This window comes from Pholcus phalangioides, unplaced genomic scaffold (genome assembly GCF_987345545.1).
Source record: "Pholcus phalangioides strain wild (caught in Gottingen) unplaced genomic scaffold, Ppha-v1.0 ptg000172l_1, whole genome shotgun sequence".
Classification (NCBI taxonomy): Eukaryota; Metazoa; Arthropoda; class Arachnida; order Araneae; family Pholcidae; genus Pholcus; species Pholcus phalangioides.
In genome coordinates this window covers 8680884-8825062 of record NW_028301637.1, presented here as the reverse complement: position 1 = coordinate 8825062, position 144179 = coordinate 8680884, and the positions used below count along the sequence as shown (strand labels likewise).

Sequence of the window (144179 nt, the reverse complement as noted above, 5' to 3'; positions counted from 1 at the left end):
TTTGCAAATCGATTTTGACTCAGGAACTCTCTGATCACCTCTGGGTAACTCCCAGTGGTGTGCTGAAACACCTGAATGCGCTTGGATATCGAAAACATCTCAATAAATGGGTTCCACGTCAATTGACTGAATCGATGATGGACAAGCATGTTCAGATTTGCCAATCACTGCTGGAAAGGGAGGAAAACGACCCATTTCTTGAAAGCTTAATCACCTGTGATGAGAAGTGGGTCTACTATGGATATTCCCCTAGACAATTCAGCTGGAGTTTGCCCAGTGTGAGGGCAAAAAAAAGGTCTCCAGACACACACTGACCTCCTATTGTCTGTCTGGTGGAATCACAGTGAAATAATCTTCTATGACTTTCTTCTCACAGTGGTCAGGCAATCAATGCCGGAGTGTATTGTGGCTATTTGGACCATGTTCATGAAATTTTTAAGCAGAAAAAAACACCGCTCATGAACCACGAGGATATTTTTTTATCCCCAAGGTAACACTAGGCCACATACTGCAAAAGCCACAAAGTCAAAGAGTCAGGAATTGGATTGGAAACTTCTGAACCACCCTCCATGTTCTCTCGACCTTGCTCCCACTGACGTCTGCCTATTCCTGTCTCTACTGAATCACTTGAACAAGAGCAAACTGAGCACTTCTGAAAAAGCCAAAAATGGGGTCCTGTTTTCTCAACTCGAAAACTCCGGATTTTTTTGAAAGAGCTCTCCAAAAATCGATACAGAAATGATTGAATGTTATGGATAACAATGGGGATTATTTTTGAAAAGATATTTCTCTTGTTTTTTTTTCTGTATCCTTTTTTCCAAGCAACAAATTTCTGGCAAGAGCTTTGTTTCCCCACCTTATAGAATTATGAGCTTCCGAACTCTTTGCTCACAGATTCCATCAGCACAAAAATAGAAGCAATGCGACTCCACAAGCAGAATATTTATCAATCAATAATTCCTTCAAAATCACTCATCACTGAAAAAAAAAACCCAGTTGATGCTCACTGTAACACCCTCCCTCATTCCATAAAAAAGAAAACACAAAAAAGTGAGGTAAGTCATTAACATTTGAGACTTATCCTACTGGTCCTAGTAATGATAATAGCTGCTTTAACATGGAGTTATTAAAATGAGCTTCGACTGTACTAGCAAGAGTCGGGCATTTCCATACTTTTGTCCACCCCCTTGCATGTATCATCATGATTCTCTGGATAGATTCTGCATTTTCCAAACTTAATTGCTTTCATTTTTCAGTTTGTTACTGGGATTGCTACTAAGCTACAGCAGTGAAAGAAATAGGTAAACTTGGCTATTACACCTCAGTTAATAGATGTTCTACTGTATAACAATCACAATAGAATAATGCAAGCTTTCATGACTGGCGTTGTAGTGAAATAGATTTTGGGTTCAGGAAAATTTCTATTCTCAACGTTTCATTCACAGCTGTGATGAAGATCCCAACTGAAAACAAAAGAGAGGCTTCCTTGAAGTAAATTAATAGACAACTTGAGCTGATTGGATCAATGCTGATATGACACTTTAACTAAAAATGTCAGCTTTAGTCGAAACATCTAGAATAGAAATTCACACTGTACTAGGAATTATTATATTGATGACCATAGTAAAACCAAAACAATATTAAAAAAGAAAGTCAGGACCAAATAACATCAGGAATGAAATATACACTGCTCGTGTGGACTATAGTTTGAAAATATCACTTCCTACAATTAAGCCAACATCTACAGCAGACATCTTCAGAGGTTTAATTAATTAGTATGGCAGCAATAAGGATCAAACCTAATGTGCATAAAACAACTCAAAGCATTTAGATGCATGATGGTTTTTCTCGTTCCTCACAGAGACCTACGTGTTATCAAACCCCCGAAGATGACTGCGGCAGATGTAGGCAAAATGTTAGGAAGTGAATTTCTCTGACCAAGTTTGAAAGCTGAATATACACTCAAGAAAAATTGAATTAGAGGAAGCTGGCCATGTGAAAAAAAGGCACTGTGACAGACATTAAGTAAGCTTCACTGCAGCAATACTGTTCACTGGAGTAGCAGTCATGGTTGAATGTGTAATGGGAAAGATGAAACATCTAAGTGTGCATATAATTGTGGGCAAATTGTTGGACCTTGACCTATGGGTCACCCCATCTCTGAAGCCATACAGAGACGGGATTTTCACATGGGTCAGTCGTAAGTACCCGAGCCAACTACTGTGGGTAGTAGCATCTGAATGAGAAGGGTCGCATGGTGCAACAAATCACTCACTGATTTAACATCGGTGCACCAACAGATGTAAGCAGCCGCACCACCCAGAACCATCTCTTTGCTTGGAAGGTACAGATGCCAGGAGCAGATCCAGGGCAATGTGTCGGGGAGGGTGCGATTTATTGTTAAGTTTGTTAGATCATTCCATATTATACAGGATAGACTAATTTTTCAATTTTTGGGGGGGGGGGGAAATTGACATCATCCCCACTCTGGATCTGCACCTGATGGAAGCCATCACCCCATGAGATTTAATCCCATGTAGTCTAATTTGTTATTTAACATTAACAAAGTTCTATAATTTGATTGTACTTGAATGTATTTCATTGAACACTGGCCATGAAAGCCTAAGAAAATATTGCAATATGAGAAATATTGACGAAAGCTGAGCAATACATGAGGCACCTTGTTATGATTCTAAATTATCTACAACAATGACTAATATGATATATATATAATATTTTTAGAAAAACAAAATGTGCATGAGTTCAACCAACATTGAGTTCTATGAAACGCAATGCATCACATCATGCAAAAGCAAGAAAAAAAAAAATTCTAAAAGTTATCTGGGCAATGCATTAAGAAGTGTATGAGTTATGCTCTTCCATAACCTACGGTAACAACACTGTACAATGAATTTCTTCTAACGTTATTTTGTGATCAAAGAAGGACGCTAGTATGTACTCGAAACCTTTCAAATGTGAGAGCGATCCATTCTTTTCTAGCCGCCAGCAGCTTCTACATTTCATGATTATAATAATACATTGTATTATGGACATAACGATCATAGAAAACTGGCCTCTCTACGAAATATCTAAATAAACAACTCATTATTACTTTGATTCAGGCACAGGAAGAATATCATAATTATAACCCCCCCCCCTTTCCCTGAAAAAAAGATCAACTTATTCCAATCTCATAAAGTACTTAATTGAAATTGCAGATAAATCTAAGCTCATCCACATGAATGTTATCATCAATAAAGCTCTGATGTTTTGTATGTACAGGACAGATGGGCATGAGCATTAGTGTTGATAAATTGAGCTGCGATTTACTTTGGACGCTAATCAAAATATTAAGACAAGTAATATACAAGCATGTTTCACTATTTTAAAGCCACTAGGCTTTCTTTAAGAATGTTCAATATCAGATAAAAAGCCAAAAAGAGTGTTGGATTTCTAAAATATCTTTCAAGCGAGAGAAATCGTGCTCTTCATGAGTATGAAGGGCTACTCATGAGGGGGCCCAACCACTTTCTGCTGGGAATGAAATGGGGTTGATAAACAGAGAAAAAGAGTTTAGTTTATATAAAAATTCCAGGTGGGAAATCAGGGCTCAAACATATTAAAGTGTTTTGATCATGGAATTTTAGGATGCCAGATGGAGCTTTCACAGAAAACGTCTCGAAAAGGATCTACTATATAGACAGTTATAATGAAAAAAAAAATCTTTTTTGACACGTAGGTTTAAGGATATTTACATGAGCTTAAATATGAGGGTCACATTTTAATAGTGGAAAATATTTATTCTTTTGAAACATAGAACACATACATGGTTCTAAATTTTATAGAGCTCTGATCTGGTCTTCAGCGTCGCGTGAAACATGTTACACAGGCATTTGGTTCAGGCCGGTCTATTAATTGTGTAAGGAGAGCAGTCTCTTCGCAGCTGCTTTGGAGCTAATATCTTAAAAATCAGGTTGTAGTGACAAGGACTTGAAAATCTAGAAAGTATGAAGATGCTAGATTGGCGCCAAGCGATGCTACACGTGTTTGAGCGTTATTTGTTAAAGGATTTATCCATCTTCATGCTGTTCTGTAAAGTAACACAGATGCTTCAAAAGCTCTTGTGGAGTCCTTTCTGAGACAAAGTTATGCTTTACAACCTAAATGATTCAATTTTTATCTAGGCTCAGTTGCTCCTGTTAGAAAAACACCATGACTACCACATTAGACCACTTACTACTAATAGCTTTTTTCTTGTCGTCAATGTACTCAAGCATGGATCCAGAAGGTGCATTTGCTTTTAATTGGGGTAGATATAAAAATAACATAATTATACTATAAAAGATATTTCTTGCCTGGCTGAGCTCCCACTTAAAAAACCAACCGCTCGCCAATGAGGACTCCCAAATCAGTAATCCCAATATCCCAAACATTTCTTTTTTCCTTTAAATTCATCACGCATTACATACTCTTAATTTTTTCTTTAGGCATTATTAATCTTGATTGGCATACTAACAATAACAAGAATCTACAAATGGTTTTCCATGATCCACTGAAACTCAAACCCTAACCTTCAAAACTAGAAGTTGATGCACTAGCATCCCCTCAGCTGCCAGGTCACAAACTACATCGTCGTTGGAATGACAAAAAATGCCCATTGCAAAGATTGCAGAATGCTGACATATGAGACTTTTTCTTCTTTTGGTGAAATAGGCCTCAAAAACAAGGTGCAGCTTGTAATACAGTCTGGATAAAAACTTTTGGGGCTGATTTGATAGAAATTTTACAGGAGTCATGTTCACGATAATATACAAACAAAAATATATACAGGGTATAAATAATTAAAGAACCCTATCTCAAAGCTACCTACAGCCGAAACCAGTCATCAGAAAATTGTGAAATTTTGTGGATGACAATAAAAGGATTGGGGGGGGGGGGAATTTCAGCAAAAAAAAGTTCCAAATGTCACCAAGCATGTTAGTGCCTTATACGCACAATCTTTATGCAAGACGGAGCTCTTCCACACATTGCAGGGTGTGTTAAGAATGTTCTTAAAAGGAAAACACAGAAAAACATGCCATCAGCTGGCACTTTCCTAATGAGTTTCCTTCCTGATCCCCAGACCTTAATCCATGCGATTTTTGGTTTTGGGTGCATTTGAAACATCTGGTAAGTCGTGAAAACCCACTGAAAACTTTACTGATTTTAAAGACAGCATTTCACAGCACGTGCTCAACATTTACAATCACACACTTCTGCCAACTGTAGAACATGCCATCTTGTGATTTTAGATGGTAGCTGAAAATGATGGACATATGATAGGAACATATATGTTCTGGTGTAATAAAAACTGTACAAGTAAAGTGTTGCTGGCTGTGTAATTTATAAATTAAACACCTTCTGGTAGCAATATTTGGAATTTTTTTTTTTTGCTGAAAGAAATCCCCATCCCATTATTAAGAAAAACACAAAATTTCACAATTTTCTGATGACTGGTTTTGGCTGTAGGCAGTTCTAAGAATGCATATGGTTATGAATATTTGCATCAATCAAATGTGTTTTTTTTTAATTTGGGGAATTTCAACATTGTAGAGAGGATGTTAGAAATGATGACAGAACTGTGCATTCTCCCACTAGCCCATCTGCCTTCAATATAAGATGCAAGAGCTACGTTGACTTCAAAGGACTGATTCACTTGAAATTCCTTCCAGGACAAACAATGAATGCAACATTCTACACGAATGTAATGGAGTGGTTCTTAATCGCAGATCAGTGGACCTCTTGGGAGTCCTTGGAGACGTTTCAGGGAGATCCTTGAGCTTGAATGAGGAAACAATTGATTTATTGTTTTAAAATTATTATGTGCTGAATATTATTCTGTAAAACAGGTCCCTAACTTTACTCTTGTGTTTCACAGACTCTTTGTGCTAATAAAACTGAGAATTATCGGTATACTGAATCGACTAATGAAACCTTTTGAGAGTGATCAGATCTACACACATGAAAAAATTTGTTCTTGTTTCAAGACTGGGCTATTCCAGGTCACAGCTGAGATTTGTTGATTTTTGGCACAAAATGTAACCGGACTACAGCGCCAATACACTCACCAGACTTGGCACCAGTGGATTATTTTTTGTTCCCAAAGCCGAAATTGAAGCAGAAGGTAGAGAGATTCAACAATTCAAGATAACGTTATGAGGAAGCTACTATGCATTCCAGCAAAGAATTTCCAGCTTTCTTTAGAGAGGCTTGAGGATCGTAACAACCAATTTATGGCTTCACAAGGGTCATATGTAGAATGATCTGTAATAAAAATTTACAGTGATCTCTCACTCATGTTTCTCTTGGTTACGAGTCTTTTTTTGCACTCCCAGTTATAGATATAGAATAATAATGCTTAAAAACACCTCTCTCACTTACGTCTTTTTTCCTAGCTCCCTAGCCCAAATGCATGTGAGAGATCACTATATTTACTATACTTTGCTTCTTTTATGAGCTCAGTTCTAGAACTTTTTAGCCAGACTATGTAAGTGTTTGATTGAATAAATAAGTTTTTTAAATTTATAATTTTTTTTGAAAATACACTTACACTTTTTTTGGGACACTCTGTATAATATATGTATGTATATTCCTTCACTATCTTGAATTAGAAAAAGGGAAAGAAAAAAAAAGACTTCAAACACCCTTTTTTGCCTGTTATCAAAACATGAACAAAAAAAAAATGACTCCATTGGCAGTTGATCTGACAGGTTGGAGGAATGGAAAACATGTTTGATAGAGAAATTCATTTTACAAAAACTCTGAGCATTGCAGAAATAGAAAGCATCTTGTAATGTCAGGGAGAAAATTAAAATATGTAAAAATAATTTTGCAATTTGTAAAAATGGAAATGAAATCATCAACAAATTCAATAGAAATTTTTTCAACAAAATCATCATATAAAGCATATATTGCATTGTCTCCACAATTCAGTTATGCATAACCTGAATGAACTATAAGTCTGAATAAAAAATCAATACACCGGTCAATAAATGTATGTCAACAATTATATGAAAACTTTACGTGTTTCAAAATAAAATTCAAAGAATGAAATCTCTACGACTTTGTAGAACTTGCGAGATTAAAATGTTTGTGGTTGTTCATAGAGATTCTATAAATGGAAGTTTTTTCCTTGGAAGATTTGATTAATAACACATCTAAAATACGACAATTAACAATCTGAGAAGACTTTTACGATACTTATATGTATAAAAAACAATACGTCAACAACATTAGATTCTGAATTTGGACTCAGCCAATTTCTTTCCTGCAGGACAAAATAAACAAAAATTAGAAACATTAACAGCAATAAAAATTAAAAAAAAAGAAAAAAAAAAAGAAATAAATCGAATAGAACTTCAAAAGTGAAGATGAACTTAAATTATTTTCTTATTAAAATTTATACAATGAATCCTGGATAAACATTACCGTCAATCGTGCCTAAATTGGGGAGGGGGTGGGGGGAGAATTTCAGAGTGTTGATCAGCTTGAGTCTTACGATGCTGCAAAGATGAGTTTTGTGGGCTGGAATTAGTACATCCCTGCTATGGAAAGGAGGGATTGTTTTTGAAACTCTGGTTGAATTTTTGTTCTCCAAAAGGGCCTGCATACAGTCAAACCTTGTTAAGAGGTAATTTTTGGAAGAGCAAAAATATGACCCCCTTAGCAGAGTGACCTGCTAAACCATGATCTTCTTACTCTTGCACTGCCCCATTCCATTTCATCAAAGAAAAATAACCTTTTCGTAACTCATGCAAGAGCAGTTTTGATAATTGATTAATTCAAGTTAATTTATATTATAAATTTTGATTAACCCTGCCACCCAAAATTGTAAAATATCATAAAAGCTAAAGATAAGGTCATCTGACATCAAAGCTTTTTCAGTTTTCACACTGAAAAAAAAAAATCTATCAACATTTTATCTTAAACTTATTTAGTGATTTCAAAACAATTAACACTGAAAAAAAAAAAGATTGATATTTATTTGCGCTCATTCTTAAAAGAGTTTGAATCAATATGCTTTTTTATTCAGTTTCTAAAGGATGAAAGCGTTTTTGATTACAATATCTATTGGAATATTGCCAATAAATGATGGAAATGATGCAGTGATATCAACTTTTTGTGAATAAATTTTCGAAAATAGCAAATTGCGTAAATTAGAATTTTCAAAATTATGAAGAAAGCATGAGAAGTAAAAATTTCATTGTAACAGTCAAAATTTCCATATTTGGTTTCTTGCCGTCACAGAAGTACTTTTCTGGTAAAAACCTTATGCAAATATGCATTTTAATGACACACACACCTGACCAGAACATGGTTCCCACTGCCCCCAGAAGGGATTCAAGTGGTTGATGAAGATATTTTAATGAAGAAAAAAATATCATCACTTCATAAAATTTTTCATAGGTTGTTGTAAAATTATCATTGTCCTATATGATAGTTCAGGTATTTCTTACAACCAGAAAATGAAATAAAAAAATTTCATTACTTGGTAGTTCGAAAAATTTCATTTTTTTTATTCTCTGTGAAAAAATATGGATTTTTACTTGAAAATAATAAGTTGAAGAAGCAAACTGTTCATCAAGATTAGATGAAAATGAAATCTTTGTCATGGGCTCTTCCATCATGGAGCCAGGCCTTCTCACCCCCAACCGAGCCTTACAGGTCCACCAGCTTCCCCTATATTAGAGTACTGCTCTATAAGAATGCAGCAAAAACACCAATAAGAACTTATTGTATAAAGAATTTCTGATTCAGATGAAAAAGTTTTAAAGGTTTCTTTCACAAAAATGACCCCTCAAGTAGAATTCGAAGATATATTATTAGGAGTTCAATAACATTAAAGCGCCATAGAGGAAAATTGGATTTTCTAAAGTGACCTGATAAGTGGAGTGTTGTGTTATCCGGGCGACTTGCTCACAAGGTTTGACTGTATACGCTCATCCCAGGGCTAAAACTAGAGGGGGAAGGGGCAACTGTCCTGGTCAGCAAAATTCTAGTTCAGGTAGATTTAGGTGGGAACAAATAACGGCATTATGAAATTATCAAATTTTGAAGTTGTGAGGGCGGCAAGAATTCAAGTTATGGCCCTGCCTCACCCCCTCACAAGATAAGAATAAAAAACTTGGAATATAAATGAGTGCATACAGTATGTGTGCTTCCAAAAAAATTGAAGATAAAAAAAGTTCGTCAGAATGAAGCTTTTTTGCTGGGATAAAATTATACTATAATCAATGTGGGGAGGGGGGAATCTGACTGAAAGAGCAACTCGACTTTTAAAACATATTACGATAAAACTTGTTGAGAAAAATTTCTCACAAAAACTTGAACAACCCAGATTACATTAGAACTCACCTTCACTTTTAGTTGAATTAGTTAAAAATTGACAATGTTCATGCAAAACTTTGCAATAAGTCATGACCTCATGTAATGTAAAAACAATGGAAGACTTCAAAAGGAAAAAAAAAGAAGAGAAAATTCATACCTTTGAACATATCAACATTCTTTTTAAAGATCTGAATTGAAACAAGCATCCGCAGTGACAGGTCCCTGCTCACTGATAGTTCTGAGTGGTGGCCTCCTAGGTTCAGGTGTTAGAGACTCTGGCGTTGATTCTGCTGATGAGGTAGGGGACTTTTCTCTGAACCCGCAGATCTCATTTACAAGTTCTGAAGGCAAAGGAGCACCAACTGTAAAATGGATGGACATCCCTTGAAACCATGGTTGCAAAACCTCAAAAGGCGGACTAAATTGGAAAAGATGAAAGAAAAAAATACCATATATATATATATATATATTAAAAAATCCTTTCAATAAAGTCCATTCTGTAAAAGGATCATGATTTAGGAGTTATCAAAGAACATTTGTGTTGAAGTTAAAGATTAGAAAAATTTAAAACATTTGATCGGTGAGGTTTCCATTTGGCAGAAGTTTGTATGAAACAACTTCATTATATTGTAAGACCTCTTTTGTGGACACTGATGGGAGAAAAAAAAAATCATCAGTAAAAGAGGGGTTACCCTTAATCAGAGGTTTAAATGCATACTTTTATTATACAAGGAAATTATTTGCCCATAAAAGAAAGGTGATCACATCTGAGGGGTGTCTGTTAAGAGCGGTTTTACTGTACCACTACTAAACCATATGTGCACCTTGTTCACATTCCTCTGCGGAAATTCTAGTGAATTGGTGCATGTTGGAATGTGCATATATGTAATGTGAACAAAATGTGAAGTTTGTTTCTGTGTAATGCTTGCTATAGTGCTGCCACATGCCTTTCAAACTATGAGTGAAGTTTAATAATTGAAGATTTGTATCGTTGTAGGCCTGTTGCTCTCTGTAGCGAGACTTTTTAACAGGGAGATCGGCTCACATTCACGTAAATTCATTATACTGAACATTCTCACTGGAATAGAAATATAATTGCATCAAATGGTGACTTTTTAAGACCATTCAATGAGAAATACATATGAGATACTTGTGGCGGCTCACCAAAGACTGTGATCAACAGTTGCACATAGTTTTCATAGAAATTGCACATAGAGAATTGAACAGTAGTTGATAGTACGTTATTGAATATGATAACTTTACTCTTAACTGCAGGAGCACAATGCTTAAGCAACCTGTTTTGTGTAATTTGAAATGTATATTATAAATGGAAAAAATAATACATTAAATAGCATATAAATAGTTTGTTTCATCAATGATGTGCCCAAGGAGTCTTGCAGCATACTCTTTTTGTGTGAAAGTAGTAGGGATACACAACCTTTTCAGTCTATGGGCTGGTTATGTTAATTACCATAATTTCCTGTCTTTAATCTGCTGTACACAACTTTTATTAATGAGCAATGATATTGTGAGGAATGGAAAGAATTGTTGGCCATGTATTTGTAGAAAATAATAACATTGATACTACTCACACGCCATATATAAATCTTACAAAAAATGATTTTTTTACAAATTTATTTTGGGAGATATTTATTTGTACAGGAAAATGCTCCACTGCTCATACTTTTGTAATCCAAATTTGAAAATTTTAATTAATATGAAACAATGTTTCATTTATTGTTATCTAAATATTAAATATGTTACAAGATATAATTAAATAAACTTATAAAAGTGTATAGACAATCAAGATTCCACAAACAGCAAAAAACTTATTCCCTGAACACACCGTTTCTCAGGATCAAGATCACAGCAGAGGAATGCAATTGTATAGAATGTCTCGGGACATGAGGCACAAAACTTCTCTTTAAAAACCACGGTGTTCAGACCAAAATCATTGCTCCTAGGCAAGTAATCAGGATCTGCTAAAACCCTTCCAATGATCTGAAATTAAAGTTTGAAATTTGAACCACAGTAAAAAAACTGATTATATCATTTATATTTATTTTTCTTAAAATTTGCAAAGTAAAAACTCATTAAATTTTTCCAGAAGTATATTTCAGTCATGTACAAGGAAATAATGAAAAGAAACTTTTACATGAAATTAAATCATGAGTTTTCAATCCTCAATATGCGCTGAAATTTTTTTCATTTTTCTATGTATTTCAAACAGGGTTTGCAAACAATAAATGCAATGTGAAAAGCAAATTAAATTCTGACTCATGTTTTGACATATAAAGAGTACTGTTTTCAAAAAAAGTATTTGTTTTTTTATCAATAATCTATCATAAAACCTGGGTTTATAATTGGGATATTTCTTTACTTGTTCTTCAGTGAGCAGAATGTTAGCATCGCTGTTCAAGCCAGAAGTCCAGGTCAGGAAAAAAAAGACATCCATCACATGTGCCAAAAATGTATCAGAATTTTGGAGCTTTTGTTTTTGTGATTAAAAGATTTGTTATTTAACAACTTGGTCAAGAGAAACTGTCTGACTGCTTGCAGAATTTTTCAGAACGAAATTTGCCCATACAAAAATCACGATATCCTTCTTTGAATTACCCGAAATATTTGAATTAGACAAGTAATTTCCATATTAAATTACATAGAAAACTCGAGGATTTGTGAAAATTTGACTTATCCAAAAATTAGAATATAACAGAGTTCCACTGTACTTATCAAAATATGTAATTTTGAGTATGTCAACCATAATGAAATAGGTGGACTACAACTACACATGTTAACAAGCATCACACTGTGTAATGATTGTTATGTGTAGTGCTGCCATCTGTCATAAATTTTTCTAACTATGAGTGAAGTGCAATGATTGGATAATTGTACTGTTGTAGGCCTGTTGCTCTCTGTGGCAAAACGTTTAACGGGGGGATCAGCTTGCGCTTGTAGCTGGGGGAGGAGAACCACAAAAAACCAACTTCAGCTGACCACCACTGTGGCGATGATGGGGTTCGACCCAGGTCCTCGCAATGCGGGGATGTCACTATGACCACTTGACCATCACAGCGGCTATACAGGGGTGGACTAATTATATATATAGGTGGCTACTAATTATAACTAACTATACTATTAGTGGCTACTATAATAACTTAGCAGCTAATTAAATGGACTATAATATTTTCATACAGAGCACTTTCTCAATGTTATAATAACAATTTCTTTTTTTCAATTATTTATTTTTAGTGCCCAGCAAGGATGAAATGATTTGTTGTTTTTCAAACTAAAACTTTTTATGCAGAGGGAGAGAAACAGATAAAAGAACTTGATTTAGCAATAAGATTTTATTCACCTCACATAATACAATTCCAAATGAAAAGATGTCAACTTTTTCATCATATTTCTTGCCTTTCATCATCTCAGGTGCCATCCAATATGGATTTCCTACCACAGTGTACCTTTTCTTCCTCTCATACTTCTTTGGAGTACCTCGCTTACCATACCTGCGAGTGGAATACTGTACATTTTGGTCTGATATTATTCTTGCAAGTCCGAAATCAGCAACAACTGCAGTCTTGTCCTTCACCAATGAATAAACAGATAAATATACCGATGAATAAAAAAATTTACTGAGACATAAACAAGTATGAAGGTGCATGTCAGCAAGGTTATCAAACAAAACAGTGGAAAAATACTTATGCCGATAATTAAATATTTGATGGAATAGTGGAAAAAACAAAGTTTAATCAAACAAACAATCTTCAATGCTAAAAACTGTCTATAAAATATTCAGTTATACAGTCAATGCTTGTTATAAAGACCATGCATTATTGTGAATAGTACAATAAGTCTCAAATGTGTGTCTTTTATATTCATCACATGTTATTTTTCATCAAATATGTGAACCAGCAAAGATTTTTTAATTCAATACAATGTCTGAACTCACCTCTGCCCCACCAGTTTTTTAAAAAGTAATGAACAAAAATAATTAACGTTGACCTTTGACATAGGAGAATTTAGTAGAATCTGTTTGTAATGGCATGAAACACGATGCATGCCTGAAAAACAAACACCACTTGTGAATAAAGGTGCCTACACACTTCTCTGACGCAATGTGATCCTATGTCCAATCAACAGAATTCTCTTCTCACCCATCCTCAGAATGAGAATTCACCATGTCACTGGACCACCTCACCCTTCAGAGCAGTGTGCGGGCACATTAACTTCCCCATTTCTCGCGATCTGGCTTTCCTAATTGAGAAGAAAGGGTATGACAGGTTTTACCCTCGTCATATGGACATGCTGTTCAATAGGCATTTGTAAGGACAATTACTAATTTTCGGATAAGGCGATAACATACAGACAAGCTGACATGTTTTCATGCTGAAAATCAGCACTTTCTTGTTTACAATCATTTAACATGGTTGTCTGAAATAAACGCAACATGATACTCTTGGACCCAGAGCTGCCCTTAAGGGTGTGCCACAGGTGTGGTCGCACTGGACACTGTACTTTTTTTGGGAGGGACCTGTACATATGGTAATAATAATTTTTTCATAAATTCCTAATTTTTATCAATTCTGGAAGTATTTCTTTCATTCATTCTGAATTTTCATGGCTGCTGGAATTGTGTCAATTATTTTTCAATTCATTGGTTCTGAATTTCTATTGGTTCTAAATTTTAATTGTTTTTAGAATTATTTCTTTCATCCATTCAAAATTTTCTTCAGTTCAAAATTGTCAATTTTTTTGTGTGGAACGGTTCTGGGGTCATTATAACTTTGGGCTCGGGAGTGTCGACTGTATTATGCATTAAATTTTACATATTTGATTTTTTTGAAAAAATCAGGACACAGGTAAACTATACATTAGTAAATAAAATATATGCCATAGAGTCAGGGAACATAAAGTAGGTAACAGGTGTAGACTAAATTCATGCCTGTGGCAGCAAAATATTTTTAAATACTATTTTATGCTATTTACTGTATATATACTCATATATAAGTTGATCTCGTCATTTCAGGATTACCAAAACTGTAAGAAATCAAAAACCAGTGTATAAGTCGACCCCGGAAAACCAGCAAATTTTATACAAATACAAATATACAAATACAACGCCACAACAGGCAAAATGCCCAACGAGGTGGCTGATAAAAAGATGCCCATAAAAATATGGTTGTCATATGATTCAAAAATACAGCAACCCAATTAAAAATGCAATTAACACAAATTACAAACAATATATACACATGATAAAATATCATACAATGCCCATAAAGAATACTTATGGTTGTCTTATTCTAAGAATGGATAGCTTCTCGATTTACCCCAACATGTTTATCGTATTTCTTTTTAAACGTGTCAATTGTGTTACAATTTACTACCTCCGGGGGTAAGCTATTCCATTTATTAACAACCCTATTGGAGGAAAATTCCCTGCGACACCATAACCTTGCATTGTCCCTCACCAATCGATACTGGTGTCCCCTTGTAAAAGCAGTCGATTGGCGGTGTACTAAAAGTTCATGGTCCATCCTATCCATCCCATTGAAAATTTTGAACACTTCGATCATATCTCCTCGACACCTGCGTTCATCCAATGTAAACATATTCAAAAAATGAAGTCTTTCTTCATAACTCAAGCCCTGTGTGCCAATAAGGACACGCGTAGCTCTTCTCTGCACCCCTTCAACCAAGTCTATGTCCCTCTGTAGGTATGGTCTCCAAAACCTTACAGCATACTCCAGTCCAGGACGAACTAAGCCTCGAAAAAGCGGAAGAATGACTTTAGGAGAACGCGAAGAGACCTTTTTGAAAATGAGACCAAGCATTCTATTCGATTTTTTGACAACTGCTGAACAATGTTCAGAAAACTTAAGTCGCTCGTCAATGAGAATTCCCAAATCGGTGACTCTAGTTGCATCCGGGATAGTGCATTAGAGAGAACAAAATGTATATTTTCATGGAATAAAAATCACAATGAAAAATGATCCAAACTTTCTAATCTATTTCTTTTTCTGATTCTCCGAGCTTCACATCGAAAGCCAATACGGTGTGGCATCTCCGTTTTTATCTTTAACCGTGCTGTCATAGCAGTCATCACTATCAAAGAGGATGTTGTTTTCAGTCCCATCCACCATATTACTGATATTGCATTTTTTTAAAGGATTCATTGATGATTTTGATGAAAACAGAATCCCATGCCTCATGAACCCACTGGCACACTAGGCCAATGTCAGGTTTCTTTCAGGCAGCGCTTTTTATTTTTTCTTGATCTCTGGAACTCATTCATTTGGTTTATTAATTCCTTACATAACTTTTAAAAGGTTTGTTGATGCTCACATCTAAAAAACTGAAAGTCCACCAGGTATCAAAGTCAACAACATTTTGGATTTTTTTGCTTTGAATTTGACATCATCGGTTCTATGGGTTAGAAATTCGCTGCAAAAATCACTATTGATTAGTAATGCCATCGAAAGTAGTATAATTACGTCACACATCTTCAAGTCAACTATGCCAAAGCCATGTAGATATATGATTTGGTGAGGTCAATATTTTTTCCTCAAAAACTGACTCGTGTATAAGCTAAACTCCACAAATCAAGGAAAAAATTTTTCAACAAAAAACTTTGCTTATAAACGAGTATACATGATATACACCATATTTTTTATAAGCACCATGTAAAAAATCACTGAAAAACTACATCATAATACTAAAATCGAACGTAGAATAACAAAAACACTTTGAAAGGAAAAAAATAGTGAACAGATATTGCTTCGTACCTCTTTCACAAGGCAATTGTTAGAATTCAGATCTCTGTGAATAATATTCATGGAATGTAGATAAGCCTTAAATGAATAAAATTAGAAATAAATGTTTAGCAAAATAATAAGTACAATGTGAAAACATACAAGTTATGATTTTTTTTACTGAAGAAAAATTAAACAAAATAACCAGATTGAGATGTATAGTTATCTTTACACATATTTTTGTAATATATGCTGTATAGACAAGTCCCATTGTAATTCAGATTTCAAACATTACTTTGAATTTTTATTTGGCAAATTGTTCTATTATTTCAGGCATGCGATGTCCCAGTTTCCAGTGAAGATTTCAGTCACGAGTGCATTTAGGGGACCAACAAAAAATTGGTTAAAAATAAAATTTTCTTTTACCAACCCTGTATTGTAGAAGCGAGAAATGGAATCTTATGGAATCAAAGAGGTTATTCATCATGCTCTTTTAGAAAAAATGTCAACAGACTTACATCTAAATAGACAAGGTGTCCTGTAAGTCTTAATGCGACATTTATCTCATCAACTGTTCATCATACAGGTATGATTCCAATTTAAAAATGGTCAAAATTGTGTTAAGAACACACCCTGTACCAGTTTCGAGAGTGAAAATACATAAAATAAAAAATCTCAATTTTTATAAACCCCCCTATCTTCTAACTTCCAATGAGAAAGTTGTTGCCTTGTATCTCCCAAGTGGGGAATACACGTTTCTAATTGGAACATCTACAGAGATATTTGAATTTAAAAAATGGGGAAAAGTTTGGGAAGAACAGCATAAATGAGGGAAAGAAGCGTTGCCCAAGCATTAGTTCACGTGTTCTTTCCTAAGTTTTCTCAATTTTTCTAATTCAAATATCTCAGGGAATATTGTAATTGCAAACATGGAAATCTTTTTGTTGGCCTCTGGAGAGACTGAGCAACAATTTTGTAATTGGGGACCATTCAAAAATTTAGATTTTAGTCTTTTCACTCTTGAAACTGGTACAAAGTGATTCCGGAACACATTTCAAGCATTTTTTAAATCAATCATACCACTAAGAGAAATGGCTGACGAGATAAAGGCAGCATCAGGTCATGTCACAGGCATATGTCATGTTATTTTTAAGATTAAAAAGCTGCAGATAAATAATACCTAGCAGTCTATACAGCTACATTATGGTTGCTCGACATTTTAGAGAACGCAGACCATTCATTTGATTTGGAGAAATATGTCTTGGGACACTTCAGTGATTTGATATTATTTTGTGAGCCACTCAAATGGTTTTGGTAATTGATTGTAGGACACAGTAGAATATAATGTTTCAAAATTTTCCATTTGTTTTTATATGTTTATTTATAATATAATGAAAGTTGAAAAAAACCCAAAAGAAAAATAAAACAGTATCATCCTTTTACATGGCAGCTATCCACGTTGGATTTTAATGAAAATTTAACTCCAGGACAGATGGCATCCACAGTGAAAAGATAGTGTTAGAAAACAACTTAATAACCACCATCATCATATTTAAAAAAAGAAGATTAAACCAGACTTGGATGAACAATGTCTTGGTAAATTTTTACAAAATTAGGTTTCTGGTTGAAGGAGGGGGGGGGGTAATCACATGACTCTGAGGGCCAGAGTCATGGGCATGCATGATCTACCCCTGGGGTGGCAAACTTCTTTCTGTTCGTGGGCCCACATGATGGTCAGCTGCAGCATCACAGGCCACACCAGTGTATATATGTCTTCACATTATTTAAATTACTTTCGCCACTCAAAATAAGTAGTTTGTAAGCAGTTTGTTAAACCAGGAAATCTGCTGTTGGAACCGATAGCTCAAATAATGATCACAAATTTAATCTAATACGTGGTACTTTTACATTGTCGCAGCTATTGGCTACCCCTGATCTACACCAAAAGCCTACGCATTTACCATGTTTGTGTATTGACACTTATGGCCAGAGGTTGCGCACCCCTGATCTATACTATAGAATTTAGGCATTTTTTTCAAATGCATACATATAATCTATATGTACGTATAATTTATAATATTTAAGGGGGTCTCGCTCTCTCATATATTTTAACACAATGAAATGATAAAATGAACAATGCAAAAGAGACAAAAATGATTTTTCTTCTCTTCAGTAGTTACTTCAAAAGCTACTTTTGAATTTGCCAATATTATATACATACCATACCAGCAGCTATGTCCCGAGCAAAATTGACCCTCTGTTCCCATGGAAGAGGCTGGTTCTGGTCATGAATTATTTCTTTTAAAGTCCCACCACTTATGTATTCTGTGACTAGATGCAATTTCTTGTCTTTATACAGAACACCGATGAAATGTAGAACATTTTCATGACACAATGATCGCAACACAGCAACCTCTTTTAAGAAATTCTTTTGAGCCTCTTCATCAACCCTATAGAGTTCTTTAAGAACCATCACTTCCCCTGTCTCTTTGTGGGTCACCTATTTGTTCAAAGAAAAACAAACATAATTTTTATTAACAACATACGTTTTTATGCACACTTTCATTGTAGCTGTACGTATCAGTATATCATACAAGTTCAAAAAATGAAATTTTACCATAATCAGAGATTGCGTATATAGTGAACTTCTCTTAATGCAATCATATTGGGGCTCAAGATTTTGATAACAATAACTGATAGATAATTATTCCGCATGAAAACCCCAGCTGTAAGTGTAATGACTAAAGCTCCCATTCAAAAATGGGAAAACCCTGTTTTTTAATACAAAACTGATTGCAAAATGCTCAACTGAGTGTGCCATTGCATTTTCTCCACTGCATAAAAATGCTGATTTTTTCTTCTTTCGAGCTCAAAAATTTTCTTTTTTAAAATTCAGCTATTGTAATGAGTGGGATTAGGATTTTATGCTCTCAAAACTTCTAAAAAATGTGATATAAAATATGTATTTATGCTCTTCAAAAACTGTAAATATGCCCTATAAAATGAAAAATATGTCCTAAAATTTTTTTATTCCTTATCTCAAATAACATTAGTTTTATAGCAAAATAATATGATAATGAGAAGCGTTGATGTAGTCTAAAGCAGCGTTTCTTAACCTTTTTTGCCCGTGGCCCCCTTTGAAGTATATTTTTTTTCTTGTGGCTCCCCTGTCTTACCCAGAGTCTTCGACCCTCATCTAGAAGCAAGATCCTTTATACGTATTAAATTTATTTTTTCAGTGAATTTATACTGAATGAAAATTTTGCAAATAGGATTGGCCTCCAGACCACTGGCCTAGAATTTATTGAGATCCCACAAATCCGAGTTCTATTCAGGACCGTCTCAACATCATGGGCTCACTAGGCAAAGTGATGCTATGGTAGTCCCATACTTAGCCAGAAATAAACAGCCTACATATTTCCTACTTATTTTCAAAATTCATTGTACTATACAAAATATCATAAAGTGGGGTCACTTATGGGACATGAGACCCCCGCACATGACCCCTCACAAGAGTGGGACTGACAGAGCGGCAGCCCGGGACCTGATATGGTTATCATCATTTTTTGCTTTTCACACTATATTTAATATAAAGGAGGGGGGTCTGTGAAAAATTTAGCCAGGGACCTGCAAAAAACCCCATCCTAGGGAACCTGGAAAATGTAGGCAGTGAGGCCCGGATGGGTCCATGCCCTAAGACGGCCCTGGTTTTGTGGGTGGTTTTTTGTTGGATTCTGTAAGTCACTAATATAAAAGCATTATTTCTTCACACCTTAATTTTTCTTCTCAGCTCTCTGCAGCCCTCCAAACCACCTATCATGGCCCCTTTTTAAATTTTTTTCCGTGGCCCCCTTGAAGTATCCCAGTACCACTCCCAGTTGAGAACCACTGGTCTAAACTATTTTGAATCATTACTAATTGTATGAACAGAAATTCTTCATTTTGCTAACTAATCGCATCTAACCAGAATTTCCCTCAAAAATTTCCCTTTTGAGCAAGTTTTTCCCTACAAATTCAGAATTAATGTGCTGCCATCTATAGGTGAAAATACCATGCCAAGTGATGTATTTAGCTTTAGAATGGAAAAATAAAATAAAATAAATAAATAATTTTTTTCATTTGATAAAAACTCTCAAAATTTCCCGCAAACACTAAAAAATTCCCCCCCCATTTACCAATTTCAGTCAATTTTCCCCACGACTTACCATCACAGACACCGATTCAGATGATTAATCTATTCACAGCCACACACCAATGTTGTTGAAGGGCTAGTATTTTTATGCTCTAACAATTCAGTGTCGCTACTGATTGGTTGAAAATCCTGAATTTCAGGATTTTTTTACCAATCAGCAACGACGTTCCATTTTTAGTGCATAAAAATCCTAAGAGCTCTCAAAAGAGGCAGGAACCGAAAAAATCAGTCTGAAGCAGGATTGGAATTGCAAGGAGAAAATTTACTTTTTATCGAAAATCCTGAAATATGCCTTAAAATTTTGAAAATATGCTCTATCACATAAAAATAACAAAATATGCAGAAAAATAAAAAAATATACAAAGACAGAAATCTGAGCCCTAGTAATGAGTAAGAAAATACCTGTTGAATGCAGATTCAATACTTTTTTATTACATCCTCTCGGCCATACTTTCCACAGATCTCTTGAAGTCTTCTGGCAAAAACCAAAGAAAACTGACCAAGAAAGGTTTTTTTTTAACCTTTCATATGCATGGCCCAACTTTGACACCACAAAGGGGCTCAGGCAAAGTAGAAATCATGTCCCCCCCCCCCCCCCCTGTGAGTTGGATAAAAGATATTTGGTCAGTAAGTTAATTCCCGTTTAAATTTTATGGGTCTGGGAAGATGCCCCACTTGCCAATTGAGAAATCAGGCCCTGTTTATATGCCTCCACTATAAGAAGTCTATTGCACAAATACAATAATTCACATACATGTACCATAGTGGCAATTATGGTCTGATGACGTAAGAGTGAGCAGAGTATGGAAATGTTTGTGAAAAAAAATGGAGAAAGTACAACTCTGGACCTCTTACAGTCTTCAGGCCCATGATTATAACTTATTGGACAAAAGAAGTCTGGTACAACTTTTAGCTTTTCAGAATATAAAACAAAAATTAACTAAAAACTACTAACAAAGTTTTCTCCTATATTTTCTATGTTTAATCCATATTTTCAGAACATTATAACATCTGGATTATCTGTGATTCAAATAAGCTGCGTCGACTGCATTATCATGCAAGAGATTGATTCCAGAGCCAAATGCATCAGTATATCAAATCACTGGTTTACTAAAAAATGTGTCTTGCATTTATGTGTTTGATCCAATTCATTCAGTCATCCAACAAAAAAAGTAAAACTGTCCTTTCTAAGAAGTAATCCATTTGAATTGATTTTCTTTGGTTAGAAACCCTTAAAAATTCATGTAGATAAGAACCTATATCAGCATTTAACCAAGCATAGCACACAACCTCTGGCTTGCAGGCATGCAAAAGATATGCAAAAAAAAGAAAAAAAAAAGATATCAATCCCCAGATAAGTGCAGGGGCATGCCCAGACTTTTGCCCCATTTTTTGTAGCATCCTGTTTTATTAAGAAGACACCAACGAATAAGGCAAATACCAGGAAAAATAAAAGTCCTAATGCATTTCAACACCAATGGGTGCCGTCTTCAGAGAAAAATATAACCACTAGTCACGCTGACCGAGTTTCCCACTTGGGTTGAATACCAAATCTTAACGCTCGATTGCTCAGTGGAAGAAGTACGCCTGTTCACTTCAAACGTTGTGGTCAGAATGAAGCTGTGAGCCTGCGTGAGATACTAATGTAGCGTCCTGATTGGACACGTGGAATAGTGCTATCTGATTGGTCTATTCGAATTTTCGTACAATTCCTGCTCGAAATAAATTTAAGCCACGGTGTTGCGATCGGGGGGGGGGGGGGTGTAGATTTATTATAGTTAACTAATGTATTTTTGAAGGCCCAAATATATGTGCCTTCGTAGAAATCTAAATCACAACTGTGGACTTGACTTTGTGAAAAACTCTCACTTCTTGAAATTTGAATCTATGGCCTTCTTGCCAACAGTGAGCGGCGATGGTTGATTTTTCCCATTCCTGATTCTTAACACAGTGAGTGTGTTCATTTAATCTTGCTTTTATGGGTCTCCTTGTCTGTCCTATATAACCAAGAGAGCAATCACCACATGGAATGTAATAAATGCCCATTGTTTATTCTGCGATATAGCATCTTTAGGGGGCATGAAACCAAAGTTTTTAGTGGGCACATCTATGGTTGTTAGATTAAACTTTTTAAGAATCGGTTTGATCTTCAGTGAGAGTACTGGATCGTAGGTATGACTACACTTTCTTTGAGTGGTCTCTCTAACATTTTCTAGAGTGGTTCTTCGTGCCGGTTTCAAGAATTTCCTACTTATTTCGACAATGATTTTGGTGTTGAACCCCCTGTCTATCGCGCGATAACAAATTTACAACCCCGATCACAACACCATTGCTTAAATTCATTTAAAGTGGGAATTATAAGAAAATTTGAATAGACCAATCGGATAGCACTATTCCGCGTGTCCAATCAGGACACTGCATTGGTATCTCACGCAGGCTCACAGCTTCATTCTGACCACAACGTTTGAAATGAACAGACGTACTTCTTCCACTAAGCAACCGAGCGTTAAGATTTGGTATTCAACTCAAGTGGGAAACTCGTTCAGAGTGACTAGTGATTAAATTTTCCTCTGAAGACGGCACCCATTGGTGTTGAAATGCATTAGGACTTTTTCCTGGTATTTGCCTTATTCGTTGGTGTCTTCTTAATATTCTTGGGCAAAGTTGATCAACTCTTCTGCATGCTGTTTTTGTGAAAATTTGTTATTTTTGTGAAAATGGTCATTAATTTTGTTTAAAGTGAAACAATCTAATTAGTTTATCTAGTTAAAAGAAATTGAATGCCAAATTTATGGTTGTGTTAATTTGTATATTGTGAAGGGCCCGGAAAATGAACCCGAATTTCAGCTGGACAGAACTTTGAAGTGCATCAGTAATTAATGGTAATCATCTCAAATATATGGCCTGTGGATTGAAAAAGATATGCATCCCTGGTAAGTATATACTTTGCATAACCAGTATCTGTTAACAATTATACAAACTTGCGTATTGCATTACCTGGTAAACTTGCCCAAAAAATCCCTTTCCTAGTAATTTTCCTTGGACTAGATCAGATGCTCTGAAGATTCTATGATTCCTCGGTTCAACACGGAATGACTTAGTCCTGCTCAAGTCATAGGGAAGCCTGTTCCCACTTGATGAATCACTAGTAATCATTGAAAAAAAAACCCTATTTTTTAATAAGAACTTATAACTTATGATCAAAGTAAGCAGATTCAAACATATTAAATGTAAAAGCTGACAAGCATACAACACAGAAATAATCATCAACAGCGTGATTACTTAATTCCTCTTGTGCATTTTACTGGTGAACTACTGCTCCTAGAGGCATATTTCCAATTAGATAAATTATTAAAATAATTTGTAGAACTCAATGTCTCATTCGTGTTGCAAGGGGTTATATAGTTATTAAAATAAAATAATTCACTTTTTATACAGACACCCTATTCTCAAAAAACCCAATTAGAAAGTTGTTGTTGCTGTCTCTCATAACGCCAACAAAGCAAATTTCATGCTTCTAAGTGCAATATTCACTGAGATATTAGAATTCAAATATCGGAGAAAAGTTGGGAAAGAATAGCATAAATAAACAAAAGAAGCATTGTCAATTAGTTTTTGCTGTTCTTTCCCAACTTTCCTTAGAATTTTGAAATCATATATCTCAGTGAATATTGGAAAAGTGGACATTTTTTTTGTTGGCATTGGAAGAGACAGGGCAGCAATTTCCTAATTGGGCTTTTGAAAACAGGGTCTGTTAATTTTATTTTAATAACTATACAACCCCTTGTAATACAAACGAGGCATCTGAGTTCCAGACATTATTTGGATAGTTTTTTTCTAAGTGGAAGTATGCCTCTAGGATCAACGATTCAGCAGTAAAATGCGGCAAGGGGAATTGTGCAATCACCGTGCATATTTCAGCATCATAATCAAATTAAGATGTTCATTCAATATAAAACAATATCAAGCAAAAAAATGATATTTTTCTTATGAAGTTCAGCTGATCATTGCAGAAAAATAGGCTTACCATGGTACAAGTCTTGGTAAAGACGATGATCGTTCCTTGCTGTCTTTGTTTCTTTTCAAATGTCTTGACCTACCACCTCCACCCTGTTCATCTTTCTTTTTATACAAACGTTCTCGAGGAATTTGAACTTGCTGGTGGTTTGTTGGAGGGATGAATGCCATTCTTTGTTTAGGAACTGTGCTCGGATCATGTTCGATAGTGAGCTGCAATGTCTTGCTTGATGACCTGATCAAATCTTCCACCTAGAGCAGGAATACTATCATTATGAATTCTTTAAATAATTTCAAGATGAAATTTGTAGCTGGAACCATCTCACAATAGATTAACACTTGTAAGGCAGGCAAACATCACAAGAGTCAAAACTGATAAAATATTCAAAATTTGTCCATACAAATTTTTTTGTGATTGTTTGTCAAAATATTAGTATTTTCAAACAAGAAATAAAATTATAATCTAATAGTTTCAATACAAAAGAGAAATGGGAATGATGCAAAGGGGGCACATAAAATGAGTCAGTAGAAGCATTTCTTCAGTTTGAATATCTGGGCTTGTTAGATGGTAAAATAAGAGGCTTTTAAGGAGGTGAGCTATCTCATCAATGCTGCTTAAAAGGTTAAACCATGAATGCGAACTGATTTTCCATTAAAAAAAGTCTCTCCACATAAAGCAATTACAATGCTAATTACAATTCCTACAATATCAAAAATTCACACCTGATCATTTTTGTCACACCACAGTCATTTTCTGCACACGAGGACTAATTAGACTGGGACCAACAATTTATTGCCGATTACTCACCGAGGTTGGTGAGATAACCCATCGGTGTGGGACTCCCTGCGGTAGCAATCCTTTTCTGTCATCATGTTGCAGTATCTGTTGTACTCCTGTGTCAGGAAAGTTTCTAACAAGGATGAATCAGGTATTGAATTCACAAAACCTCTAAACATCATTTGGTACTTTAGGCAAGTATTTTATTGACCTGGGCTAACACACCCAAAACTCACACCTAATACAACAAGCAAAATAACTTACCAAGTTGTTTGTGTTTGAATTTGGAAGGCAGATGGCAGCAGTTCTTAAACACATAACAGGCATTCTTCAGAAACAAACTTCACTATTAGGAACATACACAACATATTCTGATATGCATCAATTTGTTAGGGTGGGGCTACATGCATGTGCTGTGCTTGTCCTTGAGTGGTTTGCTGGGATTTCCCATCCATATGTGTGGCTGTCACAAAATATTTCATCGCAAACCAAGTAACCCACACTAGACAAATGCCAAATTCAAGAGACTTCGCTGATGATGGATTCGGGGAAAGAGCTTGAGTTCCATCTGTTTGATTTGATACAGCCAAGGCTGTAGTCAGAACTGGTTTGCGTGCGAGGGAGGGAAAGAGAAAAGAAGAAAAAGGAGAGCAAGAGCAAAGCAAAACCATGAACAGGGCTCATGACAAGTAAGCATATGTAGACAAACCCTTTTTCTACCTCTGAGATTTCTCAGAGGAATATTTACAAGGTCCATGTGCAGTTTTTCAGTAGTCCCTTTTCGGTCAGTATTGATTTAATGAAGAAAACAAGTTCTTTATTGGCTTTTCCATCAATGAGTGGAAAATAAAAATTCAGTCATATGTTCATAATGCCGGTTTTTTCATACAGAATATAATATACATGTTACAGTACACACCTGAAGTCTGGGCAATGTGCAAACTTTGCGAAGATAACTTACTTCAGACTTGGACTGTAAGGTAACATATGCACAGCTTGACATTTCTCAAAACCAGACCAATAGACTGAATCCCCTTTCCACATAGATATCAATTTGAATGTAGTTATATTTACTTGAATAAATGAATCTATTTGAATCTGGACTTCTAGAATTATTGAGCTTAATTAAGCAAACAGAAAATAAACAACACAATTACAGTCATATTTGATGATTTTATGTATGCATTTGGCTCTGAAATGAAGCTCTTGCATGATAATGCAGTCGACACAGCTTATTTGAATCGCAGATAATCCAGATGTTGTTATAACTTTCTGAAAGTATGGATTAAACATAGAAAATATAGGGGAAAACTTTGTTAGTAGTTTTTAGTTAATTTTTTTTAATATTCTGAAATAATTTCAAAATTTTGCTACTGAAAGAAAAAAGAGTATGGAGTCTCAAAATTTAATGGGGCGTGGGAAAAACAGTGATGTGAATCAAGTTATAAAAAAGGATAGGAGCCCTTTTAATTCGTACAGTATCCCTTAATCAGTGTTATTCAGATATCCTTGAATATATGTTGTATTGCATACATTTTTAAAAGCATAATTTCAGAGCTCCAGTGGTGCTAGTACTGATATGGTGCATATGTTAGCTTTAATTAGTCTATGTAACACTTATTTTGAAAAATCAAATAATTGAACCACAAGTTGAAAAAAGAAAAATCAACATAAAGTTTTTAATGACTGAATGACTAAACTAACCTCATCGAGCGCTAATGATTGTACTGGGACACCATTCACTTCCAGTATTTTATCACCGACATGAAGTGACATCAGTTCTAGGCTCATGTCCAAACTGAAAAGAAAGAAAAATGGGTTATCACATCAATTTATACAACTCAATCAGTAAATAAACATAACACAAATTCTGTTTAAGAGACTGAAAACAGATGGAACACAAAGAGTCACTGTTTACCAATTCCTCTTTCAACTAGAAATGTGACTAACAAGGAAAGGGTCCCAAGGTGACGTCTTCAAAATGTTTTGAACAATTCTACTGATTCTACTCATTCGAATATGCACAAAAATATTTAAAAATCTGGCAGAATTATTGTGGGTTATTCAAAAAAAAAAAATAAAAAAAAAAAAAAAATATATATATATATATATATATATATTAATATTTTGAACAGCGATAGAGGCCAAGAATGAATTTAAAAAGCCTGCAATCCTAGAACATTAGTGACGTCATTCAAACAACACACGGCCAAGTACAGCACAAAGAAAGAGGGAGGGGAAGAATAGAAAAATACTGTAACTAGTTTTCACAACAGAGAAGCGGGAGGAAAGAAAGTGAAAAGTTTATGAGATATCTATTGATAAGTTTTTTTTATATATATCACCAAGAAAAGCGAGAGGAAATGAGTAGCCAGCCGGTCATTTTTGATAATTTAATACTGCATTCTGTCTTAAACGGAATCAAAATATAGTCTGTTCAATGATTAGTGCTTTTGTTTGCATATTTATAAAACTGAATATTATTTCAGTCTGTTGACGTTTCATTTCATACAGGTTTTACTGTACTTAAATGATTTCACTATTTATCATAAATTAATCATGGATTGCTAAATTCAGTCACCGGTGTCAGGGCCGAAACTAACAGTGGGAGACAAGGATAATAGCCCCAGGCAGTAATCTTGATGGGACTTGACAAATTTTGGAAAAAACAAAGAAAACTGACATAGAATTGTGGACTTTTACAGTGAGACGAAAGTAAGGGGGCAGAAAAATTGTGTTTGCCCTCCTGAAAGAAATCTTAGTTTCGACCCTTATCAGCTTTGATTTTGAAGTAAAAATTATAAAGAAACCAAGGGAGTATAGGTTAATAATTTTAAATTTATCCGTAGTTAAAATGAAGACAAGATTTTTTTTTTGTTGAGCAAATGACCACTCATATGATGATATACCTTGGTTGATATGATACAGATATACTAAGGAAGTGCAGTCTACATCCTTTAAGATGCAGTAATAAAGTTGTAATACTTACTGAGCAATATGCATCCCCGATTTCAAACCATCGGAAAGGCTTTTTGGGCTGTCAAGTCCAAGCTTGATCCTACGTTGAGATCCCTTCTTTATTGCTGGGATTTCAACGAGTTGTATACTGTGTGGCTGCGGAGCAAATATGGAATGTTTTGAAAGGGGCTGCATCTGTTTCTTGTAGCATGTCCCACTGTAAAACATTAAAAAAAATTACATAGAATTATTGGAAACTTTTATTTCAAAAATTAATTTGCTTTCAAGATGAAAATTTAAATACTCAGAAGACTTGTAACAATAATAATAATCACATTTAGGGTACACTGATTTAAATCAACTTGATTAAAATCACAAAATTTAAATTTCGTTTTTTCTTTACATAATTTTAATGATATTAAAATAAAAGTAACCTGTTATGGTATGTATGTTACTGATATGTAAAGTTTGGGATTAAAAGAAGTATAGAAGATCTTTGGGGTAAATATAAAGTCTTGAACTTAATCCCTAGATACAGTGCAAAAAGAAAGCGGCTCTATTTTCTTAGATTTTGTGCATGGGAAAAATTGCAGAAAAATAAAGGGAGTTGAACTTGACACTTAGCTTAACTGCTTAACTGCACTAAGTATTTTCAATGAATTACAATGTGGCACTAGGGTTCCCCTGATTAAAAGACAGAAGAGTAATCTATATATACATAATGACATGTCCTGACTGACTGATTCATCATCGCTGAGCCGAAACCACTGGAGTTATGAATATGAAATTCGGTCAGTAGTTTTATTTTATGAAGTAAAGACCCACTAAGAAAGGGCTTTTCGAAATTCCACCCCTAAGGTGGTCATAAGGGGGTTCTCAAAGGTTATACAGAGAAATCATGCCGAGCCGAAACTACTGGAGCAATATTTATAAAATTTGGTCAGTAGTTTTATTTCATGACATAAAGACTCACTCTAAGGTTTTTCAAAATTTGACCCTTACTTAAGGGGGTTCGAAATGCTATGTAGAGAAATCATGACGAGTGAAAACCGCTGAAACTATTAATTTCAAATTCGGTCAGTATCTTCATTTTATGATGCAAAGACTCTTTAAGAAGGGATTTCTCAAAATTCACTCCCTAAAGGGATCTCAAGGCAGAATCTCAGATCTCAAGGATTACCAAATTCACGCAAGCAATGCCATGGGTAACAGCTAGTTTTTTGGATAAAGCCTTGAATTTTATGCCTCGATTGTTGATTCAAAACAATAATAGATGTTGTACCAATATAAATATCATTCAGCATTCAACTTTTCGTATTAAAATTTTGTTTGTTCTTTTTTTAACAACAAAACATGTTAAATCTGTGAAAGTAAATCTGAAAATAAAAATGTGTAAATTGTTAAGCAACATCATGCTAGTTGGAAACACATCCATTAATTGTGCAAGAAACAATTTTTTCAATATAGAGTTTGTTTTTTGTTTATGCTAAATAGCCCTTTGGTTGTGCATTGAGTGAATTATTAAAAAAAAAAAATCCATGAAGTTAATTTGGGCTTGATGACCTTTCATGTTACATAAACACAGATTTTTGGTGTTCGTATTTTTTGCTTATAGTTTGTTGTTTATTCATTCATTAATTAAATTTGAGCGATTAGGAGAAAAAAGCAGTTAGATATGAAAATATGCATTATTAATGATTAACAAGATTTATTTTAATTAATAAGCAGTCAGTTAATTTTAATCAAAAACTGTATCAAAATTATATAAAAAATACAGCAACCCAATAAGAGCAACAGAAAACCAATAATTATGATAAAACATAAATATACTGCCTTATGGTTGTCTCATATAAGTATGGATAGCTTTTTGATTTATCCCACTACATTCATAGCATTTCTTTTTGAACGTGTCGATTGTATTAGAATTCCCGACCCCCGGAGGTAAGTTACTCCATTTATTCCCTATCCTATTAAAGGATAAACTTCCTACAACACCACAAGCTAGAATTGTCCTTTATCAATCTATACTGGTGGCCCCATGTTACAGCAGTTGATTGATGATGTATAATAACTCATGATTCATTTTACCCATCCCGTTGAAAATTTTAAGCACTTCAAACATATCCCCAACACCTGCGCTCTTAGAATGTAAACATAAAAAAAAAAATTGAGTCTATCTTCATAGTTTAAGCCCCTCGTGATATCAAGAGTATGCTCTTCTCTGCACCCCACTCTACCAAGTCTATGCCCCTAAGTAGGTATGGTATCCAAAACCTGACAGCATACTACAATCCAGGACAAACTAAACCCCGGAAAAGTGGAAGGGTCACTTTAAGAGAAGGCAAGGATGCCTTTTCGAGAATGAAACCAAGCATTCTATTTAAATAATTGTTTCAAGTCATTTTTTCCATTCAGACCTACATATTTGCACTCAATCTTGGTTCAATGTCTTAATTACAGAGACTAGGACAGTCAAAATCCCATTCTAACTGAAACTACTCACATTCGGGGGGGGGGGGGGAGGTTTGCTAAAAAATACATCTTTTTGGATTAAAAAGAAAAAAAAAAGGAAAAGGAAGAAAGCAAAAAAAAAAACAAAATTTCAGCAGTTTGGATTATCTGGAACCCCAAACTAAGACTTTGACTATTGAGACACCAAATCGAAACCTCACACATTTTTTTAATGAAGCTCTTTCACAATTATTTATTATGACTATAGATTGATTACAAAATGCACACTATTTATGCAGGTGGTATACAGAATGTTGCAAGAAACTTATGAAAAACTATGAAATAAAGGAGAAGCTAAAATTCAAACCAAAATAGTTTTGATCTTTCGACCAAGGCATAGGAGTCTCCATCTCCAATGAAACAGCTACAGTTTGTGCACACAAAGCATTCGGGGTGGAATTTGTGATCTCCAGCTACCTGATGGAGGAAAATGGAAATAAATCATTACAATTTTATTTTTTACAGAGAATTACAAAATTATCAAGAAAAATAAAAATTTGCAGTGATGCTTCAAGATGAACTCAACATTTCATATAGGCCTATGGTGTAAAAGAACTTTCTAAACACCTATCTGTGTTATAAAAAGAGCACAGCAGATGGTTTATATCAATGCACACATACATACACAGTTGAAATTTTGAAAGGTCGAGAATCATCTTGAATAGAAGAATATCAAATAGGTCCATAGTTTTATGCAGTGCTTTATTCAAATCGTTAATTTACAAAAAAAAAAACCGTTTTGTTGTGGTGGCCGGGTCTCGCAGAACTTCTGTCAACAGATTGTCCAGTCGTGTGCATCTCTCGAGTTATTTGCAGGGGACTTGAGGATGGGTAAAAACTCATAGGAATGAGGATTTGAGAACAAAGAAATGCCTTTCATTTACATCAACTAAAGTCCTGCTAAAACTACAGCAGCCTTCCAAACGTACGTCTTCTCCTTTCAAATTCTACTTTGTGACTCCCTAGAATCTAGTTCTATTCGAGCAATCGCATGCGACGCATACCTTGCATGTGTTCACGATCCTCTTCAAATTCCTACCCTTGTAACAATATATACATTGTCTAAAATAATTCTGTAGAGAGTAAACAATTATTTTATAATCCAATCACTATTAAGTATTTATTCTTTGTAAAACATAGTCACTTTGAGCACTGCATGCAATTAACGTGTGTATTTTCAATGGGAATTTTCATATTGAAAACAATATTTGAGGTTTTGACATGACGGTTAAAACCGTTGAAAACTGTGATGCGTCAAAAATCTGCCAATCCTGTGCATAACTCAAAAATGCAATTTTTTGAGGACACACATCAAAAATGCAATTTTTTGAGTTGTGTCCATCTTGAATCAACCCGTCAATATGTGGTTGCTAAATTTTAGTCCGAGGATTGCCCAAACTTTTCTGACTTCATGACATTTTGCCTTTCAACATGGCATGGGGATTTCTGATCCAGAAAAGTTGAAGGAAAAAATACATTATTTAGGATCATTTTTCTTGAACAAAAATCATGCTTGACTCCCAAGAAATTTGGCTGGTGACTAATTTTCCCATAAATTTGTCAACTCCTATGGAAAACATGTGAAAACTATTTAAAAAAAGCTCATACCATGACTGGACCACTTATTATTCCTCCGCAGTCTTGACACGACTCGCCATACTTTGACCAGTAGTCTCCTTTACAGAAGAGAAGTCCATCTTTCTCGAAATACCAATCAGTGAGTGGTACATCACAAACGGAACATCTATGTGGTAAAAAATAGAACAAAATTTCATTAAAATAAATTGAAGGAAGTGAGATGTTTTTCCATGTTGTCTGCCCCAACTAAGTGCACCATTAAGGTATAAATCAGGGTATGACAAATCCCAGGTACCAGGTCACCCCAATGCAGAATGTTTAACACTGTTCTGTGACGATCCCTTGGCTGACTGGCAATGTTCTGCGGTAAAAATCCCCATTCATGTAAGAGTGTTTTTTGCACTTTTTCTTAAAATTCTTCCAAATTGTTCTGCAACATACGTCGAAGATTTTGGCAATTCTGCTTTGGGGTCAGGTACATGGGAGCTATAAAATCTGTATTGGTGCCTATAGAATTTTCTGTATGTGATATCTGAATTGAAAAAAAAGAAGCCAAATGAATGACTCCAAAATGTTTTTATTTCATGACAGTGCGTCACTTTTGACACAGGAAAATGATATAAAGTTCCGGAAAAGTAAAAAAAAAACCATTAAAACATTACTTGAGACAGTTTTTCTTCAGATTAAATACATTCTTGAGTCCTAAGAAAAATTCGGCTGGCACTTAAAACTTTTTCTGATTTCTCAAGCCCTGGTATAAACATCATCGTAAAATAGAGCATGTAACACATATTTCTTGGTGCTTGCACACTGTTTTGGTCACTTAGTTTGCACACGCCCTAAGTCCAGAGCAGGATTTAAGCTACAGACGCATTTTTTGCAAAATGCAAAAGAAAATCGTAGAATGCGAAAGAAATAGTAGCCACTTTCGTGAAAATGCGTACAGGAGGAACGAAACGAAAATACACCCAACCATACATCATTAGCACTGTAGCATTTTGCTAAAGCTCCCCCCCCCCCATTTTCACTGTTTTGCTAAAGGAATTTTTTACAAATGCAAATAAAAATTTTAGAATGCAAAAGTGGTAGCCGCTTTTACAAAAATATGTACAGGAGGTTCGAAACGATAGACATCCATCAATCAATCTTTAGCATTTTGCTAAAGCTTTTTTCCTACTTTCAATTTTTTGGTAAAGGAATTTTTATCTAGCTTAAACCCTGCTTTGCAGCCCGTGGGCTACAAAACTTCTGCTGCTCATTCTAGTCTGATTTTCTTGACTACTCATTCCTCCAATCAACTGCCTTGTCCTATAAAGTGCTTGGCCCAACTCCTGTAAATACTCAAATGTCTCTAAGTCACTCTTTGGGTCACTCTCATGCTTGCACACGTCTTACGCCACTCACTGATCTGGTCCCTTGCTTTCTAGATCACTCCTACGCTTAAAATTCTTCAAAGTCACTCTTTCGGTCATTCACATGCTTGAATTTTCTCTAGGTAACCTGTTTGGTCACTCCCATGCTTGCACATGCTCCAGGTCACTCGCCACCCTCGTCACTTGATCACTCATTGGCCTAGTATCTTGCTCTCTAGGTCATTCCTATGCTATGCTTAAAACTCTCAAGGGCACTCTTTTGGTCATTGATATGCTTAAAATGCTGTAACTCACCATTTTGGTCATCCACATGCTTGTGCATACTCTAAATCACTCTTTTTGATCACTAACATGTTTGCACATGCTTTAGGTCACTTGTTTGGTCCCTCCCATGCTTGCACATGCTCTACGTCACTCACCAACCTTGTCCCTTGCTCTCTAGGTCACTCATTAGCCTAGTACCTTGCTGTCTGGTTCATTCCTATGCTTAAAACTCTCAAGGGTACTCTTTTGATCATTCATATGCTTGCACACGCTTTAAATTACTCTTTTGATCACTCACATGTTTGCACAAGCTCTAGGTCACTCTTTTGATCATTCACTTGTTTGAACATGATATAGGTCACTCTTTTGGTCATTCACTAACCATGTCCCTTGCTATCTAGGCAGAGGTGAATGTAATGTGATAAGCAATACAAATTTTCCGAGGATGATGTCACTCCCCGCTAACCATACGAAGGTCTTTAACAGCTGGCTGATGTGAAGATATATTTAGGAAAAAGAGAAAAATTCAACTGCCCTTGCAGGGAATCGAACCCACGTCCTCTCACTTGCCGGGTGAGTGCCCTTGTGGGGGGTTAGATTCCCAGGTCGGTAAAATGCTCGCTTAAAGTACCAAAGGATGTTTAGAGGTGTTGCGAGTTCAATACCCGGTTCGTCTTTGTCAGAAAAATTTCCTGACACAGAGGTACAACAAAAGCGGCGACAAGACCACAAGAAAAAATTGCTACCGCAAGGAGTCCCTCATTGAGGTGTTAGCGCACCAACTCCTCGACGAGAATGAAAAACAAGCCTGCCATTCGGAATTAGCAATAAATATGTCCCGACTCGTGTGCAGAAAATGACCGTGGTGTGACAACAATGAACAATATCATAAATATTTACTTTGTTTTTTGATGTACTTCAAAATGTTATCCTTATGCATGATGAAAGTGTAGCGAGATGTATGGTCCTTGATTCTCATACGCAGGGGCAGGGTGATCAAGAATCATCCGATTTTATAATGATTCTACACTTGAAATCGACTGTTAAAAAAAATTGTTCATAACACATTGTGACACATTTGCCCCCTTATATTCACATATTACTTATCATTCTATATTCTATGTTTTTAACTTAAAAATACACAGTTTTGAAATCGGATGATTATCTGTCACCCTGTAAAAGTACTAACTTGATACCATCCACCACATGCCAAAAGCACGAATGTACATAAAAATGTTCCTCTTTTATCAGCTGTTTGGATACCATGTTTTTCTATCTAAGTTGTGCCTGAAACACAAATTTGTATCCCTATTACTACTACTAAACCAGACATGCACCACATGGGAACTGCAGAAACCAACCTCAGCCGACCACCACTGTGAATTATCCCTAATGAAATTATTGTCTACCCCCATTGAAACACATGTTACAAAACATTTTAGGAAAATAACTTCCATGGAGTAACCATTCAAACGTCATTTACACAGTGTTTTATTGCAAAGGACATTGCACATTCGTGATTCTGGCATGGGGAGCCCATATATTGATTATTGTGCAAGTAGGATTTGATAAAAATTACATTGTCTGATAAATGGTAATTAGTCAAGGGCTTACCCAGGATCTGAACTGGAAGAGGTGGCAACTCACTGATACTAAATTGATATGGCTGTGCTGCATGTCAATTAATACACTTTAATTTATCTTCTACGGAGGGCAGCTGCCCCCTCTGATCAATTAATTTCTACTTTTTCCATTTTTCAAAAGTTTGAAGCTAATAAAATATATTTTCCTGATTAAAACTTCTTACAAATACATTGAAACTGACCTCATCATGCTCTTAACAGTGTTTTTAACCCCTCCCCCACCCCCTAACACATACTGGGATGTGTGGGGGGGGGGGGGCATGATAAAAAAAAAACTATTTTCAAAAAAATTAAAACTTCAGGGAAAAAGTATATTTATATGTTATTCAAATCATTTCAATGCTGTTTTAAGCCCCAACAAATCAAAGTGACTCACAGCTCAGAGCCACCACTATTTGAGGATTTGTATGACTGACCTCAGAAGCTTCTTGAATATTCAGGTAGTGACCCTAGCTGTTAGTGGATTTGTACGACCCATACTGGAAGCCCCCCCCCCCCTCCGCAAATCCAGTTTAGGTTGTGACCCATAGCCCAACAGGCCTCTGGCTATTAGTGAATTTTTATAACCCATCTCGACAGCCCATGCAAATCAAGTTTGGGTCATGCCAATAGTGCACTGCAAGAATTCATGACTGTGAGCGGGTTTGTGACCTATATCAGTAGAAAAATCAAATTTGGTTTGTGACACATAGCTCCTGGCTGTTAGTGGATTTGTATGACCCATCTCAGAAGCCTCTGTGAATTAAATTTTGTTCGCAATTCATAGCTCAAGAATCCATGGCTGTGAGTGGATTTGAATGATCAATCTTGGAAGCCTCCCGCAAACAGGTACCAGTATGAAGGAAACATTGAGGGAAGGGGGGACTGAAAAATCGCTATTTATCTCATATAAACGGGACTCAATTCCATGCACAGGAGGCGGAATGGTGCATTGCATATCCATAACCCATTGGGTGGGCTGAGCCCCCCTCACAAAATTTATTGGGGTGGGCCCTCAAATTGCCTCAGCCCGTAGGTTCCGGTGCTTATGCCTGCGAATCAAGTTTGGGTCATGACCCATGGATCAAGAGACCCTGGCTGAGCTAAGTTTGGCTCACGACCCACAGGTTAAGAACCCCTGCAATAGGTGGCTGCACATTCCCATGGAAATTCTACACAGGGTGACCAATTAAAAAATAAAACCGTACATGAGAATGGTATAAGAAGATAACCTGAAGCAATCGACGTGCCAGTCGCTTCCCAGGGCCTGTAGACATTCGTCGTCTTCGATGACGTTCATGCACCCAGCGCAAACACTTGTGCCATCTTCTGCAAATACAAAACAAACCAATCATCTTTCGCTCCCGCAACTGCCAGAAAACGGATCTGGGTCGCGAAAATAATCCAAAAATCAAAATGTCGACGAAATACCTGAAGAGGCAGACGACAGAGTTTCGTCCATTTCTCAAGATGTTGATCGCATTTTTCAGTCTGCTGCTGTGCTGACATTAATTTTTTTTCTTCTTCTTCTATCAACATTCACTGTTTCGGTTACGTTATATAAACCGACTTTGGACTTTCCGCCTTCAAAAAGCAGAATTCCAACAACAAGTTTGAGTTCTTGGCTTTCATGACTTCATATAGATATTGCCATATTTCTTCGAGGAAAAATACGGTACATCAAGAAAATACGGGACTTTGCCAATTGTCAAAAACGGTGCACAAATATCAGCAAAGTTGCCAACTGGTGCTTGAAATCACTGAAAAATGGTCTTGAACCAGCACCATTTATCTCTAGAATGTGATTCTTAACTATTTTTCCTTCCCGCACTATCGACTTACCTTTCTCCCCCCCAGGACGTTTTTTATCTGTTGGAAAATTGTTTTTTTTTGTATAATTAATTAATGTCTATGAATTATTTTATTTATTATTTAATGCCCTTTGCGGCTGTGGATAATATTTAATTTTGGTTTTATTTTTGAAAATTTTTTTCAAAAACTAAAATGAAAAAGTTACTTTTTAACATTTTTTGAGATTTTGAAAGAAAAAAATTCATGGAATAATTCCAGCTGCACACACACACACACACACACACACACACACACAACTCATGTTCACGACGGTTATCAAGTAAAACAAAGCTTATCGAAAAAGAAACATTTACAACGCGAATTTCACGTGACATATTTCTGCAAGCGAAGATGAGGGGCCATGGCAGTGTAAATTTTCCTTCTTGAGTGGCATATAAATTTGTTTGAAATGCCATATTTTCAATCAGTACCACTGAAAAAAGAATAAGAACATACAGATTGGCGATGTATCCGGGCATTGGTAGAATTTTCTGAGATGGTCTCATTTCTTCCTTGAAATCTGGGTTTTGGTTCCTGCTTTTTTCTTCCGAACCATCTGAAATTGTTGAGAAGATCCAGGCATTGAGGGAGTGGCATACATCAGCATCATTTTCGTCATCATCCACGCAGTAAGCTTTGTTTTATTTTCTTCATCTGGGGGTATCGTCAGATGCAGATCAGACTCCGGATCAGAGTGAAACACCGAAATTAGTATAACATAGCTTCCTCTGTACTAAGGAATTTCATAGACATTTCACCACCAAAAAAAGTAATAAATGCACGATAATCGGGGGTGGGGGGGACACAAAGAAAAATAAATTCCAGAAAATAAAATTAAAGCAATAGAGAGAGAGAGAGCATAGAAAGTATAGTCCTCCTACCACGAGATGAGATTTGGCTACGGCACGTCATGTCACGTCAAACGATTCTATTTTATCCTAGAAGGACATGTCAATCGTGAAAGCTCAGTCACTGATGAACTTTTCTCGATGTGCAATCGTTTTACCAAAAAAAAATTGAATACAATCATCCGACGTGACGTGACATGACGCAGCGAAAATTCATCTCGTGGTCGGAGGACTATAGCCGTCAGCAGCAACTCTAAAACCACTAGAACTGAAGAATGGTTATGTGTGGGCAAAAAATAGCATATATGTTGTGTCTTCCATTCTAACCCCCGAAAATATTCCACAAATACACATCTGAGATGCTTCAACACCAATGATGCTGTCACCCATTTTCTAGTAAACAAGAAAGAGGGGAGAAAATGAAGAAAAACAAGGTCGCTTGGTCTCGGAATGGTGGTTTCATACCGACAACACTTGGGGTATCTCATTGCTCTAGGTGTGCGGTGTCCTCAGTGTGTAACCACCTTTTTAAAACTTCCATAATTTTATTTTAAACTATTCTTAAGTTTATTGAATGGTTTGATTTCAACAAATAGAGCAAAAATCTATAAAAATCATCCACAATTTTTGAAGAAAAAAGCATTTTTTTTAATCAGGAAATAAATTTTAAAACAAGTAGCTATCATTAAAATAGAGAAAATGGCGGATTATTTTTACCACTTGCAAAACAAAACCAGTATGATAATGTCATCTCTGACAGAAAATCAAATTGCAAGCTAGTTAATAGGATTTAAATGATTCCTGTGCGAATATTTTTTGATGGAATTTTGAAAATGTGGTTTAACTATGGGGACACCGCGCCGGAAATGGCTAGGAGGTGCTGCTTGAATGAAGCACAACTGCAAATTGCAATGGATTAAAATGAATTCTCCGAAAAAAAAAACGTTTAACATGACAAATATGTGGGACGAATACCTTTATTTATAGTCGTTATTATTATAACAATTTATGAGTTGGGAAAAAAAAAGAAAATTTTAATCTTTGATTTCAATAAAAATAAAAATTCAAGTTGTCTTGTTTGAAAATATGGAAAAAATTAAATATTTTTACAAAAAGTTTTATATAATATTAAAATTTTTTTTTCTTTCCCCCTTCTTCCCTTTTCTAACATGCGGTTAAGCTAGGACGAGGGTACCAGATTTTTCACCGATGCGTAAAATAGAGCCAATATAAATTTCTTGCCAAAAGCTTGCACGTGAAGTGGTTAAAGAAAGTAGGTCATACATTAAAATATGCGTATCAAGAATCTGGTTCTGTGTTATTTTATGGACGTACTGAAGCATGAAATATTAAAATATGGTAACCAGGATCCACGTGACTGTCTTTGTAGCGCACTTTTCATCCCGATGATAAAAATCCTACACCTGTGCACCCCATGGGCGTAACAATCGAAAACTGAGAGTTTTCAAACTCTCAGTTTTCGAGGGTTACGCCCATGGGGCAGCAGGTTAGAGATGGGATACACTTCACTGACTGAGTCGATTGCATTTTCTTAGGAAGTGCCGCTGCGTCAAGAATTCTTTAGGCAGGCATTACACTATAAAAGTTTTCGAAAAGTTCTTTCCTAAAACTTGAAAAATGCAACTAACAAATATACGCGCATTGATTACATTCCTTGAATCTAACCGATACGCTTATTGGTTGTTTTTTTCACAAGTTTTGAGAGAGAGGACTTTCATGTGCGATGTTGGCCTAAGGCCGGCAACCAATAAGTTGCATTCACGCGAATGTAACCGATACGATTATTGGTTGCGTTATTACTGTTCTATATAAAAGATTTTTACAAAATTTGGAAAAATAACCAATAACCTATTGGTTACATTAGAGCATAGTTTCTCAAACTTTGTGCTCCATTGCTCCCTACTCAAGTGAACCCATAGGACCCTACGTTAAATCCGTAGCTTCTATCGCTCCCACTGTACTATTCCATTGCCAACCGGGGGACGATATTGCCCACTTCTGGAAACATTGCATTAGAGCAAATACAACCAATTAACTTATTGCATGCGTTTTTGTCAAGGTTTTATCAAAGAATATTTATATAAAATGACATCATTAAATGAATGACATCAATAAAATGAAATAAAATATGACATCCATATTTTTATGGGCATCTTTTTATCAGCCACCTCGTTGGGAATTTTGCCAGTTGTGGCGTTGTATTTGTATAAAACTGGAAAAGTGCAACTAATTGGTTGATTGAATTTTAAACTTTTAATATTGTAATTCAAGCCTTAGATCCATGAATTGATAAAAACTTTATGCACGTGACTCAAGCTAATAGCGTTATTATTTTTAAGAAAATACTATAATTTAACTACTTTTTTGAACTATTGAACGTGGATTTATTGGTGCAAAAGTTTGTAAAACTATTTGTTCATATTAAAAACTTAGCAATTAGTATTTCTCGTGAATAGAAATTTTAGATACTGATTAAAAATTGTTTATTATCACATTTACTTAGAACGACTAGTATCTCCTCAATAGACAGCAGCACATTACAGAAAAATAAAATGCTTGATTGGAATATAAATACGAGTTTTAATGACACACACTATAAAATACTGTATACATATATGCACTATATATACTGTACTATATTGTAATCGCGATTTTCTGCGACCTTGTTGGAACCATTATAAAGCCACTGATTAAATCTCACAATTTTTGAAAAATTACAAAAACAAATAACCAAATGAAAATACGGATCTCGATTAACCACTTTCCTGACAGGTTTTCAATTTTTTTTGCGCAGAAAAAATATATTTTTTTAATTTTTCCATTCCATTAATATGTCTATGACTGGGAATAATAGAGAAGAATATCGAATCGTACTCAATTTTTTAATTCAAAAATTTTAAAATTTTGATTCACTTATTACCTTTTTTAAAATTATATTAATTTTTTTTCAAAAAAGCTCTTATTTGAGCTTTTTGCATGCAATATAATAATCTAGTTTTTAGATAGATTAGGTAACTGAACTAGATTATGTGTCTATGTAATTAGATTACAAGATTATGTATCTAAATATCATTATATTGCTGTTGCATGAAGCATTTGTGCAGATTTAGTTAAAGTTTTACTTTTCGTTAGCAACCTCTAGGGCCAAAAAATTACGATCAAGTCAATTTCGAGAGGAAGCAGATGCCCGTGTCCGACACGGGCAATTCAGGCAAGTGGTTGAAGCTGCATCCCCTCTGCAAAGCCTCCATGGAAATTGGCCATACTTCAGACACTGGTCACTTCGTGAATGCGTAGACCTCAGACTTCAGCCGTAAATATACGTATAGTATTCTTTTTTTTTGTTTATCAAAAAAGAATCCGTGGACTTTTTTTGTAAGCCGCTGTTATTACCTTGAGGGCAGAACTCGGCAAGAAATTCCCCATATAAAATCGAAATGAAACTCTTTCCACAATAGTTTGAGCGGCAACGCTTTTGGTGAGTGAAGAGTCATTGCGAATATAATGGTACCCTAAAACAGGTATGAGTAATACTCATAGGCACCGAAACCTAGGGGCTGAGGCCATATATTTGAGCCCCCACCCCAATAATTTCTGAAAAAAACATTGCAATGCATTTTCCTTCGACCAGCAACTTTCAGCCTACCCAATGTTTTCAACATGTCGGCACCTCTGGTGATATGTATTAGAGATACAAAAATATTCCTGTAATACGAAAATACCTGTACAGGCATAACTGCCTGGATACAACTGAACAGTTCGGTGTATCCACACCATTCAGTTGTACCTGTGCAGGTGAAATTTTTTGAACCGGTTCTAGTTGATGTGTGAGGATTATTGCCATTCTTCGATCTCTTTGAAGCGGTCTTTCGATTAGTTCGGATTTTTTTCATACGAACGAAATGAAAAAAGTTTTGTAAATTCATATCCATGATTATCCGAATATTGAGACCGAGGGAGAAAGATAAGATATCGGGATAAGTGCGTTCCCCTGTTAATAAACGGTTAATAAACCGTTTCTGAATTATTCGCACACATTGTAAATAAGACCCTCCCCCAAGTAGATACTGAATTCTTCTATTCATTTACTTATCCGTATATATATATAAAAATCAGTTATAAGCCTATACAACACGTATTGAAAGTAAATGAAATTTTCTCATCAGTTGACCTGAGAGCTGTGTGTTTTTTTGTCAGCAGAGAAGAGTATAAATGTATTCTTTAATTCTTATTATAAGAGCATTTTACTGTATATTTTAGTGCACTGGTTCTACGCCTTTTTCAGATCATGGCCCGGAAATTATAATTAATAAAACAAATCAGGCGTTTGAACCTTTTGTGTTTCACGGTCCTTTGTGCCAGTAAAATAAAGGTAACTGTACAGCACCGTGAATAATATAAGACCACCAATACTATTCAGTATATAGGCTGGGTAAGAACAATGAGTTGATTGTTTTTTACACCCTAGATCGCGGAGCTCCTGAAATCTTACCAAGGATCTTTGGTTAAGAACCCCTTCTATAAATAATCAATAAACAATTAATTGTCGTAATTCATTATTTGAATATAGAGTTTATATACAAGTATGTTTCGGTGTATAATTTCGGGTAAATTTAATAAAAATAGAGTGATTTTAGAAACACAAAATTGCGAATTTGAACAATCGTCGAAATATTTCTAAAATTTTATTTCGATTACTTTATTTGATATGGAATTGTAAAAAAATGAACATGATCGACTTCGTTATCAGTACGAAAGGGGGGGGGGGGGAACTGCGCAATTTTACCTGATGACTCCTACACACGCTCAGTCATACCTGCGCAGTTACATCTGTACAGTGTTCCCAACTTCGAGGTGCGAATGGAAGCCGATCTCCCCATTAAAAAGTCTCGCCGCAGAGAGCAACAGGCCTACAACGGTAAAATCATCAAATATTACACTTCACTCATAGTTCGAAAAATATGTGGTAGATGGCAGCACTATAACAAGCATTACACAGAAACAAGCTTCACGTTAGGTTCACAACACGGAAATGCACACTCCGACATGTACCAATTCGTTAGAAGTTCCGTAGAGGAATATGGACGAGGTACATGCGTGGTTTAGTAGTAGTAGTAGTAGTAGTAGTTACAACTGTACACGCCAACTGTGCAGGTATAACTGAGCGTGTGTAGGGGTCTTAACAAATACAGCATAAAACCTGGCTGGTTCACAAAAGTACAATGTGAAAAATCTTTATTATCTGGAGACCGTGTCGATCATCAGCAACATTAAATGGAATGGAAGATAAAATATTTCCTTGATGAGGCACGAACAAGATGCAGAAGCAGCATTTCTCATAAAACTGCGTGTTGTCTATAGTCTTCCTGAAGTTCTTATCGGCGAGAAAAGTCCTCGGGCGAGGATTTACCATTCGAAAGAACCCACTAATCATTAGTGACGTGCTTTTCCCCTGGGTAGGTCTTAATTAATGTCATAGCGAATAATAATGATTAGCGATGCTGTGGTTGATGCAGGAAGAAGAAATACCCTTTTGGGAGGGGTGTGAAGCTCGACTATTTTCATCTTTTCAGAAGATTATTGGTATTCTTGGCCGGGTCTCTAGAATAGGGAATGGTATTTAATAGAATATAAAAATTTGAAGAGGACTACAGCATTTTTCATGACAGTTGAAGTTGTGTGTGTTCACATCATGGCATTTTTGGCTTATTCTCAAAAATCATAAAGTTTGTTTCCAATTAAAAGCTCTGTAACTCTTTCGGTATATACTTTTGAGAAAGAAAAATTGCACTTAATAATTTATAGTTATTTTGAAACACTCTAAAGAGAAAAAAAAGAAATCGATAAAACATCACTAACTAAATTTCACCAACGTTGTGAAGTCGCTTGCATCGAACTCTGGTCCTCTAACGCTGTGCATGTGAAGTGATCATGCTATTCACCATAGACTAAGAAGGAATTGTGGTGTGCTATTCCCATAGAGTTTTTGTAGAGTATACGGATGAGGGCTCGGTAGCCCGGTCGATAAGATGCTCGCCCAAAGTACCAAAGGAGGTTTAGAGGTGTCGCGAGTTCGATACCCAGCTCGTCCTTGTCAGAAAACTTTCCGGACACAGGGGTACAACAAAAAACGGCGACCTGACCGCAGCAAAAATTGTTACCGCAGGGAGTCCCCCATCGAGGGGTTAGCGCACCAACCTCTCGATGTGTATGAAAGACAAGCCTGCCGTTCGGAATCGGCAATAAATTGTAGGTCCAGGTCTAATTAGCCCTCGTGTGCAGAAAATGACCGTGGTGCAAAAAAAATGATCAAATGAAGTATACGGATGAGCGATAGCTCTTTTTTAAAGCGGCCCAGTGGCGCAAAGGTAAGATGCTATGAAGGTTACCATCAAGATCCCTGGGTTCGAGTCCGGGCATAGAACGTCAGAAGCAAGTTCTTTACCCACCAATCCTGGGGCTACCGCCGATGAATGAAGTCTTCATTTCCCACCCAACTCCACTGGTTGGAAATTGCCGTATGGTGATATATGACTGGAGTTGATGTGCGGTAAAAAGCAGTAGCTCTTTTTCAAGGCATATAATAGATGTATGGTGTATTTAGGATACGGAAAGAAAGCTGGCTTACCCGAAGTGACCTGTTCCTTCAAGGTGCGCGGGTATAATTATAATGTATAATAATTTTTTGAAGGAATAAAACGATTGAAAAAAATAACACAATTTTTCACAGGATTATATTAAAAATTGTCTTTTTTACACAACATATTAAATAATATAATTCTTAATTACTGAAATCATTTTTCTCAACGAGTTAGGGGTCATTCAAGTCAGCAGAATTTTAGCCATTTTTGACCTCCCCCCCCCCTTTTCAGCAAATTTTCGTCAGCACTCCCCTTCACTCACGGGAATCCTCCTGGCCCTCGGGAATATCTGATGTGGTTCGCCAGCTTAAACCTAATTTTGCTGAAAATGAACTAAGCGGCACATTTACAGATCGCTTAAGTGATTCGTGGCGCAATTCCAGAGTATTTAAGTGGCCTGTGACACATTTCCAGATTACTCAAGTAGCCTGTGGCACGTTCACGGATCACTTAAGTGACGCGCGACACATCTACAGATAACTTGAATGATCCACGGCACAGTTCCAGAACACTTAAGTTGTCTTTGGCACATTTAGAGATCTCTTATGCGGAATGTGACACAGAGTTTTGGAGCACTTAAGCAGCTCGCAGTGCAGTTCTGCATCACTCAAGTTACCCGCGGGGCATTCCCAGATTATTTACGTGATCAACGGCATAGCTACAGATCATTTGAGTGACGCGCGACAGGTTCACAGCACTTTAAGCGGGCCGCTACACATTTCTACAACAATGGTGAGGCCCGGACACATTTACAGTTCACTTGAAGGACCAGCGGGACATTTAGAGATCGCTAAAGTGGTTCTGTAGAGGACTTACAGGGTGTTTCACGAAGGACCCCTAACTTTGAAAGTAAATAACTCGGAAACGGAGACGGATAGAAGCATGAAACCAGTGGTATGTTTATTTAAAAAAAACGTAAAAATCTGATACAGAAACCTCAGAATTTTAGTTACGAATTGCACCGATAGATTGCCGCAGGCGGCATTACCATAAGTAGGGATATTGTACTATATTGTACATAGTGGGTAATGCAAGCAGCCCTCGTTGCATTCACATCAAAAGCGATTCAAAATGTGCAACTTCCACACAACACACATGTCGCAAACGAAGAATGAAATAGTCAGTGACTCTCTGTAGTGTCACCGGAAATCGACACACAAGCTTGACAAATAACCTCCTCCAGCTGGTCGAGTGTTAAAGGATTGTTGCGGTAAACAATGTCCTTCAGTGTGCCCCACAGAAAGTAGACGCAGGGGGTGAGGTCGGGTGAATACGGAGGCCAGTCCATGCCTTTTCCCTCAACTGTCGAATAGTTAGTTCAACGCAACAACTTTATCATCGAAGTATTCGTCTAGAAAGTCAAAAACGACTTGTGTTCGGTGTGGCCGTGCCCCATCTTGCATGAACCACGCCGTGCCCGGTCGATCGTCCAACCCTTGTTGAGTGGCGACAAATTGTTTCAAAAGCGCAATATACCGGTCAGTCGTCGCCGTTTCTCGCAAGAAAAAGGGCCCAATGATGCCTTTGCGGGAGATAGTAACCCAAACGGTAAGTTTTGGGCAATGGTGTGGCCGTGCGTGGGACAAATGTTGGTTTTCGCCTACCCAAAATCACCAATTGTGTCTGTTAATGACACCATTCAGATGAAAATGCGCCTCGTCTGTAAACTATATTCGGCCGACATCGAAACCAGAACATGTTGAGCATGTCTGTTGAAATTTTTTGAAGAGTTCACGAATTGTTTTCCCATCTGGACCTTTTGCGACTTGAAATCGCGTTTGAAAACTTCCCTTGTTGCAGTAGGGCTGTGATTTAATCGGTGACCAACACAATAAACACACGTCCCTACGTGGAATACACTTCCGGAATTTCTTTCAATGCACGCACATTTCGACGGCGAAATCTTCGACGACTGATCGTTCACGGCGTCTGAGCTCTCTTTATAGGGATCTACTATGCCAACTACGGTGCCATCTATCGGCGCAATTTGTAACTAAAATTTTGAGGTTTCTGTATCGGAGATTCTTACGGTTTTTAATAAACGTACCACTGGTTTCATGCTTCTATCTATCACCGTTTCCGAGTTGTTTATTTTCAAAGTTAGTGTCCTTCGTGAAACATCCTGTATCAATAGGAAGAATGTTAGTTCAGGTGCCCACAAACTAGCGAAAGGTTCTTCTAGTTTTTGGTATACACCCGGTAAGATGCTATTAAGACTATCTCATATTTGTATAAAGGGTGGTTGATGACGTAAGCATTATTCAAACCCCCTCCCACCTTGTCATCAAAAATCAGCAAACCCGAAACCCCTCCCTCATCGATGCTGACGTAATACTTGAATGACCCCTTATGAGTTTTTTAATCCCTTCCTCGGAGAAAGAAGAGGGACGAATGTGCAGCCAATTGCACCCCTCCCCCTCCTGAATTATTGATTCACTGACAGTCGAATCACTGTCACTACATTATTTCTTTAAGCTACTACTTCTACTTAATTGTACCTGCCCCTCGTACATGTTCTTTAGCTTGTGGGTCGGTACATACAGGAAAGCATTGTGTGTGTGTGCGCGCCTTAATGTGTTTATGTTGTTTGAGTTGTGCTTGATTCGTATTCTTCCTGGTGCTTACATATTTTGAAGTGGAGATGGTAAGTGCTTGAATGTTCATGTTATATATTATCTTGATAATCTGCTTGTGCCTGCTCTCTGCGGAAAGACTTTTTTCAAATATAAGACCGGCTCGAATTCGCGCTTCGAAGTTGAAAACCGCAGAAAACCAACATCGGCCGATTTCTTTAAGCTTTCCAAACAAATAGTCACAGGGAGACAAATCCAGACTGTAGGGAGGGTATTTCAGAACTGACCAATGAACTACTTTCAGCTTTCCAGTTAATGCAGCAGTGTATAGCCTTGCTTCGTAGTGAAGACGAATGGAATTTTTAGGAATTTTCTGTACAACCTGTAGATGCTAATTTTGATATGTTTATGCGGCCCCATTTACTTCAATGATTCTGAAGAGAACGAATGTTTGCTTCATTTACTCTCGTGAGTGAGATTGTTCATTGTCTTCCGCATCACGTACTGTGAAATATATTTCTCATTAATTCCGAATATATTTCTCATTAATGCTGAATATGTTTCTCGTTAATTCTGAATATATTTCGGGGCGCGGTAGCCAGGCCGATAAGATGCTCGCCTAAAGTACCAAAGGATGTTTAGAGGTGTCGCGAGTTCGATACTCGGTTCGTCTTTGTAGAAAACTTTCCTGACACAGGGATACAACAAAAAACGGCGATTTGATTGCAGCAAAAAATTGCTACCGCAGGGAGTCCCCCATCGAGGGGTTAGCGCGCCAACCTCTCGATGAGTATAAAAACAAGCCTGCCGTTCGCAATCGGCAATAAATTGTAGGTCCCGGTCTGATTAACCCTCGTGTGCAGAAAATGACCGTGGTGCGACAAAGATGATCAAATGAATATATTTCTCATTAGTTCTGAATATGTTTCTCGTTAATTCTGAATATATTCCTCATTAATGCTGAATATATTTCTTATTAATTCTGAATATATTTCTCATTAGTTCTGAATATGTTTATCGTTAAATCTGGATTTATTTTTCATTAATTCCGAATATATTTCTCATTAATTCTGAATATATTTCTCATTAATGCTGTGAATACATTTCTCATTAATGCTGTGAATACATTTCTCATTAATGCTGTGAATACATTTCTCATTAATGCTGTGAATACATTTCTCATTAATTCCGAATATATTCCTCATTAATACTGAATATGTTTCTCGTTAATTCTGAATATATTTCTCATTAGTCCTGAATATATTTCCCATTAGTTCTGAGTATGTTTCTCGTTAATTCTAAATATATTTCTTATAATAACTCTGAAAATATTTTTCGTTAACTTTGAATTTTCGTGAATTACGAAATAATTTTGCCAACTAATACAATGTAATTATATACAATGTAAGTTATACAATTGAAATTCTATTTCGTTTGACAATTGAAATTCTATTTCGTTTGACAAATGCAAAACTATTTCTTTCAGTATGAATTCTTCATGAATTTCTTCAATTATGAAATCATTGCTCATCAATTCTGGAACTATTTCTCATTACTTGTGGAAAGTTCCTCTCTAAAAGAAGTTTTTTGAAATTTCTACTTCCAACAACTCTGGAGTAAATTTTCTCATTGAGCTTTTTTTAAAAAGTTCTATAAATGCTCACTTTAAATGGCCAGCGGGCCATGCGACGAAGACACCTGATCTAATCCATACCATCACTTCAACGAAATTATTCAGCATAACGATGCAAGACGTATAAAAAAATTCAGGCGTATATGTTATAGGAGACATCAGGTGTTAATTTCAGAACGGGGCTTTAGATCGTTAATTGGAAGGAAGAGGGAGAAAAATTGAATTTTTTTAAAAATAAATTTTATGGGTAATTTCTAGAATCTTTTAAGCGATCGGTCCAGCATCTTCATTAACGGATCCTATCTTTGATTAGGATGATGTTAGTACATCCGAATTCCTCCAACCTTCCTTCGATAACGTATCTACATTCCCGCACTAACGTAAGCATTAGAAATGGCCAGAAGAGTAATGCGCATCATCGCTCGTTCATCGAGTCGTAATTTGCTCACACATGACACATTGAAACACGCCCATAGAACCCAAGTTCCATAGTATTCTTCTAATTGATTCATAAAACCATTCGGGTTTGATAAAAATATACGTTATTGACTGCCTGAGCCCAAGCACTCCTATGTTCATCAATTGAACGTGGCTTCATGCTTAATAAATGTAACATTTTCAACGTTATGCAAATACACACTAACATAATTACTGTTCTGAATAATTATATTTCAAATGATTGGGGAGCAAAAGTTTGTAAAATTATTTGAATACATTAAAAATTTTTGTAATTAGTATTTTTTGTGAATAAAAATGTTAGAGATACTGATTTAAACATTGAATATTATCACATTTCGCCAGAACATGTGACTAGCATATCCTCAATAAATGGCAGCAAATTTTGATAGAAATAGCATTTCTGATTATATAATGTAAATGTCAGCTCCATAAGTATGCACTACTGTAGGACCTCTTAAATCCGAACTCTTAGTGATTCCGGATTATAGATCCACTTTTGTTTATTTCCCAAGTTTTGGTATTTAAAAGCAACAATTCCCACTTTGAGCACTTTGATTCATATCTCCTTCTGAAAAAATGAAAAATAAAGTAATATAGAGTGCTATACATCGAAATATATAGCAATATACAGGGTGCATAGCGAACAGGGGGTATGCCATTTTACTGGCGAACCGTTGATCCTAGAGGTATACTTCTAATTAGAAAAAGCTTCCAAATAATGTGTAGTACTCAGATATGCCATTCATGTTGCAAAGGGTTGCATAGTTACTAAAATAAAATAAAAAATTAACTTTATGTACGGACAGCTAGTGCTCAAAAATTCAATCGCAAAGTTGTCTCTTCTGATGAAAAAAAAAAAAAGAAAAACAAATTCTACGTTTTTAAGTGCAACATTCACTGAGATATGTACTGATGTTTTTGTTGGCATTAGTGGAGACTTTGTGATTGGGTTCTTGAGCACAAGATGAACGCATAGAAAGTTAACACTTTTATTTTAATGACTATACAATCCCTTGCAACATTGATGACATATCTGAGTATACGTTATTTAGATACTTTTCTAATTGGAAGTATGCCTGTAGGATCAACGGTTCTCCAATAAAATACTATACGCCCTGTTACCTATACACCCTGTATATGCTTATAGTAGCAGATAATTTAATAAAAACCATAATTTCTAATTTATATACCGTTACTAGTTATCTATAGAAAAAAAAAATTTCTTGTTATTTTTTGTCATTGTTCAGATCCGAAAACAAACTGAATTTTTCTTTTTGTTTCTGAAGACCGTATAGACGGTAGATTTTCCGATTCAATGTTCTCCACACAATATTCGCACAGGTGTTCCGCGTTCTAGCTTTCTAAAATGTTCAACTTCTCCCGTATACATAAAGCATCATGCTACCGTATGCAGCTTGTACCTGCCACATCACTTCACGTTTTTGGCGTGTCCGATTATTCACTTGAATAATTCACAGAAAATAATATAGAACACTAGAAAATTTCTAAAACATTGCGGTTAACTATACAGTGGAGAGAAATGAAATGAAAAGAGGGAATATGTTTTTTATCTTTTGATCAAAACTAACTTTCTGACCATTCACATTTATTGAGACACACAGTTGACATCATTGTTTATCGTAAGGCCGAAAATCGCAGTGGATAACAACAATAAGTGGCACAAAAAAGAAATAAAATGGCCAATGTATTAGAAAATGTCGAAACACGCACACAAAGAATTTGGGTAAAACATCAAAAGAGTCCCTCGTTGAAAAAAAGAAAATAAATTCAGTTAAAGTGTCCGGATTGTGTCCGTAGTTGAGAGTCCCTACTGGTCATATAAAATAAACCATTTTCTTCGACCTTGTTAAAACCCCCTTTCAAAGTCACTAATTTAACATGTTAATTTTTGAAATATTACAGAAACAAATTACCAAATGAAAATACGAATCACGATTACAGCTCCCATGAATATTGGGCAAGCTTCAGCCACTGGTCACGTCTGAATTGCATAGATCTCAGACTTCATCCGTAACATATTGAATATATGCAGCATTTTTTTTTATTATTATCAAAAATTATAAACACATTATAAACTATCATAAATTATGTATATCTAACTCAAATTGAAAACAGTACAAAAAAAAAAAAAAAGGATGACACATAAGTAGATTGTTAACATCAATATTGCACTTTATTCATTTGTAATTCGTACATAAATGTGAATTTCTTTTAACAGTAGATAGATGCTATGAGGTGAAGCTTTTAGGTATAAAAAAAAATTATTCGATTCCACTGGAGGGTACAATTACTTCTCGTTTCAAATAAAAGTCGTTCGACAACAGTCTGAGCGGAATAAAACCATTAGACGAAACATAACTTTATCACGCTACGCGTTTGTGGTTTCCTAGCGTGGCGCTAGCCGTCTGCATATCTACTTACTTTTGTCGTTCAGTACAATGAAAAAAAGAAGACAGGCAAGGAAAACACAACAAGAAAGAAGGCAAGATCAGTGAAACGCAGGCGTACGACGCATTTGACTCCTCCAGAAGTCAGCCAATCATGCCCTACGTAAAGCACTAGCGTGAGGCGTGTTGCGCTCTTAAGAAAACAGTGGCAAATGTGCATTTTTCCAATTGGTGAATGGACGGCGTGTCGCACTGGGTGATTCATGTTGCACACGGCGCAGAAAAACCTGCTCCTAGGAAAACCCTGCTGAAGTGTCCTAAATCCCCGACTGTCTGGCGTTGTACTGTGAATACAGTGGCACCCTAAAACAGCTATATGTAATACGTATTAGAAATACAAAAATATTCCAAACGAATTCTGTTAAAATTAAGTTATTAAAGTGTGAATAAAATATCAATTAATAACTCTACCCTTTTTTTGCAACAAGCTAGGAAATGTATATTGTTATTTTGAAACAGATCGTTTTTGGAGTTTTCTGCGATCTTATTTTTTTTTGAATGAAAACAGTATAAAATCTGATTATTTGTTCAGATAAGTACATTGTGAAAAATCTTTATTATCTGGAGACCGATGTCGATCATCAGCATCAGTAATGGAATGGAAGACGAAAATTTTTTTTCTGATGAATCGAACAAGATGCAGAAGCAGCATTTCTCGCAATACTGCGAATTCTCTATAGTCTTCCAGAAATTCTTATCGACGAGGAAAGTCCTAAGGCGAGGATTTACCATCCGAAAGAAACCTACTAATCATTAGCGACGTGCTTTTCCCCTGGGTAGGTCCTAATGTCTTAGTGATTAGCGATGCTGTGGTTGCTGCAGGAGGAAAGAAAAATAAAGACAAGAAGAAATACCCTTGGGAGGGGTGTGAAGTCCGACTATTTTCATCTTTTCAGAAGATTATTGGTATTCTTAGCAGGATCTAGAACAGGGAATGATATTTAATGGGACATAAAACTTTAAAGAGGCCTACAGCATTTTTTCATTACAGTTGAAGTTGCGTGTGTGTTCACATCGTGACATTTTTGGCTCATTCTCAAAAATCATAAAGTTTGTTTGAAATTAAAAGCCCTAAAACTTTGAGTGCATACTTTTGAGAAAGAAAAATTATTAATTTCAATAGACGATGTAGACTCTTATTTTGACCTTTAGGAGGAGCAATAAAATTTATTCAATTTAGCTTTGACGTTTTTGATTATGTGTATTGTTTCAATTAAAAACAAATTGTTTGTGTTTGTCTATGTATGTGCGAGTTTCATTTTTTTTCCATATATTTTTTATCTAATGTTTTGTTTTATTTTACATTTCTGTTTATGTCGTATGCTTTATATATTTTATTCATTAATTATCATGTGAATTTTCAATCATCCGTACAGGCATCACAGCCTCTGGGATGATAAATATGATTTTTTAAACTAATATAAATCTCTGTATGTTGGAAATGAATAAATTTCATTTGATTTGAAAAATTGCATTTAATGATTTGTAGTTATTTTGAAACACCCTAAAGAAAAGAAAAAGAAATGGATAAAACAACACTAAATACATTTCACCAACATTGTGGGGTCGCTTGCATCGAACTCCGGTCCTCTTACCCTGTGCATGTGAAGCGATCGTGCTATTCACTATATACTAAGAATAAATTGCATCATAAGTATGCCATTCACGTAGAGTTTTTGACTTTTTGCAGAGTATGCGGAGGAGCGACAGAGCTTTTTTTTAAAGAACATATGATAGATATACGGTGTATTTAAGATACGGGAAGAAAGTTGGCTATACGAAGTGGTCTGTTCCTTCAAGGTTAGAGGGCAAATAAATTATAATCGTGATAATTTAATAATAATTTTTTAAAGGAATAAAACGATACAAAAGTAGCACATTACTGTTCTACATGATTGCCACAATTATGAAATATATTTTTCCCAACGAATTCGCAATTTTATAATCGCTTTTTTTAAGAAAAAAAAGGGATGCGAGTGTGTGCACGCAGCTTGGGGGGGGGGGGGGCTCTGACAACAATAACCGAATGTAAACCATGAAAAAAATCCCGTTTGCAAGTGAGGTGACCATACATCCCATTTTTTTGAACGGGACGAATGGTAGGTAAACAGGAATTGGTGTAAAACGGGAAACCTTTGTTTTTCTTTCCCACATTATTGGTTGAAAAATGCTTAAAATCGTCCTTTTTTTTAAACTCTAAAATGGGACTCTCCCGAAAGTAAAATGTTGCATTTTTTTTTTATTCACTCATTGTGAGTTGTTAGAATTGAACTGTCTGATGTATATCACGTGTAACGATACTTTTTCAATGTACAATACCTTTCTTTCCTTTGAGAAAGAAATTTGAATCTGGTCAACTGAAAGAAACTGACTAAAAACCGAAAGGAAATGAATTTTTCTCCCATCATACATTTGCCTTCACTATAGGAAGACCATTGCAGAAGCAGCTCAACACTAATATTGAGCATAGCGAATACTATGAACTGATTACGGCATTATAATTGCGGAAATGTTCGTCAACAAGAGAGACGGAGGGAAAACTTTCTAGACTCCTACAGAGTGTTGCAGCCTGATAACGATATAACTTACAGGGAAAAATAAGTTTCGTTGAACCTTAGCTTCAGAATGCGCTACAAAAAAGTTTCGACGGAATAAGAATTGAAAGCATTTCCGAAGAGTCCCTATGATTTAAAACCAATTTTTCCTTATATTATTGGTCCATTCCGCATTCCGTTGATCCGATATTGCTACATGGCGATGTGGCCTGGGTATCTTTCGGTCCATTCCGTTAATTGCAAAAGTGTTATCGATACCCGAATGATAACATTATCAGTGATTCTAATTAGTGGCATCGACTTTATGTAGAGATACAACATTGATATACACAAAATTCAGCGATCTCTCACTATTGTGACAGTGTAAGAAAGAAAGACGCATGAGTGAGAGAGGCTTATGAGAGTGAATAGGGCTATTATGCTATCGTGTTAATAAAATAATAAATACATGTATATAACAATAAAAATAGTAAAATCGTCAATGAGACGCATTCAGTATGTTGCTGCAGCACATGACGGATGTATTGATCTGTACGAAATGATAATGACTTTATATTACTATTCATTATCAAATAAAAATATACATAAATGATATCATGAAGTGTATATTTGAAATAAGTTATAATGTTAACACCCAAGCAGGCCTCCTTTGACGTGAGGTGAACGCCTGCGTATACAGATAAATTTGACGCTTTGACTTTTATCAAAGAAAACGAAGAGAATTACTACTCGCAGCGTTTCTGATGATAAATAAATTAAAAAGAAAAAACAATATCTGGCCACACCACAAAAGTTTTGTAAAATATTTTTGGTAAAACTTGAAAAATAAAACCAATAAGCGTTACATTCGAGCTAATGGTTGATTTTTTTTTCAAGTTTTGTAAAATATCTTTTCTCAAACTTTTATAGTGTAATCTCGGCCTATGACATATTCCGGCTACCTAATGAATGTCGTTTTCATAGGCCGAGACCCCCGGGTCGGGTCCAGCTGGACCCATGTGTTAAGACGGCACTGAAAACAAATAAAATCCTCATTCACCAAAATTTCTCCCGAGACAATGCTTTCCCCGCTGATTGACAAGTTTTTCCCACACTTAAAGTGATAATTTCAACGACTTTTTCCGCTTAAATCAAATATTACGCTTTACACGTCAACTGTAATACACATCAACTATATATATAATAACACTAATGCTTTTATTGAATAAAACATTTAAAATCAATCCAAAATATGTTACCAAGTTAAGAGAGTGTTGTGTATAGGTACTGGCCTACAGGTGTTCAAGTTGTCTTCAATACCAGGGCCGCAGCTAGGATGTTTGCCCCACACCCACAACATTAAAATTCAGTAATTTCGTAATGGTGCTCTTTGTTTCCACCTAAAACTGCCACCCCCCTAAATTTTACAGCCCGAGCAGCTGACCCCTCCTCCGCCCCCTCTAGTTACGGCCCTGTTCAATATATGCACATTTATTTATTTCATTCTCTGGACAGCCAATGGAGGGCGCTAACTTCCCTAATGAAAAGTAAAAATCTTACAGTTAGGGGCCATTCAAGTATTACGTAAGCAGACTTTCAGCCATTTTTGACCCCCCCCCCTCTTGCCAGCAAAACACTGACACCCCCGTCAGCAAAATTTCGTCAACAGCTTAGAATATTTCATATCTTCAAAAAGGGGTGGTTGATGACGTAAGCAACCTTCAAACCCCTCCCCCCCACCTTGTCATCAAAAGTCAGCAAATCCTAAACCCCCTCGATGTTGACGTAATACTTGAATGACTCCTTAGGAACTCTGAGCATAGCAATTAAACATAATTTTCATTTTATTTTTGATGTCTGATTTATTCGAGAAAATTTATCAATATTGATCCTTCATCAATTTTCAATATACAAACTATACTAACGTTGTAAAATGGCAATTGAATTGTTCTCCGCATAATCGGATACCCCGCAAAATCGGATATTGTGTGCTGGAGTCGTTGATATCCGATCAAGTGGGATTGACTGTATTTGTAATGGTATGCCCGGTTTCATTTATTTTTGCGAGTCGAAGGCCCGGTCAAACACACGACCAACGGAAAATGGATGAGGAAAAATAAAACGGCTAATCACTCGCGCGCCCAGTATGAATGATATCAGGCCCGGCGGTTGAGAAACACTGCTCTAAGCCATGTATACTAAACCCTTGGCCCGCGGACGAAATGTGGCCCTGGGGGTTATCTGATGTGGCCTCCCTCCTCAAATTTAATTTTATAAACATGAACTAAGCAGAACATTTACAGATAGCTTAAAGACCCGTGGCGCAATTCTAGATCATTTCAGCAGCCCGTGCCACATTTTCAGATCGCTCAATTAGGCCCATGGCACATTCATAGATCACTCAAGTTACCCGCGACCCATTCCCAGATTACTTAAGTGATACGCGGAATAATTACGGATCACTTGAGTGATGCGCAACATAGCTCCAGAGCATTTAACAGGTCCGGACATATTTCCAGATCACTTGGATCCGCGAAACATTTAGAGATCACTAAAGTGGCTCTGTATATATATAGAAAGAACTTATCAATAAGGAGAATGTCAGTACAGGTGCCCATAAACTAGTGAAAGGTTTTTTTCCCGTTTTTGGCGAACCGGGTAAGATCAACACCACCTATAGAACAAGGCCTTGTGACGTCAATGAAGAAGACCATTTCTCCTATTGCCATTGGATATACTGCAAAAAGAAGGTAAAGATATCGCATGCATCGACCTGTGCCATATCTAATGGCAATAGGTGAAATGGCCTTCTTCAGTGACGTCACGAGCTTCGCGCGGGGGCCTTGTTCTACAGGTGGTGTTGGTAAGCGGAGCCGTCTTGTGAGAATAGTGGGCCCCCGGGCCAAGCCATTTTTCTGAGGCCTTACCTAGCAAATTCTCGAGAAATTCAACTACTTCTCATTTAACTGAGGCCCTTCTTCTCTTGAGCCCGTATGAGCCCATGCCTTAAGACGGCACTGTTGATAAAATGCCATTAAGAATATTTCATATTTTTATAAAGGGTGGCTGATGACGTAAGCATCATCCAAACCCCCCCCCCCCTCCATCATCAAAAATCGGAAACCTCCTCCCCCATCGATGTAATACAGGGCCGTCATTTCAACATTTTCCGGGGGAGGGGCAAACATTTTCCAGGGGGAGGGCAAAGCACATGCCCTCAATGTTATGTATATATATATTTGTATACATGTATACCATTTTTAGTGTATTTTCAAAAGCCAGCCCCCCCTGCCCCCCTAAATGACGGGCCTGATGTAATACTTGAATGACCCCATACGGCAAAAAAAAATTCTGACGTACGTGTTTTAGGAGCCATTAGGAGTTAAGTCTCAGAAAAGGGCCTTTGATCCTTAATTGGAAGAAAGAGGGGAGTATAAATTGAATTGGTTTTTTTTAAAAAATAATTTTTTTAATGCAATTTCTAGAATCTTCTAAGCAATCGGTCCTGCATCTTAATTAGCCGATCCGATCTTTGATTAGGACGCTGTTAGGAAATACGCGAACGTCTCCTACCTCTTCCCTTCTAATAACCGTATCCATATTCTCGCACGAACATCAGAAATTGCCAGAAGAATTTTAATTACAAAATTTGAACATCTTTGTCTTCGATCGGCCAATTAGGTTGAGCAGACAAAGGCAACTCAATGCCGAATAGCAATGAGGACGCGGACCACACACACACACACACTCACGCCACTGCCTGCTAGTAGTCCATACTCTCGTGTAAGGAAGAGCTCCTTGTGTTAGACAGGAGGAAGACTAAATTATTCGATTAAAGCGAAAGTTAATTAGAACAAGGAGAGTAAGTATTATCAGCTTAGATATTAGTCTAATCAAATATTCTAATTTGATTCATCTCGTTAGTGTAATAATTATTTTATCTGGATTATAGAAATGGCTGTTTTCTCTTTAATCTCTGACATTTGATTGATGATGTTGCCGTAATGAAACGAGTGAGCACAATATCTCTCTAGGCTCCGATGAATCCAAATGAATTACTTAAATAACTTTATTGTTGAGATTGATGTCTGTGTGTTAAGCGGTAAATCTGGTTGATTATGCATAATCGAAGACCGTTTTTCGGTAAGTTTTATAAATTTCCCTAAATTTATATCTTTTACCAGCGATTGTGCATGAATACCCAAGCGTCGTTGGTGAACAGGATAAATCGTACGAAATTCATCACATTTGCCGGTTATTATGCATAATCGCTATTTCGTATCGGCAAATGTGATGAAATTCCCCCCCACATTGCGGTGATAAGATTTATTATTTAGATAACCGTAATTGTGAGCCAAAATCTTAACCGGATATTTCATCGATAACGAATTTTTCCGATCACTCCGAAATAACTCCTATGATTTACTCCGTTTTGACGAAATCTAAAATCGGACCTGCATATAACGAACCCACATTTAACAAGTTTTACTCCCCCGATATGATAATCTCTCATTTAACGAATTCTCCGATTTAACGAATTTTTGCAAGTTGTCGTTTAACAAATTCGCATTGGGACAGGATTACCAAAAAAAAAACACCTCAATCCATTAAATAGGAGTTCGTTATATCGAGGTCCAACTATATTTATCAAAAATACTTCCAAGACTCATTTGAGAATTTTTTCATATTTATCAAATTCACCAATTACACTAAGGTGTTACGCATAATCACCGGTGAAAGCGATAATATTTTTAGTATTCATCAAATTTATCAATTACACTTAGGTATTATGCATAATCGCCGGTATGAGTGACAATTTTATCAAACTTACCGAGACGATTGGTAAGTATGCATAATAACAGGTTGTTATACATAATAAGATGTAAGTATGAATAATCGGTTATTATATACAAAATCGAATTATCACATTTACAGCATCATATATAACTGTCTCCCTAATATATAATTTTTATATGGCCAATCTCATAAAAGTTCATTGTGGTCACTATCTTTCTGACACGAAGGGGTCAGTAAGATAGTGACCCCTTGGTAGAAAATATCATCATTGAGAAAATAAGACGCGACACCAGTTTTGTCATCCTAATAGTGAGTCAAAAGAAGTGACTGGATCACCGAGGTCACAAAGATGGGATGAACTATGTAAATTTTCGAAAGTATAGTAAAATAAAACTCCTCTTAACGGACACCCCTCAAATGCGGTCACCCCGTCTCTAACGGTCAAATAATTATTTCCCAGTGTATTATAAAAGTATGCTTTTCAAACTCCTGATTGACGGTCACTCCTCGTTTTACGGACGAATTTTTTTGTCCCACCAGTGTCCGCAAAGAAAAGGTTTTACCGTAATGGTAAATTATTCCATATTGATAAATATAGATGACCAATCGCGTGTTTGTCACTGAAACAGGTGATTTATCTGGAAAACTTACAGGGGTTGGACAAAATAATATAACACCTGTGATAAAAACAACACTCGAGTGTGGAAGAGTGCCACCTAGCGGGCGAGAATGTGCACACGTCAGTCTAGTCGTAGCAGTGATAGCGTTTAGATGTGATGTATATTGGGGCGTTTTAAAACTTCGTTACGGCTGACCTTACAGATTTCGAAAAAGGCATGATTGTTGGAGCCCGTTTTGACGGTGCCACAGTAACGAAAACGGCCACCCTTGTTGGTGTCGGGAGAAGTACTGTGTCGTTAGTAATCACAGCCTATAGCAAACAAGGAGAGACATCACCTACCAAGCATAACAGTGGCCGAAAGTCGAAGATGGCTGATAGACCCAGAAGGGTTTTGAAGCGGATTGTGTGTGTGGCCAGAAAGCACAAGATAACAGCGTCCCAGATAACATCTGAGATGAACACACATCTACAGGAACTGGTATCGACAGAAACTATCCGCCGTGAACTGCATGCAGCAAACATACAAGGTAGAGCGACTATTCCAAAGTCATTGGTGACACCATGCAATGCCTTGAAACGACGAACATGGTGTCACGAACATAAGAATTGGACACAACAACAATGGGAGAATGTCATCTGGTCAGACGAATCGTCGTTCATATTATTCCAGATTAACGGACGTGTTCACGTTTGGAGAACACCAGCACAAGCTTATGACGTTGATTGTCTTCTTCTTAATGTTAAGCATGGAGGGGGATCAGTGATGCTGTGGGGCGCGATGTCTCACCGTGGTCTCGGCCCACTTGTTGTCCTGAATGGGCGGGTTAATGCAGCGGTTTATGTCAGTATTCCTGTCCGGCCATCTTCATTCAATGGTGCAATATTTGTTCCCTGATTCTCGAAGTTCCAAGAAGATAATTCACCCGTTCACACTGCTGGAATTGTCGGAGATTGGCTTGATGAACACGATAATGAACTGCAACACCTCGCGTGGCCCGCTCAGTTCCGTGATCTTAATGTAATTGAACCTTTGTGTGGTATTTTGGAGGCCAAACTGCGCAGTAGGTTTTCACCTCCAAAGACACGTTCTGAATTAGTGACCTTTTCGCAGGAGGAATGACTACGTATCCCTGTTACTGTGGTGCATGACTTATATTTGTCCATCCCACGACGAATACAAGCTGCAATTAATGCAAAAGGAGGGCCAACATCCTATTAATAAAGATTTCATTGATTGTCTCATTTCACAGATTTTCAAAGATTTTCTCATTTCACAGGTGTTTATATTATTTTGTGCAACCCCTGTATATTATACATGCTAAACCCATGACTCTCCAAATGTGGCCCTCGGAGTTAACGGATGTGGCCTCAAACTTGACTTTTTAAAGTGAACCAAGCATCACACATAGCCAGATCCCTTAAGTGACGCGTGGCACATTTCCAGACCATCTAAGTGACATGCGGCACATTTCAGGACAGCTCAAGTGACCTAGGACACTGATCTAGATCACTTACAAATACAAATACGCTTGAGTGGCTCGCGGACATTTTTACCTCACTTAAGTCACCCACGGCACATTTGCAGACTACTTATCTGGCCCGCGACACGTTTTCAAACCAATGAAGTGACCCGCACTGTATTCGAAAGGTTGAACAACTCTGCCTTATATCATTGAAATGATAGCCGTCTCAACTATTCTTGATGAATCCCAGTTCAAGTATGTGGACATTAAAATTTTCTTTCCCAATACATTTATAACGGAAACGCTCTACCTCAAAAAGTCGTATAGCACTGACAATATGTGCATAGCACTTATATATACGCACTCAGTATATTGGGACGTGTCTTATATAAATATATAGGGATTATTAACCCTGATCCTCTTGTTCTTATTTATGTCATTTCCACTGTGAAGGATTTACTTCCAACGACATCATACGGTGAGAAGATATGACCAGATACCCATACGTGATGTGGTAATCAATGCGATCTCGGGAATTATTGCATCCCTTTGTGAAGAGAATGTTATTGAGCAGCGCATGCGCCTGATATCATAGAAACGCTTAATACCGTGAATAAGGGGCATACTCATAGGATCATGTGATATCGCGTTAGACACGGTTCGAATGATTTCACTCATAATCCAGCCCATTGTATTGCGTTTATATATTCATGGCATTATTCGATTATTGCCCGGGTAGCTTACGAGTTACAGTGTGTGTGTTCTCGGCTATAAACTCCATTATGGCTCTTATAGTTTTAATATTGGTTCTAGAAACGTCTCGTAAAAATGTGCTTCTCTCCCTTTTCCTCACCAATACATTATTAATGTGATTTATTAATACTGTACAACTATACGATGGGCTGATGGGATCGCGTGTATTTAAATAAAATCAATAGAAAAAATACATCACAGAGAAAATTGTTTGTATTGCGCTGATTTATAGTCGTAAAAAAACCCCCCTAAATTCATTTGTTATTCGGATTTGTGTCCAAAACAACGAGGACAGTCCCCAAAATGTCCAATCGGATGATATGGATGTTAATTTAAGTTCCCGCTAGGAATGATTCGGGTTCACTGATATGTAGTCAGCAGTGGCGTATTTACGGGGGGGGGGGGGGTTGTAGCGGGCTTGAGTTGAGTGCCGCCAGGGAGGTAAGTTCACAGGGGAAGGCAAATTTGAGGCATGAGTGGCCAAGAAAATTAGCAGAATGGGAGAAGGGTGGGGAAATTTGTGTAACCCTCGATAAATCTGCCTCTGCCCATACAGCGATGGACTTGGCCCAGTCAGCAAAAGAGTGACCTAGAGAGTTTGTAAGCACGCGAGTGAGAAGAGCGACTTAGAGAGTGATTAAGCATGCGAATGACCAAACGAGTGATCTACAGAGCGAGGGACCAGTTCAATGAATGATCTGGAGCTTGTGCAAGTATGTGAGTGACCAAAACACTGCGCAAGCATGTGGGTGACAATAACACTGCTCAAGCATGTGAATCACGAAAAATAATTACTTTAGAGCAGTATACATGCTTGACCCATGACCCTCGTTATAATCTGACGTGGCCCGCGATTTCAAACCTAATTTTGTAAAAATTAACCACAAGTGCCACACTACCAGATTTTTCAAGTAACCTACAAGGCAGTTCCACATCACTCGCGGCACATCACTCAAGTGGAACATCACAGATCACTCAAGTGACTTGGGTATTCACCAATCACATTAGTCACCTGGGGTGCTGTTCCAGATCGCTCAAGAGGCCTTCGGCATATTCTCACTTCAATTAAGTGGTCTGCGGCACATTTACAGATCACTCGTGACCTGAGGTAGATTAACATGTCACTTAAGTGACCTGGGGTTATGTTCCAGATCATTCAATGACTCGCGGCACACACCCTCACTTTAGTTAATTTTCAAATGATTTGAGTGGCATGCACGAATTTACAGATCACCTAAATCTGTTGACCTACTTCTCACTTCATCGAAAACGAACCAATGAGGAGGCCCCTCACCAGTTTGAACACCCTTGCTTTAGAGACATGGGTGTACTTGCAGGAATGGAGGGGAGGCTTTTTAACAACTGGCTGTTGCGAAGATATATTTTGGAAAGAGAGAAAATTCAACTGCCCCTGCGGGGAATCGAACCCACGTCCTTTCCGGGTGAACGCTCGAGACCACTAGACTAGGCACCGAATCTCTCAATCTTTCCTTGGAGCTCGTGTACACTGAAAGGGACCGTACATGGACGGTCGGACCAGACCAACACCCACTAGAAAATACCCACTGAAAATTCTCTAGTAGGTGTTGACCAGACTCGGACCAAGCTCACAACTACTGACGCTGCCACCAGATGGCGACTTATACAAGGATGAGTCAGATTGGCCCGAGTCTGGTCCAGCCGTCCATGTACGGTCCCTTTTAAGTGTATACGAGCTCCAAGGAAAGATTGAGTGATTCGGTGCCTCTGTAGTCTAGGGCGTTCACCCGGAAAGTGAAAGGACGTGGGTTCGATTCCCCACAGGGGCAGTTGAATTTTTTCTCTCTTTCCAAAATATATCTTCGCAACAGCCAGTTGTTAAAAAACCTTCATATATACTCATGATACAATGCCCATAAAGAATATTATGGTTGTCTTATTCTAAGTATGGATAGCACACAATCCAATCCAACTATTGCTGAAATCCCTAAAAAATTGCCAACGGTGGAAAAATGGAGCACTACTGCAAATTGCAGTGAATACAAATAATCTGAAACGAATGAGTGTGTATGAATAAAATGAATTTACAGATTGCAATATATAAGCACGCAATAAAAATCATTACATGACAAATATGTGACATGAACATTCTTGCTTATGATTATAGTTATCATAATATAATTTATGAGCTGGGAAGATAATTTTAGGCCTTAATTTCAGTAAAGAATACAAGTTGAAGTTGGCTTCGTTAAAAATACTTGAAAAAAAAACGGGACATACTTAGAAAAAAGTCGGAGTGGCCAATATTAAATGGAAATACGGGATTATCCCGGGAATTACAAGACGCATGGCCACTTCAAACGAATCGGCTGTCATTATAAAAAAGTGGAAAATAATCGCTATTAGAGTAAATTGTAATGCAAAATGTTCCCAGGCTCGCAAGCCTTCTAGACCACATGACCAGCATTTTCCGGGACATTGCCGTATTTCGGCGTAATTTTACCCGTCTCTCACTATAAAATTTTTTTTTTTATAAAAATGTGGTTATTTCTATTATTATTATTTTTTTCAACAGAAAATTTCATCACTTTAAATTTTGATCCTCCACTGACTGAAATCAAAAATTAAAATTCTTTCTCCCAATATATTGATTATTCATCGCAAAAATTTGTTATATTAGACGTGTTTTTCGTAGAATTAGTTTAAATTAACTGCTATTTGTGCAGATGTCTTCATTGTATGCCACAGAGGAATGTGTGCGATGTGCATGTACGCGGTTAAGTAGTACAGTAGAACCTCTCGATAACGGACATCCATGGGACAAAAAATTATGTCCGCTAATCGGGAGGTACGATATACAGAGGAACGTCGTTTATACGACTTTCACATTTATACGACGTTTCACTTCGGTCTCAATTGGTTCCTATATGTTACTGTGTGTAAAACTGATATACCGGTGATTATGCATAATTACCAATCGTCTCAATGAAGAAGTTTCGTTAAATTTCACTATATTCATCACTTTTACAGGCGATTATGCATAATTCCCAAATAAAGTTGGAAAGTCTGATAAATATGGAAAAAATGTATAATTTTTCTTCTCTTCATTAAACCAATTAATTATTTTTACCCGTACATGATACGTGCACTGCACATATTTTCCAATAAAAATTAACTGTGAAGAAGATACAAACATCCACAACAACATTATCAGTCTTGTAACGTTGGCTTTCTTCGCTTGTATCAACAGACAAAACCAACATTGCCATCCTGGACAAGAATTATGTTCAGTTAATTGTGTAAATAATTAACGATTTATTAAATTTACCAGCGCGAGCTTGGGATTAAACATAATCTTAGCTGAATATTATTGCATTGAATATTGTAATTGCATTTTTAATTGGGTTGCTGTATTTTGAAATATATGACATCCATATTTATTATGGGCATCTTTTTCTCAGTCACCTCATTGAGCATTTCGCCTGTTAAGGCGTTGCATTTGCATTTGTATAATAATGATAAATTTTCGGTTTATGGCCAAGAATTAATAAATTACAGTTAAAATGGAAGATGTGGAGGTCCTAAATCTTCTAAAAAATATATGTGCGAGCAAAGCACCAGGACCAGATGATATATATCCCAGGGTCCTCAGGGAATGTGCTAATGAATTGTTGGGGCCAGTCGCACAGATATACAGGAGTAGTGTTGCTGAGGGTATCGTCCCAAGGGATTGGAAACTTGCTAATGTTGTTCCGATATTTAAGAAGGGTAGTAGAGAAGCTGTATCCAATAATCGTCCAGTGAGTTTGACGAGCTCCCTCTCGAAAATTTTGGAAATTATTATAAACAGGCAGTTTGTGAAGTGGATAGATGAGAATAATGTATTGTCGGATAATCAGCGTGGCTTAATGAAGGGGAAGTCATGTGTAACTAACCTCTTTTGTTTCTATGATCACGTGACTAAGGCTTTGGGTAAGAGCAAAAATGTAGATGTTGTTTACCTTGATTTCCAGAAGGCATTCGATCGGGTCCAACATGGTAAACTCTTGAAGTGTTTACACGAGATTGGAATTGGGGGCAACTTGCTGAATTGGATAGAATTGTGGTTAAGAGATAGGTCGCAACGAGTTATGGTGAACGGGGAATTCTCTGGTTGGACAGATGTCACAAGTGGAGTTCCTCAAGGAAGTGTCCTTGGCCCCCATACTTTTTTCACTTTTTATCGATAAACTCGATCAGGGTATCGATGGGATTACTAGCAAATTTGCAGATGATATGAAGGTAATGGGGGTAATCGGGAATCAAAGCGATAGGGAGTTGCTCCAGACCAACTTAAACAGGATTGCAGCATGGGCAAATGAATGGAGCATGACGTTTAGCGTTGATAAGTGCGTGGTAGCTCATTTTGGTTCGAACAACCCACGGTTCTCTTACGAGTTGAATGGTGTCACTATCCCGGATGCAACTAGGGTCACCGATTTGGGAATTCTCATTGACGAGCGGCTTAGGTTTTTTGAACATTGTTCAGCGGTAGTCAAAAAAGCCAATAGAATGCTTGGTCTCATTTTCAAGAACGTCTCTTCGCGTTCTCCTAAAGTCATTCTTCTGCTTTTTTGTGGTTTAGTTCGTCCTGGACTGGAGTATGCGGTCAGGTTTTGGAGACCATACCTACAGAGGGACATAGAATTGGTTGAAGGGGTGCAGAGAAGAGCTACACGTGTCCTTATTGGAACACGGGGCTTGAGTTATGAAGAGAGACTTCATTTTTCGGATATGTTTACATTGGATGAACGCAGATGTCGAGGAGATATGATCGAAGTGTTCAAAATTTTCAATGAGATGGATAGAATGGACCATGAACTTTTAGTTCACCGTCAATCGACTGCTTTTACAAGGGGACACCAGTATCGATTGGTAAGGGACAACACGAGGTTATGGTGTCGCAGGGAATTTTTCTCTAATAGGGTTGTTAATAAATGGAATAACTTACCCCCGGAGGTAGTAAATTGTAACACAATTGACACGTTTAAAAAGAAATACGATAAACATGTTGGGGCAAATCGAGAAGCTCTATTCATACTTAGAATAAGACAACCATAAGTATTCTTTATGGACATTGTATAATATTTTATCATGTGTATATATTGTTTATAATGTTTCTACTGTAATTACATTTTTGATTGGGTTGCTTTATTTTTGAAATATATGACATCCATATTTGTTATGGGCATCTTTTTCTCAGCCACCTCGTTGGGCATTTTGCCTGTTGTGGTGTTGTATTTGTATTTGAAAAAAAAAATTAAGTTTGCCTGATTTTACTGTTCGCTAACGAGGAGTAAATATACAAACCCCCCCAATTCCACGGAATGGACAGGGCCGTCTTAAGAGGAACATGGGTCCCCGGCAGGCCTGTCATTTGGGAGGTCAAGGGGGGCCGTTGCCTCCCCTGGCTTTTGTAAATACACTAATAATGGTTTATATAATCAAATATATATCTAATTATAAATACATTGAGTACATGTTTTTTGCCCCCCCCCCCGGAAAAAGTTGAAATGACGACCCTGGTCCCCGGGCCATGTGATTTTTCTGAGGTCCTACTAGGCAAATTTACATGCATACTCCTCGAAAATTTCAATTATATCTTACTTTTGTGAGGCCCCTCTTCTCTTGAGGCAGCGGGCCGTGCCCGGGTGAGCCCATGCATTAAGATGGCTCTGGGAACGGGGGATCAGAAAAGTGTACGTTAGGGCACGTTCCAGAGTAGTTGTGCTCAAGTAGTTGATTTTCCAACTTCGGAACGTGAATGCGGGCCGGTCTTCAATTTGAAAAAGTCTCTACGCTAAGAGCCGGCAGACATTTAACACGGTATTTACATAGCACGAAAATCCAGGCATCTGCCATATTCACTTTCAATATCGAAGCCAGATTACGAAATACTCATAATTCAGACAACACAATATGTTAGAGCTACACATCTTTAGAACACACACATTTTCCGGCATGAACCAATCCGTTAGAAATTCCCCCGGGGCATATGGACAAGGTGCATGTACGGTCAAAAGTTGTAGCCGTAGTTCTCGATTTCCCGCCATTGACGTTTTTTGATGGTTTGAGGAAACAAATACGTAAGAAAATATTTATGTGACGAAAATTAATTTTGATAATTATTTTAACCTATAAATTATATAATTTTCATTATATAATTTATAGGTTACATAAATCTTTAATTTTAGAAAGAAAAAATTATATTAACTTTGTTCAAATAAATGCGTTATTTTTGTAAACAAAAAGCCGAAATGATCACACAAAATTATATGAATATCTCATAAACTGCGGGACATATGGTCACCATATGGTTCACCTATGGTTCACCTCTAGGATGAACGGTTCGCCTATACTCCGTTCGCCGTTACGTCGTACCTCCGTATACCCACCATGTATATATGTAGTTCCGTATGCATCATGTATACATGGAATGTACTATGCATTGCTATGCACCATGTATACATTGTGCATAGCAATGCATAGCAAACGGAGGTAAGGCATTTTACTGGCGAGCAGTTCATCCTAGAGGTATACTTCCAATTAGAAAAAGTTTAAAAACAACGTGTAGTACTTAGATGTGTCATTCATGCTTCAAGGGGTTTTATAGTTATTAAATGATAATAATAATAAACCTTTTACACACACAGTCCCCCGTGTGCTTCGAAACGCAATTAAAAAGTTGTTAACCTGTCCTTCCTGATGCCAACAAGAAAAATTGCATGTTTCTAATGTGTGCAATAGTCAGTGAGATATTCAAATTCAAAAACGGGGGGAAAAACAGCGTTAAAGGCGGGTATAGAGTGGGTATATTCCGCAAATGAATAGCTTTTTTCCAAACTTTCCTCCGTTTTTTTAATTCGAGTATCTCAATGAACATTGCACTTAGAAACGTGAAATTTTTTGTTGGTATCAGAAGAAAAAGTACAAAAACTTTCTAATTGGGTTTTGGGGCACACGGGGACTGCATAAAAATTAAAGTTTTTTATTTTAATAACAATACATTAACTTGAAACAAAAATGACACGTTATTTGGAAATTTCTAATAGGAAGTATACCTCTGTCAGACAAGACGCGACCCAGGCTCTGTCCCTTCCGGGATGTTTACCCGTGTGGGTTGGGTCGTGCTGGGGCGAGCCGGGGGTGCCGGACCGGGGCGCCCGCTGGTGAATCACCGGAAAGCGCCCCCTCCCTTCCTCGGAAGTATACCTCTAGGACCAACGGTTCGCCAGTAAAATGCCTTACCTCCTGTTTGTTATGTACCGTGTATATACCAGTTTCTGGCCCGCGAATGGTAGCAATGGCGCATATCCGGCCCGCGGACTGAAAAGATCGTGCACCTCCTTTTGTGCAGTGGCCATTAATTTTTGATGTGATTTAAACGTCTTCGAACCACGTTAAAATATACCATGATTTATCCGAAATATCATCATTAAGACAACACGTGCATTCATGAACAAAAACTAATGATGAGATTTTCCGCGCGAAATATACATTTTCAGCATTTAATAACATTGAATGATGCTTCATTCATTCCCCGAGAGGCCTCTTTACAACTGCTCGAATTGTTGTATTCCATTGAACCGGCACAGCTACGAATACAATTAAAGTAATGAACAAAGGAGAAAGTAATAAATAAAATTTATCTGCAGAAAGAGAAATTGTTATTTAATGTTCCCGATTGAAAGAAGAATGCAGAAAACACCAAGTGTGTGTGTGTGTGTGCAGCACCCATTTGCATATGAATCATGCTCTGAATGAAAAATAACGGGTGGGGGGGGGGGAAACAGAATTATTGAAGACAACAACTTTTCCAGTTGAAATCATTTAATAAGATAAAAACGTGGAATTTTTGCATACGCTTCCAAGATAATAAAAATGAGGGGTTGGGGTGGTCCTCGGTTCCTATTAGGTCCTGGATATTAGTCCCCTAACAGAATCAGTAGCGTGGCCGAGCGGTCTAAGGCGGTGGTTTTAGGCACCAGTCTCTCTGAGGCGTGGGTTCGAATCCTACCTCTGCCAAGTGATGGTTTTATTTTTTGTGACCCAACCCCTCGGGGTGATGTGCTTATATCCCATATGGGACAGAGCCTGGGTCATATCTGGTACAACAGCCCCCAACAGAGAGCACTTGCATGAAACCGAAAGATAGCACTATTACTGCCAGCGATGACCTTGCCGACCTGATGAAGGTATATGGCAAAAGTGGCAATTTACATGGTTAGATAAGAAAGTGAAAATACATGGACTATATACATGTTTGATATTTTAATACAAGCTAAAGCGTAGAGGGTGTTCCTGAACTCATGAGTAAAACTGGAAGGAAAGGTAAAAAACACATCAAGAAGCATTTTTTGTATAGCAATGTGGGTCGGAAATGAAAAGTGTTTGCGGGAAAACACGAAATGTGTGCCGAGGAAATGAAAAAAGCTTCTTATTTACATTAATAGTTACAGAAAGTACTCAAACGTGCACCCGCCAGCATCGATACAGGCCTGGCAGCGTCTAGCAAGTAAGTGGCGTACTCTTTCCAAGGCGCCAGGTGCTTCACGAACAGTTGCAGCAGTGACTGAAGGTTTTGCAATGAGGTTCTCTTGAGAGTTTTTTCGCCAACACACTTTAATTTCAGATCCCCACAAAGGTATACAAAAAAGTGCTTCTTTATGTATATTTTACCTTCCCTTAAAGTTTGCCCTTAAGTTCAGGGACACCCTGCCTACATATGTGCAGTATATATACTGCGCATATGTAGGTATATATATTTTTAAATGAATAAGCACTAAGAAAAATAGAAAATATTCATTTTTAAAAACATGTCTTTTTCTGCATAATTTTTAATGCATATTTTCTCAGTTTTGATACATATCCTGGAATTTTTTAAATTTTCCAGATATGCTTTTTATGCACATTTTGGGTTTTTTCCGCATTTTTTGCGGTTTTCATTGCGTATTTTGGAATTTTTAATTGCATATTCTGGCATTTTTGGCACGTATTTCGTAATTTTTAGTGCATATTTTGACAGATTTAAGTGCATATTTTGACAGATTTAAGTGCATATTTTGACAGATTTAAGTGCATATTTGCATATTTTTAGAGCATATTTCGCCACTTTTAGTGCATATAATCCGGGCTCTAATGATTACAATACAACCTGCGCAGCACAGCTCAATGACAAAAAGTATAGACGAAAAGAAATGATTACAGGAGTTGTTCGAAGTTGTGACCACGAAGGCCATTGCACAGCTGACAGCGACGGAGTAACGATTGTCGGACGCGCTCAAAGATACCGGGTGTGCTGGCGATGTCTATCCCTTTCAAAAGTATTTTTGTAGCATTCACCCACTAGAAACGTCGTTTGCGATACCATGTTCTATGACAATTTTTGTTCCTCCTGATGGCTAATATTACCCCTCTGAGTTTGACGCCACTTCAAGGCAACACCCTGTATACAAAGGTTTTTAACAGCTACTACTACTACTAAACCCCCTACATGCACCTCGTCCATATTCCTTTGCGGAACCTCTAACGAATAGGTACATGTTGGAACGTGTGTGTACGTGTAGTGAAACCCGACGTGAAGTTTGTTTCTGTGTAATTCTTGTTATGTGCAGTGCTACCATCTGCCAACAGCTTTTCTAACTATGAGTGAAGTGTAATGATTGGAAAATTTATCGTTGTAGGCCTGTTGCCTGTTGTGGCGAGACTTTTTAATGGGGAGATCGGCTCGTATTTGAGCCTTGAAGTTGATAACCACAGCAAACCAACTTCAGCCGACCACCACTGTGGGCGACGGCGGGGTACGAACCCGGATCCTCGCGATGCGAGTCCGTCACTCTGACCACTCGACCACCACAACGGAGGTTTTTAGCAGCTGGCTGATGCGAAGATATACTTCTTTGGAATGAGAGAAAATTCGATTGTCCCTGCGGGGAATCGAACCCACATCCTTTCACTTTCGGGGTGAACGCCCTATATCACTAGACTACAGAGGCAACGAGTATCTCAATCTTTCCTTGGAGCTCGTGTGCACTGAACTCCAAGGAAAGATTGAGGTATTCGTTGCCTCTCTAGTCTAATGGTCTAGGTGGTCTAGGGCGTTCACCCGGAAAGTGAAGGGACGTGGGTTTGATTCCCCGCAATGACAGTTGGAATTTCAATCTTTCCAAAAAAATATATCTTTAAATCAGCCAGCTGTTAAAAAAACTTTGCATGGATAGCGGAGAGTGACGTCATCCTCGAACACCCTGTATATAGGAAGGAAAAACATGCTCAAGATTTACGTATATTTTGGAACAAATTTAATGACAAAAATTCTTAAAATCGTAGTCTCTCAGGACCTGTGTAACAATGGCACAAAACCACGTTGCACCAAATCGAAGGGTGCCATCAGTGGCGTACGCAGGATCGATCTTCGGAAGAGGCAAAAAAAAAAATTTCTTCCCGAGAAATTTTGTTACTGTCCTTGAAAAAGCATTTAAAGTAACAGAAATTGGTTCAAATATCATGTAAAAGGTATTTTCTTTCGATGCTCCCCCCCCTCCCATTGCGTACGCCTCTGGGTGCCACATCAAAATATGTTAAATTTTGGCGATTCTCCCCGCGTTTGACATCTGAGATTCTTAAAACATTGTGCTTGTATAGCAGGGCATATGCAATCGAAAGTCTGGTGTTAAGTCCAAATTAAAAAAAACCACTATGTTCCAGTAGAAGAGCATAGTTTTTTTTTGTCATTTTGACCATGTTAAGAAGTAGGAGACAGCTTAACTGTGTCCTCCCCAGCACGACCCAACCCACACGGGTAAAAGGCTTACACCCCGGAAAGGACAGAGCCTGGGTCGTGTCTGGTCTGACGGCTAAACTCACTAAGTGGCATTGACGAGATATCTCGTCAATGCCACTTAGAGCTTATTATTTTGGCCGCCCAGATATTTTGTAAAGTTGATTTCTCAATGGAAATTTTTTCTCTATGCCCCTTAAACCTTTACACCTGCCGTGATCGTAAGAAAACCTTCTTGACTGAGGGTGGTATTCACTGACAGAGGGTTTGAACCATACTCCCAATTTCTGGACAAGAGATCGATACGGATTGGTTAAATTCAGGTTTTTACACCCTAAAAGAGATATATATGTCATTTTGAAGGTGAGGGGGGGGGGGGTTAGTGATTTCTATTGCGGCAGTTGAAGGGTTAAAAATTAATATATATTCTCGAACTATTTCAAGATTATTTTTTTCTTACCATTTGCAAGGCTACAAAGCATCTACGAAGCGTTGAAATCGAAAAACAAAGAAATACTAGCTATTATGCCAAAGCCCTGACCGATCAGGGCACTATTTTATCAGTTAATTAACGTTATTGGTCGCCCCTTAATCTTTCTTTCTGCTCGTTCCAAAAGTTTTCTTGTGTTCCCATTAGAAGAAGTAATGAATTCACAACGAGCTTCTCCTACGGAATCGATACGAGTTCTTACATATATATATATATACATTTTTTGGCTCCAGTTATGCCAAAGGGTGGAACATCTGTTCCGAAGTGAATAATGTAAAATCATTTTCTGCCCTTAATCATCTATTCTTGACCTTTTTTTTTTCTATTCTGTTCTATTCATGAACAGTTTATGAATAGACCTTTTCTCTTTTCCTCCGGCAAATGGAGGCTCACAATGAACGGTCGGCGGCTGCTATTCTCCTTTATCGATTGATGCATTAGGAGGGTTCATTGTTATTAATGCCCGTGTACGTTTTGGAGATGCTTTTGAGGAAACATGCACCCACCACCACCATACACACACAGAGAGAGAGAGAGAGAATGTTCTGAGCCATACTTCGATTAAACACTAAACGTGTTAAAACACAATAAGCGTTATCCTGGAGAAACTTACAAAGAGAAACTTCTCTCGGTCTCTATGTTACTCATTGATTGATCTCTGACCTGGTACCAAAATTATGACCAGGGATGTACAATCTCCGGCCCGTGGCATAATGCCGCCCACCAATGGTTCGCTATGTCACACATTCGTTTCTAACCCGGTACCAAAACTCTCTTTGGCCCACGGGCCAAATGCGACACGCCAAGTGTTCGCTATGTTATTCATTGATTTCTAACCTGGTACTAAAACGTATGATCAGGGTGCACAACTTCTGGCCCACGGACCAAATGGGGTCTACCAAGGGGTTTCATCCGGCCCGCGAGAAGGTTCTGTTAGAAAAATATCAGTAGTGAAATATGTATATCAAGTTTCTGTCCCGCGAGCAGCACAAATACCGAATATTTGGTCTGCCAGCTGGAAAGTGGGGGGGGGGGGGGGGCGGCGGCGGCGGCACAAATTACTTCTCCGATTTACCGCGGTATTAATTTTTTGCTGGACAGCAAAATTATATTCCTACGATTCATTTATTATTTTTCATTTCCATTATTTTTTTTGCGGTCCTCAAATTATTTCTTCCATATAGGTATTTGTTTTTGCTGATGTCTGCAAAGTATTTGTTCTATTTATTTATTATTTGTCGGTCCCTAAATTATTCCTAATTTGTTATTATTTGTTATTTCTCGTACGTAACTATTATTTCTCCTGTTTATCTATCTCTTCTATTTATCTATATTATTTCTCCTGTTTATCTATCTCTTCTATTTATCTATATTATTTCTCCTGCTTATCTATCTCTTCTATTTATCTATATTATTTCTCCTGTTTATCTATCTCTTCTATTTATCTATATTATTTCTCCTGTTTATCTATTTCTTCTATTTATCTATATTATTTCTCCTGTTTATCTATTTCTTCTATTTATCTATATTATTTCTCCTGTTTATCTATTTCTTCTATTTATCTATATTATTTCTCCTATATGTAACTATTTCTTCTCCTATATGTAACTATTTCTTCTCCTATATGTAACTATATTATTTCTCCTTATTTCTCCTGTATGTAACTATTTCTTCTCCTACGTAACTATTTCTTCTCCAATTTATCTATTATTTTTTCTATTTATCTATTTATTATTTTTTCTATTCATCTATCTATTATTTTTCTATTAATCTATCTATTATTTCCCCATTTGTCTACTTCTCCGATTTATCTATTTCTCCTATTTATCTATTATTTCTCCTACTTAACTGTTATTTCTCCTATTTATCTATTATTTCTCCTATTTATCTATTATTTCTCCTATTTATCTATTATTTCTCCTATTTATCTATTATTTCTCCTATTTATCTATTATTTCTCCTATTTATCTATTATTTCTCCTATTTATCTATTATTTCTCCTATTTATCTATTATTTCTCCTATTTATCTATTATTTCTCCTATTTATCTATTATTTTTCCTTTTTATTTATTACTTCTCGTATTAATTTCTTTTTTGCCGGTCGAAAACCGATTTCTCCCGTTTCCGCCGGTCCGTGAAATTGTTCAACTACTGTCTCTCTAGTCCGCAGCTGTAAAAAAACGGTTGAAGCACACTGCTCTAGGAACTCGGCACGTTCAGAAAGAGCTGGACAAACATGTCTTCATGTATTATCCAGATTTTTGTCTTTATTAAGGGAAACTTGTACTTATTACTTGTATTCCGTGCTTGTCCAGGCCCCGTCCTTGAGCGGGTCTCATATAGGTAGCAATTTATAAAGGAACTGCTATCATCATTCTCAATGACTCGGCTGTCACTTCCGGGATCTCGGGCAAAGCTTTCAATCATTATCATGATCACGTTCTCGTTGTACAGTTTGATTAGGATCTTCTTCTACAGAGGGAGGCTCAAAGAGAGAGAGAGTGTATATGTCATTGCTATGGACACTGGACGATGAATTATACCTCGGAAGCCATAATTTCGCGTCCCTTTCCGATGAAACTTGTGCCGCATCGTCGCCCGGACGGAAAGCTATAGCTAACTCCATCTGATTATACTGCATTAAAAAAAAAATTATAGTTTTATTTTTTTCCAGTAACTTCTTTTACACACAAAAATACAGAAAATACACTTCTAAGATTCATTATATATGAAGTTGGAAACATTAATGTGCTTAAAAAAAGCTATTACTGCATTTCTTGCAAATAAAACTATATAACAAAGAAAAAACATGTTTTTTGTTTCCGGGTAGAAATTGTTATTTCTGCGTTTGCCTAGCCTGAATAGTTATTAAAATGATTATTATTTCTCTTAAACTTTGCTTTTGTAGTAAGGGAATCTATATTTGTGAATTTGTCATTCACCATTTGCTGATTAAATGACTCGAATATTGAAATTTTGATATAAAAGGAACTTTTCACATTGAGATACAATAGTTCAACTCTGATATATTGGTTTTGTCAGATTGGCTCTAGTTTTTGAGAGAGATAAAAAAATTACATTTCAATAGTAATACATAAGCAGCATATAGTTCACATTGAAACTTTGCGAAATGTCAATCAATAATAAACTTAACATCAATAAATAAAGACGACTAATGTCTGATCGTGATATAAATGTAATATTAGGTGGAGAACAAATTTCGTGCCAGAAATGATAGGTAGTGCCAGACGAGTTGCAGTAATCGTATTTACAGTCTAATTTGCATAATCGCCATCGTTTTGGAAACGTTAAAGTGTGTTCTAGTAGTATGCCAAATTTTGTTTGTTGTTTGCAACTTTTAGCTGTAACACGGGAGGTGTAAAATGTCTGTTGAAAAATATAAAATTCGTCACATAATTTGGTTCCACTGACAATTCAGAGTCAGTGCTTTCAGGGTTGCAACCGCTATAAATTCCGTCTTAGGTGAGTGCACTTTAAGTGTCAGAACAGTAGGATACTGTTTCTACTACGGACATTTCCCTCGACAATCCAGCTGGAAATTTGGCCGGTGCGAGGGTAAGAAAGGTCACCAGATGCACACTGACACACAAGAAGGTCATATTGTCTGTCTGGTGTGATCACAGTGGAATAATCTTCTATGAATTTCTTCCGAAAAGATATTTCTCGCTTCTTTTTTTCTGTATCCTTTCTTCCAATGAATAAATTTCTGGCAAGAACTTTGTTCTCCACCTAATAATATATTGAATAAAATATGGAAATAAAAGAAAATTGAAAGTAAAAATTCGACTAAAAAAATATTAGCTGCAGACTATAATCAACTGTTGGGTGTATGCATTATCTCAAAAACTAGAGCCGACACCAGTTTTAAAATTATCACCCCCCAATATACTCTAAAAGCGTTAAAATTTCCTTGAGAACATAAAGATAATAGTATTAGTAATTTTCAACTTAAATAGGATTGTAGCTTGAACCAATGAATGGAGCATGATCTTCAGCATTGAAAAAGGGCGTGGTCTTTCATTTTAGTTCTAACAATGCACGTTTCCCATTTTCACTTACGAGCTATATGGAAAAAATATTCAATTAGGCTCCATTAATTTAAATTAAAAAAAAACCAAAAACCACTATGTTCCAATAGAAGAGCAGTTTCTTTTGACATTTTGACCATGTTAAAAAGTAGGAGACAGCTTAACTCTCTCCTCCCCAGCACGACCCAACCCACACGGGTAGAAGGCTTACATCCCGGAAAGGACAGAGCCTGGATCGTGTCTGGTCTGACAGCTAAACTCTCTAAGTGGCATTGACGAGATATCTCGCCTCCTTAAAAGCCTATTATTTTGGCAGCACAGACATTTTATAAAGTTGATTTCTCAATGGAACTTTTTCTCTATGCCCCTTACACTTTTACACCTGCCGAAAATCGTAGGAAAACCTTCTTGACTGAGGGTTTTAACCATAGTTCCGATTTCTGGACAAGAGATCGACATGTATTGGTTAAATTCAGGTTTTTACACCCTAAAAGATATATATATATATATATATATGTCATTTTGAAGGTGGGGGGGGGGTGTTAGTGATTTCTGTTGCGGCGGTTGAGAGTCTGTTGCGGCAATGAGAATTTACAAATTATTGGAAATTCTCATTGACGAGGACTTAGGTTTTCTGAAGATTGTTCCCGGTGGCCAAAAAAGCAAATAGAATGGTCTGACCATATTTGTTAAAAAAAAGGTCTCTTCGCATTCTCCCAGAGTCATCCTTCCGCTTTTCAGAGACTCGGTGTATTTTGGCCTAGAGTACACCGTGTGGTTTTGGAGAGACCCTTCTGGAGAGATCTTCAGAAGTATATAGACTTGGTGGAAGAGATGCAAAGGGCCAGTAGAGCACTGGTGGGTATACAAGGCTTGAGCTATGAAAAGAGACTTGATTTGTTTTCTTGAATATGTTCTCTTTTGTACAACGTAGGCGTCGTGGAGATATGGTTGGAACATTTAAGATTTTCGAGAAGGATCGATATGAGATGGGTCATGAAATATTGTTAATGATAGATTGATAAAAAAGCCAAGTTAAACACATAAAATTGTTATTTTCTGCCATTTTTAGTTGGAAGTCATTAGGAAACAACGCTGGTTATGCGGAACAAAAATCGTGTCACATAGTGTGATTGTCGATTATGTAAGGAAATTTTAGGCTCGGCCAACCTGTCATCTTAATGTAGTGTCTTTCGACACAAAACTGATGACCATTTAGCTTCTCGTCATTCGAAATCTGTGAGTTGGCTTCGTATCAGTAACATTCTTACTGAGGAAAAATCCACTTTACAGGAGTTTGTTACGCACAACGCAGCGCTCTTATAAGAGCGTTTCATTTCACACAGTCGGCTCCACTTAGTCGGATAAAGTCCTCCGGCACCAAAATTTCTTTCATACAGACAATGTTGAAGTTCCCATTTCATATGGTATAATTTTAACTATGTTTTCCGCTTACATCGAATATTACGCTTCAGACTTTAACTGTTAATACACATCAACCACTCTACACATAATGGTTTCATTGAATGAAAAATTTAGAATTAATGGAAAATGTGTTAGACTAGGTAAAGATAAATACAACTGAGAGCAGGTACTGACGCCCAATTATTCAAGTTGCCTTTAATACGTACATTTAATTATTTCATTTTTATTCTCTGTTGATCCGATAGAGGGCGTTAGCTTTCTCAATGAAAAGTAAAAAAAAAATCTTGGGTATTGTGATCATTGTAATTTTACCCTTTATCCACTGGTAAGTTCCAGGTTATAAAATTTTTAGGTTGTTACGAAACGAACTAATTCCCTGTTTCCCGACGTAGACAGAAATTGGGAGGGGGCAAAGACCCCTAATTTTAAAATATAAGGAGGCTAAGCAAAAACTAATGGTTCTACATAAAAAACCCCTCTTTGTTATGAAACTATGAAGTTTTACCGGTGGAGGGACTCCCAGAAAAATTACGGGGGCGGGCAATCTGGATTTCTGATATGCTTTGGTAGGGCATGGTCTAAAAAAGGTTGGGAAACACTGAACTAATTGCTTGAAAAACAATTTTCTCATCTTTGATTAGAACTGAAAGGACCTACCAAATAATTTAAATACATTTGTTTAATTTTCTTTTCCACAATTTGGTAGATAAAGACTAAATTTTTTTCAGAAAAGTGCTAAAATTTAGAAATTTTAATTAAAATATTTTTTGTAAACATTTGAATAATCTACATTGGTTAACTGTAGAAGGGAAATTCATTCCATTAACACATATTATGCGAGAAATCGAAACAAAATTTACGCCATTTTGGAGTTTTTCCAAACTTGTATATACCACCTTCTAAGAAAATTGCGCTCAATAATCTTTTCTTGGATATCTTTGAATTGCCATTTGCTGTTATAATTTTACTTTGAGAGAAACAATCGCCTAATTGATACACAATTTTTTGCGTATAATTTGCATTGAAGCGGTTCTTGGAAACATGTATTCAAAACCGATTTCGTAAGTCTCAACGATCATGAAAACCCTTGTGAAATGATGCATTAAAGTGCAATTGTAACACTGTGAAATCCTATTCACAAAAAGATCCCACGGCCAACACTTTCTTTCTTTGAATCGAGAGACAAAGGAACTCGAGAACCGAGTCTACATTAATTTACGGCTGAAAGCGGGTATCATCATCAAATGAAGAAAGACCGATAATGATGCAAACGATTAATTTTATGGTGCATTGTCCGGAGAGTACACACACAAGTATCGCGTCCATAAAACTAAGTATCAAGGAAGAGGAAGTGCGTCTCTCACCACACACACACACACACACCACAAAATATGGCGTATGTATATCGGGGCGTCCTTAAGGGCGAACAAAAACCCCGATAGCGCCGGCAAGTCCAAAACTAAACGAAAATGGATAGACGTGTGTGTGTGTGTATAAACATACACACACACACAATCTATACATTTGTGGACGGGAGGTATGAGCGAGGAGCGTGAGCATCCGTTGCGGCGTCGGGAAGATTGGGAGCTGCTCCCGAGCAAGCGAGAGAAAAAGAGCAGATGCGCGTTGGACCTAGCAGAAAGAGCTCGCTCACTAGAAAGCAGCTCTTGGTCGAACCACCGAGAGAGAGAGAGAGGCTGTGTGTAGCGTGGCATTGACCGGCTGACGAATCTTGTCGAAGATTCGAGCTATTTGAGCGCGTGCTGTTCAGTGTTATTCCTCCACGGCTTCTTGTTCTTGTTCGTGCGCGTGTCTTAATTAACGCGTGATTTTCAAATGGAAACAAAAAGTAAACATCATGGGCTGAGTGATCGGTTCTTCCGACGAACGAGGTTTTGATGTTACATGGGATAAACTGTTCGGAAGAGAACGAAACACGCAACATCTAGTAAGTTTTCGATTTTTTAATATAAATAGTTTTTCCAAAGTTGTTTTTTTTGTTGGCGCGGATACGCGTCTTTAAAATCATCTGACGGGTGCATTCGCAAAAAATTGCGTAACGAAATCATTTAAACGCTCACGTCTCACGAAGTAGTCAGCATATATAAATGTTTTTGCAGTCTACGAGTAGATCTCGTTAAGACAAATCCAAATCTTTTGTTCTGATACCTCTTCTGGTCTGGGCACAAGACTCGCGGCCCGTTTTCGTAACGAAATTGTTTTCCACTATACCTAGGGAGGTTCGCTCGCAACGTTGATAAAAACTAATGATGTAGTCTGATAGACATTTTTAAAGCAAATCCAATATGATGCTACTCTGGTTTCAACACCTCATTTGGTCTGAGTACCGGTCTCACGGCCAACTTACGTAACGAAGTTGTTTTACGCTATATATATCGGGATGTTCGCAACGCAAATAAAAGATAATGGTGTACTGAAAAAAAAACCCTCTTAAAGGATACCCCCCAAATGCGGTTACTCCTCTTTTGCGGCCAAATAATAATTCTCCTTTGCGTAATAAGATTATGCATTCCAAACGTCGGATTAACGGTCACCCCTGTTTTACGGACGAATCTTTTTTGTCTTGTCAGTGTCCGCAATAAAGAGATTTTACTGTAGTCAGTTAGATATTTTTAAGACAAATCCGATGATACCCTACAAATTTTAATACGTCGAGCTGGGAAACTGGGACGCACCCCGCACTTGCAACGAAATTGTTCTATGTCATAGATCGAGAAGTTCGCAGTTAAAACAGACAGCATTGACATCGTCTGTTAGCTATTCCAAAGGCAAATTCGATCATGCCAATTTCATTACGTCAGTATCAGGCGCAAAGAAATTATTCATGTCAAAACTTGCGGCCGTGTCTATAACACCGCCTATCCCCAATTTTGTTTTGGTTGGAACCTAACGAGTTTTTGAGTTGGATATTTATTGAAAAATGTATTCTCTTCAGCTGGAAAAAACACAAAAATTCGGCACACGAATATGCCGTCGGTAAACAACTTTCATAGCATTTTCCATACACAGTCAAACTCGGTTATAATGGCATCGAAGATTCTGCGGAATTTTGTCGTTACAATCGAGTTAGACGTTTCCAAGACCTTTCAAGAATGACAAATTAGATCAGTTGCAATCAAATGCTATAAAGGATGCATAGAGCGAACTCCCTTTGTCGCCTTTTACTGGTGAACCGTTGATCCTAGAGGCATATTTCCAATTAAGAAAAAAAATATATATATCCGAATAACGCGTAGACTTTAGATACGTGATTCATATTGCAATGTTGTATAGTTATTAAAATCAAACAACTAACTTTTTTCATACGTACACCTTGCCTTCAAAAACCCAGTGAGAAAGGTTGTTTCTCTGTCTCTTCCGACACCCACAAAGAAAATTTCACGTTTGTAAGTGCAATATTCACTGAGATATTCAAATTCAAAACTCGGAACAAAGTTGGGAAAGGAACAGCAAAAAAACGAACGGACAACGCTTTTTTTACTCTCGTTTATGCTGTTATTTCCCACATTTGCTTAGATTTCGAATTCGAATGTCTCAGCCAATAGTGCACTTAGAAACAGGGAATTTTTATTTGGCGGCCTCAGGAGAGATAGGCCAACAAATTTTCAATTGGGTTTTTGAGTAATAACTATACAACCCTTTGCAACATAAATGAGGTCTCTGAGTTCTACACGTTATGTGGATACTTTTTATAATTGGAAGTACGCCTGTAGGATCGATGATTCGCCAGTAAAATGCAGCAACGGGAATCATGGAGTCAACTTGCATATATTTTGGATATTTCAGGAATTATGAAGGATTTTGAGTTAGATATTAGCTTATAGGTGACCAGATAATAAGACTGAAAGTCCGGGACATAACGCTAATTCACCGATAAAAACCGGGACACTTGGAAAACCTTTTTCAGAGGGCATTACAATGTGGAACTACAAGGTGAAGGCCTTAGTAGATACAGCCCGGGCCTTTTACGGTTTTGTTCACTGTCGAATCGCAAATTTAAAAACATAACTGAAATATTATTTCTATGTAATTTTTTAAGTGGAAAATGATTGTAAAGACGAATAAAAGCACGTATTTTGCGGTGTTTAACAATACCACTAAAATAGCGTATTGATTGAAACATGATATTTTATAGTGCAACTACGTGGCTGCTCACCAAGCATGGCAATGCTATGAATAATCTAAATACAGTCGAATCCCGTTATAACGAACTCCAAGAGAACGGAGAAATCACTTCGTTATAAAGGAATTCCAGGTTTATACATTGTTCTTATGTTAACTTATCTGGGGGATTAGAAAAGTGTTCGTTAAAACGAGATTTTTGCTATAATGGTATTCGCTAAAACGGGATTCGACTGTAATATAATTATTTAACTAATTAATGTAAAAGTGAAAATGATTCATCCCACGGAAAACCTTGTGATTATTTTCGCATCGGTAACCGAGTTTGGTAAGGTTGGTCCTGAGTTTGGTCACCAAGCTGGTCGTTCCGTAACGTAATGATAGTTCTATCATATACAGGACTACTGTGTATCTACGCAAGGGCAATGGTACGATTATGAACTGATTAACTGTGGTTGATGTTTGATAACAATTTTTATTCCAGATTTTTCATTGTTGTATATATGAAATAATGTTGTTTGCTATTTTCCCATAAGGGGCCGTTCAAGTATTACGTAAGCAAATTTTTAGTCATTTTTGACCCCCTCCCCCCCCTTGTCAGCAAAATTTCGTCATCAGCTTTGCCCCTCTGAATCCTAACTCATATTTTCATAAGGGGTGGTTGATGGCGTAAGCATTATCGAAACCCCCCTCTCCCCCCTTGTCATCGAAAGTCACAAAATCGGAAACCCCCTCCCCCCATCGATGATGACATGATACTTGAATGGCCCCTAACTTGATAAATTTCAGGATACACCCATCCTTCGGGAATGCTTCGATATATCTTTGAGATGTGAAGCGGGGTGTGTCTGGTCCTTCAATATCCAATGTACCGTAATGATGTGCAAGATGCACATGCTGTTCGAATTTGTGGCTGAATGGAACGCCAGAACTCTTCCACCCGACTTATCCCGTCACCGAGGTATCTTCCAGCTCAGCTTCGTTGCATGGAACGACCCTTGTCATCGAAAGTCAGAAAATCGGAAACCCCCTCCCCCCATCGATGATGACGTGATACTTGAACGGCCCCTAACTTGATAAATTTCAGGATACACCCATCCTTCGGGAATGCTTCGATATATCTTTGAGATGTGAAGCGGGGTGTGTCTGGTCCTTCAATATCCAATGTACCGTAATGATGTGCAAGATGCACATGCTGTTCGAATTTGTGGCTGAATGGAACGCCAGAACTCTGCCACCCGACTTATCCCGTCACCGAGGTATCTTCCAGCTCAGCTTCGTTGCACGGAACGAATTGTCAAACCGAACTTGCAGCCGGGTTGATGACACAGCTCTTTCGATTCGAAATTACAAAAAAAATGTAGGTTGTTTGAAATGTAACAGTGTTAAATATTTGGGAATAATTTAATTCCATTGAAAATTTGATGAAAACCCCGGGAAGAAAAACCAGGACAAACACAGGTATAACGAAAGCATTTTTTGGGACAGTGTATTTACAAGTCGGAAACCGGGCCTTTCCCAGGAAACTGGGGACACCTGGTCGTGGGCCCACATCCTGGAGAAGGGCTTCTAGGCTAGGATCTTTGGCAGGATCTCCTCAAGTCAGACTTTTCGCGGGCCCTTTTATAGCAAATTTGTTGCATGAGGAAACAAAAATCATGGTACAGTCGAATCCGTTATAACGAACGCCAAGAGACCGGAGGAATCACTTCGTTAAAACGAAATTTTGTTATAAAGGGAACAGTTATTTTCCGGATATTTTGCTGAGGTGAACTCGGAAAGAAAAGTCATCACGTCTCCACCGGGACTCGAACCCAGGCCCTCTTGCATACCCGGCAAGCATGCTACCATCTACACCACTGGAGACATGACCCTGCCTTCCTTATTTCACGCACTGTGGCTTGATATCTCGGGGCTGAGAAAAAAAAGCCATCTATCTCACTCTAATCCGTCCCACCCGGGGGCCATTTCCTGAAGTTAAGAGAGGCTACTAATGCCTCTACTTCAGCGCCTCACGCCACAGTACGTGAAATAAAGAAGGCAGGGTCGTGTCTCCAGTCGTGTAAATGGTAGCATGCTTGCCCGATAGGCAAGAGGGCCTGGGTTCGAGCAGCACCTCCAAGAGATAGACGGCTTCTGCACTCTGCTTGTGACGTCAGTACGTAGTCCATTTTCCCTCAGATTATTCAGGGGAAAAAAATTCCCTGCTCGCGCCAGTATCATCGTTGTGAGGAAAAGAAATGATCAGGCTCAGAATTGACGATTTTTATGCCCCAAATGATATCACTATGGGGTTGTTGTGAACCAATCAGGAAGATCCTACGCCAAAATAAGAAGAAACGGAATAGGAAGCTGTGTCTCAAAATGTGGCAAAATCCCTAGGTAGTCTGAATGACGTTTATGGCAAATAGTGCAGAGGCCTTCTATCTCTAGGAGGTGCTGGTTCGAGTCCCGGCGGAGACGGGATGACTTTCCTTTCCGAGTTCACCTCAGCAAAATATCCGGAAAATAACTGTTTCCTTCTTACGATTAATATTTACAAATTAGCTTACTCCAAACGAGTCAAAAGAGGAGAACTGTCGTATAGTGCAACGTCTGTCTGTTTTTCGCAAACTTTGAAGAAGAACCAATCCAATGTGATACTCTCTCTCTCTCCCTCTCTCTCTCTCTCCAATCTCATTTGAAGTGAAGGACTTCTCATTTCATTCCTCATCAGACGAGATACGTTGCATAAGGTCTTGTTGTTGCGTGCAATCGAGATCCGTCAGTTCGTCTGTGGTCAACACTCTTGGCCATGTTCTTCCACTATTTTTTAAAATGTCATCCTCATGCACCTCCAGGGCCATGGTCTCTCTAACCCAACGAACAAAATCTCTTCGATAAATGTTGGCTCCTGTTCATAAGCTTAAAGTCACGTTCAGTAATACAATCAGCCCACAGTTTCCTCCAAGCACAGAAATTTAAAAAAAACTTAAGCGTGCATACGCGTAGTTATATCTAGTTTCGTATCGTAAACAGGTACACTCGCTCGTGTGATCATTTTTCGAGTGAGCCACGCACACCGGAGACTGTAGGGGAAAATATTACCCACAAATATCTATTATATGTACAGTCGAATCCCGTTATCCCGTTTTAACGAATACCGTTATAGCGAAAATCTCGTTTTAAAACGAACACTTTTCTAATCCCTCAGATAAGTTTACATAGGAACAATGCAAAAATCTGGAATTCCTTTATAACGAAATTTCGTTATAACGAAGTGATATCCCTGGTCTCTTGGAGTTCGTTATAACGGGATTTGACTGTATGTGGACGAAAGCTGAATACCATCAGCTCAGTTGTGATAATTTGAACATAAAGCGCAAATTCTTTGCTCGAAATGAGAATCATCACTCGTTAACCGACTTATATGTACAGTACCGACTGCTTTTACAAGGGGACACCAGTATCGATTGGCGAGGGACAATGCAAGGCTATGGTGTTGCAGGGAATTTTTCTCTAATAGGGTTGTTAATAAATGGAATAGCTTACCCCGGAGGTAGTAAATTGTAACACAATTGACACGTTTAAAAAGAAATACGATAAACGTGTTGGGTTAAATCGAGAAGCTCTGTCCATACTTAGAATAAGACAAATACAAATACAAATACAAATACAAATACAACGCCACAACAGGCAAAATGCCCAACGAGGTGGCTGATAAAAAGATGCCCATAAAAATATGGTTGTCATATGTTTCAAAAATACAGCAACCCAATTAAAAATGCAATTAACACAAATTACAAACAATATATACACATGATAAAATATTATACAATGCCCATAAAGAATACTTATGGTTGTCTTATTCTAAGAATGGATAGCTTCTCGATTTACCCCAACATGTTTATCGTATTTCTTTTTAAACGTGTCAATTGTGTTACAATTTACTACCTCCGGGGGTAAGCTATTCCATTTATTAACAACCCTATTGGAGAAAAATTCCCTGCGACACCATAACCTTGCATTGTCCCTCACCAATCGATACTGGTGTCCCCTTGTAAAAGCAGTCGATTGGCGGTGTACTAAAAGTTCATGGTCCATCCTATCCATCCCATTGAAAATTTTGAACACTTCGATCATATCTCCTCGACACCTGCGTTCATCCAATGTAAACATATTCAAAAAATGAAGTCTTTCTTCATAACTCAAGCCCTGTGTGCCAATAAGGACACGCGTAGCTCTTCTCTGCACCCCTTCAACCAAGTCTATGTCCCTCTGTAGGTATGGTCTCCAAAACCTTACAGCATACTCCAGTCCAGGACGAACTAAGCCTCGAAAAAGCGGAAGAATGACTTTAGGAGAACGCGAAGAGACCTTTTTGAAAATGAGACCAAGCATTCTATTCGATTTTTTGACAACCGCTGAACAATGTTCAGAAAACTTAAGTCGCTCGTCAATGAGAATTCCCAAATCGGTGACTCTAGTTGCATCCGGGATAGTGACACCATTCAACTCGTAAGAGAACCGTGGGTTGTTCGAACCAAAATGAGCGACCATGCACTTATCTACGCTAAACGTCATGCTCCATTCATTTGCCCATGCTGCAATCTTGTTTAAGTTGGTCTGGAGCAACTCCCTATCGTTTTCATTTCCGATTACCCCCATTAGCTTCACATCATCTGCGAATTTGCTAGTAATTCCATCGATACCCTGATCGAGTTTGTCGATAAAAAGTGAAAAAAGTATGGGGCCAAGGACACTTCCCTGAGGAACTCCACTTGTGACGTCTGTCCAACCAGAGAATTCCCCGTTCACCATAACTCGTTGCGACCTATCTCTTAACCACGATTCTATCCAATTCAGCAAGTTGCCCCCTATTCCAATCTCGTGTAAACGCTTCAAGAGTTTGCCATGTTGGACCCGATCGAATGCCTTCTGGAAATCAAGGTAAACAACGTCGACATTTTTGCTCTTACCCAAAGCCTTAGTCACGTAATCATAGAAGCAAAGGAGGTTAGTTACACATGACTTCCCCTTCCTGAACCCATGCTGATTATCCGACAATACATTATTCTCGTCTATCCACTTCACAAACTGCCTTTTGATGATAATTTCCAAAATTTTCGAGAGGGAGCTCGTCAAACTCACAGGACGATAATTAGACACCACTTCTCTACTACCCTTCTTAAATATCGGAACAACGTTAGCCAGTTTCCAATCTCTCGGGACGATACCCTCAGCAACACTACTCCTGTATATCTGTGCGACTGGCCCCAACAATTCATTAGCACCTTCCCTGAGAACCCTGGGATAGATATCATCTGGTCCTGGTGCTTTGCTTGCACATACATTTCTTAGAAGATTTAGGACCTCCACGTCTTCCACTTGAATATCGTTGAGCGTTTTATTACCCCATGCAACACCCGTATATCGAATATCATTATCTCCATTAAAAACCGACGCGAAAAAGTCATTGAAAGCACTACACATGCCTACATTGCTCTCTACTTTTGAGCCTCCTATCGAGAGGGGGCCAACTGTCCCCTTACATCCATTATTGACGTATCGAAAAAATGATTTTGGGTCAGAGCCAATGTTATCTGCCAACCTAGATTCAACTTGCTTTTTACTATCCCTTATCGCTTTCTTCAACAGTCTTCTTTTATCAGTAAACAATGATAGGTCACCTCGTCCACTTTTATACTCTCTGAATGCTCTTTTCTTTTCAAGATAAAGGTTCCGCACGCTATCCGTGAACCATAGAGGGTGTGATGTACAAACACGCTTTTTTCGAACAAAGGGTATGACGTCGTGCAAAACAGAGGACAGCTTCGTACTAAATTCTTCCCATTGACTTACCACCCCTACTGATTCCAACCGGTCTTTGAAAACTTCCGCTAACCTTCTTCGCAAAACATCAAAGTTAGTTCTCCGAAAACAAGGAACCAGTCTTTTGTTATCAACCTTACCCGAGGAAAAGTTACAGTGAAATCTGACGATACGATGATCACTGGAAGAAAACTCTTCCCCCACCGAAACATGTTCAACTAGATCCTCAGAACTAGTAAGAACTAAATCCAAAATAGCAGTACCCCTAGTGGCTTCTGATACATGCTGATACAAAAAATTTTCGAGCACCAACTTAAGAAAGTCTCTTTCATACTGATTTCCAGATGAAAGGTTCTCCCAATCAATACCCGGGTAATTGAAATCCCCTAGTATGAGAACCCTCTTTCGCTTACACATGTAGGAAATTTCATCATCCATTTTGGCGATATAGTTTTGATCCCTATTCGGTGGATTGTAACAAACCCCAACAATAAGCTTATGACGTCTTTTGTTCTCAAGTTCAACCCATATGGTTTCAATATCACTTCTCTGCACGTTACACTCTCTAGCCTTCAAACAGGATTTCACGTATATCAACACTCCACCCCCTTTCCTATCAGATCTATTTCTCAAAAAAGTATCGTATCCGGAGATGTGTAAGAAAGATTCATCCCCATCGTTTGCCCACGATTCAGTAATGGCTATAAGATCCAAGCCCTCCACAACTATCATAGTTTCTAAAAAATCTTTCTTGTTACCCAAGCTCCTGGCATTTATTAACACACATTTTAATTTGCCCGGTGGTTTGTTGTCAATCGAGAAGCCATCCAAGTCAGAGGTGGGTAATTTCAAGTCAGTACTGTTGTGATTATCATTACCTAACCCGCATTCCCGACTACGTGGTCTGGGAGTAAAAAACCTGACCTAAGACTATCGTAAACCTCCCAGACCCCTCTCTTATTTAGATGGATCCCATCCGAACGAAGCCACCTATCGGTAAATGCGGGAAGCTCCAAGAACGTGACCCCAAGTGAGGAGCAAATGTCCTTCAGGCCTATATTGAATTGGTGGATCCTACTCCTATATCCCCTACTACCCCTTGGCAGCACTGGAATCACTGCCACATCTGAACCCCCCTCCCTAGCGGATAATAGTAAATCCCGGTATTCTGACAGAGACTCACTAATATTCGCTCCTACCTGATTTGTTCCCACCCACAGAATCACCCGCAAGGGCAACTTTCGGCGATGAAAAACGTCCCGAACGTTGCCAATCTTCCCCCCAGGAAGACAACAGCGCTCGAAACCCCGAAAATCCCTACACACTCGGTTCCCAAGTTCCCTAACCATAGAATCGCCGATGATTAAACCCCTATCACTATCCCCCTCTACCTCATCCACGACCACCCATTCGCCCTCTAAAATGTCGTTGTTCGTGGAGATTGCTTCTTCATCAACAGGTGGCTCGACGACCAGAGGGTCCGTTATAACCGGGCCCTCTAGCACCCTAACTTTTTCCCGTAAAGCTTCGACCTCGAGTTCCAGCCTTTTTCTATCCAAGCACCCTTTACAATTGAAACTATCAGCTACTATACCCCTAGACCAGGGAAACCTCCCGTCGCAAGCTCTACACAACACTAGTCGAGGTCGAGGCATACTAACACTATTGCTAAAGCTAGATAATAATAATAATACTTAAAAATAGGAAAATGAGAAACGTTAACTGGAATTTAAAATAATGTAAAATACATTACTATGCAAAATATACGTAAGAGATTATACGAAAAAATTACGTAAAGTAGAATGCTCAGCACCAAATCAAGAAGAATAAAATAAATATGTATATAAAGAATACAACACCCTCTAAAAAAAGTATTAAGCTACGAAGTACAATTTATACTTATTAGAATTAGCTAACTATCTCAAAACACTAACACTACAACAATAGGCCCAAATGGAGGGAAAACAAAGTTATTGAGAGTACCCGGGAAAAAATATACACTGTTTGCTAACACTAACGTCCAAAAACCTACGAACTTATATCAAAGAAGCGAGCGAACCTGGCGAAAAAACAACGAAAATGAAATGCGAACGAGAAAAATTAATTAAAGTCGATCGAAAATACACAACGAAAATTAAAAAAAAATGAGAGCAATATAATAAAAAAAAAAACTACTTATCTCACAATCCAACGTGCGCTGAAAAAAAGAAAATCACCGCAGAATATGACCCAAAAATAAACAACACGCTAAGTAAAACTCACGAGAACGAAGAAAAACACAAAGAAAGACACAAAATGGCGCACTGGCGTGTCGGTGAGCGGAGCGCGATAATAGCACGTCCGTTCCCAACGACGGCGAAGACGATTATGAGTACCCCCAACCATAAGTATTCTTTATGGGCGTTACCCCCATAGTCTTTATGGGACGATTACCCCCAACCATAAGTATTCTTTATGGGCGTTGTATAATATTTCATTATGTGTATATATTGTTTGTAATTTGTGTTAATTGCATTTTTAATGGGGTTGCTGTATTTTTGAAATATATGACAACCATATTTTTATGGGCATCTTTTTATCAGCCACCTCGTTGGGCATTTTGCCTGTTGTGGCGTTGTATTTGTATTTATTTGCATTTGTATTATAAATTTGTTAAAAATACTTGCTCGTCCACTCCCAAGTTGCACTGTATTTAAATTTTTCCTTCTTTATTCGAAGAAATACGCACGTACGCGTGAGAAGCATAAAACTCACAAAAAAATTCGGTTAACAAATACGCTCGCAATAAATGAGAAGCTTATTTTCAAAAGGGATCATTTCCACTTTTTTTTTGCAAATGTACTTTTCAGCGATTTCTTTGCGATGAGCCCCATCGGATTATCCAACAGGGTTTATACACAAACGGGAAAACAGTCGAATCCCGTTATAGCGAACGCCAAGAGACCGAAGGAATACAAATGCAAATACAACGCCACAACAGGCAAATTTGCCCAACGAGGTGGCTGACTTAAGAACATCATGGATCCCCGAGCCATTTTTTGGAGGCCCTACCTACTACTGCTACACCACACATGCACCCCGCCCCGCGGAACCCCCAACGAATCGGTACATGCGGGAATGTGCGTGTACGTGTAGTGAAACCTGACGTGAAGTTTTTTGTTTCTCTGTAATGCTTGTTATGTGTAGTGCTGCCATCTGCCACCAGTTTTTCTAACTATGAGTGAAGTGTTATGATTGAATGATTTATTGTTGTAGGACTGTTGCTCTCTGTGGCGAGACTTTTTAACGGGGAGATCGGCTCGCATTTGCGCCTTGAAGTTGGGAACCACAGAAAACCAACTTCAGCCGACCACCACTGTGGGGTTCGAACCCGGATCCTCGCATCGCGAGTCCGTCACTATAACCACTCGACCACCACAGCGGCCAAATGAAATGAGAGCGAGAAAGAAAAATTAAGTCGATCGAATATATATATACACAACGAAAATTAAAAAAAATTGAGAGCAATAATAGTATTGGAAAAAAAACCACTTATCTCGCAAAGCCAATAATGTGCAGAAAATTTGGTGCCAAAATCAAACTAGAGAGTAAATTAAACAAACAATCTAGAAAAATAAAGAAAACACCGCAGAGAATATGACCCAAAAATAAAAACACGCTAAGTAAAACTCACCACCACAGCAGCAAAAGTGTAATTATTTGGAGGTGGGTGGGTTGGAACCCATGTACCCTGAACTCTTCCCATCTCTAACCCCGTATCTTACCAACCCACCACTACAGCACTCACTGTGCAGCAATCACTTCGTTAAAACGAAATTTCGTTATAAAGGAATTCCAGGTTACCTATCATTGTTCCTATGTAAACTTATTTGGGGTTGGGGGATTAGAAAAGTGTTCGTTAAAACGAGATTTTCGCTATAATGGTATTCGTTAAACGGGATTCGACTGTATTTTAATGTATAAAGTGGGTCTTTAAAAAAGGGAATAAATCTAGTTTGTTCATTTACTTCGGTATTTTCCATTCAAAAGGGAACATAATAAAGCAGTTGTTCTATTGTCCTAAGGGATTTTATTAAAGGTTGTAACAGGCAAGCTGTTAACAAGGATGTACAGTAATACTTTTATTCACGGGACACCTGAGATTTAAGCTGTATCGAGAGAGAAGACATTCTCGAGAGTTCGATTTTAACCTTCATGACGAAGGGTTGTATGTTTCGCAGGTTAATGCAAAATAAAGGAATGCTTCATGTTCGTCGCTTCGTATACACCTCACCAATCGTCACAAGGTGAACTTTTCAGAAGCGCTTTCCAACTCGGATTTTACAGTATAACCTCTCGATAACGGACACCCTTAGGGTCTGAAAAATGTTTTCCGCTAACGAGGAGTATCCGTTAATGTATAGTAAAATATATTGAGTAGTGTCGAAGTAATTCAAAAAAGTGTCCGTTGGTAGAGGTGTCCGCTAAAAGGAGTGTCCTTTATGGGAGGGTCCACTATAGAATGACCGTGTTTCTCATGTTATTCACGAGGGAGAAGTAAGGATGCATTACTTGGCTTAGTGGGAACCAACGGGTGGCGTAGAAATTCCCAACTTTTCAGATTTAACCAGCTCCAATTTTAAGAAAAAGGCATTTCCACTAATTCTCTTTCACGTAATATTTCTAAAATTTGAATGTATAGATGACACCCTTGAATATTGATCAACACAAACATAATATTTTTGTTATACATTCTAGTTAAGTATCACAGTATTTCCCGTGAGTTTCTGGAACGTTCGCATGCTGATACCATTGAAGTATAATTACCAGATAAATAACACCCCATCCGATATGATTATGAATCCATCCTGGCAGATTACGTACCCTCGTGTTTGTTGATTGCTTTGCTTTGGGGCCGATGGGATATTCCTGAAAAGTATCACGAGATGTCATGTTTCCCTGAAATGTCTGAAAACTATTGAATGATCATGACCAAAACTTTTAGTCAGTATAGTAAAAATCTGATGCAATGAGTATAGTTTTGTAATGACTGATTTGCGCATGATTGTCAAACATCTGATGCTATATAAGCGCTGTAGTGGTGGGTTGGTAAGATACGGGATTAGAGATGGGAAGAGTTTAGGGTACATGAGTTCAAATCGACCCACCTCCAGAAAACGACGCTTTATGCCGCTGTGGTGGTCGAGTGGTTATAGTGACGGACTCGCGATGCGAGGATCCGGGTTCGAACCCCACAGTGGTGGTCGGCTGAAGTTGGTTTTCTGTGGTTCCCAACTTCAAGGTGCAAATGCGAGCCGATCTCCCCGTTAAAAAGTCTCGCCACAGAGAGCAACAGTCCTACAACGATAAATCATTCAATCATAACACTTCACTCATAGTTAGAAAAAATGGTGGCAGATGGCAGCACTACACATAACAAGCATTACAGAGAAACAAAAAACTTCACGTCAGGTTTCACTACACGTACACGCACATTCCCGCATGTACCGATTCGTTGGGGGTTCCGGGGGGGGGTGCATGTGTGGTGTAGCAGTAGTAGTTAGGGCCTCCAAAAAATGGCTCGGGGATCCATGATGTTCTTAAGTTAGCCACCTCGTTGGGCAATTTGGCTGTTGTGGCGTTGTATTTGTATATTTGTATTTGTATAAGTACAAAAAAAAAAAGATCGGTTATGGCGAGTAGAAAATTATGAAGTTTTCACTATAACGTCAACAATTATTCACCAGAAAAATTAGGTTTTCTTTCTTTCCTGCTAAGAACTGAACAAGAAAAGATACATATTCCATGATGTCGCTCTCCCCTTGTTTATGCAAGATTTACAGAAAACTGGATGTTCTGTGAAGATTCTTATTTTTTGAGATGTTGATTTTATAGGAAGGAAAGAAACTCATCGCTACCTCGAATCGAACCCTTCGTTTGCCTGACGAGCGCTTTAACAACTTGGCTATAGAAGAGATAGAGGCTTTCCTTCTTTGGAACGTATAAATACCGATCGGTAGCGTGCAATGGTTTACCTTAGTAGTGAGAGCACTCGTCCGTCAAACGAGCAAATTAGTGCAAATATTGCCTTTTTCTCAAAATTGGAGCTGGTTAAATCTGAAAAGTTGGGAATTTCTACATTACCCGTTGATTCCAGAAGGTTTCACCAAGCCAAGTGATGCATCCTTACTTCTCCCTCGTGAATAACATGAGAAGCACGATCATTCCATAGTGGACCCTCCCATAAAGGACGCTCCTTTTAGCGGACACCTCTACCAACGGACACTTTTGTTGAATCACTTCGACACTACTCAATATATTTTACTATACATTAACGGACACTCCTCGCTAAGGGAAAAAAATTTTCAGGCCCCAAGGGTGTCCGTTATCGAGAGGTTATACTGTAAAATCCGAGTTTGAAAGCGCTTCTGAAAAATTCACCTTTAAAAAAATCCCTTAGGACAATAGAACAACCGCTTTATTATGTTCCCTTTTGAACGGAAAATACTGAATGTGACTTTGAGGGACTAGTTCATGAAAAGGAGCCACCATTTATCGAAGTGATTGTGTTCGTTGGGTTAGACCAGCGGTTCTCAACTGGTGTTCTGTGGAGTCCTTGGGGCTCCGTGTTCACTCCCCAGGGGCTTGGTGGCAGCTCGGGGAAAATAAAAAAGTAAATTTGAAAAAATGATTATAAATATTTTTAAATAACAAAAATAAATCAGTAAGTTCGATGAATAAGTAAAAATTAGTCCTACGGGGGTTCCGCCATAGAAATTATATACCAAAGAGTGTTCCGCGAGTCAAAAAAAGGTTGAGAACCGCTGATTTTGACTATGAAATTGGAGGTGCATGAGGATGACACACAAGAACCAGTGGTAGAACATACATAGCCAGGAGCGAATGGCCGTCAGTGACACAGATGAAGTGACAGATCTTTATTCCACGCAACAACAGCAAGACCTTATACACGGTATCTCCGGTATCACGGTCCCTCTGAAGACGAGGAAGAGAGAAATGAGAAGCCCTTCGTATGAGATTAGAGAGATATGCAGAATGTGGAATCTCTCACTATTCACTGAGATATTCGAATTAGGGAAACGGAGGAAAGTTGGAAAAAAAACAGCATGCTGATAAACCGTGCTACCCACATTCAATGCTGTTTTTTTCCAGCTTTCCTCCGTATTCCGAATTTGAATATCTCAGAGAATATTTCATTTGGAAACGTGGAGGTTTTTTGTTGGTATTGGGAGAGACAGGGCAACAACTTCCTAACTGGGTTTTTGAGCACAGGGTGTCCGTATAAAAAGTTATAGAATTTTTATTTTAATAACTACACCCACCCCCTGCAAGATGAATGACATATCCGAGAACTACACGTTATAGGTTACTTTTTTCTAATTGAAAGTATGGAAGTATGTATCGTAATATGAATAGCTGAAGAAATCGCTAACCAAAGAAGAATTTTAATGAATATGAAGCGATTCAGTGAAATCTAAGTCGAGGGGTGAAGAGCATTTTTGAATGATTTTAGCGGAATTAAAGTCGAAGTGGTGATTGGTGGTCCAGCAGTGTTGCACTGTGGAAGAACGCTTGAGCTCCTGATTTCTTACGTAACACTTATGTTCGGAAAGGCCAAAAAAATCAGTAGTCTGTGCTATAAGAGACTTTCTACCACTGAAGAAGGAGCTATATTAGCCTGGAAAGAGCTGTTTGATGTTTCAAATCTTTGTTATTTTGAGCTTCAACAGTGAACTGTCATTTCCATTATTTGTATTGTGCTCAAAAGACATTTCTTTTCCTTTGTATAATAGTCTGTCTGATCCATGTGGTCCATCTGAACTTGGTACCATCACGTGTTTATACATTCTCGATGACCTCGAAGCGGATGGTCAATACGAACCACGTGACTGGCTTTTGGCACACTTTAATCCTGATAGAAAAACTGTCTTCTTTGATTGAATATATTGCAGCCATTGTCCACTTTTGTATGCCATGACCGCTTAAAATTATAACTTGAGAGTTCGGGGGGAAGAGTTCTTCGAGGGAGCCTTACAGTCATTTTAATGAAGAAGAATTTGGTGGAATTGACACTTTCATTAGCTCATTTTATATCAATGAAACGCATTCATATTTTTAGTTTAAGGAACTTGTGAATTTTAACGAATTTAAAAATGCCATTTGCAACAGATTTTTTTTTAAAAATCGGGAATCTAGCTTTAATGGTGACAAATCAATTGAAATACAGTATTATCATAATAATATCATGCCGCTTTTACGTGAAATTCATCACTCTCTTGATTTTATTGATCCAGGAGGAAGTTCGAGAAGAGATTCACGTCGATTATTTGATGCGCAATTTCCTATCAAAAATGTCCACCCCGCAGCATCAGCAGATTCTACAGAAGCGAAGAGATCTCAAGGAAATGTATAAGGTATGACATATCCATGCATGTATTTCATACGCGTTTTCTACTGCAATTTTAAAGGAATCTCATTTAGTAACATAAAAATAACATTGAAGATTTATTAGTAAGGGGCCGTTAAAGTATTACGTAAGCAAAGTTTTAGTCATTTTTGACCCCCTTCCCTTGTCAGCAAAATTTCGTCATCAGCTCAACCCCTCTGAATCCTGAATCATATTTTCATAAAGGGTGGTTGATGACGTAAGCATTATCCAAACCCCCTCCCCCCTTGTCATCAAAAGTCGGCAAATCGGAAACCCCCTCCCCCCATCGATGATGACGTAATACTTGAACGGCCCCTAATGTATAAATGACTTTGCGTCGAATTTTCTGACGAAAGTTTAAGGCAGTGGTTCTTATCCCCCTTTGCGATCACGGGCGAAATATCTCGTCCAAAACGCCAGTGGAAGAAACTTATTCCAGCTATCCGCTCTGTTTCCTTCACCTTTTTTATTCTTATCATTGAGAAATTCCATTGTAACCGTATTGAACGGAAGTGGTTTTTTCTGTATCTTTCTATAGGTTTAGTGATTTTTGCCCTCGCATATAATACATCTTTATACCGTATTCACGTTTGTTAAAAGAAATTAGAACGTCCCAAAAACTTACGAGCACAGTTCATGAAATGATCAGGTTGAAAAGCCCAAATTTTTAATGGCTGTAAATTGCATTCACATCTTCTAAATGGATCTTTGTAAGTATGTCGGGGGAAGAAAAAATTTGCATAAAGTAGATTGAATGCGTCTTAAAAAATGCCAAATTACCTTTTCTCCCTGGTTTCAAGAAATTAGAGCATCCAGAAAGTTGTTCCGCAAAACTAATTCAGCGGAATTGAAACGGATCATTACATGAATATTCCCATGCAAATTTACATCAACTTTGTACGAATAAGTGTTGTATGTATTTTCTCGTTATGTGTGTAAATCTAGGATAGTTTAATTTTCGCATTTCGGGTATAAAAACGGAATATTACTACAAAAAACTACACGTGCATTTGCTTGCACAGTATGAAGAAAAGGCTTCTTAATATCTTACACATCAGTTTTTAGGATTTTAATTGTTGGTTATTTTTTTCTTGAATTTGAACTTTAACAACTTGCAACGTTTTCAAAAATCACCAAAACTTACCCATATTTTGTGCCATAAACTTTTTAAAATTAATTTTAATAAAAATCCCCGTGTTAAAGTTATGCAATACCATAGTGTTGAGACACACACAAAGTTTCAAGACATTTAATTGAGAGGTGTTCGTAAAAATGTTCCTTATATAACAAAAAACTTAGTTTTGAGGAAAAAAAAAAGCATTTTAGTGAAAAACGTTAGCATATGAATGCCTGCCAGCAGTTTGTTAGAATATTTTAAAAATATTTTTAGTACAGGTAGAACAGAAACTTTTACACAGTTAGACCCAACCAATTTCATAGCATTTAAAAATTGAAAAATGTGGTTTTTTTTGGAAAATTTGCTTACAACAACCCCCGTTAAAGCAGTCGGTGGAAGCAGAGATATGGTTTATCTTATGTAGATGGTCAGGTCTGCTAGAGATATATTTTGGCTTACAGATAATACCGGAAGTATCGAAATTTAAATGTCCATTGAGAACTTTAGAAAGCATGGTTAATCGAGGAAAAAGGACTGTGAGTACTTGGAGGGAGAAGATCAAGTTCTCGTTTTAGTTCGGAAATAGACACAAAGGAGGACCGACTGTTGTTTATAAAATAGGCGGATTTATTTTGCATTGATTCCGACTTCTCGATATTACTAGCAGTGTAGGTGTCCCGAATTTCGGAGGCACAGGAGAGAATAGGAAAAATATATGTTTTAGTAACAGAAGAGTCTAACATCGTGAGTAGAATGCTTGAGATTGCGCGAGGAAACGAGTTTATTGAGACATTTCTGCTATATACAGGTGTCCTGTAAGTACTAGCACGGCCTTTATATCATCAACCGTCCGTCGTAGAGGTATGATTCCGATATCAAGAATGCTCAGCTGGCGTTCAAAAATTACCCTGTACCAGTTTTGAGAGTCAAAATACAGTGTGGGAAAAATATTACATGTTTCTGAATTTTTCACAGAGATATTCGAATTCGAAACGCGGAGGAAATTTGGGAAAGAATTGCGTTAAATGCGGATGAAACAGTTTTTCAGCATCTAAGGCCCCTTTCACACGGAGCTGATGCGGATACGGACGCGGGCCCGGAAGAAGTTTTAACAATTGGAATATACTGAGCCTTTCAGACGAGCCGAAATTTCCCCGCACCTAGGAAATGTTCATGCGGGTCCGGACGTCGTCCGCATGTGTCAAAACCTAAGTGAGGGCTCCGCATCGCATCCGCACATAGAAGTTTTGACAATAGGTTTATTCGGGGCTGTTCACACGATGCGGAGCGAATTCGTCCGCATCTTTGGCTGCTTTTTAAAGATAATTTTGCACGGAATATTTTTTATTATTTGCCATAAATACCCTTAAAATCACCATATGAAGGTCCCTGATGATGTACCCACTTACGTCTATCCCTCTGTTTCCGTTTGAGATGGAGATATAGCAACCTTAACTGCCTTTTGTCCCTAATTTACAATTTTATACAATAAAACTTGTCAACAACGGCCACTTACGGGAGCAAAATTATAAGCCATTCTGTTCGAATATATCGTTCGTAACGAATTATATTCGTTCATTACAAATATTTAATTGACTACATACTTTAATAACTTTAAAATGTAATTTAAAAAATTTAATTTTTTCTTTTTAAATATTTAAAATTATTTAAAAATATAAATATTTGAAATTATTTAAAAATATAAATATTTGAAATTATTTAAAAATATAAATATTTGAAATTATTTAAAAATTTAAATATTTAAAATTATTTTAAATATGTATCATTTTTAAAAATTTTTAATCTTTTATTTTTTTTAAACTTTAAAAAAGTACTTTTACTAAACAATGTTATCACTCAGTTATTGTTCACTCAGGGCCGGATTAAGACGTTTGAAGGACCTAAGCACTTGTAGGTATCGGGGGAACCACCAAAAATATTCAAGTATATCAAGTATATTTTACTCGATATTCAGTCTATAAACTGAAAAAAAAAATGACGTTTCTACAGACGCAGTACAGGAGGTTTCGCTTCAGGTGGAAGAGGACAGAGCTTCAAATTCTCTTGGTAGCATTAGTGTCAGGCGTGTAGCACAGGCGCTGGGTAGGCCACGTTCAACTGTCTATAAGATCATGCGGAATATCCTCCGATATTATCCGCATAAACTTTCACTTGTGCAGCGGTTGCTTCCACACGATTATGACGCTCGACTCCGGCTCTCGCTGGAGTTTCTAGCTTACGTTGAGGTCGATTCAAAGAGTTGAAGACCAAACACATCCCACTTCCCATTTTAGTATGGGAAGCTAGCTGTCTCAAAAGCTGCACGTGATGGAATTTTTTCATTATTTCACCAGTAATTATCATCCAAAAAAAGCTATGAGAAACACTAATTATTTTTAAGAAAGCTTTTTCATCGCAAACCTGCGTTATTTTTTCCATTAGTTTATTTTTGTTAGTCTGTAAATGAATACTGTTTTTAATTATTATTTGTCCTCTATTTATTTTTCACTGGTCCACAAATTATCTTCCCTATTTACTTATTTTCTGTTGGTTCTCATTTATTTTTCCCATTTACTCTTTTTTTGTCGGTCCACAAATTATTCTAACCATTTTTTTACTATTTTCCGGTCTGCAAATTACTTCTCCTATTCGCTTATTTTTTGCCAGTCTGCAAACCATTCCTCACGGTTATCTATTTTCGCTGATCCGCAAATTACTTCTTCCATTTACCTATAATTTCTCTTATTGACTTCTTTTTTGCTGGTGCGCGAATCCTTTCTCGTGTTTTGTCTGTCTTCAAATTATTTCACTCATTTATTTCTTTTTTTTTGCCGACCCGCAAATCATCTCTCTCGTGTTTACTTATCTTCTGTTGATTCTCAATTATTTTTTCCATTAGCTTATTTTTGTCGGTCTGTAAATGATTCCCTTTTTGATTCATTGTTTGTCCGGTTTATTTTTTTTTTACCTGTTCGTAAACTATTTCTCCAATTTTTGCCAGAGCGCAGTTACAAAACTGTCGAAGAACATTAATATGGACTTAAAATTAACTTAAAAGTGATTGGACTTAAAATTAAAAATCTCAAGCAGTGATTCACAACAGAAGGGAAACACAAATTCACTTTTCTATTCATTCATTTTTGATCATCATTTCTCCCTTTAATTGTTTTTTGGCGTCCCGCAAAAATTGTTTCTCCAATTTATCTATTCTTTCTCCAATTTACTTATTTCTCGTGATGATGATAATCAATGATTGCTCGTCCGCAAATCATTTATTTTTGACCGACACACAAATAGTTTGTCACAATTACGTATTTTTTGCTGGTTCTCAAATTATTTCTCTCATTTATTCTCTACCGGTCCACAAATTCGTTTTTTTCAATTGTTCCTCAATTGTTTTCTCCATTAGTTTACTTTTGTGAGTCTGTAAATAATCGCTGTTTTTAACAATAAATTATTGTTTCTCTTTATATATTTACTTTTTGCCATTCAGCAAATTGTTTTACCTGGTTAGTTATTTGCTGCTTGGCTCTCAATTATTTTCCCAATTTGTTTATTTTTGACGGAATGCAAATAATTAATGTTTTTATTTATTATTTCACCTATTTATTTATTTTTTCTGAACCGCAAATTATTCCACATTTTTTTTCTGATACACAAATGACTTCTCCTAATTGATTATTTTTTGCCGGTCTGTAAATCATTTCTCATGCTTATTCATTTTTTGCCAGTCCGCAAATCATTTCTCACGTTTACTTACTTTTTGCCAGTCCGCATATAATTTCTCACAGTTATTTATTTTCGCCAATTCGCACACTACGTCTCCCATTTATTACTCTTATTACTTTTATTTACTTATTTTTGTCTCCCCGCACAAATCCTTTCTCTCATGTGTATTGATTTTTTTTTCTCTCTATAAATTATTTCTCTCATTTATTTATTTTCTCGCTGGTCTGCAAATCATCTCTCTTGTTTCTTATCTTCAGTCGATTCTCGATTATTTTTATCATTAGCTTATTTTTGTCGGTCCGTAAATGATTCCTGTTTTTAGTTTTATTTATAATTTCCTGTTTTCCATATTTATCTTTTCTTTGCTTGCCCGTAAACTATTTCTCACATTCTCGCCGGTCCGCAGCTGCAAAAATATTGAACACTGCTATGGATTTAAAAATCTCGAGCAGCGATTCACAAATAAAAGAAAACAACTCCACAACAAACGCCAACTTTCCGAATGCCATCCGTCAGTAATTAATTAGTTTAAGCCTATTTATGATTCAATGACGGAAATTATACTAATGGCGAGCATATTCAGAGCCCTAATTGGCACCAAAAAATTTCTTACACAAACGAAAATCTATATAAAAGAAAAAAAATTAAAATTGGAAAAAGTATGCACACGGAATTTGAAAAAAAACCCCATCTTAATTCAGTGTTTTTGTATTGGAAAAAATTAATTCGATTGAAACTATAAATAATAGAAAAAAAACCATTAATGGTTTTTTCAAGGGAACAAAAAGATGGCGGTAATTAGCGGAAAAACCTTGTCTTTGTCTCGATTCGATTCCGGTCGTTGAAATTCCAGAAATAGTTTCTTAAATATCCTTTTGTGATAGAATAATTAAATCTATTCATTTTTTGATATTTTTGTAACTGGATTCGGGAAATGGAATTTATTCACGGGGTGGCGGGACTCAGTAATGCTGCTGCTACTCGAGGGATTGATTGAGTTTTTGCTGTTTTTTTCTATTCTTTGTTTCCCGAAATTTCTCCGAATGGAATAAAAAAAAAATTAGATTCACGTTTTTTAGGGACTCATTTTGATTCACGACGGTGGAAAAGCTACTAACGTCCTTAATTTCCTTACGCCCCCGAAACCAAATGGAATCCAATCTAATCATTCTGGGGAGAGTTGAAGTTTCTGATACAGTGGAACCGCCCATAACGGACACTCCCCGTTAGCGAATACTTTTTCAATTCCGTCACGGGCTGCAATTTATTTTACTGGCTAAGGATATTCCCCGTGAACAACAGATGTTTCGGTCCCATGAGTGTCCGTTACCGAGAGGTATAAGCTTGAAAACGATATTATCGGGAGGTTTCCCTGGTCTAGGGGTATAGTAGCTGATAGTTTCAATTGTAAAGGGTGCTTGGTTAGGAAAAGGCTGGAACTCGAGGTCGAAGCTTTACGGGAAAAAGTTAGGGTGCTAGAGGGCCCGGTTATAACGGAGCCTCTGGTCGTCGAGCCACCTGTTGATGAAGAAGCAATCTCCACGAACAACGACATTTTAGAGGGCGAATGGGTGGTCGTGGATGAGGTAGAGGGGGATAGTGATAGGGGTTTAATCATCGGCGATTCTATGGTTAGGGAACTTGGGAACCGAGTGTGTAGGGATTTTCGGGGTTTCGAGCGCTGTTGCCTTCCTGGGGGGAAGATTGGCAACGTTCGAGACGTTTTTCATCGCCGAAAGTTGCCCTTGCGGGTGATTCTGTGGGTGGGAACAAATCAGGTAGGAGCGAATATTAGTGAGTCTCTGTCAGAATACCGGGATTTACTATTATCCGCTAGGGAGGGGGGTTCAGATGTGGCAGTGATTCCAGTGCTGCCAAGGGGTAGTAGGGGATATAGGAGTAGGATCCACCAATTCAATATAGGCCTGAAGGACATTTGCTCCTCACTTGGGGTCACGTTCTTGGAGCTTCCCGCATTTACCGATAGGTGGCTTCGTTCGGATGGGATCCATCTAAATAAGAGAGGGGGTCTGGGAGGTTTACGATAGTCTTAGGTCAGGTTTTTTACTCCCAGACCACGTAGTCGGGAATGCGGGTTAGGTAATGATAATCACAACAGTACTGACTTGAAATTACCCACCTCTGACTTGGATGGCTTCTCGATTGACAACAAACCACCGGGCAAATTAAAATGTGTGTTAATAAATGCCAGGAGCTTGGGTAATAAGAAAGATTTTTTAGAAACTATGATAGTTGTGGAGGGCTTGGATCTTATAGCCATTACAGAATCTTGGGCAAAGGATGGGGATGAATCTTTCTTACACATCTCAGGATACGATACTTTTTTGAGAAATAGATCTGATAGGAAAGGGGATGGAGTGTTGATATACGTGAAATCCTGTTTGAAGGCTAGAGAGTGTAACGTGCAGAGAAGTGATATTGAAAACATATGGGTTGAACTTGAGAGCAAAAGACGTCTTAAGCTTATTGTTGGGGTTTGTTACAATCCACCGAATAGGGATCAAAACTACATTGCCAAAATGCATGATGAAATTTCCTACATGTGTAAGCGAAAGAGGGTTCTCATACTAGGGGATTTGAATTACCCGGATATTGATTGGGAAAACCTTTCATCTGGAAATCAGTATGAAAGAGACTTTCTTAAGTTGGTGCTCGAAAATTTTTTGTATCAGCATGTATCAGAAGTCACTAGGGGTACTGCTATTTTGGATTTAGTTCTTACTAGTTCTGAGGATCTAGTTGAACATGTTTCGGTGGGGGAAGAGTTTTCTTCCAGTGATCATCGTATCGTCAGATTTCACTGTAACTTTTCCTCGGGTAAGGTTGATAACAAAAGACTGGTTCCTTGTTTTCGGAGAACTAACTTTGATGTTTTGAGAAGAAGGTTAGCGGAAGTTTTCAAAGACCGGTTGCAATCAGTAGGGGTGGTAAGTCAATGGGAAGAATTTAGTACGAAGCTGTCCTCTGTTTTGCACGACGTCATACCCTTTGTTCTAAAAAAGCGTGTTTGTACATCACACCCTCTATGGTTCACGGATAGCGTGCGGAACCTTTATCTTGAAAAGAAAAGAGCATTCAGAGCGTATAAAAGTGGACGTGGTGACCTATCATTGTTTACTGATAAAAGAAGACTGTTGAACAAAGCGATAAGGGATAGTAAAAAGGAAGTTGAATCTAGGTTGGCAGATAACATTGGCTCTGACCCAAAATCATTTTTTCGATACGTCAATAATGGATGTAAGGGGACAGTTGGCCCCCTCTCGATAGGAGGCTCTAAGGTAGAGAGCAATGTAGGCATGTGTAGTGCTTTCAATGACTTTTTCGCGTCGGTTTTTAATGGAGATAATGATATTCGATATACGGGTGTTGCATGGGGTAATAAAACCCTCAACGATATTCAAGTAGAAGACGTGGAGGTCCTAAATCTTCTAAGAAATGTAGGTGCAAGCAAAGCACCAGGACCAGATGATATCTATCCCAGGGTTCTCAGGGAAGGTGCTAATGAATTGTTGGGGCCAGTCGCACAGATATTCAGGAGTAGTGTTGCTGAGGGTATCGTCCCGAGAGATTGGAAACTGGCTAACGTTGTTCCGATATTTAAGAAGGGTAGTAGAGAAGTGGTGTCTAATTATCGTCCAGTGAGTTTGACGAGCTCCCTCTCGAAAATTTTGGAAATTATCATCAAAAGGCAGTTTGTGAAGTGGATAGACGAGAATAATGTATTGTCGGATAATCAGCATGGGTTCAGGAAGGGGAAGTCATGTGTAACTAACCTCCTTTGCTTCTATGATTACGTGACTAAGGCTTTGGGTAAGAGCAAAAATGTAGACGTTGTTTACCTTGATTTCCAGAAGGCATTCGATCGGGTTCAACATGGCAAACTCTTGAAGCGTTTACAAGAGATTGGAATAGGGGGCAACTTGCTGAATTGGATAGAATCGTGGTTAAGAGATAGGTCGCAACGAGTTATGGTGAACGGGGAATTCTCTGGTTGGACAGACGTCACAAGTGGAGTTCCTCAGGGAAGTGTCCTTGGCCCCATACTTTTTTCACTTTTTATTGACAAACTCGATCAGGGTATCGATGGAATTACTAGCAAATTCGCAGATGATGTGAAGCTAATGGGGGTAATCGGGAATGAAAGCGATAGGGAGTTGCTCCAGACCAAGTTAAACAAGATTGCAGCATGGGCAAATGAATGGGGCATGACGTTTAGCGTAGATAAGTGCATGGTCGCTCATTTTGGTTCGAACAACCCATGGTTATCTTACGAGTTGAATGGTGTCACTATCCCGGATGCAACTAGAGTCACCGATTTGGGAATTCTCATTGACGAGCGACTTAGGTTTTCTGAACATTGTTCAGCGGTTGTCAAAAAAGCGAATAGAATGCTTGGTCTCATTTTCAAAAAGGTCTCTTCGCGTTCTCCTAAAGTCATTCTTCCGCTTTTTCGAGGCTTAGTTCGTCCTGGACTGGAGTATGCTGTAAGGTTTTGGAGACCATACCTACAGAGGGACATAGACTTGATTGAAGGGGTGCAGAGAAGAGCTACGCGTGTCCTTATTGGCACACAGGGCTTGAGTTATGAAGAGAGACTTCATTTTTTGAATATGTTTACATTGGATGAACGCAGGTGTCGAGGAGATATGATCGAAGTGTTCAAAATTTTCAATGGGATGGATAGGATGGACCATGAACTTTTAGTAAACCGCCAATCAACTGCTTTTACAAGGGGACACCAGTATCGATTGGTGAGGGACAATGCAAGGTTATGGTGTCGCAGGGAATTTTTCTCTAATAGGGTTGTTATTAAATGGAATAGCTTACCCCCGGAGGTAGTAAATTGTAACACAATTGACACGTTTAAAAAGAAATACGATAAACATGTTGGGGTAAATCGAGAAGCTATCCATTCTTAGAATAAGACAACCATAAGTATTCTTTATGGGCATTGTATAATATTTTATTATGTGTATATATTGTTTATAATTTGTGTTAATTGCATTTTTAATGGGGTTGCTGTATTTTTGAAACATGACATCCATATTTTTATGGGCATCTTTTTATCAGCCACCTCGTTGGGCATTTTGCCTGTTGTGGCGTTGTATTTGTATTTGTATTTGTATTATCAAGGCCGGATGTTGTTGATTTAAAGAATCCTGAAACGTGACCATAAAAAAATGGCCAAAAAAGTCGAAAAAATTCCTTTAAAACTAAAAGTATTCCCTAAAAATGACAAAAAAAAAACTGTCAAAATACCAAAACCAAATTTTTCCAGAAACTAAACCAGTCGTTATTGACTGAAGGTTCTTATATTATCTATTGAAAATCACATTCATTGTGAACATTAGATTTCATTAAAACAATGCCAGTAGAATTTTTCAAACAAACAATTCATAATTTACAGGTGTGTTAGGACATCTAAAGACAAAATAGACGTTTCTGAAAAGACAAGATGAACTTCTTTCAGCATCAACAGATGTTACTGGGGATATTTGGAAAGGCGATCTCAGTTACACTCCCAGTGTTAATTTCTTTTCACAGTTTCAAGACTTTTAGACGTTCCCGTGAAGACATAAAACGTTTTCGACAATGGTGTCACTCTTCGCTATCCATACAAAAGTTTTTAACAGCTGGATGATGCGAAGATGTATTTTTGGAAAGACAGAAAATTCAACTGCCCCTGCGGGGAATCAAACCCACGTCCTTTCGTAGGGCGTTCACCCGGAATGCGAAAGGACGTGGGTTCGATTCCCCTCGCAGGGGCAGTTGAATTTTCTCTCTTTCCAAAAATATATCTTCGCATCAGCCCGCTGTTGAAAACCTTTGTATAAAACGTTTTTCTACAGGCAATATATGTTCACTCCCCCCCTCCCCTCCACCATTTTTCAAATTTCACGATAGCAAATTGGCCGCTGTGGTGGTCGAGTGGTCATAGTGACGGACTCGTGTCGCGAGGTCCCGGGTTCGAATCCCCCGTTATCACAGTGGTGTTCGGCTGAAGTTGGTTTTCTGTGGTGTTCAATTTCAAGGCGAGAATGCGAACTGATCCCCCCTTTAAAAAGTCTCGCCACAGACAGCAACAGACCTACAAACAGTACAAATGTAATTCAACACATCACTCACTTCTGAAATATAGATGGCAGTAATGAAAAAGTAAACAAAATACTACATATGCACTCAGACTGTTAGGTACACACACAGTTACACTTCCGGCACAACTCATTAGGTAGTAAATCGCCTATAGGTGGTGATAGACCTGAGTTGTGCTCGGTTTGAAAGAAAAAGGAAAGACAGCAAATTCGGGCCTACCCCACTTTAGCACACTGGCTTTATCGATAGCATCAATGAGTTCCATACTTTTCTGCAAGCACTGAATGGTGGGAGCCAGAAGAGACTGATCTTATCGTCATCCCTCAGTTCTTCAATATTCCATAAGGTGCAAAAAAAATAATATATATAGAGGAACAAAATTTTTTGAATACATTTTCATTTATTGTTTGGTTAAGTGTCGCCAGATATGGACTTTTTTTACTAAATATAAAATTTACCTAGTATTGATCCTTAACTTTGCATCTACAAAGGAAGATAAAAGTTTAATGATAAAAAAGTAATGGTTTTTTTTTGTTTAAACCAATTTTGTAGAATACTTTTTATTTCGAAAAAAATTTCAAAAGGGGGTAAAAATATGCTAAAAATGCCCTAAAATCTGAAAAAAAAATGTTTTAAAAGTGAAAAAGTATTGAAAAATGTAAAACAGAAAAAAAATACAAGTGTTATCAACATCCGGACACTGCTTACAGGGTGTTTGTTGCCTTGAAGTGGCGAAAAACTCAAAGGGCATTAAGGCATCAAGCGGAACAAAAATTACCGTAGAACATGGTATCGTAAATCACGTTTAGTCGGTGAAAATCGCAAAAATACTTATGAAAGGGTGTGACGTCGAGTAGGACAGATAGGCCAATAACAAGTAGAAAAAACATTTATTTTGACAGCATGATTACGGCACAGCCCGTGGTGTACAAAATGAAATACAATAATAACTTCGAACAACTTCTGTAATCATTTCACTTCGTCTACTTTCCGTCACTGGACTGTGCTGCACAGGATGTATTGCAATCATGCTGTCTAGTGAATGGTTTTTGTACTTATTTATTTTAACCCATTTGCATCATTCGAAAAAGTGAAAAATTGGCCCATATCACCAAAATTTTTTTCTATTGTATAAAGTTAGAAATATTTCAAAATTACTTACACTCTGATCACTATCGTCATCGTCAGAAGATATCGCAATAATACGTCTATGTTTTGTAGGTCTAATTACTTCTTCACTACTATTTGAATCAAACTCCTCCATTTTTATAAATTTTTTATTATTGCTTTTACCCGGAAAAATACTATATTCATCACTGTCCACTAACTGCTTGCATTGGTGGAGATGAACTTGGAAGTCTGTGGGGGCACGGTCATTATTGCTCGGGGGGAGGGGGGCTCACGATAGTGATGATGTCAATTCTCATATATGATTATAAATATATACATTAGATCAGTCGATTCCACCTTTGACGCTTGGGGGCAATGGGCAATGCCCTCCCCCCCACGCACCCCCGTATCACCGCCTATGACTGCGTGCATGCGTTCTATGGCTATGCGCTCTAGTGTTTTGTTCTTATGCATAAAAAACTAGCGCGCATATATGCGCTTTGGTGATAATGGAAAGGAAATTTCCGCGCATATATATGCTTATGATGCGAATGGGTTAATTTTTTGTACACCTTTTGTTGTACTTTATTTTGCACGCTTTTTGTTGTCCTTTATTTTGTACACTTTTCGTTGTACTTTATTTTGCACGCTTTTTGTTGTTACTTTATTTTGTACACTTTTTGTTGTACTTTATTTTGTACACTTTTTGTTGTACTTTATTTTGTACACTTTTTGTTGTACTTTATTTTGTACACCACAGGTTGTGTTGTAATCATGCTGTCAAATATGTGTTTTTTTTATATTATTGTCCTTTTTGTCCCACTCGACGTCACTGTATAAGTATTCTTGTGATTCTCACCGACAAACGTGGTTTGCGACAGCATCTTCCATGGCAATTTTTGTTCCTTTTGATGGTTAATATCACCCCTCTTAACTTGTCGCCACTTCAAGGCAACACCCTATATACATATATAATACAGTCGACGCCGATTATTAAATTCACGGATGATGTTATCATTCGGGTATTACTATCACTTTTGCAAAGAACGGAACGGACGGATATCATAAAACGAGAAAAACTACGTTTACAGTGATTAGGACTTCGGTTTTGCTGTCAATTACTTTTCGTCGAAAGTTTTTTTTTCTGCATATTTTGAAGCTAAGTTCAACCAGGCTTAGTTTTCCCGTAAAAGTTATCGTTATAAATCTGCAAGAGTATGTAGGAGGTCAGAAGGCTCCCTTGTTGACAAAAATTTCGGTACTCAGTTCACGATGTCCGAATCGGGTCGTAATAATCGCTGATCAATGTGTACGTGTAACGGTACTTTCGCAATGGCTTTCCTGTAGTGAAGGAATGTGTGAGGTAAAAAGAAAAAATTACTTTCCTCAGCTCATGGTAAGTTTTTTTAACTGACCCCATTGACAATTCCTCGGTCGGAAGACCCACAAGGGATATATATTAAAGGCACGTCCATTTTAAAAAGTTTCGTAATTCGCATTACACATGAGACACACAGTTCCCCTCTATCTCTCTCTCTCTCTAGAAAAAAATTCTTTTAGAGCAGTTGAAAAAAAACTTCACGATTTGACATTCTGAAACCCGTAATTGGGGAATGAGAAACGGAGTTTTCCCGTTTTCATTCGTACGGTTAAATCAAACGGGACATATGGTCATTCCGTCTTACAACCAGGAATTTTTTTTTTCCCGGATATGCAAATACAACGCCACAACAGGCAAAATGCCTAACGAGCTGGCTGAGAAAAAGATGCCCATAAAAATATGGATGTCATATATTTCAAAAATACAGCAACCCAATTAAAAACACAATCACAAAAATTATAAACAATATATACACATGATAAAATATTATACAATGCCCATAAGCAATACTTATGGTTGTCTTATTCTAAGTATGGATAACTTCTTGATTTACCCTAACATGTTTATCGTATTTCTTTTTTAAACGTGTCAATTGTGTTACAATTTACTACCTCCGGGGATAAGCTATTCCATTTATTAACAACCCTATTAGAGAAAAATTCCCTACGACACCATTCAGGATCCATCCTATCCATCCCGTTGAAAATGCTGAACACTCAAATCAAATCCATGCTCTGGTCCTGTTAAGTTAGTCCCTATCGCATTGATTCCCGACTACCCCATCAGTTTCACGCCATCTGCGAATTTGCTAACAATCCCATCGATACCCTGATCGAGTTTATCAATAAAAAGGGAAAAGAGTATGGGCCCAAGGACACTTCCTTGAGGAACTCCACTTGTGACGCCCGTCCAACCAGAGAATTCCCCGTTCACCATAACTCGTTGCGACCTATCTCTTAACCACGATTCTATCCAATTCAGCAAGTTGCCCCCAATTCCAATCTCGTGTAAACGCTTCAAGAGTTTACCATGTTGAACCCGATCGAATGCCTTCTGGAAATCAAGGTAAATAGCATCTACATTTTTGCTCTTACCCAAAGCCTTCGTCACGTGATCACAGAAGCAAAGGAGGTTAGTTACACATGACTTCTCCTTCCTGAACCCATGCTGATTATCCGACAATACATTATTCTCGTCTATCCACTTCACAAACTGCCTTTTGATGATAATTTGCAAAATTTTCGAGAGGAAACTCGTCAAACTCACTGGACGATAATTGGACACAGCTTCTCTACTACCCTTCTTAAATATCGGAACATCATTAGCAAGTTTGAAATCCCTTGGGACGGAACCTTCAGCATCACTATTCCTGTATATATGTGCGACTGGTCCCAACAATTCATTAGCACATTCCCTGAGGACCCTGGGATAGATATCATCTGGTCCTGGTGCTTGGCTTGCAGATACAATTTTAGAAGATTCAGGACCTCTACGTCTTCCACTTGAACATAGTCAAGGATTTTATTACGCCATGCAACACCCGTATATTGAATATCATTATCTCCATTAAAAACCGACGCGAAAAAGTCATTTAAAGCACTACACATGCCTAAATTGCTCTCTAATCTAGACCCTCCTATCGAGAGGGGGCCAACTGTCCCCTTACAGCCATTATTCACGTATCGAAAAAATGATTTTGGGTCAGAGGGGCAATGCTATCTACCAACCTAGATTCCTTTTTACTATCCCTTATCGTTTTCTTTAACGCTCTTCGTTTATCAGTAAACAATGATAGGTCACCTCGTCTACTTTTATACTCTACGAATGCTCTTTTCTTTTCACTAAATTAAGCTCTACACAACACTAGTCGAGGTCGAGGCATACTAACACTATTGCTAAAATTAGATAATAATACTTAAAAAATAGGAGAGACGTTAACAGGAAATTATAATAACGTAAAATACATTACAGTGTGAAATATACGTAAAAGATTGTACCAAGAAATTAAATAAAATAAAATTGCTCAACACTAAATCACGAAGAAAATATATATATGTATATAAAAACACAACACACCCAAAGAAAAGTATTAAGCTACAAAGTACAATTTATACTTATTCGAATTAGTTAACTATCTCTACTCACTACCACTAAAACCATAGGCCCACGTGGAAATAAAAAAACTACTGAGAGTACCCGGGAAAAGTATACACTGTTTGCTAACACTAACGTCCGAAAAATCCACGAATTTATATCAAAGAAGCGGAGAAAACACAAACCTGGCTAAAGTACAATGAAATACAAATACAACGCCACAACAGGCAAATTGCCCAACGAGGTGGCTGACTTAAGAACATCATGGATCCCCGAGCCATTTTTTTTGGAGGACCTACCTTCTACTGCTATACCACACATGCACCCCCCCCCCCCAACGAATCGGTACACGCGGGAATGTGCGTGTACGTGTAGTGAAACCTGACGTGAATTTCTTTTTTTGATTCTCTGTAATGCTTGTTATGTGTAGTGCTGCCATCTGCCACCAGTTTTTCTAACTATGAGTGAAGTTTTATGATTGAATGATTTATCGTTGTAGGACTGTTGCTCTCTGTGGCGAGACTTTTTAACGGGGAGATCGGCTCGCATTTGCGCCTTGAAGTTGGGAACCACAGAAAACCAACTTCAGCCGACTACCGCTGTGGGGTTCGAACCCGGATCCTCGCATCGCGAGTCCGTCACTATAACCACTCGACCACCACAGCGGCCAAATGAAATGAGAGCGAGAAAGAAAAATTAAGTCGATCGAATATATATACACAACGAAAATTAAAAAAAATTGAGAGCAATAATAGTATTGAAAAAAACCCACTTATCTCGCAAAGCCAATAATGTGCAGAAAATTTGGTGCCAAAATCAAACTAGAGAGTAAATTAAACACACAATCTAGAACAATAAAGAAAACACCGCAGAGAATATGACCCAAAAATAAAAAACACGCTAAGTAAAACTCACGAGAACGAAGAAAACACAAACAAAGACACAAAATGGTTAACGCATATATAGTTATGAATTGTTTTTTTGTTATCAGGAACCCCGAAAATCCGATGTGATGAAATTAAGCGGCGTGGATGGGTTTGAAGCATAGACGTAAAATACAGGCTGTCGTAAATTGTTTGCACAGCAGATATCTTTGCAACCATCGACTTTCGAAATATATTTTCAATCCCAAAAAGTTCTTGCACAAATGAATGACTTCATTTAATATATTTTTTAAACTTTACACACATAATGTAATCTTTGATACATAAAAGTAAAGAAAAGCATTCGAAGTTTCTTTTCAACATTGCTCAATAGATGGCAGCACTACCGTAGAACGCAAAGTCTGAAATTAAAAATTGTGATAACGAGAGAAATAAGTTTTTGTGTATCAGAATATGTGCAAAGGTTGTTTCCACTACTTCTGCGTATCGTGCATTTGAAATTTGTAACTGAAAAAAACAACCAAAGGATGGTTAAGTCAATTACTGCGTCACTGTTTTTTACGGAAGTGCTGCCATCTATTAATTGATGTTAAAACAAAAACTTTGAATGTTTTCTTTCTTTTTATATATCACAGATTTATATTATGTGTAATAGTTTTGAAAATAGAAAATTTTAAAATCGTGTCATTCATTTGTACAAGCCGTGTATATCGAGACATTAAATATATAAAATCACTATCTCTTGCAAACTTATTACTACGTTGGCGAGTTTTGATTGGCTTAAAAGTTATACAAAATAAATAACAATTAAATTTTTGACTATTATTTTGACGATTACAGAACTTTTACAACTTTGAATTTAATTTACGTTATCATAAATTGTGAACCCAAACTCCCCAATCATTGTCGGTAAATGCTGAAACTTCAAAGCCAAACGTACCAGTTAATATTGCATTTAAAAAATATGATTTTTTTTTAATGACTTCTCAGATTTGTCATTTGAAAAGTTTTTGTAACACACAATACACACATTGGACGCCGTCGACACACAACGGATGCTGTCTTCAGAAGACAATTATTACCACTATTACCAAGGACCGGGGTGGGAGGGAGCCCACACGAATAAAAACAATTTTCTCTTCAGATTTCTCTGCAGAGGAAAAATGTTAATCCATGAAGTTAATTCCTTTTTTTTTTCATGATATTTTTAAAACCCTGCAATAGTTATATTGACACTAGTTGCAACGAAAAGAAAATTGGCATAGTTAGTGATAGCATTTAATGCATTTTTATGGCTGCTGTATTTTTGAAGTATGACATCCATGTTTGTTTTGGGCATCTTTTTCTCAATCACCTCGTTGGGCATTTTGCCTGTTGTGGCCTTTGCATTTGTATTTGTATGCAATTTTTATGAGTTTTTGCGAGAGTCTAGTTATCTTATGTAGATGAATTGGATAACTCGAACTTTTTCCTGTCCCTTTCAGCTTCGAATTAACCAAGTTCGGCTCTAGTTATATTTTCCTCTGAAAACGGTACCCACAGTGTGTCGAAACGCGTTAGGAGTTCGTGTCATTCCCTTGTCATTTGCCTTTGTCGTTGGTTCTATCTTTGATATTTGCTTTTTAAGTAAAAAGTTTATTGTTTTTCCTATCTGTAGATGAAAACGTCAATATCCAACGGAACCATATGCACCGATGGCGCCGTGCCTTACCTGAGCAGCATCCGAGAAGAGATGACCGCGACAACAGACTTCTCCGAGTGCCCGATACCGAAAGATTGCTCGGTCATCATGAACGGTCATTACAGCGCCGTAAGCAACGAAAACGCCGATGGCAAAGAAGACGTTGTCGGTGTCGTCGTTGAAGACTATTACGTCGGTGAAGAGAGTAAACCGTTCCTCGACCGATGTCCCAAGAAAAAGCTGGGAAAGGAATTGGTCGTCCAGAACCAACAGAAGACCGCCGAAAAATCCGGGGCCGTCAACCTGGCGTCCACAGAAGATTCTTCATCCAGCGAAGAGGATTTAGATGATGGCTATGTTGACGGAGGTGGTGAAACGAGGCCCGAAACGCGCCTCTTGAGATACGGAGGAGCTGGTGAACCACTCATGGGGAGCAGCCCGAAATTCAAATCGACGGGTTTCAAACTATCACCGAAAAAGTCGTCTTCGGAATCTCGCAATCATATCCAACACAGGCCTTTGGGTTTTCAGCCTAGCCCGGCATATAGCCTCCAGGACGGAAAATTCAAACAGAAATGGAGCATGGTGAAATTTCTAGGATCGATCGTCGTGTTCATCCTAGTTTGCGTGTCACTGACTTTGGCTCTGGTTCTGATGGTCACAGGTCCGGAATGGTGTAAGCCAGTTAGAAACTGGTGGAAAGATGCAGTGGTGTACGAGATATTTCCGGCTTCGTTCCAGGACACGGACAATGATGGGTTTGGCGATTTCCGGGGAATCATGGCCCGTGCGGACTATATAAGTAATCTGAGCGTCGACATAATCAGATTGAACTCGATTTTCAGTGCCCTCGATTATCCGCTTGAATACGAGCACGTGATCGATTTCATGAACGTCGATCCTCATCTAGGGAGGATGAACGATTTCAAGGATCTGGTCGCGGCTGTACATATTAAAGGGATGTATTTGGTGCTGGACTTGAACCCGACGGTGACGAGTGACCAGCACTCGTGGGCGGCACATTGGCTTCTGCACAGGAGATACGAAAACTTTTACGTGAATTTTACAGACGAGGATAAGGTAAGTCGGATACTTGCTCGATTCAAATTTATTATTATTTATCTTAAGGAAATAATAAAAATTATTATTTTACTTAAGATAACTGTATTCAACGCTATAACAGGCTTTACACCTATAGCTCCATATGTAGCATTACGAACATGCTTAGGCTTACGTCCCTCATGGAAAAAATTAATCCTCCAAGTGCATTGTTACGTGTAGGTCTCAAGCAAGTGAGAAGAAAACCGTCGTGATCCCTGAATTGACATGACAGCAGAGACCCACACGTAACTGCACCTCTGAAGATGCGGATGAAACCTCGGAGGTGGAATTCTTGAGACATATTTTCCGAGGAAGTTTCAACTTTGCAAAATATGTAATTTTAAGAAGCATAGGAACCACCGTCGATACCTTTTTACTGAAACTGGGCAGCTGTCAGATTGACGAATAACCTTCCGGTCCTAAAGGTAGGAATTCGATTTTCGATAAGAAACTAAATCGGCATCAACTTGTAGATCCCAAGTAGGATCGTGGAGAAACAGATTCAGTATCAACTTGTAGGTCCCCAGTAGAATCCAAGAAACGGAATCAGCATCAACTTGTAGGTCCCCAGTAGAATCCAAGAAACGGAATCAGCATCAACTTGTATATGCCAATGAAAATCGAGGAAACGGATTCAGCATCAAATTGTAGCCCCCTCCACAAGTAGGATCGAGGAGTTGGAATCAACATTAACTAACTCGTATGTTTATGGGCGGAGATACGGGGGGCAATGTTTCCCCCCTAGCATCAAAGATGGAGTCGACTGATCTAATGTATACGTGTATATATGAATTGACATCATCATCATCGCGCCCCCCAGCAATAATGACCGTGCCCCCCAAGTCTATCTCCGCCTATGCGTATGTTCCAAGCAGAATTGAGGAAACTTAACCAGAATCAACTTTTTGGTCCCAAGTGGAACGAGGAAAATGAATCGGCATCAACTAATCTACTAAATCCAATATATATAGACGAATTAAAACCTACTAAATCCAATCGAGACCAAATTTAAATTCAATAAATTCAATAGTGAACAAATCCAAACACAATAAATCCAATACCAAACCCAAAGTTACAAAATCGTACAAGAGAGAAGACCTAATGCGACTTACTAAAACCAAGAGAGAGACCAAATACAAACCTACTAAATCCCAAATACATGTACGGTCAAAATCCTAACTAACTGAATCCGAGTGGGACCAAATCCAAATTAACTAAATCCAAGAGAGATCAAATACAAGTCTACTAAATCCAACGGAGATCAAACAAAAATTTACTAAATCCAATAGAGACCAAATCCAATCGAGAGTCATTGGTTATAGAAGTGTCTGAGGATTCTTTTGATTCTTCATGGATATTTTGCATACATTGATCAAGGATATCTGTCAAACATTGATCAAGGATATTTGTCAAACATTGATCAAGGATATTTGTCAAACATTGATCAAGGATATTTGTCAAACATTGATCAAGGATATTTGTCAAACATTGATCAAGGATATTTGTCAAACATTGATGCGAATCTTGCTAAAAATTAAGTGTAGAAAAATTGCATAACCAAATAAAATTAATGACATGACAAAATACTTGTTCAGCTTCTGTTTAAGTTGATCCAACACAGTGCTAAAATATGTGCGATCTTTTCCTTTTCTTTTGACCAGACAGTGTGGATCTGGGTTTCTATCAAGAGGAGAGAATCGAAAGTAAAACGCTGGTAATAATCTTACGAAATTACAATTGTGCCTATCACACTAGGGGGGGGGGGAAGCTTCGAGTTTCTAGTGAAAATCTGTACTGATGTCCATTACCTCAAATTTTTTCGACCGTTGAATCAGAAATTCAAAGTTATTCGAAGGAATATCCCGCGGGAATCTCTATAAACGAGGTTCAACTTTCTTTTTTGCTCAGCTGCAAAGAAATAGCTCCATCTTTTATGCTTTTTATACACCGGCTGTCGCTTCAGCAAACAGTACGAAGGAAAATGGCCGAAGAAATAGTCGATTTTTTTCCCTTGGTTATCATATTCTCACGAGAGAAACTATTTCCCTGCTATGCAGGAAAAAAAAAGAAAAAAAGAATGTCTTCTCCCCGAAAACTCTGATCCGTGAAGTATTTCATGAAAGATATTTCGATGGGATTTCATGCGATACATATAAGCGGGCGTTGAATAACTCTAGCATCTTAAATTACTTTCAGAATAGCATTCCAACAACGCGGGGCTTATATTGACTTATCGTGATATTCCCATTTATATTAGTCTATAAAGCAGGGATGCACAACCTCAGGCCACGGGCCCACCAAAGAATTCCACCTGACCGGCGAAAGTTGAAAAGTATTGATATGTGCAGCACAAAAAATACCTTGGATGACCATAACTCTCCTATTAAAATACGGGACATTACGGGGACATTAAATTACGGGGAATTGCGCCTTTCAGTCGAGTGGTTAGGGAACTTGCTTTCACTGTGTAGGTCTGGGTTCGAATCCCGGTTCGGGCATGGATGCTTACTAACACTAAATAATTCCCTGGACGGATCATGCTGATCTCTTGGGAATACGTGAGGATCACGTTATTATTATTATTCTCTGACTAGACAGGCGTCACAAGTAGAGTTCCTCAAGGAAGTGTCCTTGGGCCCATACTCTTTTCCCTTTTTATTGATAAACTCGATCAGGTTATCGATGGGATTGTTAGCAAATTCGCAGATGACGTGAAACTGATGGGGTAGTCAGGAATCAATGCGTTAGGGACCAACTTAACACGACCAGAGCATGGGCAAATGAATGGAGCATGAGGCTTAGCGTTGACAAGTGCATGGTTGCTCATTTTGGTTCGAACAACCTAACGTTTCTCTTACACGAGTTGAATGGTGTCACTAACGCGGATGCAACTAGGGTCACCGATTTGGGAATTCTCATTGACGAGCGGCTTAGGTTTTCTGAACATTGTTCAACGGTGGTAAAAAAAATCGAATGAATAAAATTCTCGGTTCCATCCTTGAAAAGGTTTCCTCGCGTTCTTCTAAAGTCATTCTTCCGTGTTTCCGAGGCTTCGTTCGTCCTTGGCTGGAGTATGCTGTAAGGTTTTGGAGACCATACCTACAAAGGGACATAGACTTGGTTGAGGGGGTGCAGAGAAGAGCTACGCGTGTCCTTATTGGTACACGGGACTTGAGTTATGAAGAGAGACTTCATTTTTTGAATATGTTTACATTGGATCTACGCAGGTGTCGAAGAGATATGATCGAAGTGTTTAAAATTTTCAATGGGATGGATAGGATGGACCATGAACTTTTAGTACACCGCCAATCGACTGCTTTTACAAGGGGACACCAGTATCGATTGGTAAGAGACAATTCTAGATTGTGCTGTCGCAGGGAATTTTTCTTTAATAGACTTGTTAATAAATGGAATAGCTTACTCCTGGGGGTAGTAAATTCAAATACAATTGACACGTTTAAAAATAAATACGATAAACATGTTGGGTTAAATCGAGAAGCTATCCATACTTAGAATATAAGACAATCATAAGTATTCTTTATGTGTGGGCATTGTATTATGTTTTATCATGCATATGTAGTCTTCAGTTTTTATGATTGCATTTTAAATTGGGGATTGCTGCATTTTAGAAATATATGACATCCATATCTGTATGGGCATTTTTTTCTCAGCCACCTCGTTGGGCATTTTGAATGTTGTGGCATTGTATTTGTATAATTACAGCCGGGAAAAATTGTCAAAGGCAAGAAAAGTTGCCAACTACAACCGGAGAAATTGTTAAAGGTCTGTACAACTGCCAGTTACAGCCAAAAAATTGTCAACGGTGTGTAAAGTTGACATTTAAAGCAGAAGAAAGTTTTTAAGTAGAAAAGTAGTAAAAAGCAAGTTAAATTGTTAACTAGAGCCGAAAAAATTGTAGAAGCCCTGCAAAGTAGCCATTTACAGTTGAAGAATATGTCAGAGGCGATTAAAGTAGAAATTTAAAGACAAAAATTTGTCAAACGCAAGTAAAGTTGCTATTTACAGGCAAAACAAATTGTCAAAGGCAATTTGCCAAACTGGCGAAAAATCGTCAAAGGTGCCAATTAAAAAGTCATGAAAATAATCTCCATTTTTGATTTAAGAAATTCATGTAAGCCTCATTGAAAACGAGTGTAAAAACGATAGATCTTACGAAAAGGTTGGAATGATCAAAATTAGTGGAATGTCCCGTAAAATACAGCTCATATGGTCACTCAATAAAAACTAGTTTCTGCCCATGAACGGCAGTTACCGTGAACAGAAAAAGTTGCGCACAATGTGCATCCCTCTTATGAAGGCTGATTAAATTTTTTGTCAATCGGACCATCTTTAGAACTTTAGAAGGTGGGTGAAAAGTCCACGACAAATTTCAAAAATTAATAAAGAATCAACTAATTGACGTAAAAAGAAAGTGCGGTTTGCATTAAAGTACCATCATATCGTAGACTTGTTTTTGAGATAAATTAAAATATAGTTCAACATTTTATCATAGATGGCGTTGTATCATAAAACGACATAGCACAAAAAAAGCAACATAAATAAGTGCAGTAATTACAAAGTCGATGGGTTGCATGAGACAGACCCTTTTTTATGGCCACCTCGGTCTCCAGATCTAACCCCCTCTTGATTTTTTTCTTGTGGGGGGGGGGGAAAGACGAGGTTTGTTCAAAACGTATCCGACCACGATTTTTCGTGCTTGAACCTAGGAAGGCATGGTTTGACGCATGTATGTAGGTAATCTTGGAGCACATGCTTTCCATTTTTTTCTTCCAGAACAAGCTGCTAGTCACCGCCAGACCGATGAATGAGGAAGTGTAAGTGAGCACCGTGGCATTTTAGTTTTGCACAAATATGTCAGGAAAAACTTGCGTGAACAACGCCACTGCATTCAATTTTATGTGAAGCTTGGTGTTTCATGAGTAGAATTGCAAGATTCAACAGACCTTCAGAGATGAAGCGATGTTCTCCTCACCGATGAAGGAGTGGTGCAATTGCTTCAAATATGACCACACCTAAATGGAGAGTGAAGTGCGTTCTTTGGTCTCTTTCTCAACATAAAGAAATGAGATCGTTATTGACTAAGTGAGGACTCTGGTGATGCAGGATCGTCGAATCACGATGAGAGAGCTTGCAGACAAGGCGAGCATTTGGATCCGTCCATTCTATTTTGACTGTGAATTTGGTCTTCATGAGATGGACTGTCAAAGTTATGCTGACTCCAGTGGCGTGGCTCATCACGAGTACGCACCGCGTGGTGTAACCATCAACAAGTAGTACTATCAAGAGTTTCTTCATCGCAATTGACAGCTTCATCACGAGTAGCGCAGTAGCATTGTTCAAATTTTTCTGCCATTTTGTCAAAAACGAAATGCGACGTTACACTTCCTCACTCATCAGCGGTCTGCCGGTGACTGGCAGCTTTCTGCAGGCAGGAAAAAATTCAAACATGCTCAGTGGGCCTTCCTACATACGTCCACCAAACCACGCCTCCCTAGCTTCATTGTTTCACGAACAAAAAATTAGGATCGGACACATTTTGAACAAACCTCGTATGTGTAATAGTACAAAGTTTACGCCACATGAGTAACCAGCATTGGGGAACCAAAGAGAAGAACGAGATTTTTTAGCAATCGATGTTAGAAAATACGTGGGTTGAAATCGAGTACCGTTTGGCTTCATTGCAACTATTGCCTGTTACCTATCTGGATTTCCAAAAGGCATTCTATCGGGATCAACATGGTAAACTCTTGAAGCGTTTACATGAGATTAGAATTGGGGAAGTTTGTTGAATGGAACAGAATCGCGATTGTAGGATCGCGATGCAAATCGCGATTTGCATGAACTGTCTGAACATGTCTTAAGTGGAGTTCTTCAAGGAAGTGTGATTGGTCCCATACGTTTTTCACTTTTATATCGATAAAATCGATCAGGTGTTTAGCAAAGTCTCAGATGACTCGATACTAATGAGTGTAGTTGAGAATCCTAGCCATAGGGATGCTAGGCTATGATCCCAGCCTTAGTTACACCAGATCAACTTAAATATCATTTCAGCATGGGAAAATAAATGGAGTATTGCTTTTTTGTATAATTTCTTTATGGGCAAAATGCATTATAGTTTTTCTCTCAGTTTTCAATTTATTCATAGATAGATAGATAGATAGAACCGCTCACAACCCCGGACTGATGCAAAGCACCTTACTTCCGTTCCCTCAAAAGAGGCAGAGTTGTGTCGGAAAAGTAAGCAAAGATTTATAGTGGTGGCTTCCCTTGCCCCGTGCTCGCAAGTTTCGAATTACTCGCGTCGTTCTCCCCAGGAAGACAGCCATCAACCAATGCAACATACGAGCCATTTGACAAAAATGGGTGACTGAATCCAATGACTAGGGAGAAAAATTGCACGTGCGCCCAGTGGCACATAAGGGCCGGAGACCGCAGCCTGGGATTCCGAAAGAAATGTGGAAAAGACTTGTGGGCAAGAAAGAAGAGGAAGAAGCTGGCAAGTTGAAGTGGGAGAGCTTTGAGAATGATCAAAATACACAATACACAATGTATACAAATTACATATATACCGCGCCTCGACTGTGACGGGAAACGAAGTAACAAAGCCTCCGTTCACAGTGCTGAGCAGTTTTGCCTGACCTATTGCAGAATATGCAATATACACACACACACACACAGAATTCACACAGAGCCTGCACTGCAACGGGAATAATCAAACAGAGCCTCCGTTGACAGTGCTGGGCATTCACATTTGAATTACATGCATATATTATTTACTTTACAAAAATTTCCCTTTTTTTATACCATTGGGAATGCACAAAAACATTACTGTATGAAGGTAGTATTGGGTACAAATATCACCATAAACTCATACAAATATATATTCAAGGTTACAAATTACTATCATACTAAAAAGTGCGGCGGGAACAATCAAATACAGCCCCTGTTCACAGTGCTGGGTGGCAGCGATCACATTTGAATTACCCACACATATTTACATAATATACGCTAATTACAAAATATAAATTCCCATTTTTATAATAATTGTTGATACACATAAACATTACTATGTACGTCACATATTCACAACAATTGCCATAATGAGCTCCTACTAATATACAAGGTTACTAAACCACCATCATACTATGAAATTGTATATACAAAAACATTCATAAATTATACAGGGTGTATTACTCAAATGTTATGGTTTAGGAGCCCAAGTGCGCCCCTCTATATGGAACCCGCATCCGTTTCAGATTCCACTTCCGAATCACTAGTGGATTGTTCACTACTTCCAGTTATTATCAAAATAGTTTCTTTATAATTTATCAGATAGCCCAAGACTTGTTGTAGTTTCCTCGTTGCAGATCTTTGTAAAATAATTTTCCGTTTCCACAAGATCTCTCGTCCGTTCGGTGGCGCCTGTAAATGGTATCCCTTTGTGTACTCACACTGTGTCACATAGTGTATCACGCTTCCTGGATGGCCGCATCTACACGTACTGGTCCGGCTGATTTTGAACCTTTGCATGTATTCACCGAATGGACCGTGTTCTGTGAGGAACATTACTATTTCTCTTGGCATGACTTCTTTCATTTTACCCACTTTTGGTCGAAGACTTTTCTTCCAGTTGTGCATATTTGCCAATGGTGTTGCCATTTCTCTGACGCTTCTTGCAAGAGCAGATCTTTAATGTAGGATGCCGGTAATTTCATTAGATGGTTTTCATGTTGGTGTTTTGTAGCCTCTTTTGCGAATTTATCCGCCATTTCATTCCCCTCAATGCCAACATGAGCTTTCACCCATCGTATTGCAATCTTCCTGTGGTCCATCAGTGTTTTTCTAATGTCATGCACTAGGCTATAAGGGGATTCTACGTCTCGTATTGCCTGTATACATGACATGCTGTCTGTCTTTATAGTTGATTTTTCTGCACAATTTTTTGCATAACTGACCGCCATCCAGATTGCGTATAACTCTGCTTGAAATACAGTGTTGTTATTTAGCAATCGGCAGTTCCATTTGTCTGTTACTTCACCCATGTATATACTGATGTAGGCGGCCCCTACGCCATCCACGGTCTTTGAACCGTCTGTGAAAATAATTCGATTTGTTGATTCTTCTACATCTATGGTCAAGACCTGTGTTGGCAAAATATCTTTCACCGGGTGATACGTCCATGGTGGATGTTTATGCTCTACATCTGTAGGAAGATATGTTACATTGTTTATATTAATCTCGCGCTTTAGCCTTAAATTTGCTTTCTGTACTTCGTTTTCCAAAAGTATATGTAGAGGAGGATTGTTAGTTAATACTTGTAACGCACTGTTTGGTGTTGTGGAATAGGCTCCAGTGATGAATAGCAGAAATTTTCTTTGAAGAGAGTCTACTTTTGTTCTTAGTTGTTGTTTGGGATCACCGAACCATGCGATAACACCATATGCTATAATGCGGATGGCGACCACTTTATAAAGCGTATTTCTAATTTTCGTATTAATGCCCCATGCAGGACCAGCCATTCTTTTAAAATTTTGTAAACATTTCTGTGTTTTCGTGATCAGATAATTCACATGTTTGAACCATGTCAGGTTTCTATCAAACATTATTCCTAAATATTTGATGTTCATATTGTGTCTTATTGGATTGTTTCGCAGTCTAATGGTTGGTCTTCCCTTTTTGTGAGAAATCCATAAGTAATTGGATTTGGAGAATTCGATCTCTAAATTATTTTTTGTGAGCCATGTATCCAATAATACCATTGCTGTTTTTGCGTGCTCGGTGACCTTGCGGATTGTTGAATCACCAATTACCATAGCAATATCATCCGCATACACTTGAATCTTTATATTTTCTGGCCAGTTTTTCGTAAGTAAATCATTTATGACAAGGTTCCACATCATAGGCCCACTACAGGAACCTTGAGGGCACCCTTTTGTTTGAATTATAGTGGCCTCACCTTCATCCGTAAGAAGGGATATCTGTCTTTCTCTGATTGCATCAATCATTGTTCTTCTCACATTGTCCGGCATTGAGATGTTGAGAAGTTGCTTTACTATTGTTTTATGTGAAATGTTATTGAAAGCTCCCTTAATATCTATTGATATTAGGGCAACATCTTGTTTTTGGCTCTTAAATGTTTGTATGCTGTCATGAATCTTTGATAGTGCTGTCTCCGTCGAGAACCCTTTTCTGAATCCATGTTGTTTATCGCTGATCCACTTCGTTTTCTCGATGTAGTAGTTGATTCTTTGTGTCAGCAATTTTTCGAGAATTTTGCCGATTGTGTTTAGAAGAATTATTGGACGGTATGAATTGATATTGTTCGGATCTTTTCCTGGTTTTAGAAAAAGTATCAGTTGCCCTTTCTTGAATGCTGTAGGGAAAATATTGAAGCTGAGGCATTTATTGAAGAGAGTCAGGAAAAAGAACTTGTGGAAAGCATGTATACTTTTAATCAATGCGTTTGTTATTCCATCAGGACCGGGAGCTTTTTTCACATTTAGTTTATCAATTATTCTATTAATTTCTTGAATTGAGAAAGGTGGATCGTTTCTGGTATCAGTATTCTGCTTATTTCTTGACTGCATTACAGTATTTTCATTTTCCCCATTATTTTTGGGGAAAATTTCTTCTAAAATGTTTTGGGCAGCTTGCAAAGATGTTGTTGGATGATCAGGATTTACGAGGAATGTTTGGGGAAGAAATGAGTTTGTATTTGTGACGGTCTTGTATGCTTTCCCAAAAGGCCGTCGCTTTTTCACAAAATCTCATCCAGCCTTCTTTTTTTGCCCTGTTGATTTTCTTTTTGTATAATGCAATTTCTTTTCGATATAATTGCTTTAACCTTATTTGAGTGTCTGTGTCATTTTCTCTTTCACACCTCCTCTTTAGTGCTCGCAGACGTTTCCTTTCTAACGTTAGTTCATCATTCCACCATGCGAGGTTTTGAATTGGTGAAGGTTTCACTTTTGGAAATGTCTGCTCACACATGTTAGTAATATAGGTCATTAGTTCCTGGCATATTTGTTGGAGGGTTTTGTTGTCTTGACATTTCCTCAAATTGTATTGTATTGTTTCAATTACGCTTTTTGTTTTCAAGATGAAAACCTTTAGCTTCCTCGCTGTTATTTTATATCGTCTCTGTGGCTTTTGGAAAATAGTCACATTCGTTTGTATATAAATGTATTTATGTCCGCTGAGAGTCACTTTCTCGTCCACTTTCCAAGATGTATTCAGTAGTGTTGCATGCGAGTTCGTAATAGTCACATCCGGCCATCCTTTCCCATAATCCGTCTCGAAGGTGGGAGGAGAATTACTATGGTCGAGAAAATATAAATTGTTCCTATTAGAATAATCAATGAGCTTATTTCCTCTAGTATCTGTTCTATGGTCTCCCCAGAGCGGGTGATGACTATTGAGGTCGCCGCACAACAATAAGTTCGCTTGTGTGGACAGTTTCAATAGTTGGTCCATTTCTTTAAGAACATTCTCAACACAATCTTTTGGTGAAGAGTACGCACTAGCTAATATTAGATCATGTTGAGGCTGTGAGATTCTAATCGATGTGATGTTGTTGCTCGTATGATATGTCATAGGGTTAATGTCTGGATTGAGCACCAGGATTGCCGCTTTCCCATTTCTGGACATCCATCTTTTCCATCTTTTCGGAAATCCGCGCAGTGGCTTCCCTGATATTCCTGGCTCCTGCAAGGCAATTATGTCAATCTTATCCTTGATTGCTGTATCTACAAGCAAGTTTATTGCCGCTCTAGTTCGATCTACATTTATTTGTAGTATTTTGAGATTGCCCATTGGAGATGGTGTCATTGAAGAGCATTGAATTTGCTCTTGTCGACATAATCTTGGGTGTTTTTCCCGTCTGCTATTTTGACCTGTTATCCGGGAGTTGGCTATTGCGTCCTTGATGTTATCTTGAGGCATTGTATATCAAATGTAATATTAAAATAGTTATATATATAATAAGCTACCTGACTTATATGTGTAGGAAAACGATGTGTTATCTTGTTATCAATTTCTCAAGTGTAACTTCAACTTGAAATTGTTCGCGACTGCCGAACAACTTCAACTTGAAATTGTTCGCGACTGCCGAACTTATCACCTTTGCAGCCGACGAGTCTGTACATATCAAAGTGATTTGACCTCTATGTTCATCTATTCTAGCACTAGCAATGAGCTCCTGTAGATTGCTGTATTTTAACTGTTCTTCTAAGTCATTCATAACTTGCTTGATGTCCTTTTGGTCAATAGCGTTTAATGTCAGTTTAGATTCATTGATATCGGCATACTTATGCACGGTATTACAAGCTCTTGAGGTTAGATTTCTCTGGTTAGCACAAGAGATTCCTGCATATGTAGTACGACTGCTTCGAATTTCACTATGATTCTTAAGATGACAACGATTGTAGAAAACCAAGCCGGATCCAAATCTGAATGCCGAAGAGGCCTCTCTCTTATAATTCTGTTCCTCGGACTCATAGACAATATCACCCAAGAGGTTTGGATTTTTCTGATACATTGCTGTTGTTTTATTATTGAAAGTACGTCCAAAGTTCTTGTTATTTGAAGTTTTAACCCCTGCATATGTTTGCGGTTGAGGTCGGTGCTGTTTAAAACCATCGGTCCCTGGGCACACAACATATATGTACTGCCGGAGGCTTCGGTTGTTGAGTATAAATCTTTGGATGTTTTTACAGTCTTCTTTAGTGTAACAATCAACTGCCGTACCATTTCTAATATGTCTGATGTTGTGAATTTTTTTCTCAAATTTTTTGATAATAATTTGGTTGTTACTGTTACTTTGATGTGGTTGAGCCAATCTGTTCTTGTATAACAGCACTGAATAGATCTGCCGATTCTTGTTTTTCCTCTGCTTCTTCCTGTAGCTGACTTCTTGGTAAGGATTTTCCGTATTGGAAGAGATCTCGTCAAGTATGACATATGAAGATGAACTGTCATTCAATTCAGCTACGTGATTTGATATTACAGAGTCCTTTTGTTGAGGAGGGGAAGGTATGGGAATTGATATCTGTGTGATTTTTTCAGAATTAGCCACAATGGGCAAATTCTTCTCTGCCGATTTTCTCGCAGTTCCATGTTGTTTTTCAAGGCATTGCCCTTGTGGTGATGGGGAGTCTGTTTGTGTCAAACCACTGAGTTCTTGTTTTATAGTCTCCTCAATCCATTCCACAATAGAATCTATCATAGAGTTGGTTTTTTCCAGTGACGCTGCAGGGAGGTTGTAATTATTGCTTAACCACTGTTCAAGTCTTGCCCGAGTTCCAACTCCAGAGATGTAGGTGTTGACAGCTTTAATACTAGTTGCAGTGTTAATTGATGTGGTTGCAGATGGAGATAATGTAACTTTCTCTGATTGTGGCAGATCATGCGATACTTCTGGAATGTTGGTGTTGACTCCAGCCTCTCTGTGAGTTGCTTTGGCGACATCTCTTTGTGGTTTTGGAGGTTGTTGTGGTGCTCTGTTGCGCATCTCACCCATATTGCTAATCTGCTGTTGGAGAAGTTTCTCGATCTGTGGTTGAGCTGAGAGACGGTCTTGGTGAGACTGAGTAAAAAAATGTGGTGTAGTCGAAGTGAGCGTTTGTTCCTGAGGAGAAGATATTTCTGTTTGGCAGAAGTTGTCCCTAGTAGATTTGAGGATGTTGTCTGCCCAGATATTGATTGCATCAATTATTTTATTGCTTCTTTTGCGTTGTTTAGCGGGAATGCAGAACCCTACATTTCCTCTGGCTTTATCACTTGTATAGGAGTTCAAAATTTCCCGAAGCTCCTCCAGGAGTACGTGTACATTTGGTTGGAGTGTCTTATGTGCTGAAAAATCACTTGAGATTGAAGTAGTGACACCCATCGTTTTTTGTGCATATACTTGTTGACCGTTGAGTTTGGATATGACTTCAGATGATGCTTGTTGAGAAGGTAAGGTTACAGAATTATTTTTACTCAAATTATCACTGGATTGCATTTCTGTTATCAAAATGGGCTTGAGGAGATCCTCAGAATCTCCTTGACCCCTAGATATGGCAAGGTTCTTGTCTTTTTCCTTAAGTCTTGATGAACTTCGTCTGACAGGTTTTTCAGCGGAGTTGGGTGTTTCTAACCGACGAGAAGTTTTTTTGGTATTCTTGATCTGAGAGCAAAGTTTGTCTTCATATTGAGTTTGTTTTTTCACCCTTATCTCAAGGTTCTCTTTTTTTCCCTTGGAGGTTTTTAAACTTTCTGTTTCTTGGGAAATGTTCATATTGGCAGCATTGTTCTCCTCACTCTTTTTCTTAACTTGAGACTTGACGTTTTGTTTACCTGAACTTTTCTTTTTTTTTCCACTCTTATAACTTTTGGAATTTTTATGTGAAGTGAGGTTCTGTATTTCTGCTGACTTCTCTTGTAAGAGAAAGTGGCTTTTATCAAGTTTCTCTTTCTTGAAGTCTAAAAAGTCAAGCATTGTCTGAAGTTCCTTGTCGTTCCCGGTGTAATCAATTCCCTCTGGTAGAGAATCCATATAACTGCCTTCATCCCATGATTCAACTGATGAGTCCATTATTTTCGAAGGAAAGTGATTGAGTTGTTGGACCGTCGATGTATTTAGTGAGAGAGAAGTTCCTTTCGAGTGAGATTCAGGGTCACAAGATATGTCAGTATTTAGTTTACCAAGCTGTTTGCGCCGACAAGAAGGTGGTGTGTTTGAAACACCCAACTGACTTTGCGAATCATTGTAATTGAGATCATCAGTAGAGAGGAGTGTCTTTGATTCACTGCCCTGTTCCTGTTCCCCGGAATTACTCGCCATTTCTTCTACAGAGGAAGTCTGTAGATCATGTAGAGTGTTATTATTCAATACCATTGAGGGTTCAGTTTTCGTTTCCGTTGTTTCAAGATCTATGTTTTGTGTCTTTTCTGTCAATGGGATTTTCACTGCTACTTGACTTGTAAATGTAATCGGTTCATTAGAGGCATCAGTTGCTCGAAAGACTCTCCTCTGACATTCTGAATCTTCTATGCTGAACTTGAGCGAGTCTTGCTTTTCTAGTTGTTCATTATGCGCAAATGAAGATGTTTTCTGTATGTTGAAAATACCCATTTTATGTTTCCGTTTTATCAGCTCTGCTTTATTCGAAATTGATGTTTGTGAGTTGCAGGAATTCAGTTTGTAGACCACGTCTGACGTTGACGACGAAGATGAGAGGGAGCCAATCGATGAGTTTGACGACGAGATGGAGACATCTGATTTTTCCGATGTTACTAAACGGGAGCTAATATTGAAGGTTTCATTGAAAGACCTGGCCAAATTTTTAAAGACTTGGTGAATTTTGGAGGCTTTCTTGTTGATTGGATGATCTCTCTGGTCTTTTTTCTTTTTATCCCGTTCATTGTGCTCGCTTCTCTCAAGATCTAGTATTGGATTTGACGTGTTCATGTCCTTATGGAATGGGTGATCTGTACAGTCTGGTTGATTTGAAGTTCCCACAAGGGTATCTTTTTTGTCCATGTTTGAATCAAAAGCTGGGATCCCTACAGGTGTCTTATTTGACTTATCCATAGTCAGTACAAAACTATTAACGGCACTACCAATTATGAAGAATATTAGCACATGAGAAACGTATGCGTGACCTGACTGAATGGTCACCAAATCAAATCCGTTCACAAAAATTAAAGTAAAATGTTCAAAAATGAAAATTCAGTACAAAACTATTAACACCATGAGAAACATATAAATATAATAAACATAATAATAAACTTATAATACCAATTATAAAGAATATTAACACATGAGACACGTATGCGTGACCTGACTGAATGGTCACAAAATCAATCCGTTCACAGAAATTATAGTAAAATGTTCAAAAATGAAAGTTCAGTCCAAAACTATTAACACCATTACCAATTATAACGAATAACCACACATGAGAAACATGTATGCGACTCGACTGAATGGTCGCCAAATGAAAATCGTTCACAAAAAATTATAGTAAAATGTTCAGAAATGAAAATTCAGCACAAAACTATTAACACCACTACGAATTATGAACACCAATGCATGAGAAACATGTGTGACCCGGTTGAATGGTCACCAAATGAAATTCGTTCACAAAATATTAATAGTATAATGTTCGTCAAAAAACTTTTACCATGGCAAAAGAAAATCAGTTAAAGAAACAATTCCGGACGTCAAACACCAAACATGACAAAATGCAGTGGAAAGTCCAAAAACCATTTACATGTATAATAAAACTTGTCACCTGGTTCGAAAATGGCGAGTCATACACACAACATTGGATTCTTTTTACAAAATCATATCTCCCCAATTATAAGAGTTATGGCAACGATTAACAGGTTCAATTATAGCAAATGTTCTGGTTAATGATCTCTGCTATCAAGTTTCGAAAATCACTCACCCCTATCATGTCCAAACTGTCCTCAAATGTAGTTCACCTTCACCGCTTGAAAACCATTGAAGTTTATATCCGGAGTTTGTAATCATACCATCCACTTCGAACTACTTGGAATGTTTGAATGATCTTCATACCGTTTTGAAGCTGACATTCCCGCCGACAAATCAAATGAAAAATTTACACCGATTGTCACTGAAAATTTCCAGTCATTGATAGCGGAAGATGGTAACCGTCGCCCGTTGATCGCGACTGCACCGATATAGCACGTGTGGCATTAACAATATCCAAATTTTTTTCCTACATCACACCACCACACAACTCCACATATGTGAACCCCCACTCCTACACTTAATAGGCAATAATTACGCATTTACGGCCTGCCATAACCTAATATTCACGTTTTAAAACAAAATTTTTAACGGAGCACGAAAATAAACAAACTGCCTCCATTGTGACTTGACTGCACTCCCAATTTATTCATAAAAATTGCTTTTATTTTGGGTTGCTAAATATTCGAATTTTTATTGCATTTCCATATTTTTATGGTTATTTCGGGTTTTTTTCATCCATCTCGTTGGGCAGCTTGCCAGTTTTTGCCTTTGCATTTGTATTTTTATTTGTATAAAACATGTGTTTGTTATTTCGTTTTCAGTTTTCAAGCATATAGTTATTGCTCATAGTCCACATATTCATCATGTGGTAATGCAAATGCTTTTTAAATGTGATTCAACGTTAAACATTGGTAAATTATGAAGAAACACATCTTAACTCGTTCAACGTTTCTGACGTAATATTGCGTCGGAAGTTCTATGAACAAAAATGCAAAACAGCATTCTTTCACTTGCCAAGTGTACGCGCCGATTTCAGATAAGAAGGAACTTCGACAATTTTTGTTTTGTTAGTAGGGAAAAATACATTTTTATCTCGAAATTTTTTTCCTTTTTTTCCTATGTTTGTTTTTGCTTGTGTACATTAGAATACTTTCGCAGAGAGAGGATTTAAATCTTACTAGTGTGTTTGCATTATCCAATTATGTAGTAATAATATCAAGTACGATATGGAAAGGCCTGAAATTATTGAAAATATTGGGAGGACACAAAAGTAGTGTGGGGCGGGGGCTCAAACCCAATATTTCTATCGATATTATCGAGATGAGGGCAAATATTGAGCGGGCTTGGATTGATGGATCGGATACTAGTTTACGGCTGAATTGCGTCTAGTTTACGACAAAATTCGGCATTATACAGGGTGTAACTTAACTGATGGTCAGAACTGTAAGAGGTGATAGAGTTCGCAAAAACAAACAACTTTCACCATGCAATTTGGGGTCAGAATTAAATCCGCACCTGGCACCTGGCACCTGGTGGTGAAAATGAAGAACACAGTAAAGAGACGAATAATTAAGAACAAAGAATCTTTATTATATCGAAACTTTTACAACAAACGCTCAGACGTAGCGACCACCAGCTGCAATACAGGCGTCACATCGGCGAACGGATAGCAGCTGAATGACGGGTTCTGCGAAAGACGAGGTTTCATCCACTTCAGAGAAAGCGCCCTATCTGCTCTGCGCTTGCTTTCCGACCCCATATTGTATCGTGAAAGTTGTCTGTTTTGGCGAGTTCTATCACCCCTTATAGTTCTGACCATCAGTTTAATTACACGCACGCTGTATAGAGTTCAGCTCGACATTACAATGTATAGTTATTTGTCCATTTATATTATACCCGATAGTTTTTTTTTTTCCGACGAGATATTATACTTGAGGATTATTTTCAAATTTTGTATTTTTTATTCGAAGTTTCATTCCACGTGGATGCATAATGCCAGAATCTAAAGGTCAGTTCAAATGGAGAGAGACTAAATTCATGGGAGTCGAAAGATCAGACCCATGGTGTTTGGATTGAGCTTCATGAAAAAAATTCTTATTTCTGACGAAGTTCTTCTGGCATATTATCGGACACATGACAAAAAACAACAGGGGTACTCGAGAGAGCAACCATGCATCTCCGACACAACAGTTACCTACGAAGTTTTACCTACGAACAGTTTTACCTACGAAGTTATATAAACAGAGTCTAATGTATGAAGATTGAAAATCTCTCGTTTGAAAACACACCTCGTTTTTTTTTAAACGAGAAACAAATGAGAGATATCAAATACTTGTTCCTTTGCCGAAAATCGCTACACGATGTGATGACTAGAGCACGGATTATATACACTAAAAAAGTGCCAAAATATGCTTTAAAAATAAGCAAATATGCACTTAAAAATGTCAAAATATGCACTTAAAAATGTCAAAATATGCACTTAAAAATGTCAAAATATGCACTTAAAAATGTCAAAATATGCACTTAAAAATGTCAAAATATGCACTCAAAAATGTCAAAATATTCACTTAAAAATTTCAAAATATGCACTTAAAAATGTCAAAATATTCACTTAAAAATATGAAAATATGCACTTAAAAATGTCAAAATATGCACTTAAGAATGCCAAAATATGCGCTTAAGAATGCCAAAATATGCATCAAAAAATTCAAAATGTGCATAAAAATGGCCAAAATACGTATAAAAAACCAAAATATGCATTAAAAAGTCCCGAAAAGTCAAAAATTCCAAAATATGTACCAAAATCGAGAAAATATATACATTAAAGAAAAAAAATATATACCAATGTATATTTCCTACTTTTTAGTATATATTCATTTCAAAAACATATATATACACTTCCATATGCAAATAACGGTCAGACTTTTGACGGGCCTTTCTGTAATTAATTTATAGTGTGATGAGAAATGTCCCGGGCTCCAGGGATAGAGCCCTGTAAGCCCCCCCCCCCTTTGTGCGGGCCATGCGTGCAGCATATAAAAAGTAATCTCCAGCTAGAATAAACTATTTTTCCCCATATTCTCAAAAAAATCCCAGGTTTCCCCTTTTGGTGGATCCATTGGGCGGGGGGCGGGGGAAATACATTTCATTTAAAGAAGGAGCGGGAAAAAAACACTGTGGAGAGGTTAAAATCCTTTGGAAAGAAATAATGTTTCTTTTTGAATATGGAATCGTATTGAAAGTGTTCATTTTTTGTTGTATGATTGACGATGTAACTTTTTGTTTGTTTCAGGTTGAGCCTCCAATGGAGAAGTCGAGCCTCAGGACCAGGCTGAGGGATCGCGCAAACCCTCACCGTACTTTCGGCAGCCATATCTACCTCAACTGGTCCAACATTTACGTCCAAGACGAAATGCTCCAAGTCCTACGCTTCTGGCTGTCGCTAGGTGTCGACGGGTTTTATATGAAGCACCTGGAAGAGATGAAACTGGGAACAGACGGTGACATGTTCGGCATACTCTCAACATGGAGGGAAGCTCTAGACGAATTCGGTGACAACACAACCAGGCGGATATTGGTCATTTCGTCGCAGAGCCTGCAGAAACTCCAAGATATGTACAGACCATCTGATTCGATTGCGTCTTTCTTCGACGCTGTCGATGTCGGAGTAGATTTCTCTGTCGGTGACTTCGAGAAGATGTCGGACAAGGTGACGGAGATCAGGACTTGGGTCGGAGAGTTTTCCAAGCCACCCTGTATCTGGTGGCACTTTGGAAGCGTTGAAACGACTCGCCTGGCTTCTAGGATCGGCGAAAAGTTTACCGTGAATGGGATTTTCGTCCTGACGCTTCTTCCCGGGACTATGTCTATTTTCTACGGAGATGAGATCGGTCTTAAGGATTCCTACGAAACATCTTCGAGTAAAGTAAGTGAAGATGAATTTGCTTTCACATAACAGTCGAGAGAAAAATCTAATCTTTCTTTTAAAATAGGACGTTATAAAAGCAAAACGAACATTTCAGGGAAACAAACTTTTTGGATACTAATACCGCTGGAAATCTCATTAACGAATATAAAGTCAACGCTAGTTTTAACGACCCCCCCCCCCCACCGTTCCGTCGAAAACGAGCGTTATATCGGAGGGTCGTTATATATAAAGGAAAAACCATGTAGGTTTTAGTCGTTATATGAAAACGTTTGGGATTTATCCTACTGGTAGTTGCAATGGAATGGTCGCTACAACGTGGGGTCATTATCATGGCCCCCCACGAGAGCGGGGCTGACAGGGCTCTAGCCCTACACTTTGATCTTAGCCAAAAGGCAGAGAAGCGATAGGGCTCTAGCCCTAGTGCCCGAGACTATTGACATAATTTTTTGTTCTCTCACGCTGTAAATTAACTATAGAAGGGGGCCCGCCAAAGGTTCCAGCCTATAGGCCCTGCTCCAGGATGTGGGGGGCCATGGTCTTTATCATCGCTAACGAGCGTTGTCGTTCCTATCACTTGAATTAGGTGAAACCACCTAGTTTTCATTTAAGTGAACCGTTAATTTGCCGCGGGCCGTTTAAGTGCCTTGGAATTATGCCACGGGTCACTCAAGGGATTTGTATATATGGCGCGGGTCACTGAAGTGATCTATAAATGCGCCACTTAGTTCATTTTCACAAAATTAAGATTGATGTCGCGGGCCACATCAGGTGAAATAACGGGACCCACTTGGCCCTCGGGGTCATGGGTCCGATGGACACATGGGTCATCATGTCAAAAAACACACGTTTCATTTCATACATCCAATGGATTTTATCATCGACTGATAAGCTTTCTTATTATACATTGCCCGTAACCCAAGACCCGAAATCGGTTCGCTTAAGAGTCGAATGAATCACGGTTTCTCGCATAAAAATGAGTACTTTTAGGGGAAAGAGGGGGGCACGTAATGGTTGTATTTTGTTGTTGTTGTTCTTTTCTTTGCTTGCTCCCGGAATCATTTTGTTGGGCGTGGTTGAGAAGATGTAAACTAATGGTTGCAGAGGGAGATAAAGTGCGAAACAGAAGACACACAGATATAGGGTTGCGAGTGTGTGTTGCCTTCTCTCTCTCTCTCTCACCTTCTTTCTTCTACCTTCGTGGTCCTTAACTCGATGCAACTTTGCTCCTTGGGATCGATACCATTTATTTTAGCTCTTCCTCTCGAATACCGAACTCGTTTCCTTGCAGTTTGGAGATTCAAGCGTGTCGTAATCCATTTTGCTTAAATGATTTTACCTACAGAAATTGAAAGAAAAAACATGGATTGTTCTAGAGTTTGGCCAGACGTAATAAACGTAATATGTCCCGAAAAATACGAGAGATGTTCGGAAGGTAAAGATAAAGCGGCTGCTGTTTATTCAAAACTTTTTCGTTTGACGGAACTACAAATTATCGACTGATTCATGAGTTATTTTTCTACGTAATTGCCACCATTGTCCCTTTACTTGAATCTAGGTACTTGTTTTTTGTCCCCCGGTGTTATGGCAGGTTTCCGCCGGCTACCGAAACCGCATTGTAATTTCGCTTTCTACAGCATCATCGTCATTGAGAGTACCTAGAAGGTGTTCGATTTCAGCTACCTGGTGAACGAGTGAAAGAAATTTTTCCTGCAGCTCCTCAACTTCGAGAGCGAAATAAGTGCCGAATTTTTATCAAAAATGTCTTGCAAAAAACGTTGCAAACACTGGCAATACATCCATGGTAAGAGTTTCGAGCAGTGCCGTCTTAAGGCATGAGCCTACCCGGGCACGGCACGGGGGCCTCAAGCGAAGAAGGGGCCTCCCAAAAATGAGATCTGGTTGAAGTTTTCAAGAATCTGCCTCGTAGGGCCTCAGAAAAATCACTTGGCCGGAGTCCCATGTGATGCTCTTAAGACGGCCCTGGCTTCGAGTCGATAGTCAGCAAAAAGCAGATTTAAAAAAGATAAGGCGCCGCTATTTTCCTTAGGTGTGTCACGTCATCCAAGTGTGTGTGTGTAGCCCGCACATCTCTCAATTCAAACTACCACAGGTGAAAAGTTACTATTTTACCAAAAACCAACTCTGGTCATATCGCTCTATTGCAATTTACTGCCGTTGATGAAATGGATTGGAAATAAAGGCGCTGTCAATCGTTAGTCACCTCAAGCTCGTTAGGGAAAATATCTTATCTATATCCTCCTTCGGGTTTGAACCCGGGACCGTGATAGCAACCTTCATGGTGGTAGACGAGCACCTTGCCACCACGCCACTCGGGCGCCGCATGCGAAGTTACTGGGAACACCGAGCAGAAAATATTCAGGAACATTCGCCTTTGGGATGCATGGGGTCCACTCCGGTCAAGACTCCCACTTTTGGTGAAAAAAAATACTACATAAAATAAATACTATACTGATACCTCTAAAACATTTTGTTTGATAATACAAGGATTTTTGTGCAGTTGCCGTAAATGGACACTTCACCATTGATCTTGTAAATCCCTCTTACCTCTTATCGCATTCTCGAGCTTGAATTTATTCTACGAGGAAAACTATATACCGTTATTACTTGCTCCAAATATTTCTAAAGCGCTTCAGGGAGCTCGTACACCATTTTCCTCAAATAAAATCACCGTTTTATAACAACGGAAGCTTTAAAGTCGGAAAAATCGTCAACTAAGTTACAAAAAGATTGCGGAGGTGGATACGAACACACACACATACACAGAGATGAGATGAAAAAAAAAAGAAAGAAATCGATTGCCCACTTGGTTTGTGTGTGACAGCAGGTGTCAAGGCTTCCGCTTCTTTTACGATTTCCGGGAAACTGAGATTTTCACGAATCGCCAACAAAATGAGAAAAGTGATGCGACAGAAGATATTGTTGGCGCTCCTGGGAATAGGCTCTCCTTACAAAATGAAAGAAAATCCAATTTATATTTTTGTTTTGCTGCACAAAATGCAATTTCATGGATATTTCCTATCCTCGGGTATTTGGGTATTTACTTCCGATGCCCACTCTGTAAGATTCCCCCCCCCCACCCACCCACCATTAGGGATTTCACGATAGGCGTTTCTTAGAAACGAAATTCAGATGGGGATTAACGAATACTCGAGAATCATACAAGGGAAAGATCCCCGAAATCCATCCCCTGCCATTCGGCCCACCTCTTTAATTTGCATGCACAGAGCTGCTATCTTGCGAAAGTGCCAGGAAACTTCAGAACCATTCAGTTGACTACTTGCAGTGACGCAGTTGCTTTGCTCTCGACATTACGCTTTCATTTTTCAAAAATTGTGTGTGTTTTTGTTATACGGAAAGTTTTTATTATTTAGTGATTGATAATTCTGTGTTCACACAGATGACAAAATGCTATGAGTCACTTTTTTTTGAAATTGTGCAATGGCAATTTTTAAATAATATTTTGTCAATATGCGATACTGTGGCTCTTTGACTTACTACAATTTGCCTCCGTTGTTTCCTCATGAACTGAGAGAGAAAGACAAAATTCTGCCACCTTCCAAAATTTTAATGAACGGGACTCCGGAAGGCGAACACCTATTTTTTTGGGAAAAGTGACTTATTGCATTTTGCCATCTGAACACATAATTATAGATCACTAGCGGTACTTGAATATATTGCGTTGCATAGTTGTGCAGCTGCAGTCGTTCAGGCAGGAGCAGTCACAATTTTCGGTATAACTGAATTCGCGTAAATCCATCCTCTCTGAGTATCAGAGGGAAACTCATCATGTCTTGATGAGTTATACGTATTTGTTATACGAAGTGATTATAAAAAAACTATCCCGACATATGGGCCCCTAACTATCATACCATTCACAGAAACTGAATGAAATTTTGGCATAAGGTATTTTGATGTATGCGCTCAAGAATGCTATGGAAAACAACAGTGTCACTCTAACAGTTACGGTTACAGGGAAAAAATTTCGAAAATATCAAATGGCAACACCAAGTTTTTTGTATTGGAATGCGATCTCCATACTGAAAAACACTAAATAGCGTTGGAATGGCACCTGTAGCACGAAAATCCCCGGAGTTAGGCAAGGAAAAAGTAAAAAGGACTTTGCCGTGCACCAGAGCATTAATGTTTCATTCGTCACACCGTTTCCCAGCCTGATTAGTCCTCCACAAGGTCATTTGGAAAATTTGTGAAACACAATAAAATGCTTTATTTTATGCTGCTTCTCTGTCCTTATTGGTTGTCCTCACTTTTAGCCTATCTACCGCCGGTGATTTTCATGCTACAGTTGCCGTTCGAACGCTATTTAGGGTTTTTCACAACGGAGATCACATTCCAATACAAAAAACTTGGTGTTGCCATTTGATATTTTCGAAATTTTCTCACTGTAACCGTAACTGTTAGAGTGACACTGTTGTTTTCCATATCATTCTTGAGCGCATACATCAAAATACCTTATGCCAAAATTTCATTCAGTTTCTGTGAATGGTATGATAGTTAGGGGCCCATATGTCGGGATAGTTTTTTTATAATCACCCCGTATGTAGACTTGAACTTGATCCCTAGATAGAATGCGGAAAGAAAGCTGCTCTATTTGCTAGATTTTCGCATGGAAAAAATAGCAGAAAAATATAGGGAATTGAACTTAGAGCACTTAGCCAAACCGCAACAAGTATTTTCAGTGCATTACAATGTGGCACAAGGGTTTCCCTGATTATAAAAAAAAACAGAGCAATTATTTTTTGTATAAAGCTTTGAGTTCTGTGAATTAAAATTACTGATTCAAAATAATAATAGATGTATAATTATCGTTGGACTTTCGTCCTTACTTTTCGGATTAAAATTTTGTTTCCTTGTTTTTTTTACCAAAACTCATTAAATCTGAGAAAGAATAAAATTGTGTAAATGATCATGCGCTTGTCGGAAACACATCCACCAATTGTGCAAGAAACAATTTTGTCAATAGAAGTTCTTTTATTTAGTTGATGTTTTGGCAATATTATACAATGGAAATATTATATTATATATAAGAATGGCTGCTCTTTAGTTGTACCAGGGCCGTAACTAGGGGGAGGGCAGGGGACAACTGTCCCGGGAGTCAAAATTTAGGGGGCGTCAGTTTTAGGTGGGAACAAAGAACACCATATTACAAAATTATCGAATTTTAAAGTTGTGTGGGCGGAAAAATTATGTTTGCCCCGGGTGACAAAAATCCTAGTTATGGACCATCAAGTGAATTATACTTGCACCATATGTGGGATACTGATTTGCCATCACTCATTCATTTTAATATGGGGGAAGGGGAGTTCTTGGTTAAAAGCCCTTTTATCTACAAGAAAAATGCTCGCAAATCTGTTGTACATCAGAATCTGTGAGCTATTTCACAGATCCTGCTGTTTTTTCGTCAGTGACGGAATATCTCGCAAATAATGATATGCAGTGTGATGCTCAGATATCTCGCGGAACCTGATGCGTTGTTTTTCAGCATTGAAGAGGTGTATCTCGCAAATCACGATATGTTGTACATCGGAATTTTTGAGCTATTTCGTGAAACCAGATGCGTTGTATTCTGGCATGACGAAATACCTCACAATACATCGACAATCGATGTATCATGATGTGATGAAATGTCATGATGCGTTGTACTCTGGCATTGACATGATATATCGAGTATATCAAAATGTGTTCAATTGGACTTCCCTCACTTATTCTCATGTTTTTCCCAATCTCACAGGTGTACAAAGGTGGACAACTCACTCTAATGCAATGGTCGGCATCGGCAAATGGGAACTTTACTCACGGCAACGTGAAGCCGTGGCTGCCCGTCCACCCGGACTTTTCGAGAGCTGACTTCGGACAGAGAACCAAGGGAATCGTCGACTTAGGCCGTCTGTTCTATTTGAAAAAGTCCATTTTACACGAGGTGACCCAGGCCGGGTCAAAGTTGCCAGGCCGAGTCCTGGGCTTAATCCAAAGCAGCAAAAAATATGCCCAGTCGAAATACAGCTGGTCCAGAGATCCCGCAACCGACGTGCTGGTCGTAGAAAAACTCCGCTACAACCAAAAACAAGCGCTACTCGTGTCCAATTTCGGTAAGAGTCCCGCCAAGATGGACTCTGTGCCTCATCTGAAAGACGATGGTTTCTTTGACGTCCGTGGACTCAGGCTGGTTTTCTCCACAGACACCAGTTTTCCACAGTTTGATGTCACAAAGGGAGTCTTGCATCCGGGCCATTCGGTAATTTGCATCTATGACTCGTGAGTAATTGTCACGATGCAAACGTCTCGCGCCTAAGAATAGCCCAAAATGGCTTTTACAGTCGTCCGAATGACGTCATCATTCTAGTCACGGTCTCTGTTTTTAAAAGAATGAAACATTTCATTTGAAAAGTGAAGCATTTTAATGTACACTATCGAACTCGATTGTGCTACATCAAGGGAATTTTACCACATTCATCCATTTTTTATGTCAGTCCAATATACAAATATTGTATTCCTTTTTTCGAAAGAAATTTCATTCATTATAGAGGATATAATTGACATTATTCATATGTGGAACCGATATCGTTCATGTCATCATTAAGTCCGTTCATTAAAACTGTTTGAAACACTTGTGTGGGACTGATAACTATATATGCTTTGTTTTTCAATGGGAATCATGTAAACACGAAGAATTTCATTACAAATGATGAGCATAATTTCTAGATTTTTTGGTAAATATTTACAGTATGTTAAGGGGTCTCTTACATAGAAAAAACTTTATTTAGAAATATTATTTATAAAAAATTATTTATATATATCTACTGATTTACTTCAAATTTCTGAAACATATATTTGATTGCGTATGCTATCAGATGCCAGTACAAAATTTTACCAGAGTACTAGAGTTTTTATAAATTTTCAATCAACTGCATTAAAAACAGTTTGCGCGTACGATAAAATTTCATGAAATCAATGTAATTGAATGAAAAATGATTCAAAATAAAGGAAACTGTTCTGTTCATAAAATGACGAAAAAGATTTGAGATTCATTCATAAATAATTGAGATAAAAAAAATTTCATCCGGAGCGGAGCCAAGTGAGTTGGTGAGTGACCGTATGAGCTGAGGTTGAAGCAACCGAGTGACAACATTACGGCTCTGAAATGCAGGCATTTACATTTCACAATTTGTGAACCATGCCCTCAATTATTGGCGATAAATGCTGCAAACTTCAAAGTCAAATATATCTCCGTTAATATTGCATTTAAAAAGTCTGCATTTTTTTTGTAAATGACTTCTCAGAGCCCATTTACATTACACTAAATGGAAGATTAGCACACACAGGAGCATCGTCTTATTTTGAGTAACCGTACGTCATTTGAAAAGTCTTTATAATTGAAAGTATGTTTCTAAAGCCACCGCTTGCAGAGATATTAACTGTGCAAACAATTTGAGACAGCCTCTACAAAGAACACCAAAAAAGATTTCAAAAGTAAATTAGTGGAATATGTGTGCCTTGCATTTCCCTCATAACTTCCGACGTAATATCGCGTCAAAAACATTCGAGAGGTTAATTCCCAGTGGTGTAACTCAAGTAATTTTGCTTTCAAGGTTTGGGAAACAGAATTTTTATCTTATAAAACAAACACGTGATTGTTAATTAAAAATGTGGATATTAATCAGGAAATGTAAAAAATGGTGATGTAATGGTAATTGATGCATACGGTCAAAAATGCGTGCAACGGAAGAACCTCGTTACTCATGCTTTGGTAAACTTTTAACAATTTATTTCGAAGAACACAGGAGACATTTTCCTTTGTCTAAAAACCTTCAAAAAACCGGGAATTATTCGACCATTTTTTAAACAAAAATTCACTTTTCCGTTTTTTTTTCTGATTATTTTCCAACCAGTGTTTTAATTATCATCCGACCGTTGTTCTGATGAATATTAATTATTTCCTACAATAAACCTTTTTCCCTCAAGAGTATAAGTACATTAATTCTCACTATATTTTTCTCTTTTCATCCTCTCTTCAATTATCTTCGGGTTAAAATTGAGAAAATTAGGATTTTTTTTCCTGGTGAAGTTACGCTTGGCTTTGAATTTTATTGGAAGTGACTTTTTATGCTTTCTTTTGGACTGTTTTTATTCCTTGAATTGTTAGTCAATCATGTTGGATGATATTATTCGAATTAACTCACCATTTCCGATCGATATCCTATTTGCCACAGGGAAAAACGATAATGAGTGATCGAAATAATCAACCAACACATTCTATTTTCATTATACAATACAATACAAATACAACGCCACAACAGGCAAATTGCCCAACGAGGTGGCTGACTTAAGAACATCATGGATCCCCGAGCCATTTTTCTTTTGGAGGCCCTACCTACTACTGCTACACCACACATGCACCCCGCCCACACCCCCAACCCCCCGCGGAACCCCCAACGAATCGGTACATGCGGGAATGTGCGTGTACGTGTAGTGAAACCTGACGTGAAATTTTTTTTTGTTTCT

At 37.8% G+C, this 144179-nt stretch overlaps 2 protein-coding genes across 2 annotated transcripts; one reads left to right on the top strand and one right to left on the bottom strand.

The window, feature by feature from the left end:
• Positions 1 to 5431: 5431 nt before the first annotated feature.
• Positions 5432 to 36934, bottom strand: LOC149063724 (LIM domain kinase 1-like). Its single transcript, XM_089255937.1, has 14 exons — positions 36846 to 36934; positions 36647 to 36743; positions 32186 to 32321; positions 30885 to 30994; positions 28098 to 28283; positions 26813 to 26906; positions 24341 to 24582; positions 23311 to 23458; positions 18343 to 18621; positions 16155 to 16220; positions 12725 to 12952; positions 11213 to 11367; positions 9524 to 9784; positions 5432 to 7306 (listed from the first exon to the last, which is right to left on the bottom strand). The coding sequence occupies exons 1-13, from the start codon at positions 36874 to 36876 to the stop codon at positions 9547 to 9549; spliced, it is 2010 nt and encodes a 669-aa protein (XP_089112063.1). The 5' UTR covers positions 36877 to 36934; the 3' UTR covers positions 5432 to 7306; positions 9524 to 9546.
• Positions 36935 to 80457: 43523 nt separating this feature from the next.
• LOC149063723 (maltase A2-like) lies at positions 80458 to 142288 on the top strand. Its single transcript, XM_089255892.1, has 5 exons — positions 80458 to 80788; positions 97089 to 97208; positions 115309 to 116412; positions 135003 to 135635; positions 141409 to 142288. The coding sequence occupies exons 2-5, from the start codon at positions 97125 to 97127 to the stop codon at positions 141934 to 141936; spliced, it is 2349 nt and encodes a 782-aa protein (XP_089112018.1). The 5' UTR covers positions 80458 to 80788; positions 97089 to 97124; the 3' UTR covers positions 141937 to 142288.
• The last annotated feature ends 1891 nt before the right edge of the window (positions 142289 to 144179 follow it).

Bases quoted from the DNA above. Each gene is read 5' to 3' on its own strand.
- LOC149063724 (XM_089255937.1), bottom strand. From the start codon at position 36,876: ATGGACGAAACTCTGTCGTCTGCCTCTTCAG. The intron at 26,907-28,097 runs GTAAGTATTACA...CTTTCTTTTCAG, and splicing joins TCGGGGATGCATATTGCTCA to TTTGGACATGAGCCTAGAAC. The intron at 16,221-18,342 runs GTATGTATATAA...TATTCATTTAAG, and splicing joins GGGACATAGCTGCTGGTATG to GCTTATCTACATTCCATGAA.
- LOC149063723 (XM_089255892.1), top strand. From the start codon at position 97,125: ATGCGCAATTTCCTATCAAAAATGTCCACCCCGCAGCATCAGCAGATT. The intron at 116,413-135,002 runs GTAAGTCGGATA...TGTTTGTTTCAG, and splicing joins ATTTTACAGACGAGGATAAG to GTTGAGCCTCCAATGGAGAA. The intron at 135,636-141,408 runs GTAAGTGAAGAT...CCAATCTCACAG, and splicing joins ACGAAACATCTTCGAGTAAA to GTGTACAAAGGTGGACAACT.